Raw genomic sequence first — 122,578 nt, 5'->3', positions numbered from 1 at the left:
CTGCTTCTCATGACTGATATTGTCCTTCTAATGAATGTGTCGCCCTTCATTTTCTGATTAGTTATTTCATTTTAAATGTCTAACGTTAGACCTATTTTTTTTTTTTTAGCGCAAGTCCACATAGTAGTACGGTTTCTTCTTCTTCAATTTTGTTTCGCGGCAAAATCGAGAAGAAGCGAAGCAAAATATTCCGTTAACTTAGCGTTGAAATCGAACAAATTAATGTTCTTTTGTTTGATGCAATATCAGTGTAATAATGAGGTGCATTGTACCTGGTTGTTATAATGCCCCCGTTAAACTTGCCTTGAAAGCACATTTTCATAGTTTTCCACGCGATGCAACTTTGTGCCAGGCATGACTGGATGTAATCAGACCCCCCAGTATAACAACCAAAGAAGTTTGCAAACAAGGACTTATGCAGCGACCACTTGAAGCCACCAACTACCAAGGCAACCATCTGAAGCCTGGAGCTGTACACACCGTTTTCCCATCTTTGGTCGAACCGCTCGAGGTAGGTACTAAGCGGGCTGGCTAACGCTATCGCATCTGTCTGGGATGCATAGGATGTCTATGGTAACAGTTAGACAGCTTGCTGCCTGTTGTTATAAGGTTGCCACAATCCATTTATTTAGTCCTCACACATTTTCGGTTTCGCTAGCTAGTAGTAATACAACACTATTTCTACGACCAACCTAATGTTATTGTCTGCAGGTATGCCCAGATCAGAAGTTGCGCAATGATATGCATCCTCGAGTTCAACACTAAACTACCTGGGTCTACTTCCTGCATTTGTAAAGGAAAACATCAAAACAGCGTAAAATATTAACATAATGAAATAACTAATCGAAAAATGAAGGGTGGCACATTCATTAGAAAGACAATATCACTCATGAGAAGCAGAAGTGTTATAAAGTGCAATTCCCCTTTAATCAATAGTCAATGTTGACTTTGATGACAGAGAAACAGATAAGCTGTCCAAATTGTCAAAACATGCTTCCTCGTTCTCTCCTTCCCTCCACGTATCTCCTCCCCTCCTTTCCTCCACATATTTCTGAGTAAGAGATGAGAGGTTGTGGGGGAATGAAGGAGGCGAGGAGTGAACAATATTGGGACACACCCAGTGATTTCTCTAAATTATTTATTTTGCAGTACTCCTGGTGGTAATTTCCTGTGAAAGTATCTGAAAAAACCTCCAAAAATACACTTTTAAAAAACTAAAATCATAGTCCTGTAGCAGTCTTCATGTTAAAATGCCAACAGGAGTGTGCTTTCACTGAAAGGAAGAAAAAATGATCAGTGATTGTCAAATGATGATCTGTAAAACCAACATGATAAATACAATTATTCAATAATCTTGCACTGAAAGCGTGTGAAACAAAAAATGTCTAGCCTTTCTGCATTCACCCTATTATCTAACACCTTAACCCAATTATATTGCCTTACAGCTGGACATTGATCGTTTTTATTATTCATATTTTATTATTAAAATTGTATTATTTATATACCTTTTTGTTCTTGGCTTTTTAATAATCATCACTTTCTGGGATATGTATAATTTTCTCAAAGCAGTGCAATGCTTTCTCAGCCAAAAGCTTTTCTTTTCATCCAGTAAATCAAAACCTACAAACTTCTGTAATGTAGAAGCTGATTTAATGAACTTTGCAGTGTCGCATTAATTAACTTATTTTCCAAGTGGTTCTGTAAGGTGTAATTTTAACTGTCCTAACCACCAAATTGCATCTTTGACTCGTCACTCCGGACTGTAATAATTCCACGGGTGGAATCATAAATACCACAGGCTGTAAAGTGCTGCAGGAAATACAATAAAACTGGATCACAGCAATCTTCGGGACTTGGGACAATATTGGGACCTTTTTTACGGGAACAAGATGGCCCTAACAACACCCTCAGACTGGAAGAGCCATAACCCAGGATGTGTCACAGCGTAAAACAGATAGCCAGAACAAGGCCTCCTTCACTCTTAAAGAGCCACCAGAGTCACCCTTGGGTCAGATGGGAACATGGCTATGTCCAATACCTACATTATGGACTGAAATAAAGCACTATTTTTATATGCATGTAAATAACTGTGGATATTAAAAATAGTAAATGATAAATGCGGTTGAACAGGAATAATATTAACCAAAATTCAAATCGTATGTGATACATACAGAGGCACACCGAGCTGTTATAAGATACAGGTACAGGGAGGTTACGATCACAAGTATGTACAGTATGGAGGGGAAAGTGAAATATTTAAGTATAGACATGTATGCCTACACCTTGGACCTCCGTAGAAAGTTATCTAGAGAAATGATCGTAAGATCACGCACCATCATACAAAGCATCTTATTACTAACATTTGATTATGCAGGAGTATGCTAAGCAGTTCCTTCCTAAAGGAGGGGGGGGGGGGGGGTGTCTCTTGGTGGGCTGGCTGAGCCTTACAGCCTTACTCCTGGCCAGACCCTATTTGGGCAAACAAAGGGAATAGTGGAATGTGGAAGGCTTGCTCAGGTTGGCATTTAAAGGACGTCCAAAGGGACATTTGCGGAGTATCTGCGTATATCAGCACTCTGTGTTACTCTTCTGTGTCTTAGTATGTTAGAGTATGTCTTTTCTCTTTGTTTAGAATAGTGGTCTTTGTCTTGCTTTGTAAATTTAGTGTTTTTAGTGTACCTTTAACAGTTGTCGAAACTGCCTATCCTCGGTGGACTCCTTACCCAGGCAAGTTCACTGGGACTAACCCGAAATAAGGAATGCTGGAGCACACAGAGCTCAAAGCAAAAGACGGATGTTTCGACGTCTACAGCATCTTCCTCAGAGTCAAAAAGCAAATACATGGACTACACGAGGAGGTGAATCTCTGCGAAAAGCAATCATTGTATTGGTTTCATATGTGGTTTTGAAGTAACACCAATAACAAGTTACTCATTTGGTACATTGATATTTTCACTAGCCGAATGTGCAGTAGCTCTCGCATAGATATTAGTTTCAGTGACCAGATGGATCCTAGTATTATTTCATCAAAATAATAATTGGGTCATGGTCCAGGATATTTAGAAAGTCTCAACAACCTTGGTTGGGGTTCCCTGGGATAGCTGTTAGCTTTAGTACCCAGACATACATATTGTTTGGGTTAAGGTTGCTTCTTCATGGCGCAGAAACTGTATCTGCAAGATTCCCGGATGAGCAGTACTTTTACCTCCTAGGATAAAATGCCTTCGTGTCAAGAGAACACTTAGATGAATGCCTGGCACCAGTATATCTCGCTCTTTGGGGTACAGACTTGCCGCCCATTATTTCATATAAGCACACCTCAATGCATGTATACGCTAGCCCATATTCAAACAAACATCCATGTTACAGGTTTTGAAATTAATGGAGTCAGAGGAAGGAAAACGTGTTTTTCTTCCTGCGACAAAATCTAAATCCTTACAGTTCATCAAGAAAATAATTCACCTGATCCAACATGTATAAATTGTAACCTTTAAATGGTGGCTGCACATGCCGTCAGATTGTGAATCACAATCCATTTCCTCATCTTCATTTTTTTCCTGGCTGCCAGCAGCAATCAACTCCTTTCCCACCTTCTCCCCACCAGCATGCTCTATTTGGCAGGGCTCAAGAACCCCAATTTCCCATACGCTGTCAATCACAGTCTTCACTTCAGCACCTCTCACTGCTTTGGTGTTCTATTTTTGCATGGCAAATTGTGGTCACTCACTCACGGACGACCTGAGAGGGACATTTGGCGGGACGCATGCGCAGGTGGTGCTTTGTTTAGTAGGACACATGCACAGGTGCATCTCCCAAAATCACCACTTCGAACGGCACAAGATTTTTAAGCACAGCTTTATCGCCTAACGTTACTTTAGCTGACCCTAACATGTTAACATTTCGCCTACTTTAGTTGACCTACTACGTACCACCGATACAGATGTATGGACACATGGAGGACAACAAAAAACGTTACAGAGGTGAGGACATGCCATAGCTAGCTAGCTATATAGTTAGCCAAATTTTACTCATGACACTTACTCAAGTGCGCCGTGGGTCTGCACGGTGTCGTGCTTGTTGGTATTGTCGTCACCGAATTCAGCCTGTGCTTCCCCCGACGGTAGGTCAGGTATTATTGAGCGAAAGATAGCCTCATTAGCAGAGGAAGCCTGCACCCTCGCCCCCTCACCGGGGTCAATGGAAGGAGGGGGAGCACCTGCGCTCCCCTCAGCTTGCTGTCTACATCGACAGGCGAAATGCTTGTGACAAACATCACCGCTTACTACCTAAACTTGCACAAGCCATATAATGTCTGTCTTCATAATTTACCCTGAAAGAAACGTGTAAATTCTTGGGTGGAGAATCAGGAAACATATACACTTGGGAGACTGGGCATGGTTGAATTTTCAATTCCTATACCCCAGACCCACAGGTTTAAAGGAGCTTGCAAATTTTCCAAAGCACTGCAGCTGCATTTCGAGTCCCGTCTAGTCATTCTGGTTTGTTTGCTGATTAGATCTCGTGTTTGACCACTGACTCGTTCCCTTCAATGCTGATTCTTGACTTAGGCCTTCTGTTTTGTTTGCTGATTGTATTTCGTGTTTGACCATTTGCTCGTTCTCAACCTCGACTCTCGTTTTGCCGTCTACTCCCCGTATAGTGTTTTGGTTCGTTTGTTCCCAGACTACAAATCGGGACACAACTTTGTTATTTTGCTTTGTTGTTTTTCCATTATTTTTGAAAGTAAGGCTGTTAAATCTCCGTTGGGGGTACGCTATTCTGAAAATTGGTTCTCTGACTGCTGACGGATTTCCCCGAAGCGCAGCGTTCCAAGCCACCCCGTGCCCAGTAACCCTTCGAAAACAAGTCAGGCATTTGTTCATTTTGTACAGGCAGATAAGCACCGGAGTTACTCATCATACATTTCTCTTACCCTTTCCCCGCTCATTTCCCTTATCATACATCCTGTTATGGTCTGACCATAGACCAGGTCATAACATCACTGACACATCCACGCATGCGAATTTGATAGCGGTATACATCATAATGATTTACATCTCTACCATTTCTCATTTTTTAAGAACTACAATGGGCAGGTAGTTCTAGGCAAAGAGGGCATTGATCATGTCAGAAAGAGATCTGAGGTACACTACATGGCCTCATGTGGACACCTGACATCCAACATCCAAAATGATGGACATTAGTCATATTAATGCCCACAATTTTGGATGTTGGATGTCAGGTGTCCGCATGAGGTGCAAGCACTCATGCATGTAATGGTTTGGTGACGGTTCTCTGTAACATTACATAATGTAATGGTCCTCTGTTTAATAAATTACTTCTTTGTTTAAAAACATACTTTGTTGAGTTGTCTCTCTTATGTCATGAGTATACATACAGTCATAGCTAATATCACAATTATGAAATTCCTGTAAAGTGCTTTGCATGTATGAACACAAAAAGCAGTGAATAAAGTTATTTTTTATTACTGAAAAGTAGGGCCACCAATTTCTCTCCTTGTTTTCTCGCATTGTACTTCAATCCTCTGCTAGATATTGCAATAGCATCTTTGTCAAGCACCTTCTCAAACAATTATCCCATTTGCACAACATAAATAATAAGTAATTACCACTAATTAAGCACAGATGATGATTGACAGCAGTGTTTACAAGTGACACTCGTGTTTAATTCAGTTCGATTACTTACTACTGTGGACATGCTGCGGTATTTTTAAATGTTGTACAGGGGCTTGATAGGTTTTGTTAGAAGCAGTGGGAAACAGCCACGTTAAAAATGAGAGCTGTCACATAAAAAAGTTTCAGCGAATTAACTAACCATAGTCTTCAGTCAAGACTTTAAGTAAAATCAGGTGTCTTAGTACTGGGCTAAAACTAAAACCTGCTTCATATGGATGCATTTTTACATTACATTACATTTATTTTGCAGACGCTTTTATCCAAAGCTACGTACAATAAGTGAATGCCGAATATCTTTGGAACAACTACAAAAAACAGGTCCGACAAGGTACACAAGGTACTCATTATGTAACAGTTATTCATAGCCATGAACACATAGGCTATGTCAGAAAGTAATGTTAAGCGTGAGTCAGTTGGTTTTCTCTTTTTTCCGTAAGATAAGTGACCGATTCTGACCCAAGAAGCCAGGTGTGTAATCAACTTTTTGTAGCATGTGAACTTCCATCCATGTTCACTTTCCTTCTCCATATTGCATCAACTAATTGTGTTTATAAATGTCTGAACTGAATTGTACAATTAGTCACTTAACTGTGCCATTGGAGAGCATATCGGGACCCTTGGAGGACAACCATTGAAATGCAAGTTTAAATGCAGGTCACATGATGGAGACAAACTGGTGGCCCTACTGATAAGTGTTCCTGTCTCTGAAGTCCCCACTAGAGGGAAGCACACACACCAATATGAGAGGGCTTAAATTTATTCTGCCGGTCCTCAGTTGCTATGGCAACAGGGCATGTGACACAAGCCAGTCCTAAGGAAGATGAAAACAGAGGGTGGTGTTGAGCTAGGATGGCCTTCAAGTCTCAGTCTGGAGCTGAGCCTCTGATGCTAATTGCTGATGTACAGCAAAAGGTACATCCTGCCTGTGCACAACAGTGACATTACAGTGCGTGTGAAACGCACACACACACACATACACACAATAACCAAAGATAGAGGGCCTTCTCCCTGATTCTACATTGCCATTACAATGCTATCTCTCTCTCAGTGATACACACACACATGCACAAGCACACACACACACACACACACACACACACACACCCAATACGCAATAAAAGGCGATTAAAATATTTACATTTTATTATTCACAACAATCACAAACTGCCTGAGCACTGACAAGTAATTGTCAGTGACAAGTGTGTTTTTGTGACTGTTGTAATAATTATTCATTTTTATATTCCACCAAAAACATCATGTAACAATATAAATTGGAATGTACTGTATGTGTGAGTTCATTCTGATGTGATAGATATACGAAATTTTGTCTGAGTAATTCTGTAAGAAAAAAATCAATGTGTTATGCTGTATAAACAACGAGAACCAACAAAGAGGATCGGTTTTTAGTTCCCAGAGTGTGTGCGCCTTTCAAATTCAGCCACTATATTAAACATTTATCTTTGCTTCTATGAAAAAACATCCCTCTAATTCATGTGAATCGCTTTGCATTAATTTATTTTTGTTTTGGATTGAGCATCAGGTCCATAATCCATGCAGATTCTGCAGAATAATCCAAATAGAGTATCTGGTGGTCTCCTTGACAAATCAGTGTGCATGCTATTTTCTTTCATTTGCATTTTCATTCAATCCTTTCCTGCCTGAGAGAATATTATGTGAACATTCCATTACTTGACATGCATATGCAAAAATGTTTGTGGTGTGATCATATGGCATCACACATTAAAATTGCACTATAACCACATTTGAATTGTTTGATTACAAATCTAAAATTGGAGTGTATAACCAAAAAGTGGAGTGTATAACCAAATCAAGGAAAAAAAAGTCTTTACCCAGAACATTATGGAGCTCAATGTATATTGTAATTAAAACTACAGTGACTTTGCTGTTAAATTAATGACATCAACTTGTCTTGGCTAATTGTTGCCAGCAAGTTGCTGTCATTGTAACAACATTTTCCTAACAGTGTAGAGCTGAAATAAAACCTAATAGACCATCATGGCCATAATCTAGATAAGCAAACTGAAAATCATCAGCCAGAGAGGCAAGATTTGAACCAGGGCTAGAGGCTCCAACCCGGTTTCTATGGTTGTCAATTAAAATGGCATGATGAACCAATTAAGCAACATTTTTTTTAACCCTCCGCCATTTACAATCACATATCCTAGTTCCCCACCCAAGCTGAGTTTTATTTTTCTCTCTCTTGATTGTTTGGTGTTTATATTATGTTGTGTGACGTGTGTGCTGTGTGTTTAGCATTGTCTCTGTGTTCATTTGGTCATGTCGTTGTCCTAGTATAAATCTCATTTCTCTGTGTTGGGACAATGCAGACTGACTGAATGAAATTTGTACAGGCAGTCAGTATGACAAAGGCGGGCTGTGACTCATCATGTATAGACCCATTCTGTATTCATATTAAGACACACATAAACCACAGCAGGCAAATGGGTTGCCATAAATATAAGCACCTTCGCAATAATGTTTGAATGCTGTATGTTGCAGGAAATGCACTCACTGTTCTGCCATTTTTACTTTTTTTTATTTCTTACATGAGCAAAGCTCAGTCAGGTAATTGTTACCTAGCAACCAGCTTGTGCTGACAGCTGTCCGTGCTGGGCAAGCAGTCAGATTTTAAAAAGATATATTCACTCTCGGGTCAAAGGCATGTCCCATATAAAAACAGGCATATTATAAACACCATAATAATAATAATAATAATAGTAATAATAATAATAATAATAATAATTGTCATTATCATTCTCATCATAATCACCACATCACAAACCTAGTCACCATAATCATGTAATACAATAACTCATTCTTTAAAATTACTCACATAGCAAAACTTGTGTAAGTTTATTTCATTGCTGTATTTCATTTATACCATGATGAAAACATGGTGCTTTTATCCCATTAAGATTGATACAATAAAAAATATGGCTATTAAAAATACTACTGCTGGAAACGCATAGCACATTTCTCAGCGCTTTTCCACTGATCGTGACCACCACTGGGCATGACAGACTCCTCTCTGAGACACGAAGAAAGCACAAGCCCAGGTGTCATTGTAAATCAATGAGGAAGTCATCAAATATTAAATATTTCTGAGGATTACTGCCATGCTGGTGGCATGTTTACCCTTTGTTCCACTGTTATAGAAACACACAGTTCTGTTTCATACCGACAAACACACACACACACACACACACACAGACTCCTGAGCAATTACCATTTGGAAAAGGGAAGGACCAATTGTCCTTCCCAACATAACACATATTACATTGCATATTGTAATTATATTCAGCAGATCTGTGCATCCTCAGCAGAGAATTGATGTGAAAAAGACTATATGTGGAAATAGTATACAAAGAGCTGGAATTATATTGACTTTGGGGAGAAAGCTCATTGATAACAGGCTAAAGGATAAGATAATAATTATCTACAGTACAGTAGTGGGTCTCAGACTTAGTCCAGGGGGACCCCTGTGTATGCTGGTTTTTGTTCCAACCACCGATGCAATCCCAGAATTTTAACAAGCTCTTCATTTTTCTTCATTACACTTGTCATGTTTTGATGGATTATTTAGCATCTTAAGCCATATTATGTCAGAAATAATGATGCATGCCATGAAGTCCCATATTCAGATTGCAGTACTATATTACAGTTGTATGAGTGTTTTAACTGACCAAAGTAAAGATTGAGCAACTAATTCCATGCCAAGGAATATATATATATGAAATAAAAGTGTGTCTTGTGTTTTAGCTCATTGTGTGTGTGTGTGTGTGCATGTTCATGTTCAACTGAATTACAGATATCTCAAACTCATCTTCTGCAGTAGATACAAACGGCCAGTGTGCAGAGCACTGTGTCAAAAATATCATATGCCAATACCAACAATGCCAGTTCCAAGATTTGCTCTCTCTCTCTCTGTTCTTTTTGTTCTTTTTTCTGTTCTGTTTTCTTTGATTGGTTTGTGTTAAATATTGCCACTTGATATTGATGCAAAACTTACAATAAAACATATACTATTACAATATAACATATTATAAATGTACATATTAATACTGAAATAAAACATTAAAATTAAAGGCTCAGACTCAGGCTTCAGCTGTGATATTATGACTATGATGCCACACAGTGTGTGAAAATAACAAAATATGGAAAGTTTCAAGTCTCAAATTAACTTGAAATATAAACAATCTTCTATGTAATTAAAGCCTAAAGGGATTTGGATTTGGCATTTTTCCAAATTATCAATTATCACAATCAAATAGAAAATACAGACTTTTAAAGGATTAATATATACATACCCTATAAAGAAATATAATGGTAATAGTCTTGGTCATTTTGGACCAACCAAGAAGCACTTAATCAAAATCAGCCAATCGAAGCTAATGAATGAAAAATCAGATAATTCTTTTGAATGAGGCTGAGAACAGTCCATGCTTTTATACAGACACAAGGAAGGCCTTCCACTGCCTGAGTGTGTAATGCAAAGTTATGCAGTTATACTGGAGATACTAAGTAAAATCTGTGTTAATTCAACACTGACCAAAATTAATGCTACACATTTTACTGCGTGTGAAGAGGAAAACTGGGAACTGGCTGATCAGGCCTGCATTTGTGTTTTATCTCCCTCTTTCTCTTTCTATATCCCTCCATTTCCTCTCTTCCTGAAACTCCTGTTTCTTTGCTGGATTTCAGCTTGGTTTGTCAGTACATGGGTTGTTAACCCTTAGTTTCTGGCAATATCCACCAAAGCAAACAGGTGCTTGTTGCTTGTTCAGGAACGCATCATCCCCCCTCCCCCCTCCCCCCTCCCCCCCAACCCCCATCCCATGGCTTCTGAAGATGGCTGCTATTCTCACATGCTGAAAATGTCACAGATAAGGAGTCCATTTCCTGCATTAGCATCCTGCAGCTGCTCCGGCTGGCATACCGCGAGCCTCCTTCCAACACTCGCTCCAGCCAATAGCGCCGAAGGAAGCCCATCTCCTCAGCTTCCTCTCTTTCTGTCTCTCTCTCTCTCTCTCTCTACCTCTGCCTCTCCTCCCTTTCTGCTTCAGATCTCCTGGTGTGGAGGGACCCCCGTAGCCTCTCCCTCCCTCTGACACACATGCGCGTGCACACACACACACACACACACACAGACACGCACACGCATACACACGTCCAGTGCCGCCGCCGCCTCTGTGGCTGCTCCACTGCAGATCTCGGGATCATTGTCGGAGACTAATTTCTGTTTGCCGCCCGCACAAAGAGAGGATTACCGCTTCATTCAAGAGTCGCGCCGTCTCTGCATCCAGGCAAGTGGGAGCGATTCTTTTCCTTTTTTTTGTGCACTCATACACCCCCCCCCCCCACCCCCACCCCCGCCCCCCACCCCACCCCCATCCCTCTGCCCCCACCCAGACGTGACATTGTTTGTGTGAGTGAGGAGTTCATGCGGGCGGGGGGGGAAATGGGGCGATGTGCAAGCTTGGCTGACGGTGTGCTGTGCATACAGGGATGGCGGTGGGGGAAGGGATGTGCGTGTGTGTGTGTACATGTGTGTGCGTGCGTGTGTGTTCGAGAGGGGGAGAGAGAGGTGATGGGGGGTGGGAAACACGGGGAAGGAGGGAGACACATCCAGCTCCGAACGACAGATGGCTAGTAGCCGCCGTTCTTTTTTTTTTTTTTTTCCTTCTCCAATTCATCCTGCAGGCTTTGTGCGTAGAACCACTGATACACAGACCTCCTTTCACAGAGGAAAGGAGACGGGTGCACTCTGTAGCCTGGGGCAGGGTTTGTGTGTGTGTGTGTGTGTGCGTGTGGGGGGTGGGCGGCGGGAGGTGGGGGGGGGTTTGGGTCCGAATGCAGCCAGATCACGTCCAGATGCCATGGGAACAAAAGGGCTTTCTTAAGGAAACTGCAGGGGGAAGCGTGGCGCTCGCTATTGTGCTCCGCTCCGCATTCTGCGCCGCAGCCTGGATCTGGAGAGCCACGTTTTTAATGAGGAGACTTCTCCCCATAGCCCAACGGACAGCTGGACTCTGCGCTCTGGGGTTTTACAAGGGGAGGGAAAAAAAGAAAAAAAAAAAACGGAGACTTTTGTCCTTCGCACGGAACTGGTTCTCGCACTCGGACGCGTTCTGTTGCGAGGGACCGGAGGAAAGCGAACCTCTATGCTAATGCAGGAGGCAGGAAGAATGGAGAGAGAATGGGGTCTGTGGTGCATAGTAATTCTGCAAGGGCAGGTGCTGAGTGGGGTCTGTGTGTGTGTGCGTGTGTATGTGCATGTGCGCGTGTGTGTGTTTGTTTGCCTGTGTGTATGCACGCACAACCGTTTACGTGTGTGTGTACACTTCTTTTTCCGTACATATGCTTGTGTGTTCCAGTGCTTATGTTTGTGTATGCGTATGTTGGCGTTTGTACATGTGTGAGAGTGTGTTTTCCTATTTGTGTGTCTATGTGAGTGTTTGTGCGTTTAAACGAGTGTGAGCACATTTTGTGGTCTGCCATATTCAGCTCAAACTCCAAACGCAATCATAAATAACCACATAATCATATGAAACGAGTATCTAATTCAGTTGTGATCCAGTACAGCTTGACAGCACTGACGAGACCGAATTAAATACACACCGTGTGATGTCATGTCACCACAGCACTGCCCTTCAGTGGCCTGTAGACAGTTTGAATCCACTTAGGTTTTTATTAATATTCCATCAAACCGATTAGCACCTAAATCAAACATGAGTGGTGTAATACAAGGTAAGGGATATTAACCCTGTCATCAGTCAAAGCAAAACTTATATCCCCAGATACCCCCCTACACTGACAGTTATCCCCAAATACCCCTTTCACACCCAGACATCAACAGATACCCCTTACACATCTAGATATCCCTCTCTATCTCAGACAAGAGAATAAAGTTCTTATTTATCATATTTCTATCACAGGTGACATACAGATTTTTTAGATATGTAGATCTCCCATGTTTAAGACTATTAGCCAAAGTTCACTATTAAATTACATCGTAGAAAAGAGCTTCCTGTGGTTTCTGTCGAGCTCTCATTGTATAGAATAGTTTTTGTACCAATTGTGTCTTTGTGAGCAGAATTCAGGTCTTTATGTATAAATACATGCTGTGTTTCCACCAGCCATTTGAATCCTATGTGATGTTTTATGTAATTTTACCACAAATATGGAATTTTCATTTTTTTCAATTTTAAATTTGTGTATTTTATTGTATTTTATCTATATTATTTTACTGTTAGGAGAAGGTCTCCTACCTAAAACATTGCCACATTGTGTCATTATTATTTTTTGCGGGGGTATATGGTCCTTTTGGCTTTGGCAAACCAATGTAATGTAAGGCCAGACAACTCACAGTGAGCAATTTTAGTCAAAGGAATAGGCTGTGGAACATCAAAGTCATGCTCAACCTTTGCACAGTCTGGACTTGCGGTTAGAACATGTGATCTGGGCATTGTAGTTCTCATCTCAGGTGACACAGCTGTTGGACATGAGATCAAAGTGCATTGCTTCCTGTTGTCAGTTAGAATCCGGGTGTGCAGAATGGGAGGGCTGCATGCCTGGTTTTAAGTGGAATAATTTTTATATTTTTTTCATATTTTAAGGTTTAAGATCACAGATACGTTATTAGAATGTTCTGATGTGAATATTCTAATGCTGATTTAACAATCACTGTCGGTATTGGCAATTGGGTTCTAGAACACTGACTAAGAATTTTGAAAAAGCACTCCAAAATAACCAATCCCTTGAAAGGGATAAAGGTTCAAATGGAGCTGACTAAACTGATGCATGGTATGTAAGGTTATGTAAGGTTACTGTGTCATTGGCGCTGACTTTGCCAGGAAGACTGAATGAGACCATTCCAGACAGTGTTTAGATAAGTGGCTAATCCTGGACCAGTGTCTACTGACCAGTAGATTATGCTCAGCAGTACAGACAGTAATCTACAAAGCAGTACAGACTGGAGTGTGCTGAGCAAGGAAAAACCAGAATTAAGTAACCTGAAAAGAGATATTACAGGGAATGCTGGCACACTGTAGTGTGACTGGGATCAATACATTACGGAGCTTACCGACAGGGACACAGACATTTAACAGGATAGTTCTAAACACCCCAAAACTATGGCCTGAAACATGACCACATAAGGTAATCAACACCTCTGCGACCTCAGCCTCAAACAAAAAAAAAAAAAAAACTATGTTGTGAGCTCCACAAATCTGGTATTATGCTGCCATTTGGAAACTACTCGCACAATGAGTCACAGAGTCAGTTATTTCTTTTTTTTTCCTATTGTTCAGTGGTCCATATGTTGTGCTCCTTACACCAGGCTATGCATCTTTGTGCTGTAGTCTCGAATAAAAGCACTTTCCAAGTGGTGGCCTTGCCATAAATACCAGCTTTTTGATTCTCTGGATGTACACGCCTTGTTGAGACTGGGTCACACAGGTGTCCATTTAATTCTGTGGTAATTTTTGCCATAGATTTTGGGTGTTTAGCAACTATCTTGCTAAGAGTCCATCTGTCCCTGTTGGCGAGCTTTGACTTGCGACTACTGTTCCCTTTTGCCAATGCAGTTTGTTTGTCTTTGGCACATGCTGCCATACTTTTTGACGCTGTTCCCCTTGCCAAATTAAATAATTTGGCAGTTCTTGTGACGGAGCCCATAAGAGCACTCATCCCTGAGTCCACCAGCAGTCGCAAGTCGACAGCTGGAAGCCTTCATGTGATGAAATCACGATCTGTATATGATCCGTCACTGTTACAGGGAACCTAACTCACATTGTGAGTACAAAACAAATCTAGCAAAATGTGTTTAATAAAATCATTTGCTAGGAATAACTGTATCAGTTTAAAATAATATAATTTCCCCATTTCTGAGCATGCAATGTAGCTCATCTACCGTTGTTGTTTATCAGTGATGCTATGGTGATGCCCCACCTGCGTCTGTTGTGTGCTGGCCCTAAGCTGCTAACTTTAATAATGTTACCAATGTTACTTACCAGTTAACATTATTTAGCGTACCAGAGCCATACATTATGTTTGTAATTAAGTCCACAGATTTATAGCTAGCTAGCAGGACTTTGTTGTTCAATAATCAAACTTGTCACAATGTTTGAATATATAATTAAGGTTTGAACTTGTAATCCCATTGCCTTGGTGAAGTAAGGAGTCCAGTCGAGCTCTGTGCTCAACTGTGCTGCACTCATGGTAGCGCTTGAAGCGACCAATAACAAGCCCTGTTATTGTTTTTTCTGCAGGGTATACCATTAAGTAGAAATAAAGCTCATGTGTAGGTTCTGCTATCCATGTAGGCTGTAGGCTATACATTAGGTGGAGGTGCCAAGGAGCATTGTAACTCCACCACACCTCAGGAGCACCATTTGGAAATATTATGGGTTCTATGCTAATGGAGACAAAATAACAACCAAAGAATATGTCTTCTGGAAGGTATGCAAGTGGCAACTGCCCTATTGAGCCTCCAATGGCTGAGGCTGTTTTACCCCTCCAATGGTGGTCAGTCCGTTCCACTTAGTTTAAGTAACCCATGCCTTTGTTGTCAATTAATGATTGACTAGTGAGTTATCATTATTTCTTTCACTTGAGCAACAGTTGATCTACCGAGTCATTTTACTGCTGTGAATGACATCATTTCTTAGTTATAGCACATGGCTGAGCACTCAAGATATTTAGCTACAGGGTTATTAGCTAATGAAAACTGGGCCAGAATAGTTACACATTTAGGCAATGTTTTTTTTTATGCTAAAAAATGGATGGAACAAATGCAAATAAATATATTTGAATTCAATATTTTAACTCACAAAATATTATAGGTAGATGCCAACAATATCTCTGCATGATTACCTCTTTGTCAGCAGCAGATCTAACTAAGAAATTGCAAGAAACCCCTCTGTTCAAGTATTAGAGGGAAGGAACGTTGTGGGGAAACTGTTAGCCAAATGTCTACCGTGACAAATGTCTACTGCTCCTTCGGCACATGAATGTTAATTCAATTCAAATAAAACAAAATATACGGTACCTACAATTTTGATTTCGCAAAAAGGACCCGACACCGGACACCATACTACTACATCCTGCCGTTTTTCATATATCTTTCAACCAAACATTTAATCTTTACACAAGTAACTTCTTAATCCCTTAAGTGCACTTCTTTTGTCAACTTCTAACTGTGAAAAACTGGCTAATGGATTTTTTTCAGACTTGAAGAAAAAAGAAAAAAACGGAGACAGGGCAAGTGGAATTTCAGCCCACTTGACCCAGGCAAAACTGTGAAAACATACCCCTCAAAATCACACAGAATGGAGAGCACACAAAACCGTCTGCAACTTACTGTAATTGTTCGGGAACTGGGATTACAACTCTGAGATTGTAGGTTTGATTCCTAGGTGGGTAACTGCCATTATACCCTTCACCAGGGTATTTCAACTTATTTGTGTGTAAACTGCATAAGTTGATCTGTGTCTGCTAAATTGTAAAAATATACAACCCTGAACAACCAAATATCGTGAACTAGGTTGACTATGGAGTGCATAGCAACTGGCTAGCCACTCTAAGCCTCCCAAAAATATCACTGTACAGCCTCACCTTTGACCACCATGAAACTAAAATATCAAGGGAACGAGAAAACTGAAAAGTGTATTTTAATGGTGAATGGTGGACTCAATCACAGTCCTTCATGATTGAATTCAAAGAAGTAGTCAAGTATGCCAATTAAATATGTTTTCACTGAATCTGTGTTGTATTCCCAAAAGAAGTGGAACATTTAGTGGAAAAAAATCCAAATACAGCAACCAGAAAAGCTTTTCTGCTATAAACTGCCAAAAAAAAAAAAAAACATTTTCAGAACATGTACTTAGAGGTACCAAGCACATCCAGTTCTTAGGTTTTTTTCTTGACAAATAATGATAACTCTTGTAAAGTGACTGACCTTGTCAAACTGTGTTTGTGAAGGAAAACATAAATAACAACAATTATTTAGGTCAGAGCGACCCAATGTACAAATGTAAAATTTATTAGATGGTGAGTTGAATTTCTAGACAAGAAATATCAGCATACATAACCCTAAACCAATGTGGTTTGTAAATCACGAGGGTAACACAGCAAAGAAAACCACGGAAGAAATTGAAATAGACTTGACTGACAAGGCTGCAATCAAGGAATGCAGAACAATAGCAAGCACTATACAAGAATGCTGAAGAAAATTCCTTCCTGTCTGCTTGGTTTTCAGCTGTCCATTATAATTTTTTTAACATGCCTTTTAAAATTCTAATTTGGCATGGTCACATTACTCTCAGAATGTTAATATTCTCCTTTTGTCATAAATCTATATTTTATTACACCGCGTATATTATTCTTGAACATATACATTTATTGGATGGCTGAATGGGCTGAATGGCCTGTTTAGAAGTGTAATGCTTAATTCCCCGGTTTTATAATTGATCAGTCAACACTGTTTGGGTAGATAATGGGTAAAATTATAAATATAAATCAAAATGAAATATCAATTACTGTAGGAGGCCGATAATGACTAAGGGCAGGGTTTGTTGATGTACTGATAAATTATCCCAGTGTAGTATATTTGGCATTATCTGCTGGGTCTGACTGGATACGGAAGGACTACAGCAAAGGCCAGTACTCACAAAAGTGTTTTTTTTTTTCTTTGTCCTTTTACATTTTTTTCCCAAGATGCTCTGGGTTCCCAATCATCTCTTATGGTTTCTGCAGTCAGCTGATCTGGGGTGTGAATGGTATTTTAAAACTGAAATTGATAACCCATTCTCAGTATTACATCAATTAGCTTAGGAGCTAGCAAAGTTCATATGAGGTGCCCAGCTATTTCAAGTAATACACATTTCATGGTTCAAAAAGTTGTATTACATGGTTCCAAAAACAAAGAAAACGACAAAAAAACTAACAAAAATGTTTGTTCTCACACCTGGTCTTGCTTCCATGGAAACACTAATAATCGCATAATAAATGAAGCGGCCCATTGAATCGCTGATAAATGATCTCATTTAGCGCCGCGCGATAATGATTGGCGGTCGTTAGCAGGGAGCTTTCGGGACGGGGGGCGGCCGCAGTCTGACGGTCGCACCCCCAGGGTCGCTAAGCCGCGGTCAGTCGCAGGGTTGACTGAACACAATGAAGGCAACGTGCGTGTGTGCGCGCAGGGCCAGACCTGTCGGGCTTTATCTCTAAATCTCATTCAGCCCTAATCCTGCCCCAGTCCCTGCCTCTGCACTCCTCTTAAGAGTGTTGATTGCCTTGGGTCACATGACCTGCGACCGGTGACTCCGCTGCCTTGTTTATCACGGGAGAGAGCCTTTGCATGGATTTATGTGGGCATGAGAGAGAGAGGGGGGGGGGGGGGGGCAGAGGGAGAGAGGAAGAGGGGGGGTAGGGAGAGACAGGGGGAGAGAGAGGGAAAGAGAGCGAGCGAGTGAGCATCTGATTTGAGGTGGGCGGGTGCTTGTGGGAGGCTGTGGAGCAGTAGATGCTCGTTCAGACAGGAGATTGAGTGTGAATAGCTCACATTGGCTTAGATTCTAAGCTGGGCAGGACCACTAATTTGCCGAGCTTGTGGGCTTTGGGTGGGAAAAAAAAGGGGGAAAAAAAAGAAGGCTACTGCCTGGACGAACGCTTGCTGAAATGCAAGTGGATGAATAGAAAACCAACCTGCCTGGATCTGTCTTTCTCTGATTTTCCTGCTGGAATTACAGTTTGGATACGGTGGCAGCAACAACAGCAAGGTATTCATCTTAAATCTTAAATGTACCTGTCTGTTCGCGAACAATGGCATGGCTTTTGGTGGGGGGGGGAAGCGAATTCAGAGCATCTGTGTGTTGCGATGGTGATGAGATGCTTGATGTGTCTGTACATGATGGCGCGCATGTGTATGAGTGTGTGTGTGTTTGTGTGCGACTGTGTGTACATGCATGAGTGTGTGTGTGTGTCCGTGCGTGTGCGTGCGAGCGTGCGTCTGAAAGAGAGAGAGAGAAAGAGAGAGGCAGCAGCTGTGATGGCGGTTGTGCGGTGAAGGGCAGACAGGAGCGGGGATCTGTTAACACGATCGCCTGCTGCTGCTGCCCTCCTGCCATGGCTGCCGGAGAAAGGATCTACGATGCCGGCCGTCTCCTTTTTCCCAAAGCCCCCCGCTCCCCCCCCCCACCTCCCCCTCCTCCCTCCCTACCGTCTTTCTCCTTCTGTGTCTGTCTGCTGCCTCGGTCCCTCTAGCTCTCTCTTTAAATGGGTTTAAAGCTTTTTTTCCCCCCTTCCTCTCCCTCTCATCACACTTGCCTTTAGTAAATGGAGCTTTTACCAGAGGGAGAAAAAAAGGACAAACCTCTGCATTTTCGGGCCATTTTTGTCAGGTTTCCGAGCAATTAAGCTTTCAGTTGTATTTTTGTAGCCTGTAGCGTTATCCTTTTCTTTTCTTTCTCCTTCCCCTGCACCCCCACCCCCACCCCCCAGCCTGGCCACCGCTCGCACACCAGAACCTCAGTGTTTATGAACACAGAGGGAGGTTCAGCTGTGGAAAATGGAAATGGAGAATAGGTTTGTGAGAAAGGCCTGTTTTGTTGGGCCTGGCTGTCTAAGACTGGGCTCTTTCAGGATACATTAGCCAAGACGATGCTTGCCTGACTTCCCTAAATAATAACCATTTATAGCCAATTTTGTGTCCAATATACAGTAAGGGATGGCTTATATTGAACATGGAGGGGTGCTAACGCAAACAGAGAGTGTTTGGTGAAAAAATGTTGGAAAATGGAGTATTTTTTCATAGGTTGTTTGTGGATGAGCCCTTTCACAGAGCAGGTGTATTTTCTCTGCAGATTCAACTTAATTGCCTAAGACACCAAATAGGACTATATTTTTTATGTTCAGTGTACAGCAGACTATTTTCAAATTGTGTATGGTCCCATTACTGCATGAACCTGCAAGTAAATAGAATAGCAAGGGTGTATGGGATATTAGGAAACACCATAATGCATTAATCTGACTGTTACATTTGTGGTACAATTTGCGGTGTCACACTTGCTAGTACACTGCAGCTGTATTTAAATGAATTACTCTGAAATGGTGTATGTGCATGAGTGCAGGTACACAAATTCACTCCAACTAAGTAAAACACAGATTTTTATTTTTAGATGATAATAGATTGTTTTATCTTTTTTGGTTAAAAAGGATGGTCACGGTTTTAGATGGTATTCTTAGAGGGAGGAGAGCCCAGTGTATCCCCTTCAGCACAGTGATGGTTAAAAATGTGACAGGTAAAAAGAGCTTCCAGTGGATGTTTGTGTGAGCTCTTTTATCAGACAACGCTCAGCAGCCGACAGCTGGGAGGCAAGACAGTGGGTTTCAGATATCGCTGGGTCGAGTTCATGCTATTGTGCACAGCGTGAAGTGCGTGTGTATGTGTGCGTATGTGACAGACATAGTGAGATGCGACATAGAGAAGATAGTGGATTGTTTTTTTTTTAGATGAATGCATACACACTGAGGCAGCTAGATGGGTGAGAAATCCGATGCTGTTAAACCGTGAAACAGGCCTGGTTGGTCATGTGGCCTGGAGTCTGCAACCCCGCTCCTGGAGAGGCATAACATTAGCTCGGTTTTGCTTTTACCTTAAAATCAGCAGCCATTTCAGGCCCAGGGAACAAGTTCAGGTGAGTTAACTGTGTAACCAACTGCTTGAATCAATCAATTAAACAATGCATTATAATGTACATCCTGGTTTCTCAAGACCTCGGTTTCAGACCAGAGAGGCAAATGTACCATAAAGAAAATTAGGCCTATTTTTCTTTGGGCTTATTATGTAATGATAAATCATTCCTTGAATACATTAGCATACAGTTATCCCTGCATGCTGATATTGTGTATCCTAGACCACTGTAAGCCTGACAAGAACTGTGCAATTCAGGGCGATGAACCGGTTGATGCACCAGTTGTCATGTCTCAGTGAAGTTAGGTCTAAAGGTGGAAGTGGTGATTCAAACCGGAAAGTCAAGAATCTCTATGTATCTCAGTACAGAATTAAATACAGAATTAAATGCTTCCATGCTACCCTCAAACACGGTACGCATGCTAGCTCACAGGGGGGCATAAACAGGAAGACACAGGGAAATGGTTGAATAGCAAGAGGAGGCGTGTGTGAAATATATCGCACTTCTGCAAACTGCTCTCTGCGAATCTGATGTCTACTACCACATGAGCACGATGATCCCTTCTCGCAAAAGAGTTGTTCCAAGACCGTAAGACAAGAGACTCCCGAGATCGGTCCACTGGGGACAGGGAGTAGTGTTAAGTACCAACATGTACTGATGTCTCAATTGATCACCAAGGTCTGATTTCATCAAAAATCAATGCTGCGTTTGTAATTTTAATAGATTTGCTTTCCACAAAATTCTTTCAGCCAGTACCTCGACAGCAAATGTATTGTGCCCACTAGGGACCTGCCATCAACACAGCTGGTCCACCAACGCTGTAGTGCTGATTTGCCTTTTTTTATAATTGGCACTTCAATAGTCCGCTAGCAGAAAGGTACATTACATTACACTACGCTGCTCTGTAATGGAGGGTGACTTACACCGCAAACACAAGCAGAAAGACTAGGGATGGAAGTGCAGTAATTCCCTTGAGGGGGACTGTATAGTCCCAGAAGAGACACGTTGAGGTGTGGCAGTTGAAATGAGGTCAACTAAAGGTCAAATGGAGAACTGTTATAAGAATACAAAATAGTTGAACGTTTGTGGATCGACAGCTTGCATCAATGGTGGTCCAAATGATGCTTCCCGCCTGGCATTCTCTTGGCTTATCAGTGAAGAATGTTTGTGATGCTGAGTTCTCACAGTCTCACTACCATGGCTGTTCTGAAGTCTTAGTCCAAAGAGCAGCTAATGTTGCACATCCTCACATCACAAAAGTTTAAGGTCACAGCCTCACTCTCAATTTGCTGAGTTTTCCAATTTTACAGGTTTCTCAGATGACCGCAGGAGCTCAATGTATATTACCCCTCCCCAAATTTACAAACAGTAAACAGTACAAATTATGTCATTCTTCAATGCTGGATATCTGACATGGCATGTCTGTTCTGTGCAGATATTTACTTCTAATTCACGTCTGATTGTCCAACTAAATTATTGCATTGCTGGTTAACATGTACTGTAAATGCCTTGTTAGGTAGGTGCAAAATACCAAGTGACCAATACTAACTCCTACTGTTGTACAAATTATTTTACTTTGTTGCTTTCAGGATAAGAACGTAAGATGACATAATGATGAGAACTACTCAGCCTATCTAGGTGTCCCACACATTGACAACTCTATATAAAGATATAAAAAGCGTCCACCCTTAAAGATAAGCAAAGACGGCTGTATAAAATAAACAATATGGGTAATGAGCGATATTGTATGCTCAAAAATGGGAAATATATATAAGTTTATATTAACCTCTTAGCGCAAAGCCCCTAGTGGTCGGCACGCAGGCGTGCCGAGATTACTCAACTCAGACATTCGGTGCTACTGCAACCTAAGTATGAGTTAAACAGAAACGTATTGTTTAAGTTTCATTAGTAGACGATACACGACAACTATGCCGAATACGGAGTTTCGCAGCGCCACCATTGTCGCTCTGGTCGTTCATTTAACACGCACCCCCTCCCTGCAGTCTCATCTAGAAAACACCCCCACCCTTGACATAATGGACAATATTGTCTATCTTGGCATTCATAAAAATATTGGTTCACCACTAAAAAATCGTATTCGGTCATAGCAACAAGATAAACCCGACAACAGCCTATATGCCTACACAGCAGTGAAAACGCTGCTCACTGAATAACGAAATAAACGAGAAAAAGTTTTTTAAAATGATACCATGTCATTCTACAGCCAATATCTGGGACTAAATATTGAATAAATATACAACCTTACCATTGGTTTTACGCATAGAGATGCCCCTTTTGAGACTGAGTGGTCATATATTGTCTTGGACAATCCGTATGGGAAATATACGCGCATGTGTGATGCCTGGGTACCTTCCAAAATAGCTGTGCGTAATACCACACCTGTTGTTTACGGCGTCGTCGCTCTTTTTAGTACAGTCTGGCTTGATTGGCAATTCATTTATTCAGTAGGGGAGAGTATACGCTTTCTAACGATGTATAACATGTCCAATTGTGCTTTTGTAATAGCCTTTTATAGGTCAGCGTAACCGGAAATGTTCTTATCATCGCATTCAATTACGCATTCACGTGGTAGCAGTAAAACAAAGACGCTGCTAACGAAACCTTGTCAACGATTTTTCGAAATTTATTGGAAAATACTATTATTATTGAGGACTTCTGAGCATAGCTAAGCCATATGTTTGCTGATAGACCTAGCTGACAGTTTTCTGGTGTAAGACAGGAGGGGATAGAACTATATCATGTATTTCCTGTCTCCGTCTCGAACTACTGAAAACAGATACGATTTCATCATTGCTATGCAAGTATTACTGCTCAAAATACTTCGGTTATATACGTTATTTTTGAAATTGAGTGTCTTTAAATAGGTTAGTGGTATTATATAATGTGGATATTTCACACCGTAATGTAAACGTTAGTTAGTAGTGTAATAGTTTTTGTGAAGCATGCAACAGTGATGACGTCAGAGTTGGAGCATTGCCAAAACGTGGTGGACGGTTGAAAATTGTTTTCATGTCGTCGTCCCATCCCCGTACAAGAAAACATACGAGAGTACGAAGTATAGAAAAAAGAGTTAATTACACATTTAGGTCCTGTGCGACAATATTTTTGCATTATGTTTTAACCTGATATCAATGTTCCATCTTAAAACTTCATAAGGAGTTCATTTAGGCTATATGCTTTATAATGGACAAAAAGCATTTAATTTAATTTTGGAGAGATTTTGGATATGTTTCTGGACCCCTAGATATTTTAGACCACTGTACTGACTGAAAGCTTGTAATTCCGACTTGAAAATTATGCAACAATGATTTTCTTGAGTCAAAACAGTTGATTTGTTGCGAAATACGTGAATATGTTGTGATTCGAAGCAATGCATAATTTAGACATTTTGGATAGATTTGGAGACGCTGGGTACACTGCTTAGGTTTTGCTTCATACATCTATAGTAGTTCTAGGATACATATCCACCCTTAGATTTTATGAACTTGTGGTCAAGAAGTTTTTGATCCAGCACATGTATGGTTTAACCTGCTGTCTATATGCAATCTCTCAGTATTTCATTGCTAAAACTAAAAAAGTGCAAATAAATTTTTGATTTTTTGTCTAGACAATTGCATTTGTGGCACTTTATTTCTTTCAAAATTATAATATAAACTAATCTGCGTTAGTATTGTAAATTGTACAAATATCTTGCTTCATTTAAGCCATTTTTCAAGTCTCTGTGATGTTCACATCTGGAGTTATAAAGCTTTAAATAGGGTACCCCCTAAATTGGCAAGGATTGGCAAGATTCGACATGTGCGCTAAGGGGTTAATAGAATTGGTGAGAGAAAAAGATTTGGTTTACAAAATATTTTCAGCTGCTGGATGGTTCATCGTTGTTGTGCTTGAGTGGGCCCCACGCTCAGATATGGAACCCGGATTGTACAATTGCTGACTGTGACCAGCAGTTGCACAGGGTGAGACACAGTTGGTTCTAATGTAACCCAAGGGTGGCAGGCTCGAGTCAGCCAGGATGTCAGCACTTGTTAAGCCTCTTAGGCTTCATTTTTAGTGTTTACCTCCAGCTCATGTCTGTGCGAGACTGACTTGCGAATTGTGTTGAAAAGCGGGAGCTGATATCACATGCTTCAGAGGAGAGTGCATGCTTGCCTGCGCTCTCAGCAACTGAGTTTGCTATAAGCTCTGTAGTGTAAGCATGGTTGGGCATTCCAAATTTGTGGAAAAAGGGGGAAAAACTTAAAAAAAAAAAAAAATTCCATTGAATCATCATTAATATATAGCCTAATATTTTGCACTTTCAGGATTAAAACATAGCTCAGTACTATTTCATAGTACTTTATTAATTTATCACAGGCATGGATAATTTTGGAGGGCAATGTACTACCTAATGTTCTTGCAGAATTTAGCCTACTTTTTGCAAATGTTCTTTTGATCTCAGCATCATGTTGACCTTTTTTACTGCTACGGCATAATGTCTAGGCCCTAATAGGCTTTGATCAAGTACTGCTTTTTTTTTTTTTTTTTAAGATTGAACATATTATGATTTTTTTCCCATGAAGTAGGCTATATATCCTTATTTTTTATTTACCACGTGCAGAACTTTACATTTAGCTTAAGAGAAATGTAATTTGCCAGGGTTCCCCTCACATTTGGATGATCTAAACCTTCTTGGATTACTGAAGCAGTGACCAAACTTTGCCTATCCCCCAGTTTTGTGTTATCAGTATCTGTAAGTTTGCCTACCTTCAGTTGCCAGCAGGCTCTGGTGGCAACAGTGCTCTGTCAGTGCCAGACTTATGATATTGCTGTTCACATGGTTTGGTCGATGATGGTTAGGTACAGACATACTGCATTGAGAAAATGCTTAGCTAGTGTGCTAGCCGGCTAGATTGCCAGATCACCAATTATCTAACCATATAGATTGTAGAGAAAGGTAGTAGGTTGAAATTATGTAACCTAGCTACCTAAATAACGTTGGCTAACATGATGTTAGCTAAAGATCAGTGGGGCACAATCTATGGGTCACGCCCACGTTTGGGTAGCAGCAGATGTTTATTGTTTGCATTTGACAGTGTATTTCCTATAATCACGTAAATGCCTGCTTTAATGTTGACTGGTGCGTCATTCCGAATGCACTCCACAACGAGATAAGGTGATTGTCCCGAATTAACTTGTTTATTGCTCATACAACATAAGATAGTTAATGGCTTTAGCTAATTATCGCTGTCTTGTCTTTTTGTGCTTTTGACATCAAAAATCTGTAACATAACTGAAATATTACCTAAGTAAACTTGTTTCAAGTTTCCCAACAAAAATGAATAAGTAGCTGATAGTACGTCCCTTTAAAATAGACTCTGACGATGACTGTGATGCTAATGAAAAGAAAATGTTTAGTTTTGTCCTACGGTTTTCTGTTCAGCAGCTTTGACGACTTTACCCATACTATGCTTCATTGTTAAAGCCTTAAATTCTTTTAATTTGACGATGTTTCCTGTGATTAATTGCTTTCTAATTTCCGTAACTTTGTTTTAACTTTTGCTTAACTTTTAGGTCGGCCTATTAAAAACATGGCTTTTGTCAACAGTTTAACAATTAATTATCAATGAAAAGAAACTCTATATGACATATATTGGTCCTAGGTGAGCTGGCTCCCAGCGTTATCCACCCAGAAGGAAATTAGTTATTGTTGTGATGTCATGCTGGTTTCTCCTAAACTGTCTCCCAACAGCACAACCTCTAAACGCAGCTGACCTTCATTCATAGAACCTTGGTTACCTAACTCTCTGACACTGATGCTTGGAGAAAACTATGACTCAACATCCCTTGAAAGTAGGGCTACTCTGTGTGTTCTACCCATTGACAGTATATAAATATACGACAGGACACTGCTATTTTCAATGGGCAATATTGGAGGCCGATCGTATCACTTCCTGAGCAGCCTCTCGTGCAATGGAAACTGGGAACGCACAAGATTGGCAGGCGACATGTCTCTGGTTTGTATGTACTCCTTGTAGTAGCTGTAGAATTAGTTAGATTACGGCATCAGCGTTAGAACGAGAATCTTCACGATTCACAAATCATCCTAGACATTTTGATGTATGAGATTATTCCTCAAATCTCAAAGTAACTTGCCATAATATGTAGTGTGGATGATAGTTTCCCACTTTCCATATGGCAAAACTTTCAATTTAAGGATTTTTAGGCAGCTTATTCAAACAGTACAGCACAGTCTTTCAAAATTGCAGGTTTATAGCGTCATTATTATTACTGAAGAGAAGTCCAAAAATCGCTACTTCCGCTGACACACGTTAGGAGACAAATCCTACCCCCCTGGTTCTACCTAGGAACCAAGTCCCTCCCCATTCCAAACCCACTCTGAAATAGGTCCCGTAATTCCCACTGACTAAATCTTATTTCAGTTTGTGAGCTTCCCTTAAAAAACCCATGTTGGCTATTCCTCAAGATCTTGTTTTTTTCAAGGAATAATTCCATCTGTAATGGTTGATTCCAGTATTTTACATAATATGCAACTGTCAGGCCTCTGGTTTATTGGATCAGTATGGTCTCCCTTCCTATATATTAGTATTATATTACACTGCCTCCAGTTATCTAGGATTTTTCCAGTGTTGCATAAAATACCTGTCAGTTATTTATAGATGATCTCCCCTCTTTACTCTTTATTAGATATACATCACTAGGGCCTGGTGCCTTATCTGTCTTCACATTTTTGTAATGATTCTAGTACTTCTCCATTCTTTTTAAGCAATGACACACAAGCATAACATTAAGAACAGGGCTCACATGACAATCTTGTACCGATATAGTGCTTGAAGTGGAAACAATAAGTGGCGGTACTCACATCAGCAAAACCTAGAAGTCCCAGTATGGCATACCAGTCCATTCTGGAACTTCCCATTTCTGAGTCATGCTAACATTGAAAAAAGGTTTCATCGCAGCTGCCATCATTTACAGAAATATACCATTGGGTCAATAAAGTCATTTAACAAGAGGTAATCTGCAGTTTTTAAAAAATTGTATATACTCAAAATTCAAATATCCGTAAATGCATCAGGAGGCATCAGCTGTTGTCAGAATGCTAATCTCTTAAACAGCGCAATAAGAACTTATCTTAAGCCTATTTTGGTGCTAAAAGTTTGCAAACTGTCAGCCTAAAACTGATAGTCTTACTGTGGCGGTACGCAATACGAAGTGATGGTACACATGATATACACAAAAATCTGAAGTAAGTACCAGCCCATTTCAAGCACTGTCGGGGGCAGAGAAGAGGACCAGGAGCTTAAAATAAGTGCCAGTCCGCAGGAAAAAGTCACAGTGCTCCAAAGTGCAGAATGTAGAAGTGCCGGTACTGCATACCAGCGAGTACCAGCCCACGTAAAGCACTGCACTGATACAGATACATGGGGCTGTAGGTTAAATCAGTAAAACCTTGAATATATGAATCAGACACCCCTTCAAAATAACAAAGAGCAAAGGGAAAAAAGGACATTGGAAAACTGAATCTATTAAAGGCACTGTAGGTTTTCCAATGTACCATGCAGAGGATGGCCCTTGTACTACAGCAGTATGCCCCAGCAGCCTGGTAGTTGGCCTGACAGGAGTGACAGCAGAATGGGGAATTATGCTTTCCTGTGCCACATTGGGCTCTCAAGCTATTAGGTGGCCCCTGGACTAGACCCTGAGCAGGACAGTGTCCATTTAATAACCATACATGAGTCAGAAAAATATCGTTTTTCCGTCATAAACAAGAAAATCAGGCTTGCTAGCTATCTAGCTTTTTTCACATGCCAGTAGGAGTGGCCACTTTCCAATTAGCCTATTTGCTGGCTAGCTATTATTTTCTGTAGTTAATACTCTAATGTATATCAAGTTTGATTCATAACATTTTTGACTGATTACCAAGTCAAAATGACAGATAGGCCTCTTCACCTGATTCACCTTTAGATGTAAATGTAGCCATATGTGGGAGTGGGACAGCATGAACTGTTTTTACAGTGCTCTGTGTTGACTGTAACTTTTGGGATAATCCACAAATTTAGCCACCTAGTGAAGTCTGCGAGCAAATCCTTCTACATTCCAATAGATTGGACTGACTGCTGCCGTGATAACTAAGGTCTTTTTACCCATGTTATTCGTCTAGCCATAGTGAGAAAGATATTGGTTCTGTACTCCATTAGAGTTATTAGGGAAACCAGAGGCATGATGGGAAATTAGCACAGCATGCATGCACATGCATGTGTGGAAGTGGGAGTGGTGGACATGAGTATGGCCCTTATTAAAGTTGCACCATTTTATTCTGAAACATAGGCCAGTCTAAAAGTATCTGCTGACACAGAGTCTCGATTCCACTGATTTCTTTTTTTTTTTTAAAGAGAAAAATGAAATTTAAAATTGGTTTTGCATTACATTTTGCATAAATGCATTGCGTAGTGTAAAAATCAATGTAACTGTACCACCCCGTCATTATACACCACGTCACCCTCGCCTACTACCAGTCATTCCTCAAGTACAAACGTCTTGCCATATGAAGCCGCTGTATTTCTGTATCGCACCCCACTGTCTACCATTAAACAGCTCTCTGAGCTCCTGAATGGAAATATTGAAAAACTCATCATGCCACTAGGGGAAAAGCGAAAATTGTAATTTACGAACGCAAGCACCTAACAATGGCAGAAAATAAATATGCATTGTAGAATCTAAAATACCAAAATATGTCAACAAGAAATGTGTGATATAAGTGGCTTAACTTTGTTGGGCTTGGTCAAAATAAGCAGCATCTCCAAAAATTTTGATAATGAGAAAACCTTGTTTAGCTACCTAAGTGAATGTGAGTGAAATGCTCTTGATAAATACAACCACTCCTTCTCTGTCACTTGTTAGCTTATTGCTCTGTTCATTCACAATATGTGAGGCTGCACCAGAGAGCCAATCACTCTCAACATTGCTACAAAGTGCAGCAAGGTATTTTTGTGTAGGAGTAGCCAGAAATGGGAAATCAGTGTTGAACCATTTCCAGGTCATGACATGGAATCTGAAATGAGCACAGATTGTCAGAGTACGAGTGCAAAAGTTCTGGATCAGTCCAACCCAACGCAAGTCTTCAACAGGTGTCGGCAGAATTTATAGGTGCAAAATTGTGTGGGAGCACTGAGGATTGGTGACAGTAATATGCCTTTGGGGGTTCATAAAAAGAGAACAGATTGGCAATAACATGCAGAGTTCAACATTCCTTCAGGGGCATCTTTGTACCTTTATGGATACAAAGCCAGTCAGCAGCATTCCAGGGATGTGCCAGCTTAGACAGTGGTCACAGAATCCCACAAAATAATTTGTGCATATGTGCAGTTCATGTTGATAAGTATGCCAAACTTCAGATGAATAAATTAATTATCTTGATTCGCTGTGTGGCTACAATAGGTGTGCCCCTGGAGTAATTGCATTGCAGTGAATTTTCTGAAGAATTGCGCAGTGAAGAAGTTGGAGCCAAAGCATTTTGGCCTGAAAGCCTTAAAGGACAAGTGCACCTCACTGAGTAAAATTTATGTTTCTACACATGTGTTTACTGTGGTAGGAAGACGTAACAAATGTATCTTAAACTGTGGGATTATATGGATGACACGGACTACTAGTTGGACAGGGGCTCATGTAAAAAAGACACCCTTCTGTTTCATTCACAATTTAACATACATAATTTACAAATCCGTTGTGTAGTTGTTATTTAGTACTGTGGATAATGTACAATATATGAGAGCTCCAGTTTACATAAGGTTACCGACTTACCGAACTACCAGAATCTTAAATGTTTTTGGTTATTATCTTGAATTTATTTCTTGCATTTGCGTAGGAAATCTTCCCTGGTGCTATTGTAAAATCATGCGATGGAAAAATATCAGTTTTAGCTTGTTTTACCTCACGCAGTTACTTTTTATATTTGGGATATTACTTTTCATATTTTGTAGGATCTGTTTTGATTGAATTATATATTAAAATAGATCAGTCAATGAAGCAAAGGACAAAGACTTTATAGCTGAGATATCATCTACTGTCCTGCTGCTACCTGCAGGATCCATCCATCCATTATCTATACCCGCTTATTCCTGGTCAGGGTCACGGGAAGTGCTGGAGACTATCCCAGCATGCAGTGGGCAAGAGGCAGGAATATACCCTGGACAGTTTGGCAGGGCTCACACACTATTCACTCACACACACACACACATACCTAGGGGAAATTTAGGATCTCCAATTCACCTTACCTACATATCTTTGGACTGTGGACACGGGAGAACATGCAACTCCACACAGAAAGGCTCATGATTCAAACCAAGGACCTGCTTGCCTTGTTTCTCCTCCTTTCATCTGAATGCATTGTACTGCAGTATGAAACAACTGGGTATTATGATAAAATGCAAAAGGAACATGCAGTTTATATATAAATAAATATATAATAAATAAATATATAAATATATAATGATTTCAGTGCCTTCAGAAATGATAAACCTACCTTAGACTTTTCCCACGTCATCCATTATGTTGTTATACGTTATGGTGTCCCAGAATACTGATCTTCTTGTCTTTATGTCATTCCATTTGTGTGCCATATGCTGTGGGTCATTGTCCTGGTGGAATATGAGCCAATCTTTTATCGACTGAAACAGGTTGTGGTCAAGGACTAGACTGCGTTTGGCTCCACCCATCTTGCCCTTGATGGCAACATTCTTTTCAGTCCATCCTGCTATAAAGCTATCCCATGTAATGAGGATGCCATCACCATGCTGGTGGAGATGGTGTTGCACTGAACATAGCACTATGATTCAAGGCTCAAATTTAGTCTTGTCTGACCACAACATCTTATTCCAGAAGGCCTATGGATCTGTCACATGCCTTCTGGTAAACTCAAGTCATGACTTAATGTTTTCCTTTCTTCCAACACATGACAAATCGGTCAATTACTGTTGATCTGTGGACATTTCCCCCCCAATTTCAGCCAATGAGCTCTGCAAATCTTTCTGCCTTGTAGATGGCCTCTTTGTCACTTCTCCTTCAGTTGCTCTGTTTGCTAGGACAGCTTGATCTTGGTAGTGTCTGGGTTCTGTAATATTTGTTTCTGTTTTATTAGAATAGACTTAATGGCACGTTCAAAGGAAATGTTAATAGTTTCAAATCCAATCTTGTATAACCTTCTAAATCTTTTTCCCTCCTAACAACATCATCTGGAAGTTCCACGGGCAGTTGCTTTGTCTTTAAGACCATGTGACTGGTCAATCTGCTGTTGTGAGACCTCAGTGACCATGTCAGTGATTGTTCTTCTGAAATCATGCAATTAAACTTGCATTGTGAAAGAGTCTCAAGAAAACTGAATACACCCGATTTAGGTTTGTAATACCAAGGGGTGAAAACCTATTAAGTAGGTTTTATTTTATATTCAGGTTTTATTTTGACAACCTAGTCATTTATGCTGGAGTAAACAAAAGTCCCATTTAGGTATATTTTTATTCTAAATCAACACTGAACAAAATTATGTTTATCATAAATTTAAAAAGCACATCATAAACCTGATGCGTTGAACAGGTATAGAGTAACAAGTGAGTCCTTAGCATGCCTTTGAATTTGATAGACTGACACATGAATGAAATTTACAGTTAGTTCCAGCAGTTTGTAATCTCTCTCTGTCTCTCTTTCTCTATCTCTCTCTCTCACACACACACACACACACACAGATATACCTTGTAGTGAATGCAGCGCAACGTTTAACTAGTTACCGTACAAGCCATAAACAATTTTAATGTGCCAATGTTTGGTAGTGAATGCATAATCTGTATAGCGTACCTGCAAACTGGTGACTATACCTATGGTGCTATCCACCTCTTTTGTTAAATTAACATTCACTTTGTAGCTAACTAGGTAATATGCACCTATTTACCCAGACATTTTTAGATGTAGGTACAGTAGATAGTTAGCATGCTAGGTAATTTTTTAAAACAACCAAGCATGTAGCAATAAGTAAGCAGTACTTACCTTGAAGAGCCTGGCAGTAGTGTTGTTTCATTAAACATTAGCTTTGCTGCAAGCTGGGAAGCATGACAATGGCATATATTTTGTATGTATAGTTTAAAAAAATGTTAAACTGGGTCCAGAAGAATTGGAATAATAAGAAATAAGTTCTCAGTTTACACCTTAGGCAAGAAAACGAATATGTGTTATGGGATAATCTTGCAAATACTTAACTACATGAATAGATCCTAATGTTATGCTGTGTTGATTTGTTTTATAGATAGCAAACTTGGATTAGCTAAAATATGCCCTATACAACAAGTTTGCAAACAGTAGCAAAATAACCTATTGCCAGCTAACCTTTGTCCCATCTATATTGAATACCATCTATGATATACAGTATTTCAACTATTAATATTCATGTAACCTTGAGAGATACTAGCTCAACTGAATTACATTTTTACCTGTCAGCCACTGTTTGTCTTATATAAGTGTTCCTGCACTATACCACCAATTTTATTGCACCATCCTCATCAACAGCAATTCTTTATGCACAAATGTCCTCCCATTGGGAACCATTTTTTCCATGCTGTACCACCCCCACTGTCTGCCACCTGGCCACTCTCTAATCCGATCACATAGGTACAAATGCATTATCTAAAACATTGTTATACACCCTGCAGAAAAAAGGGAAAATAGTGATGTGCAAACACACACACCCAATACTAGCAGAGAATCTGGTCCGTATTCAATCAACATTTGTCCTTAACTTTGATTATCACACGAACGTTACCATTTTTTCCCTCTGATTCACCGTTTGGTGAATAAAACCAGGGTTAAGAACCCCTGCTCTGAAAAGGGGTGTCCCATCTAATCTGCAAAGGTATCAGATGTGGGTGGGTGCAGTCTTTTAAGAAAATAACTTTTGATTGAAGACCATGATTAGATCATTAGTTGAATCATGTGCCTATACTAATAATCATAATAATAATGGTAATGATAATAATGATAGTGCTGGTCTAAAACTAAAGCCTGCACCCATGCCAGTCATCTCCAGGTAAAATTGGACATACCTGTCATAACTGAATGATGGATTGAGGTACTGCAATGTCTTAATTGTTTGACAAGAAGCCTCAGAAAGTATTACATCAACTTCTGAGTAGACAGGAGTATGAGTTATTAAAAAAACCATGCAGGAGTATAAATTATACAGAAGTATTGTCATTTCCTTTCAATCAGCAACCAACTTAGATCGAGATGTGGGCTTTTTAACTAACCAGTGATTTAAATGAATGACCTAAATGCTGGAACCCACCAAAAACCAGCAGACATTGTAAGTACTTCAGGACTGGAGATTGCAATAGATGGAGTGTAGCCATGCTTCACATGCAACATTTAGTAGTTCAAGATAGAGAGGACAGAATACGGCACTGAGAGCCCAGCGATTTCGCTTCTTGATTTGCTGCTTCTGAGGATTTCCTCTCACTAATCTCACCCTCCAGTGTCACATGTTAAGTCGACAGGGACACAGAAAGGGGAGTCTCGACAGCTTGCTTCACATTGTGCCGAGCGGAGGAGGAACGCCGGCAGCGTTCGCCAGGAACACGCTGAACGTCTCGTGTTGTTGTCCTCTGAAGAAGAGGTGTCTGAAGACACCGAGGCTGTGTGTGTGTGTGCTTTCAAAGGCAGCGAGGTTAACTCTGCCCTCAATCCAAAACTGTGGCTTTGCCATTTGCCCTTAATCCCCTCTGCATCAAGCCAAGGGATATTTATTCCTTCATATCCAGGCTTCCTTCCTTGATGTTTGGCTCAGTGTGGCTTCCTCCAGGACATGCAGGGCCAGCTTGCAAATTAAATTTCTAGGGCTGGGCACTTATTCTTGTAACATTAATTTTTTTTTTTTAAATCAGAATTTCACCATTTATATTGCTTTGCGGTGCACTGGAAAAAAAAAATGTGGAAGCACCACACAAATGAGCCTCTTGCTTCTGAGGGATGGTTCTGATAGGTCAGTCGTTGCAGGGTTGTCCATAGCAACAAGAACAGAATATCAAGCAGTGATTTATATTTTCATGGCTGTTCCACTGTTCTGTTTGCTATACATGTGTATTTCATCTAAATGAGCAATATACAGTAAACTGCAAAATTATCAAAATGATCAGTGTTTGACTCATAACTGAACTTTGTCTGTCATAGAACTGACTGAATACATTCGCCTGCAAATAGCACCCAGTTGTGAGCATGTACAGCGCATCATGGGATGCCATTTTCTTCTCTAATCCAAAGCAGCCATTGGCTATTTTTGTCACAGTAATACTATATATGGAATGGCTCTTCATCAGAGAATGACTTTTTTTTTCTACCATTGGGAAACTTTCTGTTTATCTGCAGATATCAAGTAACCTCATAATGAGCTGACTCAATAAGAAACTTTCCAAAAAAATTGATGAAGATGATCACATAATAATAATAATAACAATAATAATAACAATAATATATAAATAAAATGTAGGTTGCTTGTTTCAAATGACCTTAATTAACTCCTTCCTCAACCATCTTCTTTGTGGATTTTGTTTTATGCACTTGTTTTAAGAACTAACTACAGCATGTTGAAATTAGAAGTGGAATCTATTTGTTTAAAAATACAAATACAAACAAGTTCATGATCCAAAGATACCATCTTATTTTATTACGGTTAACTAGATCACTGTAGCACAGAAGCCCTGAAAGGGAAGGTTCACTTTAAAAAATATATTAATTTACTTTTTTGTGGTCAATGTCAGGTAAAATATATCCCATACGTATGCGATAACTCATACATATGAGAAGTCATGCATACATGATAACTCATATGTATGAGATAAACCTTTCTCATTTTTTACCTTTCAGGCTTTCAGGGCCTCCACCTGTTAAATTGTATGTATGACAATTGAAGCAGTTTATCTTGTATGTACAACTTAACTTGTATGTTGCAGTAATCATCTTGTACATAGAGTTATTATGTCATTGACTGCAAAAAATATCTATATAATAGTGAATTTAAAAAATGTACTCTTCCTTTCAGGGCACACTGTAGTGATCCACCATACCTCAATCAATATTCAAACTTTATACTCAGATCTCTCTGTTCTGCAACCTCAGGGCAACCATATATTTGCTGCTTTGAATCATAGTACTTATCTGTACTGGCCCCACAGTTGTGGAAATGATTTCCCACGGTGGTCAGAATAGCAGAATCATTGACAAAACTTCTGAAGAGGAAAGATTATACCTCAGAATATGTGGTTATTCTGTTTCATTTCGAAAATATAAAGGATAAAATAAGTGATGACCCAATTTCAAGCACATGTTGTAATCAATATCAACCATTTCTAAAAACTTAAATAAGTAATAAATGACTTGGTTACAGTTTGTGGACACAAGATCTCCAAGAAAATGTAACTACAAAATTAGATCTGCGCTACAATTTCAGAAAGATAGTGTCATTAAATAGGTTAGCATAAATGGTAATTTGCGAGTTTAAAACATTTGCATGTTTTAGGTGCCTGAAATTAGCCACTAAGTTTTTCTGAAAGTCTAACATAACTAAATTGATAAACCATAGAAATAATGAGAAATATTTTTTTTTATTATAAAAGTTAGGAGCTCTGAATGGCATTCCGATTTGGGAATCTCCTTCATTATTATTTTTTTCAAAATAAAATATTTGCATAACAAACCATGAACTGATTTATTTGCCATATAAAATGCAACAAAATTATTGATCAGTTTTTTTTTTTCAGATTTTAAAATTATCGTAGCATACCAGCACGAACTTGATGGGAAACGTAGGTAACACTTTACAGTTACAGCTAACTTAGTTAAATTAGCTGCATTAGTTAAATTGTAACTAATTTGGTAACAAGAGGTTATTACTGAGTAACTCCTGTGTAGGTAAGATGGAGCAACAGTTAGTGGTGTCAGGGCATCTCAGCTAATACAGGACTTTTGGCAGCCCTGTGTTGGGTATAGTACAGTATATGCTGAGAAACATATGCATTCTTCTAATGTTGGGAAGACACTGCAGGGAAGCAACACCAATCACATTTACTCTGTGAAGAGCTTTTTATTAAATGGAATACTATGGTTCTTTTCTTTGTCTAAGAAGGGGGGAGCACTGTAGAACTATCCTGGGACAGTAGAAAATGTGGGAAAGGTAAAAATTTTGAAATAATGGAAAGTGGGTCTACCTTTGAGAGGTGATAGTTAACATGCTAATTTGACATCTGTGCAGACATTTTACCTTGTTCAGTACTGAAACAACACCAGCTGTAAACATGTCCACACACTGGTGGTGCAATCCTCCTGTAGAATTCCATTCTTGTATGCCTGCCTTCATGTGATGTCAAATGTACGGTCTACATGAGTTTGCCTCCAGGAAGGTACATATGATCTCCTTATTATGTTGGATGAGCTAGTCAGGGAAATCGGGATTCTAGATACAACAGGAATTGCCAGAGTTGTGAAGTACTCGCTCTTGCCAACATAGTCAAACAAACCCTCCTGCATGAACTTTATTTCATACAATAAAGCCATAAGTGAACCACAGCCACTGCAGCATTCAATTCTCTGTTTTATTTGCATTCTTAACCCCCAGAAATAGCCATTTCTTGCTATAACTGGCTAGTCGATTGCTAGCCTAGAAGGTAAACAGCCCAACAGGAACTGACGTGCGGCCACACATAAGGCACATAATTAATCGCCTCCATCTTTCTTTCGGTTGTCCGACCATAAAGCATGTGAGCACGAGCGAGTCGGATTCCCGGGTTCTGACATATTAACGGCCTGACATCGCTTGAAAGCAGGGTCAGGCTTGAGTTCTGAGAGTCTAATGGATTTTAATGTGTTGCAGCCCTTAAATCAGGGATATGCTAATCTGGCGCTCGGGGCCAATAGGACTGCTGGTTTTCATTCCTCCCCTCTAAGCAGGGACTGATTTAAACCTGGCGCACCAGGTGAATGTAATCACTGACCAACCAGTGACTATGGACTATCCGGCAGAAGAGAAAACCAGTGGCAATACTGAGCTTGAGGGCCAGATTTCAGCAACCCCGCCTTAAAGGATTCATTTGTCACTGACTGGCTGAAGACTGGTACATCTTGTATCAAAGGCCTATACTGGCTGCTGACCGAACATATATAGCATAGAAACCTGCAGATACTGTGGCCTTTCATCATTTCAGTTTCACACTCATGTGCTTTGCAATGGTACATACAGTACAGGCTGTACTGGCCACATGGGGCCTGATGCCATATTAGCTGACTTTACTGTGGAGTTTCTTATTTTAATACAGCTGCGCCAATGTGGTTGTTTATCTTCAACTTTTACCACCCTTTGATTTATATAACTATAAACCACGATCACAGTGAAACATTTGGTTTGTCCTTAACTGGCCAAAGATTCAACAACCTTGACTAAAGTTCACGGAGTTAAGGAAACGTGAATTACTGTCATTTTGCTGTAAGAACAAAAGTGCAAAAGTAATTGAACAAAAACCTGTACTGAGGTAGAAAGACTATTCAGATGAGCCTCAGACTAGCCTGATATGATGTGCATATACAGTACACTCTTATCTTGACTCACGCTGTCATTTTCAGGGATTATGCTTGTATTTCCAGCAGTACTGAATGTACAGTTCTAACAATGGGAAATGTGCTGCAGGGAGTCTTATAGCAGTAGCTGGAAAATGAGAGAATTTTCTGTAGCCTACAGAGTTTGGCTTTTTCAGGTAGCCTGTTTCTGAGTGACCCTGTACACTCAGGGTAGTGAATGTACTTCAGCTGTTAAAGATCATGTGCAATCAATATCACAATTTTTCCCCATTTTTTATATTGTGAAAAATTGGTGATGTGTCCATTTAGTGGACTGCCAATCGGTGGTGAACTTGCCGTTCCAAAGCCTCCGGATCCCTTGTTTAGAAATGAGATATGTTTTTTATAAATAAAAGTTAGCCATACATGTTTATCTTGGGGTTTAATGAACATTTTGCATGCAATACAAAATATGATTTCTCTGGGTTGGTTGTTAAATCTAAATTCTGTGTTATCATTGATATCAAGTCTGCCTGTTATTTGCAGTGGTGGAGGTATAGGAGAGTAAAGTGATTGGAGACAGCCACAGCCTTTGGGGGGATTTACCTCACTGTAGACCACTTCATTTGGCACAGAAGCAACCACCCAGATACTAGTTGGTAGAGCACAGGTGAAGCAGCGGGCAGCTTAAAGATCCCCTCGGTCAGTTTTGCATTGGTTACTGTGCAAACAATCCTCAGTAATTGAGCTGTTCATATCTGAGATCTCATCATTCTTATGCAGCTCCAGTATACCCCCCCTCCCCCTCCCACCCTTGGCAAAGACATCCAAGTTCTCTCAGACAGTTTCACTGAGTCCCTTGGTTGAGAAAGCTGTAACCAAAAAAACATGTCCATGTTGTTCCGTGATTTTGTTTTGAAGCTGAACGCGGATTTGAGGCTCATTGCCATTTGATTTCTCTGTCCTCTTCTTTTCAAACAGATGGTTTAGTTTCAAAGGCTTAGGGTGAGCACCAAACTACTGAGAATGGAAAAATACAGTATGTTCTGTGTCGTGAGATATTTTTCTTGAGTAAAAAAAGTTAAAGGTGGTAAGACAAAAGTTTTAGCTGAAAGAACACTCCACACCTCGGGTATTTTAAGAGTCCTGATGACCTCTTGCGAGGTTAAGAGTGGCAGCAGAAATCACCATGGAAACAGGGCAGTGATGCCCATATAGGATATTTTCTGACAGAAAAATATTTGCAATGCAAATTCTCTGTTAGTGTGTACCCTATGTAACAATAAATCTGTGTTTGAGTTTGCATTAGCTAGTAACACTGCATCGCGTTCATTTTGGTATATTGGTTAGCAGTAAGGCTGCATGATGTATCACTTTTTAAATTGTCATTGCAATATGAATTTACACAATAAAGGCTACGTAAAGGGATGCGATATCAGGATTATGAATATTGACACAAGCCATGTAAACCTCACTCTGCAATGCAATCTCTTTTTCCCTGCAGTGCAATCAGTAAGGCCTAATTTATACCTCATCAAAACAGATGCATTTTCGACTGAAAAACATGTGGCAGAACCATCCACCATTTTATGTGGTGGACACCATCACGCACGCTGTGATTGGGCAGCCAGATGCTCCACTATTCAGATTCATTATTTTAATTTCGACTGGTGTTAATAAACATGAATGGAGAGAGAGGGAAACTATCAGAATTAATAAGAAAGTTTTGCATGTACGATGTAGGGATGGATGGGGTTAATTTAGTCATTGGCCCGGTTGGCCGACATCCGAAAATAGGCTATTTGAAATGTGTGTCTTAATCCAGCATTTCATGCACATATTCTTCCTTATGTTCATCATATGGTTTACACATGGGTGTGCTGCCATGTTTTCACAAATGTAAACAAATGGTCAAGAGATTGGTGTCTTGTTACCATAGAGAACAGAACCCTCCCCGCAGGCCTTCACCAAAGTATAAATGCCATTCCCCGAAATGTATGACGAATGTCAGTCATTGAATTAGAATTGGGTCTACCTTTGTGGCACACTTAAATAATTGTCTCATCGCATTTTGTATCCCCATCGCAATATCCGACATGTTCGTTGCACATCACGCATTTCGCCAATCTTGTGCAGCCTTAGTAAAGCAACTTCAATTCAAATACGTCACACCTCTGATTGTTTTCACATGCGGACATTGTACAAGTGCTGCCTCATTCTGTGTTAGACGGGCAGCTGCAGTGGTCCTGTCTGTATGTTGCTCATCTCTATGATGGATTTATGCTACTTTTGAATGGCTCAAGTTGAAAAGTACACATCCTCAATAAAGCACCCACACATACCACACAAATATGAATACGTCTCTCTCTTCACAGTTAACACAAACGTTTGATAAAAGTTCAACTTGTGTGTGTGCGTGCCCGTGTGTGTGTGTGTGTGTGTGTGTGTGTGTGTGTATTGAGGAGGGGAGGTGTAGTAATTACAGTTTGATTTTTTGTGTATTCATTTAACATGTCTGTGTGTGCAAATGCTGGTTCGCACACAATAAAATCTTTTCAACATGGGTACATGTGCAGTCTGTGACTATCTCCTGGCTATAAGAACGTTAAGTCAAACAAACATGATTCATCTGATTGGACTGGATTAAACAATAAGAGCAGCAGTTTGCATGAGATCCTGAACAGGCCGACCCTTGTGCTGTCCTACATGCAGTATGGAAGCTCTGAGTATGCGTGGCGTCCATTGAAAACCCTGCATAATTTTTTAAAGGTAAAAATAAGTTCATTTCAAGAGGTTACAAGAGTGTGAGTACTAAATAAATTCCATTCCTCACCATATTATGTTCACAATTTAAACACTTACATTTCACTGGAGAATTTTTGTTTCATGATGAGGATAGAACCACATTTTAATTACACACCTCTATAGGAGAAATTACTAAAGCAGTAAGCTTGCACTTTACAAATTCACATTTCAATTAGGTGACTGCAATATTCAAATGAAAGAAAGTGATTTTATTCAAAATGGTTTTGCAAATGAAGTGAATTTACTGTACCAAAAGGTAAATTCGAAAGCCTTTGTGTGAAATGATCAATAACATTTTCCAAATTTCTTAATTTAATACAAATAAAAAATCTCAGAATCGTCACTCAAATTTTTCACTAAAGGTTTCTCATAAATATATTGTGAACGTTATATCTTGCATATGAGGTGGGTATTATTTTACTCCAAAAGGTGAGACTATTCTTAAATGTTTTGTCATATATTTATATACACTGACCCAGATTTTCACAATTTAATCATTTAGGATTGATTTAATCTCTTTCATTTATTCAAATCATTCTACAACACCTTTCCAGGGTACCCATTGAGCATATTACAAAAAATGAAAGCACTAACTGTCAGAGAACTGTTCTGACTGATTGTAAGTATTAGGATTGAGTACTCATTCTGTTGAGCTGACAGAGCTATGTCTGACATAATGTGGTCATAAGAGAGTGCATCCTCCTGCGTTACACATTAAAAGCATTTCATTAAGGACAATAAACATTTTAGTATGCTGCAGGAATTCCAAGAATGGTTGAAACGAAAATGAGAAGACACAGGGTGGCTACAGGACCAAATGAAAGCCCCTGGTTTCAAGAGGTACACAGAAAGATTTCCAGATAAAAGTACTCTATCAGGGATCACTTGTGCTCTGTCAGAGTTGATTCCACACCATTTTCAGAACTCTTTTTCCACAGACCTTATCCACTGCTATTTTGCACAAAACAATTTAATGCAGCGTTAGATTTGTGATAAAATTTGTACTTAAAACCAGCAGTGTTCTCCATTTTATTTATGTTTTTTTATTTTAGTTTCTGGTCTCTGATTGTTTGTAATATTTTTGATGTTTGAAATATTATACTACTGTCCATTACATTGACATTTGGCAGACACTCTTATGCAAAGCAACTTACAATGAGAAGACAAATGCATAAATTGGGGTTAAGAACAACAGTAACCGTAGAGGTGGGAGATACTTCACAAATGTTACCCGACGCAACCCAAAGCTGTTCTTCAGTTTACCTGGAATACTAAAGAAAGCTAATGAATAAAGCCAAGGCTAGAACAGCTGCACAGCTAATGTTTATCGTTGCTATGTCAACCAGACAAACATGCATGATCAGAATGTAGGCTAAATAAAGGAATGGATTGGGAAAAACATTTTTTTATTGTTTGATTTGTATGATGGATGGCAGCACAGAAGAGCTACCTAATCATTCTTTGAAATAAAGGCTGAAATAGGTTCTGTTTTACATCCCAAATTATGATCCATATTGTTTTCATACACAGAGTGTACATAAACACCTTGAGTCAACTCCACCAGCATTTGAAACAGTACGGTGCAATCTAATAGAAGTAATTACTCAGTTGCAGTAGCCATGTCGTTGGCAGAAGTACTGGAGAACAGGAGGGGGTGGGGGGAAGCCAGGCATAATTTAAAGAGGTGAGTCCTTCAGTGAGTGGCAGAAGGTGGGAAGTGTCTCTGCTGTTCTGCCTGCTGTAGGGAGGTCATTCCACCACTGGGGGGCCAGGACAGACAGCAGGTGTGACATGGAAGAGCAGGCATGCAGAGGGGGAGGAGTGTGGTGGTAGGCAGAGGGGCATGCTGAGTCTGTAGAACACAAAGGGGTCTAGCCTGTTTGTAAGGTTTGATGATCTCCTGATGGGAGGTCGGTAGGCAAACAGATAGGCTAGCACCAAGGTTTTGGATCTGATACGAGCCGAAACAGAACAGAACAGAATAGTGGAGGGAAGTGAGAATGGGGAGGGGGAGGGCATGAGAATGCTTTGGGAAGATGTAGATCAGGTGAGCTGCAGCATTCTGGATAAAATGGAGGGGAATGATGATGGAAGCAGGGAGGCCGGCAAGGAATAGCTACTTAAGTAGCATAATGTACATTATTAAAAGATAATGTTGAAGTACACCACTTTTGTGAGCGTATTAAAACTTCAGTGAAACCATAGCATTTGAGACACTATATCTGGCACTGGTAAGTGAGTAATGGTGTTCACAGGGAACTTGCTTTAAAACGCCTGCGAATGTTCCCTGCTGGAGGGAAACACCAAAAAAATATTCAACATGCAGTAGTTTTGGTGGATCCAATTTGCATGCTGTCAATCATACGCTGGAGGATATGATCATAGTCCTTACACCAGAAATATTGGTGTAGAAACTATTTTAGAATTTTTATTTTATTTTATTTTTTGCATCCGTGAAGGTTGATTATTAAATCAACCTCTAAAAAATAATAATAATAATCTGTTCTGTGATCCTATCACAGAGGTCCACATAATATAAAAAGAACTCATGTCAGAGAAATAAAATAAAACGCATGCTTGGTAATATGCATATTAAAGTGTTCAATGAAGCATAAGTAATTCAAAACAATTCAATATGTATTTTTTTATAGTGCTTTTTACAGAGACACAATCACAAAGGCACTTTACAGAGAAAACACTAGCAGGAAAATTTGGTAAAAGCCAGGCCTAAACCCTCCAAAAATGAGCAAGTGAGGCAAAAAAATCTAAATAGTGGGATGAAAAATACTCAAATGGTGGTGAGAAAAAACTCCCTGCTGGGAATTTCTTTTGTTATTTTGTTCTATAAAATACAGTCTAAGTAGATAGACAGACAAACAGACAGACTGACTGATTCCAGTTTTGCTATGGCATGGGGCTTGAACCAAGAGAGGAATGGGGCTGGAGTGGTCTGCAAACTCAGGGCAGGGGAAGGGGCAGAAGCTCCAGGGAAGAACACAGAGGTGGAGAAGGTTGGGCACTGTATAATTATAAGATTACCTGTTGCACATGCAGAGGCCCAGGGCGCTAAGCTATGGTAGCATATGTAAAATATGTGAAGGAAGAGGGTTGTACAAAACCATGAGAGTGATGCTGCACTGACAGCATCCCAACATAGTTTCACATGCAGTGATAGGGCAACAGCATTGTCAGCTCAGCTCACATAACAGCTCTGTGGTTCTGTTTCATCCTTCCCACAATTCTTTAACTAACAAATTTACTTTGTTGAGTTGTGACCAAACACTTAAAGACAGAGAATGGATCTGAAGCCCCTACATAGAGTAATAATTCTCATGAATACTCATGAATATGCAAATACTAACCGTCTTTAACTGCATATCTTTTTTGTCTGACACTGATTATCTCTGACAGGTACCCTGAATTAGAATAGAGAATAATACAGAATAGTTGACACCACTTCTGGGGTTTCAAAACAATTTTTATAACAACATAACTTTTCCCATCATAACCTGTTCTCTCTCACGTAACATTGCAATACGTTCTGCGGTTTTAGTTTGCCTTTTGCAGTTAATCTCCACATTGGCTTTGACCTTGACATTGGCACCTGGGTTAGCTTTGGCCTGCTAGCGTCCCGCACTGCCTCATCTGCTTCACTGCATTGTACTAAGACCCTTCCATGTTATCAATATCACTTTTTCACATACGATATATTGCAGACTGAAGAGTGGTGCAGTCTGAAGGCAGCTGCAATTAATTTCATACACTGATCTGCCCCGTGTGGCCAGGGGTCTGAGTGGGTTCACGATCCCGCATTCTGTTCTGCAATCTCATCTCTACCTGTAGCACTCTGCTTTCCCCTGTCTGGATGAAGTGGGATAATAAATAAGGAGGGGGCACTGTCTACTGACCTCACAGATGATGAGTCACAGTTCTGATGTTGCAAAAAAAGCAGACAAAGGTTTATTTTGGAGAGCAGTTGCAAAAAGAAAATAATCCAGTTTGCAGGGAAGGATCAAGCATCATGCAAAACAGTATCTACAACTTGGTGGAGTAACTGAAATAGCACGTACAGACTGCATGGCTCACAGTGTCCTTTCCTTTGTGTTCGAAACAAGGACGCAGAATATTCTGAATAATGCATATTCGCCATTTGTATTGGCACCTTTGTGTCTAGCTACAGTAATCAGTGCTTCCTACATTCAGTACCTGCTGTCTGTTAGTCAGAGAGAGATCTGAGACCCAGCCATCTGCCAGAGGCCAAGCCAGGTAGCAGTCTATTGTACTCTTTGTTCTGATTCTAAGATAGGAACGGTCTGTGTGTGTGTGTGTTTGTGTGTGTGATAGGGAGAAGGACAGAGAGAGCGTGAGTGGACCTGAAACTGAGTGTTTTTGTGTATGTGTGTGTGGGTGTGTGTGTGTGTATGCGTGCGTGCGCGTGCACGCAAGAGTGAGTAGAGCTGAAACAGGGTGGGGCCATGTGTGTGTCTGTCAGGTGTGCATGGATCTGATACACTGCCACCTTCCCCCTACCTCAGTCTCTTTTGCTGGTGTGGACAATGCTGTTGTTCCAGTCTGAGCCTATTCCAAACAAGGAAATAGGTTTCCTGGTTGCAGATGAACAGCACCAAAATCATAGAGCCAGTAAAGTGCCAGTAAAGGTCTTTGATAGGAGCTTCTATTTCTATTTTACTGCATTCCAGTTTAACTTAAGTGGTTTAATACACCAGTGGTTGGTTGTCATCTCAAAGGACACATAATACCACTGTGATTCTTATGGTTATCAATTGAACATTATCAATTAAATGTATTATTCAGCTATAACTTTTGCACACTTAAATGTGCACACTTTATGAAGATTTTAAACCAAAATGATGGCCTTTTTTTCTTTTAGTGTACCCATGGGTTCATTTTCAATCATTACATAAGTACGTAATAATCTTTATGAAACCACGTGCGCAGGGGAGGCACATACACAGTGCTTATGGATTCAGGTGTCTGTGTATGGACCCGTTGCTGAATCCTGCTTGTCATGAGGTGCTGCTTCCACAGGAAAATGATGTCCTCCTTGTCCTGTTTTCCTCAGGCACAGCCCGTGCACTTCCAGATGGTGAAGTTCCAGAGATAGACTACAACTTCCTGTCTGGAGATAGACTACAACTTCCTGTCTGGAGATAGACTACAACTTCCTGTCTGGAGAGAATTTACAGGACATTGATGCAGGGTGCGGCTCTTCTGGAAACAGTAACATATGAAGGTAAGCTGTTTTACAAGGTAGCATCCTTTCTTTCACCACTCTTTTCATCATTGAGAAACAGATTCAGTCCTCCTCACAGATCAGTTTATAAACAGATTTTCAGAAAATAAAATTAAAAATTTTGTCATTTTGTGGATAATTTAAGCCAAGGGAACTTGCAAAAACTGCATTTACCAAGGTAAGGAAAAATAGAGAATAATAATTTTGAAAATAACATAGCACTGAAATGAAGTGTGTTACTATGTTCTTAACCCAAGCTGTCCTTAACCCTCCTGTTGTCCTCAGGGGTAACCATGACCCTGTCCTGAGTTTAACAGCAGTGAAAACCCCTGAAATGTATTTTTTTCAGCATGAAATTTGATGACTTATCCTGGAGTGACCCTACTATTAGACCCTACCATTACCATTAAACCAAGTTTAACATTGTTCTTTTTTGTATTTTTACAAAAAGAGTACAGTATTGGGTACAAAGATCTTATAAGTCTTTTTTAAAAACACGCAGCCATGAAATCAGAATCAAAGTTGTCGCACATCATTTACAAAGGCTTTATAACAGGGGGTTAGGATGGGTCATTTTGACCCTGTGGACATGGGATGCATGTGAACTATGAAGCCAACAAGATGGTTAAATGAATAGCCAACTTTTCTATCCTGATGCTACCTCTGACCAGACCTGGGTGAAATATGTATTTGTTTTGAATTCCAATACTTTTCTATGCTTTACTGATCTTGTTTGGTGTATTGGAACCAATTAAATTAAGTGCAAACCCCACCTTCTGGTCATATTGGCAGGCTCAATTACACCAGGAAATATCAATGGAGCACAGAAAAGTATTTGAATCCAAAATAAATACATATTTGACCCAGGTCTGCCTCTGACCCATCCCTGAGTCTGTGTTTATTTACAGCTACAGGCTTAAGCTACTTGGTACCTCACGCCACAGGTCATTGGCATCTTCCCCTCTCCCCTGCAGACCATATTAAACATCTGTTTTTGGATATAAACACTTTAGGACACCCCAGTTATATTATTAGCCTCCGCGCTAACAAACAACCACAGCCTGGCCAGCAAGCATGAATTAGCCACTGACGGGCTGGTGCCAGGAGAGCATAGTTGGTATATCCCTGCTGTTTTGAAAATGGGCGCCACATCAGTCTACTAGCATCCAGTCAAGGCAAGGTAGTTGAGATGAGGATCGGCTGTTATAGGAAAGCAAATGAGTTGGTGAATGGTCACAGGCTCCTGCAGTGCACATTTGCAAAATGCTGACACTGACAGCTGCTGCAGATGGCAATCTGACGAGTGCTGGCTGGCTAGGATGTTTCCTCCACCTTAGTTTAATTGAACTTCAAAGATTGAACATGGATTTCTATGCCTCAATTTCAGAAAAAAAAAAGTTTTTTTGATTGGCCCAGACAGTTGTGTGCAATGAAGGATATTTTTTATATTTATATGGGTTTCTGAGGACCTTCCGGCTTTAGAATGACTGCTACAGTATAGGGGCATTTGGGGGGTTCAGGGTCTACAGTAAGACTATATACTACACAGTAATTCGAAAGCAGCTTGCACAGCAATGGTATGCCTCCAGAGGTGGTGTGTGTATATTTCCAGATTATTCCTCGGAAAAAAAAGGTTATCTTGTCGGAATTGTTTCCAGTTAACAACTGGATCTAGCACCAGGCTTATTTCCAAGGTGGCCTGATAACCTCTCTTAGCAGCCAAATGGCTTACCCACATTTGGTGACAAACCGCGCTCACCGCTGAGATAATGTAAGCCAAATGCTAGAGATATCAAACCGTGTGGGTCACGAGCTTTGCTCCTGACTGCAATCAGGGGAGCTCAGCTCGTACTTATCTCAGTGAAGTATCTCGGTTGTCACACAACGCTCTGCTAGGTGCCGCAACGGATCAGCTGGAGAGAAGGGTTTACTTTATTCCCGTTCCAGTAAATTCCGTTCCCCGCTGAGCTACAAAAACCTAAGTTCACCTGTAAGATTTATTCTATGGGTAATTTTTCTTCAATTTATGTACCGGCGGACGAATATTCCTGGAGCGGATCAGTGAATGAGGCTGCTGATCCAGAGAACACGCGGAGTAAGAGCGAGCAGTCAAGCAGGGAGAGAGCATGTGGCGACGGCGTGGAAAAACACAGTTCGCTATAATGGAACGCGGCTTAATTCATTTTAAAATGTTACTGCCGCACAAAAGAATAGACTGCGGGTCTGGGCTGAAGAGCCACCGCAGCGGAAAGCTTCAAGAGTGCGCCGAAGACACGGGTGCCAAACGGACTGTGTGTCTAGACAGGGTTATTATGAAGTAATCTGTTTTTATGCGTATCTGCTTCTGTCCTGTTTAATGAGGCTCTCCGCGCTGAGTTGTTATTGCGCCGAGCGCTCAGCTGTCAGGCCCGTGATTCCGTACCCCGTGCCCACCCAAGAGAACCGCAGATGAAACGAGCGTTGTGTTTCATCCTCATTGGCGCTCAATTATGTCATGGCTGTCTTCAGTCGGAGCAACTTTATGTGTGTTTTAAATGGTCAGAAAAATCAAATTGAAGATAAAATCACCTGTGTTAGCATGGAAGCAAATGTGCAGTAATAGCCCTTTTACTGTTTAGATGACAGCGCTCCTTACTCAATTCTCTGTTCTCTGTACTGATTCTCCTCAGACCATAGCAAAGACACACCAACGGTATTTGGCAGCTCTAACCACAATGACAGTAACTAGCAGATAGCTGTCATGTGCATCAGCAGCACATTTAACATAATGGAAAAGCTGAAATCTGTTCAAGATGAAGCAGTCTGATTTTGGCTCTGGAGTAGGAACAATGGTCAAATCATTTATAAATAAAAATCCATGTTTGAACTTCGATTCAAATTTTGAATGTGAGCAAGCTCCTAACAAGAGTATCAGAGGGGTCCAGTGAATCCTGGATATTCAGTTTGATTTATCATTACGGCCAGAAAATTTGAACAGGAAATGTATACAACAGTCAAATAGTTTTACAATACATACTGATGCATGTGGTGTATTTTAGGAAATAATTAGCCTTTGTTTCTTTGTTTTCCGTATAAAAAAGACGTATTGGCCAAATGGCTTTCTTTTGAGAACTTGCCATTGTCTTTCTGGTGCCCAGGTGACTGTAATGGAGCTTCTGAAGCACCCAGCCTTGCCCCTTGCGGGACAGTGATCTCCGGTGATGCCGCTTTGACTGACAGCCACCCCAGGTTTCAGCGCTGATACCCGAAGCACCCCGAGCCCCGCAATGACTCACAGCGTGCTGGAATAGTGCCTGCAGGCAATGACGACGCCGACAACGCTCCTGAAATGAACAATAGCTTTTCAGGTGAAACCGCACGCTGTGTGTGTGTGTGCGTGTGCGTACGTGTGTGTTTGTGTGCGTCTGCGGGTCTATGTTATTATGTCTCATGGTTGCATCATTTTTCCCTTCTTGCAATTTTTTTTTTTTTGCTTTTCTTGCAAATAACTTCCAGCTGTGTGGTGGCATATGTGCCTGTGCCTGAGTTCTCTCTCTCATTCCTAGTGTGCTCACCTGCCTGGTTTGTTTTGCAATGACAGGAGAATGTCATTCAGCGAACCTGCAGTCTGCAGTCTAGGTTACTTGTCAAAATCTTGTGATACTTGATATTTTATTCACACTTAATGCAAAATAATTGTGTGAGTCATGCATTTATTTAAAAAAAATCTATTTATGTTTATATCCAATGCAGATTATGTATCTGATTGTCAATTGCCACCTCACTTCATATTCATACATATATACATACTGTCAGTGAAGTGAGGATTGAGTAAAATATGTTTATGTTCTGAATACACCATTGTTGACCATTTGGCACTCTGAATACTGAACATTATCATCATTATCAAAGAAATCAGTTATGAATTACATCGCTGAATTGGTTGATAGGCAGAGAAACCTGTTGGATCAAACTTTACCCAAATGTACAACTCACAACCAGATTAAAATGATTAAATGTATTAAGTTACAACGATATACATCACTAATCTACAAACAAAGGTCAACATTCTTAAAAACTAGGAATGTAACAGGCATGGGCTGGTTACAGCCACAAAAGAAATTAATGAAAGAAAACTGCAAACCACAGCTTGTTTCTCTCAAGTTGTACCAAGAAAACCATGATCAAAAGCCAGAAGACAATAAAATATTCCAAATATTCCAAAAAGCCAGGGATGAAAATGTAAAAATGCCAGGTTAGTTGGACACGCCCATATTTTTGGGTCATTGCTGAACAACAGCAATGACCCAAAAACACCAGGCCCAAATCCAAGGTTCAGATTCCACAGAAAAGGTCAACCCCCGATGTCCTCTGCAACAGCTGTTAACTGGCTGAATTTGAGTTCACAAAGTTGTTCACCAGAAGTGTAGGAAGGCCCACATTTTATGTAGTTAAAAGAGGGGAGGGACACCCCTTCTGTTCCTGGCCCATGCATACTTAATGAATGATCAGGGTAGGACGGCCACATTTACTTATTAATGTTGCCTTATATTGTTGGAAGTAGGGCTAAGCACAATTATATTATTATCAAAACATTCATGGTTTTAGAATCTTCCTAAAAGGGCCAAACATGAATATGTTAGGAGGTCATCCAGCTCAGCTATTGAGTACCTCTACAAAAATGGATGTTCTGCTCCCAGCAACAGAGGTTATAGACAAGTAATTGTTGAATCCAGCCAGTAGTAATCTCCACCTTCAGGCAAATTTTTTTCCATGTATCAAAATCAAATCACACCACATTGGTTTCCACTTGAAACTGGAACTGCTTCTAAAAATGTAAAAAAAAAAAGTGTGGCCACACACTCTGGCTCCCAACAGTTTTGGCGCTTTGTGCTTCCTCCAGAAGGTAACAGAAGTAATAAAACTTTCAAAGGAGAGAAAATTCTAGAACACCCCAGGTTTATATAGAGATCAGACCTTCAACATGACTTTTGACTGCCTCAAGGATATTTCCTTTGATGTTTGTGGAGGGGAGAACATGGATAGAGAAGACAGATAGAGAGAACAAACAACATTCCCGAGGTTTGCCATATCAGATTTTAGTTTCTCTCTCTCAAAGGCAATAATCTAAAAACTAGATATCTGACAATACATACATATGTACATAAGTACATACATACATACATACTATACATGCATACATACAGTACATGACCATTGTGACTTTTACCTTTTTTAATCACCATGTCCTTTGTATTTTCACTTTATTCCCAGACAGTTTGTGAGATGGCTATATCCTCTGTAAAAGATTTTCTGTTGTCAGTGGGCATGTGATTAGCTCAGAGAGAGGATACAAAATGAGAGGGGCCAAGTGGCACAGAGAGGGCACGTTAGCATTAGCATTCTCTACTCTACTCAGCCAAATGAGTCTCATTAACACTGGAGGGACAGGGCGAGGTGCCAACACGCGGGAGGGTTTGGGCATCTATCTTGGGGATTAATTCAACTTTTAAAAGGAAAAACTCACTATCATCTGTATGTTGATATCATCTGTGTGTTGATATCTTAATTGTGCTAGCAATCCATACCAAAAAGTAGCTTGGTCTGTATTTTGTTCATTCATGTAAAACAATTCGTTTTTGTTCATTTTAACATAATTCCCTTTGAGACTTACACCAACATAGCAGAGCGCATAGATACCAATGTATGTGTGCTTTTCATGTTACGCAGTAGTGGGGTTCTTCATTAAAAATACATTTTGTTTGAGGGGGAAAATAAATATGAAAATAAAAACTATTCAATCTCACATTCTTATCATGAGTTATAGTTTGTAGAAATGCTTGTAACAGAGCCTACCATAATGCGCTTGGTCTTTGGCCATGAAGACATTAGTGGTTCGCTGTGGCACTAACACACTGCTTTTTAAGGGAAAGAAATTTCCATTTGATTGGAAATATTGAAACCAAACCCCCAGCACACCCACAGATAATTAATTCTTATCGAACCAGCAAGAGCAAGAGAAATAATTACATTACGCCGCACACTCTGAGCTCACGCTTGGAGTCAGATTACCAAAACTGAGTTGGACACGCCCTAATTTGGTAGCGCCTTGAGTTTTCACTAGAGTTTTGTGCCTTGACTGCAAAAATTGGGCTCTTGGGTGGTGTTCTGCTCCAGCAGGACACAATAGATTAACGCGGTGCTTGTATTAGCATCTGCCGGCACAAAAAACATTATTTTGCATTTTTCCTCCAGTTGTAAGCTCACTCTGTCCCCCCCCCGACCCCTCTCTCGCTCAGGAGATCCCAGCGAACGGGACGAGCGGTCAGTCGCCCGGCCGTACCCACCGCGACCGCGAGTTCCCTCCTACGGTCTGAGCGCCGCCGCGGCCTCCACCACGGACAACTCCCAGCAGACGCACGGACACCCCCAGACTCCGCAAGAAGAGGACCCCCTGGGGCCTCTGCCGGACAACTGGGAGATGGCTTACACCGAGAACAGAGAGAACTACTTCATAGAGTACGCGCACGCTCACCCGTTTATCACCTAGCTTACCTTAGCGTCTCGCGGCGCGGAAAGCATGGATCTACTTCAGGGTGCGCAACTCCAAGTCCCCAAAGTCCTGTGTGTATTCTGGGTTTTGTCCCCGCTAATTATTTAGAATGAAATTTCTGAACAGTTGCAGTTTTTAAAATAGTCCTAGACAGTGCTGATTCTCTCCTGTGTTAACCCAGAGTAAAACATTTTCACCAATGATAAATGTGCAGTCTGCAACTGTGACTTTTGGAAAGCATAGCAAAGCACATGATTTGCAACTCACTGTATTCGCCTTAAAATGGTTAGAGAACTATATCAATGTCCTTCCAGTTCAGAGAAAGGCTGTGAGAATATGGTATGTGTCATGCGACCTGGTCAGATTTCATGGATAAATTGGTATAGGGTTGAAAGTCGGACCTCAAATTTAATTTGAATTCCAAAAATACAACAGGGATTCAAATATATTTGAATATTTATTGCAAAATCTACTTGAAAATGTGAAAATTGCATCATTATATGTTGCCATGAAATACTCTCGGGCGCTTTCTGTCATGCATGTTCTGTCCACAAGGGGGAGAAAGAAAGCAGACACAAAGGAAAAATAAGGTATTATATGGGCCCCACTAGTACCCTAGAAAGTCCCACCCAAGTCCTGACGACAGTCTGATCTCTCATCAGTACGTAAATATATAAGTTTGTCAAATCTTCCGAACAGTTTTTATGTTTCCCATTTTCTTAGACAGAGGACATCTAGTGGTTGTGTGAATTCATTTCACTGCTGAAATTAAGATTAAGTAAAATTACAAGAAAAGAGAAATTAAGATTGCTCTCCCCCTTCCCCTAATGGTTTATTCTGATGTTTCATCTGTCTGTCCCAATGCTGGACAGGACCTCATCCTTTCTCGGGTGGCCTTCTAGTGGCGATCCTCTGATTGGCTGCTGATGGTTGACAGAAATTGGTCCCGCATTTTGCACAAAGGCTCATGGGAATTTGGGAGGCTCAGGAATATTTTGGTATTTTTTAAATTAAGTTTTGATAAATAGAAATTATACCACTGATTGTTTGAGTGCATAAAAGTAATTTCGGTAAATTTTAACTATCCGCCTGTCAACATCCGAGCGGACACCTCACATTAAGAGTAGTATACACAGTGAATGAATGATGAGCGGAGCAACGTTTCTGGAAGTAGTGAGTGAATGAATGAATGAGCCGATCAAACAAACAGGTCTTTTGAGTGAACGGAGCCAAAAGATATGGTATGAAGGGGTCTCCTCCACCACTGCTCTGCACATGGTGGCTTGTGACTGCGCTGTGAAAAGAAGTGGTGTGTGGTAGACACGTGCTTTGGAGGAGAGCCATGGTCTGTCTTCACTCTCCCAAGTCGGTGGCAGGGGCCGTATATCAGCATGCTTGTACAGTACATAGTCGTGAATCGAACATTCCAGATTTGGGTGGGACTGGATATGCTGAATAAAAAAATAGATAAAATGAGGTCATTCAAAAGCAAGAGGTAACGTTTTGAAATCTGGACACGTGATTAGATGTTCAAACATCAATTTTTACAATCATTTTCATTTTCTTTCCTATTTAAAATATATTCAAATATCAAATCTCTAAGCTCTAAATTGGTATGTAACACTGTATAGAGCCATATTGAATAACATACCACTACAGCACTAATCTTTAATTCATTAGTAACTGCATTCTTCCAGCTGCTATGAAATAAAACATAATTATTTCCTCTTTATTTTAGCCACAACACAAAGACGACATCCTGGATTGACCCTCGGACCGTGGAGAAAGCCCAGAAGCCCCTGGAAGAATGCGAAGATGATGGTGAGCCATGTTGTGGTTTCATTAAGATGAATCTCAACGTCCGGCCCAGCTGAGCCCCGACTCAGGGGAAACTGTGTTTGTCATCCCGTTCTCATTGCATAGTATGGACTGTGCCTGTGCTGTAGCGTGTGTGCTGCGCTACTGTGGGACTGCAGGTTGAATAGGGGCCACTGGCTGCCTTTACCTGGGTGGTGGTGTTCGCCCCAGCCAACAAAAGCAGCTGCAGCGATTGACCTGCAAATATAATAGGATATAAGTAAATTTGAAGAAAATTGGCTTCAAAAACATGTTACAATTGAGCATGCCTTGTGGTTGATGGGCTGCAGGAACCTCAGTATACCCATAGGTGGTGCAATTGACTTTCAGCAGCCAAACAGACCATCCGTGGCACGCATTGAGTAGGGATTCTGATGGAATGACGAACAGCATGATTACATCATTTTTCTATAACAGAAAATCCGTGGCACGCAGAAAATGACATAGGAAAGTACACAGATAAAATATATATATATAATGGTCCTTTTCCATATTTGCAAATAATAAAATGTACTTAACTGTGTGTGCGAGTGTGTGCGTGCGTGAATGTGCTTGCATGCATGAGTGTATGTCTGAGACCACAGATATTCTGAATGGATATTCACTTCAGGGCCACTTCTGACTGGCACAACAGTTAAAATATAAATCTCCACGCTGTTTACGTGAGCATGTTTCCAACGGTGGTTGGTGGGTTTCTTAATGATAACGATGAAAGAACACACTGGCAATTGGTTTCACAATTAAAGATCCGTCCTAGAATATCATTAAAATGTAGCATCCCTATCTGATATTTGCTATTCAAAAGGAGCTCTCCATTTAAAGCGATGTGACTGTGTGTAGGTGTAGTTTTCCGTGCGTAAATAAATTATGTCAGTCTGTTCGTAAGAGGGAGCATTGTGTCTTTAAATTTCTAACTGTGAAAACACTTTTTTTAAAACTCAATGAAGTGAGAGAACTGACTCACTAATGAATACTCATTAGAGCTGGTGTGGCAATAACTGACAAATCAATTACGTTTGCTAAGATGATTACCGTGTGCAAAGCACTCCTCTATGGCTGCCTTTGTACTGAATCTCCCAGGCTTAATATAGTGCCACACAGTGGCAGCCATGGAGAAAACATTATCTCTGTAAAGTGTATATTGACTACTCCTGTTTGTCGAATTCATTCCTCTCTGAACAGTACGTATTTCTGAATTTTCTTCCGATAGATCTTCACTAGAAACGTGTATAGAATCTATTTCTTCCCTGACCTCACTTTCAAATCAATTGCCTTCTCTTCTTCTGTTCTCCTGAATAACCTGTTCCTCTTTTTAAATGCTTCCCTGTCTCTTTGTTCATTCTCCGTCTCTCTCTCTTTTCTCATCCGTGTGCTATCTTCCTCTCGGAGTAGAAGGCGTACACACAGAAGAGCCGGACTCTGAGTTAGGTGAGTGTGTGTTCTCCCTCCTGCTTGACACTGACAGGATCAGAGTCTCCATTCTGTTCGCTCTCTCCCCGGCTGTGCTTTAATAGCCTTCTGGCGACATGCGAGTCTTTTGTGCGACGCTGTTGCCGTTAAAGGGCGGCGTCTGGGAAGACGATGGAAGAACTCAATCAAATGTTCCCATGGGTTTGAGAAATCCTGAAACATTTCATTTCTGAACACTGGAGGTCTGACGCAGCAGGTTCATTCTATAATGCGTACCATTAACTTCAATTTAACTTTTGATTGGCAGCTCGCTAAACAGGTTATAATTGATAGGTTATAATGTAAATTGCCATGTTGGTTATGTAAACAATTTGTTCTCCAAAAGACCAACGCCAGTTCTTCCTTTAGCACGCAGTAAAGCACTTTATTGCTTACAGGTACTGAAATGATGAAATAATACATGTTATTTTTTCATTTAAATGAGTATATTTTTGTTGTCCACTCTTTTCGTTGTGCACCTCCACATCAGAATAAGCACACTGCTTTAGGCAACTGCATATGTTTGATGATGCGCCCAACACGTTTACCATGAGTGGAAGGGGAACCTGTTCAGGGCAGCTCGATTCTCCCTTGGAGAGGCTCTGTAACGTAATGCCATCCTGGGCACTCTGTAAGCCTTACGCATCAGGCCAGTGTATCTCTGACAGATTGGATGTGAGCAGTCAGCGGTTATTGATCCAATGCCTTTCAGAAGTGCAGTTGTTTCGGTTTTCCCATAAGTCAGTGCGTGACTTCTAGCACGGCATTCGTGTCAGTGCAGGAGATCAAATATGATAAAAAGACAAAAAATGAGTTGCAAACAGTTTAATAGGCTGGATAGTTTAAAAGACTTTTTCTCATCCAAGGCCTTCATCGTCTGGTTGTGCAGGAACACGCTTGGGTTATTTTTCAACACTGTCATAAGGCTTTTAGCCTTGACAGCCAAAACGCTTAAGCATCTTATATAAAAGGAGATAAAATGCATTTTTAACTTTTGACTTGCAGAACATACTGTAACAGCAGGGATCTGGCAAGGTATGAACTCAGGTCTCCAGCAGAAGAGACAGCTGCACTAGCCATTACACTAAAGATGAGTTCACCTTTGGTGGGGTGGTTAGGATGGCACTCAGGCAAACCGCCTCACTACAATATTTTTCATCCTGAAAACAGTGTCCATCCATCACACAACTTTGTGCTATTATTTTGCATATTCCTGTGTGTGGGTCCATAAATATAACTCCTAAATTAGTGCTAGTTTTAATGAAAATATATGTATATCATGTATTAATATATATATGACCTGTTTTTTGTGTTTTTTTTTTTTGGAAAAGGTGGAGGATGCCGTGCTTATACCATACTGATATGGCGTGACTGTTCTTGTTCATGCTATTGCTATTGTTATTTATTTCCATTCTCCAGTGACACCCCTCCTCACTCTGTTGTCAGTGTGACAAACCTACCACCAGCACCCCCACACAAACACATGACAAGCCCTCCATCCATCACCCATTGACATACGTCAGTCTACCCTTCACACCACATGTAAAAAAAAGAACAGAAATAACGTGATCAGCCAAATAAGACAAACAATAGTCACACTAACAGAGCCAGAATCTGATTCGAAACAAACAGACAGGAATTTGGGACGTATTACTGGTTGAACGAAAATCTGTAAAAGCTGTATTCATTTTCATTATTAACACAGTGAACAGACAACCAAAACAGGTACTGTATAGCCTAACTACATGTGAGATGATAATTGAGTGGTAACCATGTGTGGGTAGTTGCATCTAGGTTCATTTGAGGAATTGTCGTGTGTTTTTTGTCTGGGCTATTTATACTATGGTTGAAATGTGGAATTGTGGCATTAGCTCACAGGCAGATGTAGGAAATCACTGAAGTATATGTACATTTCAGTGAATGGTTGTATTTTATTTTTTGGAGAATGCTGTTTTTTATTGAAATTTGAATTGGCATCCAGTTTAACCATGGCTATATATATATTCTTTTTTTTTTTGTTTAGTTTATCTCTGATTTTCCAGTAAAGTAATATTGTTCTTTTAAGCTTTAGTCAGGGTGATTAAAATGGGTTGTTGACGTTTAGGCGGTACAATTGAAAGGCGTTTTCCATGTAGGCATAGGGATGGGGAGACTGCTGTGATCCAGAATGGTGGATAGTTTCTTTTTTTGTTTTTTTATGGACACACTCCCACCCACACACATTTATTTGCGTACCCCTGGAGAAATTGAAAATATCAAATATTAAATATATCAAAAATATGTCTTGTTGATTTTCTAAGTGAAAAGAACAGCCTCTGCAGGGAATAATTTACACGTTACATATTCCTGTAAATTTTAATACACAACTACTTTTCTTTGCTCAGTTTAACAGGTTGAAAAAATGAAACCATAAATTGTGGCATGGCCAAGTTTGGGCACCCTGTCAGTCTGTACTTACTAACACCTCCTTTGGCAGACATCATGGCTTCCAAACATTTCTTGTGGCCAGCTAACAGTCTTTCTGGTCTTGCTTTAGGAAATGTTTTCTCACTCTTCCTGGCAGAGAAGACTTCTAGTTCAGAAATATTTTTGGGTCTTCTTGCAGGCACTGTATGTTTGAAATCCGAAATCTACCAACAGATTTTCAATAATACTCAATTATTGGGGGACTGTGAAGGCCAAAACAAAACCTTAATCTGTCATTCCTTTAAGTAGCTCATGGTTGATTTTGAGATATGCTGCGGAACATCGTTGTATTGAAATAACTCTGCTTCAGCTGACTCTGGGACATTAGCTTCTAGGATTACATGATATTTAGTTCAGATTTGATCAATTTTGTACTGAAAAGAACAGGTAGATTGGTGCTTTCTGAAATAATGAGATTTACTATAATAATTTTCGGTCCACGTATCTGATGGAGGATGGAAGAGTTTAAACTGCCTGTGATATCACCACGTAACTAGTATCAGAGGGTAATCTGAGCCTTCCTCTCTCCCCTGGCACTTGGAGCTAGTGACCTGTCACAAACATGTCACTAACATGCACACATGGCTATAACCTACATAATGTTAGGGCAGCAAGGTGAATAATTTATTTGCATGATCAAACAATGTACTTGCCCCGGGCGAGCGTGAATGTCAAGGCCTGGGTAATTTTTCTGTGGGTTTTCCTTAATGTGCCAGTTAAAGGATTAATGTGTGCTGTAATAATCTCACATACCCATGTTTACTGAAAGCGTTTTTCTCTTTGAATAAATGCATTTAAATCAGAAGGAGGGCAGGGTTAACATGATTGGCTTTGAATCCCCTGATAGCTGTTTATGTTTTGAGTAGTAGGTGAGAGACAGGTATGTAATTTATTTATCAGACACAGAAACAGCAGGGGTAACCTGGCCCCACCTGCCAAGCACCATCATTAATGTGAAGTAAACATGTTTGTACAGTGCGCATAGAATACTAAGAAGCATGTAAAGCAGCATTTACCCAGTTTAAAAAAAAATTTTTTCACCCATTTTGTGTGGCTATATAAAACAAAAACAGATTTGTTTATTTTCTTATGAATTACTCACAATTGCCTTCTTTGTGTACTACTGCTGTTCTCACAGAAGATGAAGTGGCAGAATGTGCATTGCATGGAAATTAAATTATTGCTCAGCGTCACATTTTTGACAAACACCCCGCATGTATTCTGTTTTACAGAACTACCAGCAGGATGGGAAAAGATTGATGACCCAGTCTATGGGGTGTACTACGTTGAGTAAGTGCCTCTCTTTAGGTCTACTCCACAGCTGTTTGCCCCTTAAAATTTAAAGCAGACAAGGGTACCCCTGTTAAAATGCTCTATGGTGCAAGTGAAAATAGGGCAGTGAGCAAAGCTGGGCCATTATTAGACCTGGGCCAATTTCACAGACACAGATTAAGCTTAGTCCTGGACTAAATTGAGTTTTATATGGAGAACCTCCATTCAAATTAGGATTTAGACTGGAACTAGTGAAACCGGCTCCCAATGCACAACTACACAGCCTTTGTCACAACACATTACAAAGGCTTATGGTCTATGTTAAGGGCTTGTTTTACTTATTATTAAGCTATATTATTTTTCTGCTTAAAGACAATGTAGTATTGACAAATGAGTCAATTTGGCAGGAATTGGCTCATTCAAGTTTGAAAACATCAATGTGACAACCTGATTTTAATTTATTCCATTAGCTTGTGTAAAGGGTGCTGTGATAATAAATATGCAGTGATCTCAGTGCATATTGCCAACACACACATACACCCACACGCGCACTCACACCTACACATGCAGAGAAATGCAGGCAAACACACCTGAATACATGTATGAATGTCCATAGCCTGTCCACCTCACACTTACACGCATACAGACTTGTCTGCATTCATACATGCAAGCATTCACAAATGCATGCATACACACCTGTCAACACATATGTCACTCACGTGCACTCACACGCACACACATGCACACACACATGTGCACACACTTACGCCACACACACACACATACATTCACACACACATGCACACATACACACATACACACACACACTCATACACACATACACGTACACGCACACGCACACGCTCACTCTCCTCTCCTGTGTCAGTCACATAAACAGGAAGACGCAGTACGAAAACCCCGTTGTCGAGGCCAAACGGAAAAAGCAGCTCGAGCCACAGCAGCCACCCGAAGGTGAGCGGTACATTCGAGGTTCGTTCCCAGCCAGACATGGCATCATTTCTTTCTTTCTTCATGTTTGTGAAGGTCTTGTCTGTCATCAAGTTGCATTATCATTTATTTAAGTGAGAATCATTATGTAATCATTATTTTATTCTTCCAGAGCATTAACATACATTGTTTTGCTGGTTTTACTATTACTATTTTAAGTTTCCTGATGACTATTTTATCCTGTTAATGTCTAAAGACCATAAAAAATTGTTAAATTATTAAGAATAGAAATGTACCCTTTTCTGACTGCTTATCTCAGCTTTTAGTTGCCTCATTAAACATTGACTTTCTCTACAATTTCATGTTATATGTTGAATTTACCTTTTATTCATATTAATCTGCTGCCTAGTCAAATGTTATGAGGGAGTGTGTATGTCTGCATGCATTATAGTGTATTTGTATTGCTGCGTGTGTGTGTGTGTGTGTATGTGTGAGTGTGCATGTGTGTTTGTGTACTGCCCACCAGAATGATTGGCACCCTCAATTGATATGAACAAAAAAATACTGGACAAAATTCACTTAGTTTATCAAATGCTCTCTATGCTCAACAATATGAAAAATAATCTAAATTAAATTATCTAAATAATCTTATTGTGATACCAGTTGTCAGAGAAAACAAAGTAGCACAAAGTACGTTTTTATTCTGAAAAAGATGTTTGTCACAATTATTGGCACCCCTACATTCAGTACTTGGTACACTTTCTTTTCGCCATGATAGCAACTCTTCAGTCTTCTCCTGTAATGTTTGATAAGGTTGGAGAACACTTAGCAGGATATTTTTTTTGTTGGTGTCGGGGGGCAGGAGATCTCAGGAACTCTTAACAGGTGTCCATTGGGGTTTTCTCTTATTGCTGTGCTAATGACACACAGCTCTTTCTTTCCTTCCACCCACCCGTTGGCATGCATCTCAGCTTCCCTATAAGACCTGAAGCTCAACATAGCTAAAACGGATACTGTCCTTCCCAGCTAAGTCCCCCCAATGCCCCCTGCTGGACATATCCTTCACCCCGGATGGCACCACCACAGTGTCCTTATTCATCTACCAGGAATCTCGGGAGTTATATTGGACAACAAATCATCCTTCTCTGAGAACATGATGATGATGTTTGTCAACCATGCAGATTCTTCCTGTACAACATTCAGATAATCTGTGTCTCCCTCACCAGCTACTCAACCCCTTCTCATCAGCCTCCACTGGCTACCTATATTGGTCCACTTCAAATTCAAAACCTTGCCAATAGCCTATTGGGCACCTAAATGGACAGCTCCATTATATCTTGTTCGCACACCTACCCCACCTACCTCTGTTTTGCTACCTCTGGTCATCTGGCACCTCCTGCCCACTCCTTGCCTGCACTTCATTGTCTAATCGTACATTCTTGTGTTACAATACAAATGGCTGTTTATTAGGTTCATATTACAATCAGCAATTATAAATGGGGCTCTGTGCCTCTGATGATCTCTAAAAAAGTAGTTCTATTATATTTTATCCTGAAGAATTTCTAGGGTGGCAACAATTCTAGTGAAAGTTTGATTTTACTCATGCAGTAGCGAGCTGATAAACATTTATTCGCTCATATTTTCTAAGGGTGCCGACAAAACTGAATGGCTCTCTCTCTCTTTTTCTCTCTCTCTCTCATCTACCTGTCTGGCATTGTTACACATCAACCGCACATCCTAACCGGGGTCACAGTTGGAAAACATCCAATCTCATGATATGCTCCAGTACTGGCCATTTCAGCAGCAATAACGTGACAGAAATACTGTCTACATTGAAAACAGGCTTAATTTGACATAAAAGCAGCTGTCATCTACAAGTGAAGGACTGACTTACCATTGCTGGCAGGCTAAATGAAAAATAGCCATTTCAACAGTAGTGTGAAATTTCAACAAAAACATCCAAACATCACAGACGTGAAGCAAATGTTCATTGTTTTTGCTCATTTTAAATGTTTAGATTTTGTGTGAACTCTGAAACTCAATTATGTCCCCTGCCGGATTGTATGAAATATATGCTGTATATCGAAAGTGGCTTTTTAGAATTGCTCAGCTTGCTCCAATAATTATCCAGTCTGATTATGTTGACAGGTTTGATTTCACCAGGTAACTACAAATAAAATGCATTGCACCAAATCCCCCAGTAGTTAGCAGAGCTTGTATGCTGCGAGTGCAATAAGCAAGTGAATTGCGGGTATGCAGTATAAAATTTTTGTAGCTGCTTATTGTATTTACATTTTTATGACTCTAGAGTACATCTTAATTGGGGTCACTGTCTGTTATTAGCCATGATAAAATTCTGTTCACTTGGACAGTGTGAAAAGACACAAGTCCTCTCTTAGTTGGCATAAAGTGACACGGTTCTGCACATGGCTGCCATGGAATGGTCCTCACACTCCAGTGTGCGTTCAAACATAGTCGAAAATAACTAATAATCGAGTCGGAGAACAAAACCTTGTTTTCTTATCTTATTGCAATAAATCTTTCTTGAGTGTTGTCATACAGTGTTGTAGCCCTTGTACAGAAGCTAAATCTGAAGCACCGTTTATCCCGTGTTTAATTACAGAAATAAATCAATAAATAAATAAATACTGATTCGGTTTATTATTCTTTTAATATAATTGAAACCTCAATGAATTAAATAGTTATATTAATTGTTATATAATCTTTATGTGTATAAGTTTAAAATTTACAGACATTTACAGTATCTTTCATTTTAGAGTACCTTTTTGATGATTTACTGAAGCAAATGTTTTTATCCTTGGAAATTATCCTATGGAGTGTTACCCCTGCTTGAAAGAATCCAAGCCATTGTGGAAAGCACCTGAGTACAGTTGCAGTCATTGTTCTTTTGCAGGCCGCTGAGGTCCCAACTTTGCTAAGTAAAGTCAAGTTCCGTGGCTGAATTCATAATAATAATAATAATAATAATAACAATAATAATAATACAGAGTGATAGTCCCCTCTTTGTGACACACTTTTTTGTGTGTGTATTCTTATTTAAGTGTGTGTGCGTGTGTGCATGGATGTATGTGCATATGTGTGTATGTGAGTGTGTGTGCATGTAAAGTATCAGACACAGAATCTCCCCTTCCCCTTTGCAGAATGGATAGAGGAGCACTCTGCTGGAGCCCCTATCTCCAGCTTCACGATCAACCACCTGGAAACGTACCGAGACCCCCAGACAGTGCCCCCGCTACCGCCCCCACCAGGGGTCAAACGTGAGTCCCAGCACTGCCAGACCTGGGGTGGACCAGGGGTCAAACGTGAGTCACAGCACTGCCAGACCTGGGGTGAACCAGGGGCCAAATCTGAGTCATGGTACTGCCAGACCTGGGGTAAACCAGGGGCCTAGGCCAGCTTATGGAATATTCAAGAGTGAGATGAAATGCGAGCCCTGGGCCAACTACTTTACCCAATAGACTTCCTTCAGAACATTTTTACAAGAGACATCTATTATTAGCAACATTCAGAGAAAAATCCAGAATACTGAATTTCTGAATAAGTCTTTCATATGATTGTTTTGGTAAGAAGTGTCATTAAAAATATTCAAGTATTTCAGTGTATTCTGAGGTGTGTTAAAATGTCAAATATATTTTCTTTCATTCAGGCATATAGCATATGCCAAACACACATACACACATAGATGAACAAATGGAAATACAAACAAATGCGCACACACATGTATGTATTTGAAATACCACCCATCCCTGCCCACAAGTGAATGAAAAGGCTGGTGCATTTCTCTGCTCCAGGAGGGAAGCCCTTTTTCACGAGGAACCCGGCGGAGCTGAAGGGAACCTTCATCCACACCAAGCTGAAGAAGAGCAGGCGAGGCTTCGGGTTCACCGTGGTCGGAGGCGACGAGCCGGATGAGTTCCTGCAGATCAAAAGCCTGGTTCTGGACGGGCCCGCTGCTCTGGACGGGAAGATGGAGACAGGTGGGTTCCTCTGCTTTCTGAAGCAGTTCTAAATGGACTCCAGCCTCCAGCCTCACAACTTTTTCCCATGTTTGATTAGCCTCGTGCGGCAGGCTTACACCTCCCCGCTAACAGCCTAGAGAAAGCAGTGCAGTTCAGAGGAATAAACCCGCCAATGAATGCAAACCAAGGTTTTCTTGTCGATCACATCGCCTCAGTGAACGCAGGCTTAACGTGAAGGTGGTGATTCAAAGATGAGTGAGATATGAGACACAGGGAAGTGGTAGAATAGCAAGAGGAAGTATGTGTCATTTGCACACTTCCACAAGCCGCCCACTAGGCATCTGACTAATGTCTGGGTGTCTAAGCCGGTGCTTTAGGAGCTATTCAAAGATGGTACCTGTGCCAGAAGAAGTAAAGTCACCTTAGTTGTTCACAAGAAAAATAGTTTGACATTAAAGATTGTAGAAGAGACATTTTAAATTATGTTGTACTTAGGCATTTTAGCTTGCTAGCCTTCATCAGGGGATGACAAAGTCTATTAAGCCCAAAGCAAGGAGTCTAATCCTATGTTAGTCATCAATCAAATAGATTGACATTTATGAACTGAAACTCTGATTGGTTTTCCCTGCAGGCGACGTGATCGTGAGCGTGAATGAGACCTGCGTGCTGGGTTACACACATGCCCAGGTGGTGAAGATCTTCCAGTCTATCCCCATAGGGTCCATGGTGGACCTGGAGCTGTGCCGGGGGTACCCCCTACCTTTCGACCCCGACGACCCCAACACCAGTCTTGTGACCTCGGTGGCCATCCTTGACAAGGAGCCCATCATAGTCAATGGACAGGAGAGCTACGATTCACCGTCTGGACATGGCGGAAGCGGTGTCACCCCGGGCAACGGCTCCAACGGGGCCCGGGAGCCCTTCCCGTTCAGCCCCTCCTCCTCGACCGAGATGGGGCCCGAGCCCAGCGACGTGGTGACGCTGGCATCGTCCATCGTCACCCAGCCCGAGCTCATCACCGTCCACATGGAGAAGGGCGACAAAGGATTTGGGTTCACCATTGCCGACAGCCCTTCAGGAGGCGGGCAAAGGGTCAAGCAGATCGTGGACTACCCCCGCTGCCGGGGCCTGAGGGAGGGAGACATTCTGGTGGAGGTCAACAAGAGGAACGTGCAGAGCATGACCCACAACCAGGTGGTGGATCTCCTGAGCAAGTGTACCAAAGGAAGTGAGGTCACCATGCTGGTGCAGAGAGGTGAGTTCTGAAGTGCTAAACAAGGTGCTGATTTGCTGAATGAAGTAGAGGGGGGGTCACAGGAACTGAGGTCACTGTGCTAGTGCACAGAGGTGAGCACTGAACCAAAAACATGGATAGAATAAAACTGCAGTCTCATTAGAATCTCCAATCACTATTAATGACCACCTCTTTCACGGCCCATATAAAGCCTCCATTAATCCCTATATGCTTTGCAAGAAATGGATTGTTCTCAAAAAGAACCTGCAGCCATTACCAGACAATTTGTAACAGGAATGGAATTTGAAATGAATTGCAAACTGTATATTTGGTATTTGTGCTTGGTTTAAAAAACAAAAAAACAAAGTAAAACTGAGGAAAGTGTCACCCACACAAAACTGTCAGTGAAACATTAATCTTCAACTTTCAGACCAAATTTCTCCCATGAATCACCAAGAATAAGTGTTGAAATTTGGGTTTGTGCTCACTGGGTTGGTTGTTGTACGCACAGCAGTAGAAGTGGGCAGTGGATAAATGGATAATTGTCTGATTGTCTGTTTACGCGAAGATTAATTTGTCATGATTTTCAGATTATGGAAAACAGTAATTATCTTAACGATTATCTGTTGATAATTTGCATGCACATTTACTGTATTTACCGCTATAAAGAGACAGAAGCATCAACCAACAGTAATGTATATGGGGCAGTAATTTGATACATTCTGTACTGCTTGTGGGTGATGACTGTATTGTGTTGGTTGGGCCCCATTTCATCAAACGCTTGGGGGTGGGGGGGTGGGGGGGGGGTTGTGATGCAGAGAAAATTTAACACCCCAGGCATGGACTTTTAACCGTTGAACTGGTTTCCCATACAGCAAATTGTTGTTGAAAAAATTTTGAATAGCAGACTGGCTTTTTGTTGATCGCATGCGTTCGATTCTATGCGTTCGATTTTGGTTGAAGGTGAAAGTTGAAAGTACAGCTTTTTCAGGTCGCTGTTTCAACGTCTTGCAAAGTGTGTAATTTCAACACTCAATGATGATAGGTACGACACTGAGTGGACCGCTACACTACCAGACCAAACATTGAGCGTGCCCTCACACTTGCAGACCACTCACAGGCTTCCAACCTGAGAAGAAGCCACTGTTCCAATGGCTATATTTGGGCTAAATGATGGTCACGGCGGACGGATCAGTTCAGTCCATAAAACAACGTCTGTGAACATTGGGTGTTTGGTGGGGTAATATGTCCTCTTCAGCTTTGGGATGAAGCTATGAAACTACAATAGGATTTAAGCATCTTCATGTGACCTTGTTACAAATCTTGATCTTGGTTTTTTCTTGATCGATCGAAGTCCAGTGTGGCTATGTAACTGGCTATGTAAAATGAATTGAATGGTTTTGATCAGCCTAGACAGGGAAAATAAGGAAATAAGGAAAAGGTCTCATTTCTCTCCAAACATATGTAAATGGGTCAGTGAATTGGTTTTTCAAAATAATTGCAATGCCAAAGATGGAAACCCACACTATAATAGAAAATATGGCCCTGAATGATAGGGCCCAAGCATTTATATTTATAGAGAATTTATATGGAACGTTCACGGAAGTATTATGAATATGAAAATCTCAACCTCCACCTTGCGCTTTTAAAATATTTTTTACTTAATTTACGATTCCCAACTCAACTGTCAGCTTCCAAGCTGGGTGTCTGTAGTCCGGCAATCTGTGTAGTACTGCTTAGTACCGAACACAGATTGCTCTCTTATCCAAATGAGTTCAGAAATATGTTGCGCTAAAAATATGCTGATCTTAAAAAAATGAAGAAATATCTTTCTCTAAATTAACAAGAAAAATGATGTTTCTCTATACAGTGGTCTCCAAAAGTATTCAAATCTTTGAGGAAGACTTTGACTAAAGACATGAAACAATACTTTAAAGTAAATTACAAAGGTATAGAACTACCTTTAAATTCTCAAAGGTGACAAATATTCAACTTTGATAACCATTAAATGGACTCTGGAAACCATTACACAGTTTTATACAGCCATTGTCTTGATCAAGGGTGTGAATCATTTTTGAAGGTTGATGTAGTTTGAAGTTGGCAGTTACTGTGATGGTGTGATGGTGTTTGTGCTCGCCTTCTACCACAGTGGTTGCCAGCATTTATTTCAAATAAAAAAACTGTTACAGATAAATGTACTTTCACTGATTATTTAGAATTACAGCAATGGTTGTGGCATAATGTCTGGGATTAAGTCTCTCAGAGCGCCCCAGATTACCAGAGTGTAAGCACCCCCTAGAAACATCCTAGAAACAGCCCAGCTTTTCCTGTCAGTGGCTTAGACCCACATACACTATTTTTTGGGCAGGGACTCATTGAGAAAAAAGACCCCCCTGTTTTATTCACAACTTACCCAAAATACTTAATAAATGATTCATGTTGTTGTTATGTACTGTCGGTCATGTACAATTTTTGTGAGCTTTGGTTCAGATTAGGTTACAAAACGACCAGAATTAAATACCAGAATGAACGTTTTGTGGATATTACCTTGCTTGAATTTCGTTTTTTAACATGCTTGTAGGCAATTCTGCCCTGCCACTAGTGGAAAGCAGTACAGCAGAAAACATATTTATATTTTAAATTGTTTTTACTTGTTTTACTTCAGTCAGATTTATTTTTGGAATATCACTCCATGTTAATATATATGCCAAATGCGAACACATTTATTTTTTGTAGGACCAGTTAAAAATACATGGAAAATATTAATTCAAACAGATCAGTTAATGAAGGAAAGGCCAATTAATTTCTGGCTGAGACGCCATCTGCTGTCCATTTGCTTAATAAGCCATTCCCTCTAGCTGCCTAAAGGGTTAGGGCTAGAATTAGGGTTAGCGTGAGGAAAACTGTACAGGTCAAGTCTGAGGCAAGATTAAGTTTATGTTTAGATACTAGGGTTAGTGCAAGGGTTTGTTGTTGAACTGTATGAATTAGTGGGCCCTATGACTCTAGCCTTGGACATTTTTACTGTGAAATAAATTTTTCATAATAAGTTACTTGAAACATATTTCCATGTATTTCTTTTGGTGAAAAGTCAAAGTGTTATGAATAGGTTCATAAAAATTATGTCTTACAATATGGCAGTAGAATTCAATGTAGACCTCTTTCTGTCATTCTCTCCTTTATAAATAATTTTTCTGTTTGCTTCTGTGTATGTGTGCATGTGTGTGCGGGTATTTACACGTGTGTGTGTTCGTGCATGTGTGTGTACAGTACGTGCATGCGTGCGTTTGCGTATGTGTAAAAGAAAACGTATTGACCAGAGTATAAAGACTGACTATTGATTTAGAGCCACTTCAGAAAGCAGAGAGAGGCAAAGGAGTGAATGCAAGAATGTGTTTAATTTCAGCAAAATCGCAAAGAATGTCTGCTTTCATCTCAAGGCTAACTGCCGATGGCCCCAGATTTTCAATACGTGTGCGCCTGGCTGAGCTGGCTAAGCTCTGTGTGCTGTTTAATGATGATTTAAAACTATTCTGCCTCCGGTCTTCTGTGATATTTTCTTTGCTGTTGTAGAATAACTTTTTTTTTTCACACCCAAAAATTTGCTCAGTCTCCAATATTTCTTTATTGATATTCTCCCAGAGAATACTAATGGCCAAGGCATTGCTTAGCTAAATGGCTTATAGCTGAGGGAGTACTTATGCCATAATTTACAGTTCTCCTTGGACTGTATGCCGTCTTTATTGTTTTTTTTTTTCTTCCTGTTTGATAAAATACTGCGGTAAAGATATCCACATATTTGTTTGCCATGCACTTATTTTTTTTTTCTAAATAAGTTTATTGTGTTACTTTCCTGTCTGAGATTCAATATACCATACAATGTACATCACAGCATCATTCCAAATGCAAGTGGTAATAAAATGGACATGCTTTCCGCTTTAATAATAAAAGAGTGCATAAAGCAGAGTACAACATTGGACTACATTTATCATGTTCTTTAAGTGGTTATGAGTATGGTTAGTCTACGTCTTTGCATAGTTGTTAAAGCTTGTGTCCACGAGTCAAATTGAATCCAATCAGGTTTGTCGAAAAAGGTCAGCTGATTAAGCTGTGATTCCAAAGGCAAATATTAATTGTGACGTCTAAGCAAAATGGTGGCAGAATGGCATGTCTGAGTTATGGAAGGGGTGGGCTGGTCGCAGGGAGTGCGATAAAAGCTCTTACTGCATGGGGTCTGCGTCATCAATCAGTGGCCACTGAGTCACAACAAACACACCTCCTTTATTACGCAAAGAAAAGAGAAGTGAAGGTCAAAGTAAAACATGAAATCGAATTGACAGCAGGAGCATGTATTCATTAGCAAAACAAACTGCTCGTAAAACCGCTGCGCCTAAAACTGTCTGTCACCCATCGCTTTTGAATATCGAGCGTGACGCTTAAACTTCTGATAAGACTTTCTGTCCCTTCATGGCTAAGCCACACTTAAAATTGCACCCGGCTCTTTATCGGAGAGGTTTAGTCATTCCCCGAATCTGCGCAGAACGCTGTTTATAATGCTAGCCGCGCTTAGTGACCCCTCTTATCTGTAAGAGTAGTTTTTTTTGTGGTGGATTGGTAAATGGCTTTTCTCCCAGAGTGAAAACAGAGCGGGGCTTGGCACAAATAGCAAATAAACCCAGCGAAAGACAAATGGGCACGGCAGCGGCAGAGGATTGATTCGTCGTAAAGGGCATCATTTTGCTTGCTTTGCATTAAAGCCGGAACGAATGCAATTTTGCCTTGCGAGAGAAATGCCTTGTAAAGAAAAGGGCTCGGTCAATACCGCCTGTAAAGATAAAAGACATGCAAAAATGACAATATTATACACAACGGGCCATGCTTTCATTTCGTAGAGTAATTCTGAGCATTTGTGGGGAAAAGGTAATGAGAGCAGAAATGTTTCACTGGAAACCATGTCACTGTTGTTCACTGGAAAACCTGGTCGCGTGTGTAAACCCTGAAAAGGTGTATGTCAGTATTTGAGGGAGACCGGGGGTGGGGGGGGGGGGATCTGCGGTGATCTTGTGAAATTTCCCAGTGCTCTCAGCTGGGTGAGAGACTCATTGACAATGCTGAACATTTAGCTGTACCCACTGTGTGCTCTGGTCCATGTTTGCCGTGGCAAAGTGCTTACCCCAGGGCCACCCGGATCACCCACGCCACGCCCACGAGAGCTCAGCCTGATTGGCTGGGATTGTCTCTGTTTACACAGCCAGATGATGAAGTCACCAGTGGCTTAAAAGCCAAGCTCTGATTCCCCCACGTCCTTATCTTCCATACAAAAGTTAATTAGTGAAGTTCAACTGATGTCTGAGAGCCATATTTGGCCCGGGTATTCATATATTTGTTCCAATTAATATAGGCTGCACTTCTTCATTTAGGATTTATCATTAAAGGTGGATCAGTTGACTGAAATTGGCTGTATTTATATCAAATAGAAGTATTGTTTTTGTATAGTTTGTCATTTAGAGATGAACAAAAACAGCAGGAGAGCAATATTGTCAGTGAAAGATGCTTTTATATTGAGTGTTTAAAAAAAGTCAAACTGAGACTGTATGTACTCTGTAAGAGTGATTGATTCTGCACTAAACATTTTACTGCGCAGACATGCAATTCGATGCTTACTTCTCTATATGAAGGAAATTATATAACAGCATTGTTGAAGTTACCAGTGTACGGAAGATGATTGCTTGGCTAGTCTTATTTGCTTTGCTGTCGGGAGGGCTTCAGTGTGACAGATGGCCAGATTGTTGAATACAGCTGTATCAAGGCCAAACAGAGCTGTGCTCCGCCCACCCAAACCCCCCACTTCCCTCCCCTCCCTCCCCCAACACCGCACATGATAATCTGACTATTAATAGCGTTCATTTAAATTCTGCTGGGTCTCACGGAGTTAAAGCTGACCTAAACGAGCCCCTCGCCATGGCGACTGGCAGGGCTCTAACACCCTGGCGTGCCAGCCTGCCGGCTCCATTTACGCCCGGTTTGTTTACTTCCTGTTCGCATTTGAATGACAAAGCCGTGCTCTTTCCGTCGTGGGTTCCTGCTCGTTGCTCATAAGTGCTGGTGGGTTGGGTCTCATATCTCTGCCATCAGTCTAGGCCATTCATGTAAAAACAAGCAAAGCGGAAAGTGTTTGTCCGTACAATAGTGGTTCATACAGGCTCTGTCACACTTTACATGTAAATGTAAGTTAGCGCGAGTCACCATCCTTTATAGGTAGCATTTATCGCTACGTTACGAATAACTAACAGTGTAAGCGAGAGACATGTCTGCCATCCATGTGGTGAGTTTACAGAACTTTGGAGGGGTTTTGCTCAGCTGGTGCTGAGCCCTGCTGCGAATTGTGTCTGTCAGGGGGGCACCGGAGCTGTTGCGTCTTTTGTTCCGTTGCTGGGTTCAGTCCCCCGATTTGAGCGATAGGAAATGAATTATGAATCATTCAGCGAGGGCAGCGCTACGACAACAGGAAGTTTTAACATTTAATGGCGTGCCGAGGGAGGCAGGCTGCCAGGGACAGGGCGGAAGATGGGCTTGTGCGGTTCACTCTTAATGCACGCGGTACCGCTGCTGCAGAGCTCTAGCGGTGTGTTAGGACCGTCAAGTATCTGCATTCACAGTCAGTGATGGCACGAGGATGACTCTCAATAGCCCCGCGAGCGGGAAAGACTCTTGACATTAAGGTACTGAATAATTACATTCAACGGCTTTTGATGGGGAAAAACTAATTTATTTTTGTAATATGAATGCAATTGGAATGCAATTGGAATTGCAATTGAATGCATTGTAACCTTACAATGGGTGCGCTATTGCAGAAGAAAACCAATACATGTTCAAGGCCATCACAAACATGTACTAGCACGCTGCTAATTGTTATAATGGTTTTAAGCAAGGGCAAATGAATGCTCCTAAGTATGCAGTTGAATCATAAGCACGGTCTTTTTCATATCGTGTTGTGTGTTTCTGATTATGCGCGTGTGCATACGTGTGTGTGTGAGAGAGAGATAGAGAGAGAGAGAGGTGGTACTTACAAAGCAACAAAGAGGGGGAGGGTGAAAAAGAAAATAGATTGAGAGGGAGGGATCGAGAAAGAGCGAGAGAGAGAGAGAGACGGATGAGGAGAGCTCTCGGCAGCGGAGCCGTTAGGTGTTAGGTGAACGGATGTTCGGAGGATGGTCTCAGTGAGGGGAGAGCTGACGGTCGCCTTCAGTCTGATGTTCAGGCTCCTGGACTCCTTCTCAGCCGGTAATGCTTGAGATTCCGCGCCGGCGTTCAGCCTGCCCCTCCGGGTTCCGCTCGGGTCGGCTCAGCTCGGCTCGGCTCGGATTCGGGCGGCCCTTGGGGGTCGCCGCAGAAGCAGCCGGCATTGCTAATGCGGAGAAATCTCTCCCTCCTCACCCCCCCCCCCCCCCCAATCCTCCTCCTCCTCCTCCTCCTCCTCCACTCCCCCCACCGTCCCCATCTCCACTCTCGATCCCGTACGGGAAGGAGGATAACTCTGGCTCTTGGCGAGCCGACTGCAGCCTCTTGCTAGCCTGCGATCGGTAGTGGACGGTTATTCCTGCCGGGAAAGGTTTTTAAAAAAAAACGAAGGAAAAAAAAAAGTGCATAATTAACACTCTCTCTTTCTGTGCTTGATTTGCAGGTGTGGTGTCAGCAAAGAAGAGTCCGAAATTGGTGAGTCTTCTCTCCCCGTGACCCCTTCCTCCCCCCCGCTGCCTCCAAGGGACTGTTGTCTGTTTTACTAATAGAAGGCGAGAAAAATAAGGTTTTTTTCCCCCGCTCTCTCTCTGCCTCCTCTGTGTCTGCTAGTCTAACGGACTGTAGCTGCTGCTTTTCGCCGGGCCCAGCCGAGGGATTTAATCATGACCAGCTGGCCAAGAGGGTTGAGGGCCATAAGCAAATGACAGCCTGCCCTCGCTCTGAATTACTCTGTAACTGAAAAAAATGGACAGCTGTGGGCAGAGCGAAATGCTAAGTACCGAGGGAGACGGACTGCGCTCGGCGACCCTGTCGATTGAAGCGGTGATGGAGTTCAGAATTTTTAATTTTGAACTCCATCACCTTTAACTCGAAAGTCACCCCTGCATTGGTCGCCTGTGAAGGCGGAAAATGACCCGCTCACGTAGGGACTAGCATTTTGGAGGGAAGTTGCTTTTTGTGAATGAAGTGTCCCAGTGCCCCATGAGTGTGACTACGCAGGCCCACCTCCACTCACCAGGAGCGAGGAACGTTTGAGAGGGTTTTGCTCCAAGGCCGTCGGCCGATTTAAGTCATGCGATTGTCACTTAGCTGAGAGTAGCATCCGTCTCTTCAAATTTATGACTATATATATCATATATACATTATTAATTTAACCTCTTTTTTCTCAGACACGCTTGCAGAGAAGTGCTTAGATGGTTGCGCTAACTAACGCTTAATAATACCTTCGCTGCTGCTTTCAGGCAGTCAGATTCCCTCAGTGGTGCCCGAGCCTTTTAATCTGCGTGGGGAGCGGTTACTAGTCACTAAGTGTGATTGTGTGTGTGTGTGTGTGTGTGTGTGTGTGTGTGTGTGCTGGATCGTAGGTCATGCAGAACTGCACTTCCTTGAGAGTCTGTCACATTGTGTAAATGTGCATGTGTGCGGGAGAGTCTCAAAAGCTGTGTCAGAAAAAGGATCCACACGCCGAGTCCACTGGCCTTGTGCATCTGTGCCTTCTGTTCTCTTTTTATTCACATCTCATCCTGTTTCATTCTCTCCTCTCTCATCCTCCTCTCTCCTCCCTTTCTCCTTCCCTTCCCCACGCCCCCATCCTCTCTTTCTCCTCCCCCTCCCCTCTCCCACTCCCCCTCCCTCCCCCCCTCTGCTCTCGCCTCCCCCTTCTCCTCTCTTTCCTCCTACTCTCCTCCTGCTCCTCCCTCCCTCTCCTCCCCCTCCCCTCTTTCTCCTCCCCTCCTGTCTCTCTCCTTCTTTTCCCTCCGCCCTCTCCCTTCTCTCCTCCACCTCTCCTCTCTCTCTCCTCCCCCTCTCCTCTCTCTCCTCCCCTACTCCTCCCGCTGTCCTCCCTCTCTCCTCCCCCTCTCCCCTCCTGCAGCAGCAGCTGGAGAGGAAGGACAGTCAGAGCAGCTCCCAGCACAGTGCGTGCAGTCACCGGAGCACCCACACCGACTCGCCGGCCCACACGGTCGCCGCACCGCCAAACGAGGCCAACGCCCCCCCTCCCCCGCCCCCCACCCAGCCCCTGCCCGTCCTGCCAGGCCTGCCCGCCGTGCCCCCCCTCCAGGACCCAGCCGACGGCCCTGCCCAGAAGAAACCAGACCCCTTCAAAATCTGGGCCCAGTCCAGGAGTATGTATGAGAGCAGACGTAAGTATGAGTTCATACTTAGGACTCAAGGTTTCCCCTACTGGTTAAGTTTATAGTGCGCCACGGTGCAAGAGAAAAAGATAACGATTCATAGAAGTTGCTGTCGGTTTCGTGGGATTGGATGGATTGAGCAGACATTGTCCTTGTAGAGCGGTTTTCTCATCATAACCATTGGTTACTGGGGGATTTTTTGTGTGTTACCATGACAACCAGTGTTATTGTCAGTGCTGCTTCCCTTTTATAATTGTATGTCATTAAGATGATTCATAAAGTCAAAAGCCTGACAGTGAAAGTACCACCTGGTCCTCTGTTGTCGGATATTACAAGTGTCGCATGTATCAATGTGAAAACTTGGACCCCATTTGTCTTTTCATGTGACATCTGTCTGATTTACCAAATCTGAACTCAAGAAATCGTGTGCATTAGATTTTATTTAGATTCTGCCATTTTCAGATTTGTAAGTTTGCATTCCAGCATTTCTCCTGCTGGTAATATTCTACTGACAAATAAAATCCCGGGAAAAGCATAGAGTCAGATAGAATGTGATGTTAATGCGTGAGAAATGTGACATAAATGCACATAGCCAAATATTAAGCATTTAACAAATTGTGTGTAAACAGACAACCAGATACAATGGATACACTGAAATCCTCCTGTTCTAATGATATTGGCTTTAAGATTAAAGAAGTCCTTGTGCTTTAGTAAAACTGGACTGAATTGTGGACTATAGATTGCAGCAACAATGGGTTGACAGAAACAGTGAACCCTGCCAGTCGAGCAGGTGTCTGAAGTGTTTTCCTCTGACTCATGTCTGTGTGAGCCGTACTTGTGAACTGCAGTTTGATAAGAAGCAGCTGATGTCACATGCTTCGGAGGGGAGCGCACGCTTGTCTGCGCTCTCCTGAATCGATCGGAGAGGTTACAGGCGTAAGCGTTGATTAATACGATTGGGCATTCCAAACTGGGGAGGAAAAGAAGAAGAGCTTTTTAAAAGTGTAAAAAAGAGGTGAGCAGGCTTTATTGGATATGAAATGCATACATAGACATAATTCAAATGCATGCATTTGAGATGTTGCCCGACCCTGCATCCCCACGTGAACCCTGGCCACAGTCAGAATTGGCACGGTCCATGCAATTTACGCCAAAACCTTCTGGAGCTGAATGTGCTACCAGGAAGCTGAGCGGTCATTTTTCTTCGGTTGTCAACTGTCCTCTTCAGCTTGGCTCATAAACACTGGATCTAACTCATTGCCGCTAAAGCATTTTGACACTCTGACTCCTAATGCATAACTCATTAATTGCTATCAAAGCTACCTCAGTGCTAAAATGGTTCTGTGAGCTAGTCTTTCGTGAGAGCAAAGTGTTCTAACATCGTAGGCATGCGATTAAATGAATGCTTCCTGTTCCATATTTGGGATACATATATACATACATATGGCATAAGAGGTTGCTAGTGTGCTAGTGTTGCTACAGCAATCATTGCTATTCACTTTGCTGCTATTTCTGAACTAGCTGCTGCTTAGCAACTCTGGAGCTTGTAGAGTGAGTACAAGAGATGTTTGTGGGTTTGGTAGTTGCCACCAACTGTGCTGTGTGCTAGACCAGGTTTTGCTGCATACACTGCATATGGTCTTCTGCCTCACCAGTGTCAGTGAACTTTGATACACATTTCCCACTGTGTTCATTACAGTGTACATTACAACCAGATGTGGCCAGAGATAGACAATTTCATATTTTGCATGTGTGGTAATGTCAAAAGATGTGGGTAATATACCAGCATACTTCATATGCTAGGGAGATGTTAGATGGTTGCTGAGGAACAGGTTTCTGGGTTTGTGTCAAACACTTTGTGAAGAAAATGAAAATTGTTCAAGGCTAATGCAATTACAAACTGCAGAACTAAAACTCTTTGATATTACTCCAAATTATAATAGTAAAAAATACTTCATAGGCCCCACAAGTCATGCTTTAGAATAGCCAAATTGGTACCACTGGGCCAAAGAGAGCAAACATAATAATATAAATATGGAAAATATTATTTAAAAAAATCAGTGGACCAGTAAGTCTGTACTGTGATCTTCAATAATTATCCAGCCAACTCCATAGTGATTGGTTTTGGTTGCAGAAAACCAATAAAAAAGGACTTATTAAAATCACTGCTGTGCAGGGGGTCGGGACACATTTTGCTGATTGGTCCTGATGCATCCTTGGTTTATTTCCCCTTAATTGCTGAGAATCCATTTCTTCTGTTGACTGAGTGTGCTTTTGTATCCCCATTGCTACAAGTCACACATGGTAGCGGCGGGGAATAATTACACAATGCCTGTCCCTGAATTAATATCCATGTTTGCTCTGCGAGGACTCATTTTAAAGCTTGTGAGGGCAATTTATGAGAGGCTAAGATAGAGTTTGCAGGAGTCCACAGTGATTGTGCAGTTTAGCACCTCCTGCACAAATGAGACCATGCCAAGACTGAAATAAGCCTGCCGATTGGTGCGGAGATTAGCCATGCTGGGCCCCCCTTGGCAGACATTTTGTACGTGGCAGGAGAATCGTCCGCTCTGCCAGCTGGCCCTGATTTTGCCAATTATCTGCCACCTCCTCGCTGCGAGGAGGACATAACTGCTCCCGGAGCCTATGCTAGTAGCTTAGCCCCTGGTCTCGGGGGCAACGGCCTCAGCCCTGTAGAGCTGTGGGGTCTTATGGTTTCTGCGTTTACCTTAAAATTATCCACAAATTCAGACTCAAGAAAACAGGTGAGGTTGGATAACTGTGTAATAAACTGCTTTAATTGGTCAGTAAAAATGTAAATCAGTGACTCTCCAGGACCAGTGCAGCAGACCATAGTTTATCGCTACTGTAGGATGTAGGGTTAGAGCAGGGCTATTCAAGTGGGGGGGCAAATTTGTCCCTTTTTTCATTGAGAAGGTGCATGAAGTATTTTCTATTGTCAGAATAACAACAGCTATATTTGAAGAAGCTATCTGCTTAGCTTTGTTTCCAAATATTACTTTGTCTACTTCCATAATATCTATTATTCATGTGAATATCTTTGTTTTGTTTTGTTTATTTTTATGAATACTGTGTGAAGTCTGGGTCAAAGGGTTAGATGACCCTTGCCTTATCTCCCTGCCAGAAGGCAAACTGGCTAGCAGTGGCTGGCATATTTATCCTCTATATTTTAGGATACTTAACCTCCTCCTGCCTCTAGTAGAGATCTGTGCAGGTGTGTGTCTGTGTCTGTTCATATGCGTGAGTATGTATGAGGATATACTTGGACTTGTAGGTATACTGCATTTAGCAGCACATCAGACTTGTACAGATAGGGAGTCGGGAGAATTCTCTTCACGTGCAGCTCAACCAGCGCTCTTGCGAATGCCAAGTGAACCAGCTGAAAGCCTCCCTTTCCTGGGTGACACTAGAGCCAATTACGCACTGCTCTGCAGGGCTGCTGGCCAGATTCAGTGCGAGACTCTGATGTCCATCCGTGCAGTAGAACAGTGCTTTAACATGATGGCCACTCAGCAGCCCCAGCACTTCTTGTGATTTTATCCAGCCACTGATTTGACTCTGCCCAGAAAATGCGGCTTTTCACTATGTCCCCCAGAATTCCTGGCGCCACCACAGACTCCATCCCGACTGCCATTAACTGTGCGGTACACAATTATGGTTCAGCTCTAAGTTACTAATGCTGCGGTTTCTAATAATGTGGTCTGCTGAGAATTGTAGCAAGCTAACCATTTTACCGAAATGAATTACGATAATACGTGATTTTTGTGCCAGTGTCTCAAAAATTATACAATTTTACTAGAATATTTATGTGTTCATGGAGTCAATTATCATATCATTGATTCAGGTGTTTCACTCTTTTATAGTGCCTGACTGCAGATGTGTTGATTCAGGGGTTTTACTTTTTTATAGTTTACAGTTGTGTTGATTAAGGTTTATCACTCTTTTATAGTGCCCGATTCTCAGGAGCAGGACATTTTCCTGTGGCGGAAGGATACAGGGTTTGGATTCCGAATTCTTGGAGGAAATGAGCCAGGAGAGCCGGTGAGTCACAGCAATGTTTGGTACTACTACGCACACTATCACGTGGTGTTATGTGCTATATTTGGTACCTAGAAACATTGGTACATGCTATATCCTGCATTTAAATACCATCATATATACTGTATTTGACACATATATTTGACACATATGCTGGCTTTGGCACTTACTCTGAGTAGTATATGGATGTCTGCTTACTGAGATATTGCTAACTGCTAACATAGCAGTGGGTCTAGCAATACTGAGATGGCTTTGCTGTCTAGGGATGGGAGCTTGTTTAATACATTTATGGGACACTCTAGCAGATGACTTTTTGTAATTTGTATTTTTGTGCACTGCGTGAACTGAAGTGTGTTCTTGGCTATAAATAGCTGTACGAAATGAGTATTGTACCTTATCGAACCTGTGCTTTGTAGTTGTTCCAATGACCATGATATGCACTTTTGTACGTCACTTTGGATGAAAGCATCTGCTAAATAAATGTAATGCAATATAATGATGGACGCCAAACATTTAAAGTGGTTTGTACCTTTGTCTTGGAGAGACCAATTAAATGTCTTGCATTTTGCCTAATGCTTGGTTAAAGGACAATACACCCAGAATAGAGAGATATGTGCGCCTGTCCTATGTTTTCTATTTCCTTCCATCATCCATACCTATATCCACACATTTCAGCCATGCTGGATGAACTGCTTTTTGACTTTATGTGATGCAACTGCAGTATAGTAAAAATGTATTTAAAGAAACAATTGTGGGTTTGAATCATTATATCCTTTTAAAGATCTTTCAGTTGTTTTGAAGGGAAGAATTTCAGTGTGAGCTGACTGAAGTGATCATGTCATGTTCTTGGTGATATTATTATACATTTATGTATTCCTGAGAGAAACAACTGAATGTTGCTCTGGAGAAGAGCATCTGCCAAATTATCGTAATGTAATGTTTTAATGTAATGTGTACATCTTCTGTGTTTGTACTGTGGAAGTTAATACCATAGTAGTGAGCAGGTCAAACTCAACTCGCTGAGTTTTGAACGGAATCCATCTGCTACACTACATGCATGAGCATCACACATCTTTCTTGTTCAAACTGCATTGAACAGAAGCTTCTCTGGGCTCGACTACTGTGGCCTAGAACCTCTGGATGGTAGCTGACCTCCTGAGCCTGAATGAGGAGGTGGACTTTCTTTTTCCTAAAAGGGAAAAAAGACATTATGCCATGTTTACAAGTGACTTCACAGCAGTTATCGTCAGGATCCTTGAGGAGGCAAAGGCAGAAATCAATGCTCAGACATTTTGGCCCTTTTGTGATGGAACAGCTATTTTCTTGACAGTTCCTTTGCTCAGAACCAAGATTCTCAAAATCGAACAATGGAAAAATATGAAGGTCATATCGGGGATTTTTCTTTGTGCTACAGTTAGGTTTTCTACATTCCTACAAATCAGACACATAATGGAATCAACTGACTGGCTTGCAAAAATGATTGCACTGCCACAAAAAATAAAACCAGGCAGATATAAGCTGTGCGTCTCTACTTGTAAGTTTTTTGGTAGGTCCTGCGATTTTGAATATATTACATGAGTTACCTTCTGCTCCACTTGGTGAGGTTGGTGTGGTTGTAGTCAGTGGGGTTTTAAAAAACAAACTCTAATGCTGTTGCACAAAATAAGTCAACATTTATCCAAATAATGGTTTTTCTTTGGCAGCTGAAGACGGTATGATGAGAATAATGCTTCTTAAAGAAAGCCAAATTTGTTTTCCACTTAAATCTGTTAGTGTGATTTAAAAAAAAAAAAAAAATGCTATATCTATCTCACATCAGCAAGCCTGTCCAAGGAGTATGGAAAAACTGATGTTCCCAGTACTGATACCGCTCCTAGTACTCCAATACTGCTATCAGTGCTGCCCTAGCACTCATCCTAGTGCTGATTCTAGTACTATTAGTAGTACTCAATTGAGTACTGCTGGTGCTGATCTTACTGCTGATCCTAGAGCTGGCCATGCAGTGTTCTTCAACAGGACAAGCTCAGATAAAATGCAGGCTGGTATTTTCTTCAACCTGCTTCAACCATTCTCCAAAATGAGACAACATGATGACCAAACCCTATGTCACCACTGAACAAAGCCATGTTCTGTGGGACTAATTTAGACACAAAACAATTTATTAACAGCCTTTTTTTAAGAGGGCAGTGATGCTTGCATGCTTCAACAGGATTCTGACATATATTGTTTTTGCCATTGGGTCTCTTCAGTGGTTGTGGATATGTGCTTTATCCTGTCTACCAACATCTCTTCAGCTGGCAAATGTATTCAAACCCTCCCTACAGATTCATGTACATTTATCCAATTATTTTTAACCAGCCTGACATGAGATATGTTTTCTTAGAGCACTATCTATAACATGTCAGGTCAGTCTTGATAAGGTCAGGTGGCTGTATGGAATGCTGATAATATATGTGTAGCGCACATAAGTGATTTGCAATGTGAATTTGACAGGTATCTAAGCTGGCACATCCCTGGCAGTGCCGATCACTGCTACTGTAAGCGCTGTTCCCAGACAGTAAAGGTTGTTTTATGGTCATGTAAAAGCAGGCTGGTTCCCATGTGTGCAACGCTGTCCAATGTTTCTGTTTCTGAGTCGGCTGTGCGCAGTGGTTGTGTGTACATGGCGTTACACTTATGTAAACTGGGCGGCGATGTATTGAACAAGGTCCATAACTTTCCAGAAAGTGAAGCGGTCAGACCTGGAAAAAAGCAAACAAGCAATCTGCTGTTGTCTTTACAGCTGATTTGTGGTAGGAGAGAGGGTGCAAAATGAAATGCGGGATATCTTTTTGCTAGCTATAGCCAGAGAGTGTTTAAACACTAGATGTTGAGTGATTTTGGAGTTGTAGATTTACAAAGGCCACATTGTGTGCATGTTTTTGCATTGCAATCACAGTGACTCTCCTGACGTTTGGCTGCAGATTTACATAGGCCACATTGTGAAGTACGGGGCAGCGGACGAGGACGGACGCCTTCGGTCGGGGGACGAGCTGATCTGTGTGGATGGGACAGCCGTGGTGGGGAAGTCCCATCAGCTGGTGGTCCAGCTGATGCAGCAGGCTGCCAAGCAGGGCCATGTCAACCTCACCGTGCGCCGCAAGACCGGATATGGCGGTAAGCTCAGCTGCACAGCCAAAACCTACATCTTATTCTAGAGAGGATATGGCGGTAAGCTCAGTTACACAGTTAAAACACACAGTCTACACTAGAGAGTTTATGGTGGTAAGTTCAGTTACACAGTTAAAACACACTACCATTCACACCTGTCAATATAAGTCAAATAACACAAATCAAGTCATATCCTGAGAAATTTGGAAACCTTCGACCTAAACCAACAACAGCATGTTCAAGTATTGCATTTAAATTATTAATTTAATTCACTTCACTTCAATGATCACGCTGGATGTGAGGCCAGGAAGTGTGGGGAATGGTAAATGGTGCCAGCTCATATCACCATGAATTCAGAAGACTAGCGGAGTATCCTTCTGAGACAATGATTGACTTTGAGCAGGGGTGCACAATGACTTTCTGATTTTTCTTTCAGAATCGTGTGCCAACTTCTGCTCTAATTATTTAATTAGCTCAATCATATCTTGATCTGGTATTTGTAAGGGACTGCAAGTGTGTCCTAAAAGTTTTACTGTGCTGATCTAGCAGTGAACCAGCGTAGTTTATAGAGCTGTCAGAAAACAAAATCTGAGGTAATTGGTTGGAACAAAAACCTGCACACAGACCAGCCCTCCAGGAGCCGGGGTTGTCAACCCCTGTCTTTGAGGATTGCACTAAATTCATCAAACTGAAGAGAATGTTGACTGTTCTGTCTGACGGAAAAACAATACTTGACAATACAATTGCCAAAAAGCTCTTTTATCAGGAATAATGCAACAGAATCTTGCCCCTGGGGGTTTGCTGAAAATATCATAAGTGTTCGGTAACAATAATATTTATAATGAATGTACCATAACCCCATGGGGCAGAGTTTTTAGCTGAATTGCCTGCCAGAGGCATTTCCAGTGATTTTTAACATGCACTAGTATAGCCTCTGGCAATACTGTTCCTGTCTTCATTGCTGTTTCACTATGGAATTGTATGGTTACCCATTATTTTTGTCATATTTGAAATGGAAATATAAAAAGCTGCCCTTTGCTGTAGTGCATAAGTCAAATGTCTTCTAAGTGTTATTCAAATTAGACAAAAAACCGAAATGTAAACTTTTTCACGAAAGGCTTTAATTAAAAAAAAAAATGTTCTTGCACTACATTTATGGTGTTAGTCAGTTGGGTGACCCAATGCTACATACAGGTGGCGATGCAAGGCATTACAATCTTAGTAATAGCTTAGTGATAATTAGTGATAAGTAATCCCGATATAGGATGTAGTGCCCTATGCACCCTTATAATTTCCTAAAAGCTCACTTGCTGTTCTTTCATTTGACAAGTAATAGTTTTCTTGGATGCATTAGTGTGTGTGCGTGCTTGTGTTTGCATGAAGCGGGTGCTGTGATCATGTCAGTCTAACCCTGTTTTTGTATAGACAAGCATGTTGTCTCATAGTGCTTCACTGTTGCCCTGGTGACCACAGTAGTTTGCAGGCTGTAGTTTATGATCAATTAGATTCAAGTAGATCATATATTTGGATTATAGAGAAACTGTTATTGAATGAAGGCTTGAAAGGTAACTTTTGAATCTTGATTTTTGGATGAAAACAATGTATGCTTCTTGCACGGTCTGGGGAAGGTAACTTCATAGGACCAGAATTCATCAAGTACTGACCCTGGTCTTGAGATCCCCATTCTGTTTCAATTTTGTGATCAGTTAAGGCTACTGAAAACTGTTTTCCATAATTTTGTGTTTAAAGAGATTTGAATACAACACAAGTTTGGCTTTTTGCCATTTGCTGGCCTTTTTAATTTCCTGCAAATGGCTTAGTTTCAGTGACCATGTCCCACGCTTTCAGCTGTCCGTCAGCCAATTAATGATGGAGCCTCTTTCAAAAGGAACCATTTGCCTCAGCACATTATAGAAAGTGAGAGCACTGTTATCGGAGAACTGGTCTAATTAAGTCTTTCAATTAATCGATTATGAACTCTTTGTAAGATTAATATTTTTCTGGAGATAATGCGGCGTTAATAGGGTAAATTCTCCGTGATTAGATGGTAAAATGTGTCATTGCGATCAATTAACAGCTCATTATATGTCAGAAATTGCAGTTATCTGTGGAATGAAAATCAGCACAAGCAAGGAAGAACCCTGATGTAGGTCTGTCACTAGAGGGATTGGAATGGGGCAGTCTGCACAGGGCCTCAAGTCGGGATTTTATTTATTTTTTTGCCTTTAAAAGTAGACCCTGAGATATGACAAGGCACATGCGGACAGAGAAAAGGTTGTATAGTGAGCTACCGAGAATGAGAGTCACACCCATTTCATAGCGCTCCTTTCTCTGTCTGAGAGAGCCTCATCATTCAAGTGTGAATCTTTATTCCTCTCCTTCACTATAATGTCTCAAGCATCCATGCGCATTACCTGAAGTAAACAGACCTGGCTGCGAGGCAGGTCAAGGCAAACTTCTGCATAGACTAAGCTAAATAAAATATAGCTAGTTTTGTGTATATTGTAGTAACTTGTGGAAGATAATACAAATGTTATGCAGGGGAGATATGATTTTAGTATTTTATCCAAATTATTCTACATCTAGCTCGCAACATAATAAATATAATCATTTCTATTTTGAACTAGCTGACTAACAAGCTGTTGTTTCATTTACTCAACTAGCTAATGAATGAATGAAACCTATTGCCCTGGAGAGAAGGTGTCTGGCACACAATGAACACAAAATAAGAGATAAGGAAGATAGATTTCTGGATTAACACTGGTGTTTTTTCATGATGCAATTGTGGATGCTAAAAATGTGCTTATTCAAAAATAAAAGTGTAAAATGTAGGTATGGCTACTTTATCAATCCTAAATTCCAATAAACATGATTGTAAGCTAATCTAATTAAAAGCAACTACAGTATTCTGCTATTGTCTATTATCTGTCTGCAGTGCAGCATAGTTAGCCTCTAGATTTGCTGTGAGTTCTTGTTTGACAGAAATGGCATCTTGGCTTCTGCCTGACGGTTCAGTGTTGCGCTTCCTCCTCATCCTCAGCGTCGAAGAATAACGGCGATGTGCCCCCGTCCCCGGCCTCGTCCCACCACAGCAGCACCCAGGCGCCCTCTCTGACGGAGGAGAAGCGCACGCCGCAGGGCAGCCAGAACTCGCTGAACACCGTCAGCTCGGGCAGCGGGAGCACCAGCGGCATCGGCAGCGGGGGCGGGGGAGGCGGGAGCGGGAACGCCGTGGCGACCGGCGCCGTCCCCATCCAGCCCTACGACGTGGAGATCCGCCGCGGCGAGAACGAGGGCTTCGGGTTCGTCATCGTCTCCTCCGTCTCCCGGCCTGAGGCGGGGACCAACTTCGGTAAGCCGGGCCTTCTGGAACATTCCGCAGTGGTGTAAGGAAGGGTTTTTCTTCCACACAGAACGGTGCTGATGTGTGTTGAGCTGCATGGCTCCATGGTTACCATGCATCACCTAGGGGGTTCTGTACCGGCCGCTGCCTGCATCATTGCAGCATTCTTGCAATATTTGTTTTATTTGCCCTGACAGTTTGGCTGTGGTTCTCTCATCCAACTTAATTAATACGCCTCTGTAAGCCGCTATGGAAGTCTAAATCTGCTAGTATCTGCTAGAAGTCTAAATTGTAAATTGTGTGAGGGCCTGGAAGGAAAAGAAAAGACAAAATGGAAAACTGAATAAACACTGGCAAGAACACCCTTGAGACATCAGACACTCTGCCTTCTCTCCCTCCCTGTGTAAATGCATAAATATACAGAAAAATAAGAAAAAGTGAATAAGTAAATAACAGCCATCCAGTGATGGAATGCGCTGATGATGAAGCTGAGACTGCAGGTGATGTCATAAATATGCATGAGGGGGGGTGGGGGGTGAGGGGGGGGGGCAGCCCCACGCAGGCAGGCAGTAAATAAAGGGAATGCAGCAGAATGCTGTCACACGAGCAGTCTGAGCATCCGCACGGACGGCACCCCTGCGGGGATGGCCAAAAATACAACAACATGTATCCTGCCACAGATACAAAATACCTCCCAGATAAATGTAGCTATATCCCACAGTCAAGATGGTGGAAATGTAGATGGCCTTGCAGACAGAGCAGGTACGATACTATACAAAAACTGGTGGCAAGCAGTTTTTATATAGTATCTCATCTATATACCTATATTGATGAAATGCAATAATCCAAATACATATTTGTTTGAAATACCGTCCATTTCTGACTTTGTGGCACAGGTGGCAGACAACTGTCAGTAGGAAGAGAGTGAGCTTCAGGGGTTACTGTGGTAAAAAAAAAAATCCATCTCGCTCGTGTTGTCCGAGGGACTGAAATTCAATTATCCGAACACCCGACCGTGCTATGGCCAAGAGTTATTGTCCCATTGATCCATGTGCTGATGGGACAAGAGGAAATCGACGCCGGCCATGTCGTGGAATTGATAGCCTGCACAGCACAAGGAACTTTGATCTAACAGGCTGCGGTTTCACGTAATGTTTTGAATGCATTTCCAGAACAATGTTAAATTCTGAAGTACATTTGGTAAAGTTATATTCCCAGTCACCAAGAGCTGTTATAACCTGAAGCGGTCCGGTGTTTTCCATTTAAAAACAGATTATGGTTTAATCTGCTTCCTGTTCAACTTTGTTCTGTCGATTGACAAGGAATCCTGAACCGCCTTTTCTCTATCCTGTTTTCCTCCCTCCCCATTTTTCTCCCTCTTTTCTTTTAAAAAAAATCACCCCCCTCAATCTCGCGCACACACAAACCCCTGGTTCCCGAAGCCGGGAACGCTTGCGTGGCCATGCCCCACAAAATCGGGCGCATCATCGAAGGGAGCCCCGCCGACCGCTGCGGCAAGCTGAAGGTGGGCGACCGCATCCTGGCCGTCAACAGCTGCTCCATCACCAACAAGTCCCACTCGGACATCGTCAACCTGATCAAGGAGGCCGGCAACACCGTCACGCTGAGGATCATTCCCGGAGACGGTGAGCACGCCTTCCGCCCCGCTTTCCTCCGCTGAATTATTCATGAGCGTTAAATATTCACGGGGCTCGTGTGAGCCGGCCGGCCGGCTTATCTCTGCGCCGGGGCGCCGGCCGAACGGCTCATTAACCTGCATTCGCTGCCTCGGAGAACGGTTTACGGAAGAGACTCGATCAATTTATATGGCGGGAGAACGGTATCGATGTTTTTGTTCATTAGCATCGCGGATGCTTTCGGCAATCCGCCTTAATGAAACAACTGCTTGGAATTCAAAGCAAACTGGCTCCCCCTCATGAAAAAATCACGTGTTCACAAACCATGTCTCCAAAAACTGCATGTCAGTGCCCAACATGTGAAGAGTACACGTGAACTATAAAAATAATCGCACTTCAATATGAGAGAGGAAAACATGTTTTGTTTTCACACACAAACATTGTAGTTCGCATTTGAAAAAGTCAGTCGCGTGTGAAAATGTGAAACTTCACATGATTTCATGTCGTATGGAGCTACAAGCAGTTTACGTCTAACTATTTCCCAGTCTGACTGCATTATGGATTGGCGATGTCTCTAAAAATTATATCACGATGTTGGCACTTGAAAATATCAGGATATGTGATTGCCTGGTAGAATAGCAAAACTGGCACTTGAAGACTGGAGTTGAAAAACAGCAATATGTGCCTTGATCACTTGTAAAAAAGTGCCTTTTTTTTAGGGAAAGTCAGGTGTCAGTAGACTATGAAGTTGCATAATAGGGGGAAAAGCTTCCCCAGGTGCTGCTTATGTCAGCTATGTCAGATGTTGCAAAGATGATTTGGCTGTGCATCAATTATTTTCCTCACGTTCTACGATGATTATCGCTTGTTACGATAGGTGTCGACGTACGCCCGCTATTGTCGATGTTTGATCACATCTTCATGTCGCCTCGATCTATACTGCACAACCATAAGCAATTAAGACCAGTTTTTTTGCTTTCATTTGTTATTTAGTAATGTATACTAAATAACAAACTGTCGTCAGGGCCAGAGTCACAGTACTGCTGAAAGAGCCTTAGTTTATGTGGATGTATTTGCCAGATATAGTCTGAAATGATAGAATGATAGCAGTATGAGGAATTACTGTGTTTCCCAGACGGTTTCCAATTATTTTGGATTTCATTTTTATTGATAAGAGTCTGGGGAGGCAGCATAATCCAGGCCTTGTCATACATTTTCCAAAATGTGTTAAAGTACAGCTTGGTTGGATTTAAGGACAGAAGTGTAGTTAAGCCAAAACGAGGCTTCTCAATGACTAAGCCACTGCCTCTTGCTTTTCTGTTCTTGAAGGCCCAGAGAGCTTTGTGAATGTTTAATTAAAAGAACAAGGAAAGACTTTGCCAACATTGCTGTGTGTTAAACATCTGCTAAATCAGTGGCTCCTAACCCTGTTCCCAGAGCTACCGTCCTGTAGGTTTTCATTTCAACCCTAATTTGGCACTCCTGATTTTATCAATTAGCAGCTCAACAAGATCTCTAGCTGTTGAATGAGCTGTGCTTTGTTACGGTTGAAAACCTACAGGATGGCAGATCACTACCCCAAGTAGCGCACAGTACCAAATTGTACGGGCCTAAATTCATGTGTGAGCTGGAATAGAATGAATAAATTAATAAATACACACATTAATCAATAAATAATTAAACAAACATTCTGGAAACATTTAGAACCCTATTTATTATTATTCTTATTATTATTATTATTATTATTTTTTGCCTGGTTTGGTGAGTTTATGATCTGCAATTAAGCAGTTTGTGTAAACAGGGGTTTGGTGGTGTGTCAATAGAAACCATTTTTGCATTGTGCTCATTTGTGCCAAATAATTTGTTTGTATTTTCACCAACCAACACCTCCAAACATGAGGGCTCTGTGCTATTATAGTGGCTTTACCAATGTGTACACATGAACACTGAACATAATAAAGAAGACAAGTAATCATACTAGTGCTGTTTGGTGGATGTTGAGAAAGATTATTATATACATTATTTTTAATTGCACTGCTTTCATTTTGGACCTGTTCAGGGTGTATTCCTGCCTCTTGCCCAATGTACGCTTGGATAGGCTCCACACATTTCTTTTTTGATTGTGTCTTGTATTTTACTACAACGCACCCTTTGAGACACTCAGTACATCAAACACTTTCTATTTTTCAGAATTGTATTTTATAGCAATACTCATACATATCCCTTTATCTAATATTGATAGTACTTGCCTTGCCAATGGATAGTGATTTGCTTCAGTTTAATGTTCGCCTTCTGCACCACAACATGCTATTGATTAGACGTAATTACATACACTGCTTCAGGTTTCTTATTTGTGGTGCATCAAGTGCATCAATGAACCTTAATTGACTTAGAAAATAGCATTGTGTCCCTTAAATATATAATAGTCATATTTTAGACATATCTAGCTAATTTGAAAATACACAAACTAAACAATACATAATGTCATGGGTTCCATCTCTAGTCTTGACATCATTTGTGTGAGGAAGCTTATTTTGAGATGCCTTAAGTGCACATGTGGGAACTCTGCATCTCCGGACAAGTACATCAGATATGAAGAAAGTGACCTTGACATTGAAGGGAAGGAATAGTGCCGTAATGGCCAGAATGAAAGCAAATCTCCACTACATCCACAACTCATTCATTCCTCTGAAACCAGCCTTTTATAATTGAGCGGCAGCCCAATGTTTCATGCGGAACATCCTTGACACATCTCCACGATGCTTTTCCGGAATACTTTAACCATAATAGAATTTTTCCAGTTGCTTCGTGTGTAACATGATTGGGACAGTTCAGAATGACTGGCAGAAGTAGTTTAGATGAATACGCAAGAACTAAGGCTGTTTGTGGAGGGCTCAACAAAATGACAATCTACCCTGGATATTTCCCAACTGAGCCACAGTCTCTGGTCTTGAACAAAATGGCCAAACTGAGCTGGACACGCTTTAATTCACCATCACTGTGAGTCGCTGCTAAGAGTGTGATAGCTGTGCTTTGACTATGAAATTAGAGCCCTATTTGTTAGTTGGCTCGCTCTCATCGCTTTGTCCGGTGGTGTCTTTATAGAATCCTCCAACGCTTCGCTTTTGACCAACGCTGAGAAGATCGCTACCATCACCACCACCCACACAGCCCAGCAGCAGCAGGCTGCACCTGAACCCAGGTGAGGAGGCACAGCAGGGCGTCCGTCTCGCTCAGCTTGCACGCAACGTGTCCTTTACGTTCTTTTATAAATCAAACTGTCCATCATTCTACCTGCCTGCTTACCTGTTTGCTTTTTTCCTGTCGTATGTTTTAATTGTGCCAATGTTGCAGTTAGGCATGTTTCATCATTTTCCTCTGTTGTCAGAGTCGCTTATGCAGCTCGGGGGTTGCGGTTTCTGTTTCTTGAGTAATTGACCAATAAAGCAAAGCAAACTGCTGTGCGCGGCTTGGTAACCATTTTCTGTTGTCATGGCCAATTAGATTTTTTAAATGCTAAAACAGCTGGATTTCTTTTGAAACTTTCAGAACCAATGACACAGCTGTAGTTAAATGACGTACAAATCTGTTTTAAAGATGAAAATTTGGGCATGATATTTCCCTTTGGCACAACTGCCTAACGGACTGCTAGTATTCACAGTGCTGTTCCTTCCATTATTCAATTGTGCAATTGTTGACCCTTTACATTAAAATGCTGGGAAACTGATGTAAACAGAGGATCAGGTTGGGTCAACTGCAGTTTAATCAGTCTATAGCTTAATAAATAAAGGAACAGCCTTAAACTACAACAGGTGAACAATTACTGATTTTGCATTTGAAGCCAGCCTGTTTCTAGCATAGGATAGCATCTGCTGGATAAGTACGTTTGAGTAAGGACCTGTTTGTTTTCATTACCGAGTGTCCCTGGCTAGCTTTTTCAATAAATGTTTTCTGATTATGCGTTTTATCTTTTAAGTGGCATTTGGTTTTTCCACCCCCTCAGGCAATTCTTTTTCTTTTTTTAAAACAAAACAAAAAATAATAATAATAATAATTCATCAAAAAATCTGGAAAACCTCAGTGGATAAAGTGATTTGTAAAACAATACACACGCTACCTACCAGAACCTGTACACATCAAAAACAAGATCAATGCTAATTAGTAAAAACCAAGCAACTATAATGAACAGGTTGGTACTCAAACACAAAGAGAGTAGCTTCAGTCTACAAAAACAAAATGGTTTGAGGATGGTATTTTGGTCTGTGAAACGGTGCAGTTTCACAAACAACTTTAGGCTATTTCTCAAAATATATACTATAGATTCAGACTAATAACAGATCCTTCTGTGTGATGCATGAATTACAAAGAAGGCTTGTTATTTTAGAGTTATTATCTTGAGATTGGTGGAATGAATACTTTTAGAGACAGGGGACTGCAATATCTGTCTGTTATTAATAGAGAGTTAATCTGAACCGAACTGCATCACTGAAACCTCAAATGTAAGCATTCTTAAGTCCAGGCACGATCAGACACTCTTTTTTTGTAAATATTCATATATTTGGTGGCTAGTGGTGACATTCTGTCTGATTGTAATGTTTGACTCACATGATTTACTTACAGGAACAATACAAAACAAAAACAGGATTCGTTTGAGTTTAAGTCTCCGCAGCAGGCCCCTCCACCTGCTCCATCCCAAGCACAGCCGCCTCAGGTAACCAACCACCTGTCATTCCTCCATCTTATTGTCTATCTGTTACCAACCGCCTGTCATTCCTCCATCTTATTGTCTATCTGTTACCAACCGCCTGTCATTCCTCCATCTTATTATCTGTAATTAACAATATCTCTCATTCCCCCACCTTATTCTCTCTCTGTCAATAACTAACGGTCTCTCTCATTCCCCCTCTTTATTCTCTGTCACTAACTAACAGTCTCTCTCATTCTCCCTCCTTATTCTCTCTCTGTCAATAACTAACGGTCTCTCTCCTTACTCTCCGTCTGTCTGTAAGTAACGGTCTCTCTCATTCCCTCAGCTTATTCTCTCTGTCTGTAACAGTCTCTCTCATTCCCCCACCTTATTCTCTGTCAGTAACATGGGTTGCTTTCCCTTCTCCTTGCTCTGGGACATGCGAAAGCACAGCCTTTAACTCTCAATAGCCTAAAGCGCCTTCAGACCGTCTTTATGAATGACGTGAAGATCTGGATATACAAAACAGTTTTTACAACAAGCCAGCTTCACAGTGCACTAGAAGAGATAACGGCACACATTTAAAATGAAAATGTCTGGCTAAAGTAGTTGCAGACTGTTTTATTGCCCGTAGTGTCGATGCTTGATATCTGCAGTGCCCGTGGCGAGCACTCAGAAGCTTGCTCTCAGACCACTATACCGCTAGCACCCACAGCGTAATTAATTATTGATTCGTTTCAGAGACTTGTGCTCCTATCGACAATCTGTGACTTTTCCTTGGCATGGCATAATTTGTTCTGAAGCTCAACTGCATTCCTTTTCCCCTTGGCTGACCTCATCTATGGTGGGCTTTTGTCTAATGTTTTAATCCGAATATATGTTTTTGTCTTTTTTTTTTTGTTTTGTTTGTTTGTTTGTTTGTTTGTTTCTTTGATAGGATGCAGAATTCTACTCTGTTGACCTGGAGCGGGACAATAAAGGATTTGGGTTTAGCCTGCGAGGTGGACGGGAGTACAACATGGACCTGTATGTCCTGAGGCTGGCAGAGGAGGGGGCCGCCGTCCGAAACGGAAAGATGAGGGTGTGTATCTTTCAGAGGAACCTGCACTTCTGGTGAACAAAACGAAATGCATGCTAGAGATACAGGGAGAAAGGCAGGTCTAACAGTTGTTAAAAGGATAAACCCACATTGGAACATGGTAAATCCTTAGATGCACTATATAGTTGTAAGTAACTGTATGAGGATCTGAAATGTGTAGGCCTTGTTTGAATTATATACTTTGGATGATAGTTTGATGATAGTCAATCATGGTGTAAAAGCTTCAATAGAAGAGTTAAGTAATTTTCTCATATGACAGCTATATTTTCTATATGTGTGTGCTTCATGTGAGTGCTTTATAAAGTAAATATTATAGATAAAATAAAGACATAAAAAAGGTTTTTTTTTTAAATGGGTAATTTAATTCAACAAAAATTTAATAATAAAGTGAATAAAACAATGAATGATTGTAATCTAGAATAAAACAATAAAAAAAAACATTAAAAACAAAGCCTCAGACTATATGACCCCATGAAGCTACATAAAGTGTTTTATGTCTAATCCTTCTTCCAGCCCCTGAGGTGCCTTGATTCAGAAAATAAATCCAAAAAGCCGTGTGTAGTAAAATGGATTTCTCACGTTTGCCACTGCAAAGGGGGCTCAGGAAGTTTTTCAGTACCGGTGTACCCCATGGCTGATATCGCAGCAAGCCTTTTTAACATGGTTTGCATTTAGCACCCTACCCAGTGTTGCTGGCAAACGGGGCATGTAAGCTCAACATAGGGAAGTCCATCAGGACATTCAGGAAAATGTCCCATAAATGTGGTGTGACAGTATGTGAGACACTCCACTTTAATTGTTTATTTATTCATGTATTTATTTATTTGCAATTGTGTGAAACCCCCCAACACTGGTGAATTGTTGGATGTGCACAAGCACCACATTTCAAAGCTCCTCACACAGTATGCTCACAAACCACATACCCTATTCCAGCCCGTCACTAATAAATAGCCAGAGACCTGTATTTCTGTCTAAATGATTTGCAAAATAATGGGTTTTTTAATTTAAAAAATCTGGAGAGCAGCATTTAGTGCTCATAAATAATTCTTTTTAAACTATACTTTATCGAGTAGACCAAGTTCTAAGTGAAATTGCAATTGGCTGTATTATGTCCCATTTTTGTGGGATGCATGTGCTTTTCTATTGATCATTATTTTGTTCTGGCCACTTTGTAACACAGGTCGGTGATGAAATCCTGGAAATCAATGGAGAAAGCACAAAGAACATGAAGCATGCTCGCGCCATCGAACTGATCAAAAATGGCGGCCGCAGGGTTCGCCTTGTTCTCAAGAGGGGGGACGGCTCAGTGCCTGAATATGGTGGGTTGTTCTAGAACTTTCCTTTTTTTGCATCCTGACCCTTCTAAAACACTCTGGGGGACCCCATTCTCATCCGGAGGGTCTCCCGAAAGCTGAGATTTGGATCTCCTTTTGTTTTTGTCTTCAGTGTGTCTTTTCCTCGAGCAGGGAGAAAGTTCAGGGAGGAGCCGCCATTTTGGGCATGCTCCTTAAACCAGAAGTGGCAAATGATTTAGGTTTCCCAAAATGGGAGTGTATTTTTTTATTTTTACATTGATTCTCAAAATGAATAATATATTTCTGTTGTAAGACCTTTGATTGCATGAACCATTAAGCTGTGACATGCTTTTTTTTTTTTACTACAGTATCAACTTAGCTAAGGCACAGTTGCTTGCTTGCAGTAAAATTAATCACAAATCTCGTCCCTGGAAAATTCCATCTTAAACCAGTCTAAGCTGGTCAAGCCAGTATTAGATGTGTTTTTGACACTTTTCGCTGGTCAACCTGCAGTTCACCAGCTGACCAGCCTATATAATAAGCTAGTCCACCAATTGACCACCAGTGTACTCTACCATCTTAACCATCTTTGTCCATATTTTTCCAGCTGGAGACCAGCTTTGACCAGCCACAGACCAGCTATGATCAGATAGAAGTAGCCAAAATGCAGCTTAAATTTAGGTGATTCTGGGATATTTGTGATTCTAGTGGTATGTGATTACTCCAGAAATGAAGCATTACCAAACAAAACAAATGGACAGAATATTTTTGAACAATTTGTCAATGTGCAACTGACAATGTAATCCCTCGCTATATCGAGCCATGCCATGCACTGTTGGATAGTACCAGTGGTATTCCTGTACTATGTAACACTGAAGGTTATCTTCAGTAGCTGTTTCCAAGCCAGGTTGCAAGGACTCCCTGACTATAGTATTCCTGCATTCCAAACACATCTCTCCAAAACAGATCCTTATATTCTGATCATATTAGGTACCTTCACTAACATTGTTGCATTCTATTTTGTTGTCAAATTTGGTGAAGTGTCCATAGAAAAGAAAATCCACATGTGCTTTTAAAATATACCGGCACTAGAAAAATCCATGAACTCAAAATTGGCAGAATGCTGAATATATATATATATATATATATATATATATATACTTGGATCCCATTTCAAAATTGCTTATCGTGTTATTTGCATTTTAAAAAATGAAAACAAAAGCTGAGGCCTACAGCATGGGCAATGTAGTTTGGCACTGATGACTCTTTGGCTCTCAGCACACACAGGCACATTTGAAATGAAAACCAAATAAAAAACTATTCGCCCATGCAGCCCATGCAACTGTTTCTCAATTCATTTAATTAGAGTGGTAGAATGCAAACATAATAACCATAATAACTATGCATATCTATAGTGTATCATAATAATAATAATAATAATAATAATAATAATGCATGTGCATACAGTACAGTTGCAACTAGTACTATCCTGTGTGCTATGACTTGTTTGTGCAGTGTTGTGTACTTTGTTCTCTATTGACTTTGTAGATCTATGTGCTTTTTTTATCTTTAAATGTTTTAGAAGAAGCAGGCATTGCAGGACTTCTCTCTGTTTTTGTCATTTTTTCTCATAGATGGTATTTCGTGGAAAACCTGTGAAATCATTCTCCCATTATAAGACAAAGAACAAAAACAAAACTAAGGGTATATTACAGTTTCTCAAGCCTATATTAAGAAAAGCGTAGTTTCTCAAGGATCTAAATATTCTCTTTTTCTATTTTGTTTTGTTTTTTCTCTTTTTCCCTCTCCTCCTTCTCTGATTGGGCTCTTCGGCCTGTCCGTCAGCGATGATGGCTCCTCCTCTCGCTGCGTGTATGAGAAATGACAAGCTGGGAGAGCCCTGTTTCTACCTAATGGGCCAAAATCAAACCACGGTTTGTAGCTTGGAAAGTCCGTCCCTTCGGTATCTGTGTGGCGTGGCCTGACTCACCCATCACTCATGCTATGCTTCATGCGCACATGAATCCATTCACCAAGAATGCACTGCACCTCTCTTTCTTACTGGCTATTGTCAGAATGGATTCGTGCCGATAGCTCTTCGCATTTGACCCCTGGGGCGCATGCGTCCACTGTTGAAATGTGCAAGATTTGGTCTGGTTTTATTTATTTATTTATTTTATGGTGCTTATTTCGCTTTTTGTTATTTTTTTCTTAGACCTATCTTGCCTCATTAATATAACCCTCACCCCTCTTCTTCCAGTGTTTTTCTCCTGCTGAGCAGTTGCTAATCTTTAGCATTGGATAGATAGTAGCTTCTTAACCTAAAGGCCACTGGTCCCTTGAGCAGGAAGCCATGTCAGTAGTACAGCCGCCAACACACATGGAATTTACTGCCTCAATTATGCATTAGTGTTGGCTTTAATTTACAGGTAGTATTACAGTATTACAGGTAAGAAGCCATCTCTTTCATACACTAAGGTTTCTTGCCATAAGGTGCACTTTAATGAAAATACTTTACTTAAAGGTCCAGGCAACTGGATTCAAATCGTGATGACAATTTATTGTCTTCTTAATATTTATTTCAATTTTTAACCCAATTATAGGCATTCGATTGGAATAAGCACTATTGTTACCTGTTCAGCAGACATGGGCAGGGTACATTCATATGAAATAATAATAATAATAATAATAAACTTTATTTGTATAGCACCTTCCATACAAGAAATGCAGCTCAAAGTGCTTTACAATAAAGAAATTACATGCACCGAGTGCTTCACAGTAAATTAGACATAGAATGAACATAAAAACAGGGATAAAATGCCATAATTATAAAAACCAATCCTCATTGCTAGCCGGTTGGCGCAGTAACCTTACACTGCCAAACAAAACGAAAGAAAGCAACATAAACTTGGCTGTACCACTGTATAGTTAAACCTGTAGATCATTCAATGATCATTCAATTCAATGTAACAATGTTGTAACGCTGAGCTACTGAAATAAAACCCATTTCTTGTAGGGCTCTGCATATTTGTGAAAAGAAAAAAGCATATTGCTTTCTCCACATCCAGAGAAGGGGCAATGCTTAGGACATTTCAACTTAGTTGCCTTACCAACACAAAAGTGGCTAGAGCATCATTTACATTTTTATGTATAAAATATTTCACTGGACTTTTTTTGTTTTTTGTTACATAACTTACATCCAGATAAGAATAATTTAAAAATATTTCTCAGCCTTTTGTGTATGCAAAAAATGATTTAAACAACACATCAGCAGTTTCCTGGACCTTTAAAGCAAGTACTTGTTTATATTTTAAATACTTAAACTTCAAGATACAAAAAGAGAACTTTAAGCTCAATTAAAGTTCTTACTGAAGTGCTGTCTTTAAAGCACCACTTAATTCTGCCCAGTTTTTTCTGATGTTGCAACGTCATTTAAGCTCTTTTTAACAATTCCTTTGACTATGGCTTCTGCAGAGATCATTTTCAAAACTGATACTAATCATGAACTATAGGGCAGGCTATATGTTAGAAGCACCATGTCTCAAGACATACTGTCAGGCATGTCAGTAAGTAGACTCAGTAGGCTATCGAAAACAGCCAGCAGGCTAATAGGCCTAGTAGAAAGACAGGGGGACAGGGCAAGAATCTCTCAAATAGAGGTAGATTGATTTTATTTATTTATATTTATTTTGATTGTATTGCTTTGCAGCCCATTTGTGTAGGCTAATAGCAAAAACCCACTTTCTACAACAAAGACCAAGAGTGACTGAATATATGTAATCATAGCAACAGGTCATAACAGTTGATTCACAAAATCTATAGCTAAGGATAATATGCAATTTTATCTAGCAAATATCTTAGTTGCAACACATTATATCTAGCTAAGCATTTTAGTGGTCAGGGGTGCAGTATTTGTGAAGGTTGTAAATAACGTAGCATAGCACAGTTATGTGGATTAGAGTGAATGACACAGCTGACTGGCTGCTATAGCTAGCACTTCACGTTACCGGGTGCTGAAAGCACTTTTCATACAACGGTATGCCAATTTGCAAATGAAAATCCTGTTTTGTATCATTTATAATGTTTTTATTTTTAATTGCATGCTGAATATTGATTTAAAAAATGTCATAGTAATATAATTTGTGCCTTGCGGCTAGCTAGACGTTAGTATAAGTTAGTAATATACTGCAGCTTAGCATCCTACCAATAGTTAATTAATACTTCTTTATTATTATTCATTGTTAAATGTTTTTGCTCTTTTCTCAGGTTTTTCATAAATGATAGACACCTCCATAGAATACGAACTCTAGTACCGTCTATCTTTAAACGATATTTGGATACTTGATTAAAAGTTTTTAAAACACCATTTTATTATTTCATGAAATTTAGTTGTAACCATAGTATAAAATATAGAATCCATTATATACATGTATATATATAGTGAGCTCCATAATGTTTGAGACAATTTTTTTTTCTTGATTTAGCTCTGTAATCCACAATTTTACTTTAATTTTTTTGATCAAGCATTTCACGTTGTTGAAGTGCACACTACTCTTAGGTTTCACTGAACTATAATTTTTGTAACATATTAATGTTATGTATATACATACATATATAGTTATACCATGGTCTATAGAGAAACTGTGCTATACCAGTGATAAGGACACTTCATAGCCTCAAGCAAGTTATGTCAAAGTAACAGATGTTCCTGTCATGTCTTAGTGAGGGATTTGAGAGGGATACATGTAAAATACCTTTAAGAATGCTGAATGAAAATAATGAAATTGCAGATTTGTTTTATATTGCAAACATTCCTCATAAATGTGACACAAATGACAATCCACAATGTAAATTCTTTTTTTTTTTTTTTTACTTGAACAACTAAATTGAATAGTTCTAAGGCAGTTTCTGAAATGTTTCACAAGTGCTTGTGACCTTAAGATAATCCTCAAGGGACACTTGGGCAACTGAACGATGTACTGTATACAACTGAGCAAATTACCCTAACTTTACTAACACATTGAGAATCTATTCAGTTTGTTTGTTAAGCAGTATTTCAGTGTCTACCAAACACATGATGTAAGTAACTATGTACAAGGAACCACTGCCCTTTCATTTACTAACAAAAATCTCTTTGAGTCACAACACTATACACTATATTGTTTCATATTACGGGTATAGTTGTTAGATTGGGAATCTACATAAAACGGACTTTATACATAATCTTGAACATATTTAACATATAGTATAATATGGAATCATACCATACTCGTGCTTCCTTCTCTAAATCTATGCCCTCAGACAGAAAGCTACCCAGACAGCACACTGAGAAGAGAGGCAAAGCTGTTAACCTAACCTCGCTGTGCTGTCAGGGTATTGGCTCTCATTCAAGGAATTCGTTTTTACTTATGAGTTCCTTGAATACGGTCACGATCAAGGATTTCTTTAACTGATTCTGCAAGATGGAATCTCAATGTATTCCATTAGAATTTTTAAGAATACTCAAAAATCAGAAGTTTCCTTATTTGATTTATTTTAAGTGTATCTTATGGCATAAAAACCTTTGTGAATGCTAAGATGTTTCAAAGAGATACAGGTTGTGCTAAACATGTATTTCCTTCACACTCTCAGTTTCAAATGATCAGATTTACATCCTTCATGGACACATATCTCAATTCTTCATTGAGTAATTTACTTATGAAATACTCCAGAAATTATGGACTTTAAAAATGAAAAGGTCATTGTCATTTGATGAATTCATGTGAAATATTCAAATCGAGGATAAGTGAGGTACTTGTAGCCTATATGTACTATTCACCTGGCTCCCCGGTCTGCTAATTCCTTGTTGTACTGCAAAATCCATTTTATTCTGAAATCAGATTTATTGTCTCATAAGTATCCATTTAGTTTTAACTGTGTTGGAGAAATGCACCCATATCAACTTTTTTTGGTTTTCATTATATTGTGAACGTTCCTCTTGCAAGTGCATGGCAGTGCATGAAGTTCACAGAAAATACCATGTTGGTGCTTTATCTGTCAATAAAAAATATGGCTGCCCAGTGCCTCAAGCCTTGGCCCTAAGTGCAGGCTAGGGCCAAGTGCCGTAGCAGGTTTGAGCTGCAGCCATGTCTTTCAGCCGCGACTGTTTCATCGGACGGACACCATTGGCCTCATCCCACCACGCCAGTTGTTGCTCGAGTCAGTGTTACTCCTGTAGTACTGTGTGAACTGCAGGGTTTTTAAATGGCCCCTGTTTCCAGGGCGATTGCATTGGAGGAGTGACGCGCTTGAGCTGCAGTCTCCCTCATATCCGCATGTCTCTGTCGCGCAGTGTTGACTCGAGAAGCGCAGTCGATCATTCAAAATTCGGGAAAGAAAGAAAGAAAAAGTGGAAAAAGATTTTTAAAGAACACCCTAGTTTTAGCAGTTACCCCGTAATTTACAGAATTAACTGTTGTTTATATGTGCTTCTGCATTATTTATTTTGGCTTATGAACAGTAATATTTTAGTAGAATATTTTGCAGTGAACAGCATAATTACATCTGGCAACGCAGAGAGTAGTTTTTCACAAGTTAACCTGCAGTAATACTACATAATTATTAACCATGAGTATTAACCTGTGCTACATTGCTAAATAACTGTTTTGTTGTTAGAAAAGAGAAGATATGAAAAGAAGGAAAGTACTGTCCAGTATAAGAAAGATTAAACATTTAAAAATTTTAAAATGTGTGTATGTTGCAGACACCAGCGACCGGAACGGTCCCACCGCCGGTGCACAAATTGTTCCGGAAGTGAAGCCGCTGGCGCTCAACAGTCGACCACACCCATCATTGGAGCCAAGTTATCCACCAGATCTTCACAAATCATCATGGAAGGAGCAGCAGCAGATGAGGGAGGAGTCTGGGTCAGACTGGTCAGACTGTAGCAGGGAGCACGGCCAACACGCCACCCACCAACACCATCACCACCACCACCACCACACCTGGAACAACCGCGGGAGCCGGGCCGAACCGCAGCGCGCCCACGCCTCGCCGGACCACGGCAAGGCGGCCGGCCGGCAGCGGGCGAAGAAGTCGGAGGAGAGCGGCATCGCCAGGATTTTCAGGACCCTGAGGCGGGACGACGGGCGCGGGAGGAAGGCAGGGAGGCAGAAGAATCCAGAAAACTGCCGGCGCCGGGGCTCCCTGGACAGGTCGCCGGGCCGGGGGCGGGAACGCTCCCCCGACCGACGCCGAGCCAAGTCGGTGGACCGGCGGCCGGAGAAGGCGCGGCGAGGCGGGAGCTTCCTGGCGGAGGTGCTGGCTCCTCGGCGCTCCTGCCAGGAGGACAGCCCTCTGAAGGAGGCCTCGCTTCTCCCGCCATTCCACAGGGACCCCAGATTCCACAGAGACGCCGACCCGGAGGAGGAGGAAGACGCTCTTCCTCTGAACAGGGGCAAGCTGTTCCACAGAGCATTTAAAAAGAAAGGTAACCTGCTGAGGGATGGGTCGCCCGAGAGGGGCGACAGAGAGAACAAGTTCGCGAGAGACCGATCGCCCGAGAGGTATTACAAGGCGGAGGCGGGGCCACAGCAAGCCTCGCCCCACAGGAGCTACGCAGACGAGGTGACTGCACCCAGACTCATGGAGTACTACGGCACTCTGAAGTCCAGTTCAGGCCGCTGCCCCAATAAACAGCCCCAGCCCAAGAAAAGGCCCTATGAGAGCCACAAGGACCTGAGCGTCTGACCAATCGCCAGCTGCGAATCTCCTCATGACACACCCCCTCATCCGCAGAAGAGGTGGAGCTTATACCTTTGAACATCTTAAGTTTGTTCATTTTCGACAGAGATTCAGTACATCACCCCCAAAAAGCAGAAACACTGATAGTGTTTTCATGGTTTGTTATTCATTTTGTTTTGTAGTTTTTTTTAGCATAGTAGAGTTTATCAGAATTTTACAAAATGACAAAAAGAAAATAATGTGCCTAACAGAACCATACATAGAGGTTTTTAATCAGAAGATGGGCCATTTTTAACAGTTGTCTGATTGACTTGATTAATTTCTTCCAGAGAAAGCTAAGGTGCGCCAAGTCACTGGCACTGTACTGTAATTGGTGCACTGATTTATGCTGTGCATAGCTCAAGGGTTTCTGCGTCATTTATCTCTTACTGCATTGCCATTGGTTTCCACCAGAATATAGCACAAGCCTGCATCATTTTGAAAGCTTGTTATGTGTACACATTCAGAAGCATTCTTTTCAAGAGGTACAATACAAAAAAGGTTATATATATATACATACGTGCATACAGTGAGTTCTATAATGTTCGGGACAAAGACATATTTTTTCTTGATTTGGCTCTGTACTCTGTTGTAGTTGTCAAACAATTCACACGTGGTTAAAGTGCTGATTCTCAGCTTTTATTAAAGGGTGTTTTTACACATTTTGGTTTCACCATGTAGAGCAGTACTCTTACAGCACTTTTTATACATAGTCCCCCCCCATTTCAGGGCACAATAATATTTGGGACAAACGACTTCACAGGTGTTTCTGTCAGTTGCGTTCAATTGCTTACTTAGTGCGGGTATAAGAGAGCTTTTAGTATCTAGTTTTAATTCTACCCTTTTGATTACCCTTGGAGTCTGTTATTGCTGTTTGTCAATATGAGGACCAGAGTTGTGCCAGTGAATGTCAAGGAAGCCATTATGAGCCAGGTGAGCGAAGGAAGACCTCTAAAAATTACCAAAGAATTCTCACCATAATGAGGAAAAACCCCAAACCGCTATCTAACAGTTCAGAAACGCTCTTCAGGAGGCAGGTGTGGATGTGTCAGTGACTACTGTCCACAGAAGATTTCACAAATAGAAACAGAGACTACACTGAAAGATGCAAACTACTCATTTGCAGCAAAACAGGATGGCCAGTAAGCACTTAAAAGAGCCTGCAGCGTTCTGAAAAAAGGTCTTGTGGATAAATGAGACCAAGATTCACTTGTATCAGAGTGATGGCAAGAGCAAAGTGTGGAGGCCAAGGGGAACTGCCCAAGATCCAGAGCACCCCCTCCCCTCATCTGTGAAACATTGTACGGCATGTACAGCAGCCACAGATACTGGCTCGCTTGTCTTCATTGATGATGTAACTGCTGATAGCAGCACCAAAATGAATTCTGAAGCATACAGAAGCATCTTATCTGCTCATGTTCAATCAAATGCCTCCAAATTCATTGTATTCACTGTAGAGATCTTATTTGGCTTACCAGGCTATTTGTGATTTCTGCGCTCACCAGTGCTCTCTTTCTTCTTATTGACCTTCCAGTTTATTTTGTTTAGCCTAAGGTTTGGCCTATGTCTCTGGCAGTTTTTTGGCTGGACCGAAACAGGGGGGGCCAGCCGTACAAACGCGAATGTCTGTGACTGACTGACTGAGTGATGAAGTTACACTATTATTCGGCCGAGTTATGACCTCACACCATTGGTCGGCCGGTCCAGCCATATACTAGGTTTTGACCTGGTCTTGTTTCCTTATTTCTCAGCCTCATCTTGGCTTCCTTGACTTGCATTCGTACAACCCTGGTCCTCATGTTGACAAAAACCAATAATAGACTCAAAAAGCCAGAGTCAAAACTGGATATGGAAAGCTCTCTTATACCTGCACTACTAAGGAAGCAATTGCACACACCAGACTAATCCGAAACACCTGTGAAGCAATTTGTCCCATTTATAAAAAGGGCTGTAATTTATACACAATGAAACAAAAATGTATAAAAATACTATTAAATAAAGTCTGAGATGGGCCACTTCAACCACAAGTGAATTGTTTGATTACAAATCACACTCAAATCAATAAAAGAAGTCTTTGTCCCATACATAGTGGAGTTTGCTGTACATTTGATCCTCTAATGAATTTTACTATTTATTTTTTAAGAATTCGCACAGAAATGAGCACATGTTAATTATATGGGAACAAGAATGCTTTTCAGTCTTATATAAGAAAACAACATATTTTTCCTTGTTACTTACTGCATGAGTCCAATGTGCAGGAAGTGGGCCTAAAGAGTTAGCAGTCTGCTGCTTTTTTAAAAATTCCAGCTCAAAAAGATTTCTGGGTTAGTTGAGGAAATAACTGCTCATTGGTTTCTTTGTTTTTGTTGATTTTCCACAATGATGCCTGTTAATGAAATGCAAGAACGGGATAAGAAATTACTCTGTTGTTTGGCTGCATTGTGCTCAATACACTGCCTTTACTGTCAACTTCTAAACACGTTTTTGGGTTTCTGTTTGTTCTTTGTTTTATATAAAAGAGGAAACACAGTGCATCGATACCATCATCTATCAATTTCGACGAACCCTACTCCTTACCCTAACACCACACGCTGTGTTTTGTCATGTTTATCACAGCTAAATTATGGGAAATGAGGGTAGCTAGATCAACCGCAACATTAGCTTTTTTTTTTCAACCCGACAACCAAATAAAGAAACAACTGTACAGTGAGCCCAGGCAGGCAGAGCTCGGTTTGACGACTGCATGCCTTTGGAGTCCAGAGACATTGAAGCGACGTTGTGTGTTGTTGAGTCTGCTTTGGTAAGAATTCCAGAAGAGTACACCTGCCACGCTGAGCCATGCCACTTCTGTCAGACCACTGGATAATGAATGCTGCTTACGATGTATTTCTGTGTGTATACTGTATGTATAATATGTTTCACTAAAGGAAAAAAAAAAAAAAAAAAGATGCAAGGTCACAAAAAAAAGCATCTCAAAAAAGTTTAATCACTGTCGTCACCATGGTACTGTAACAAAGTTTAACGGCCAGCCATTATCTGTACAGAATTAAGTATGTAACTAATAGCCTGTTTTGGGGGGGTGGGGGGGGGAGGGAAATGTTGCCTTTTTTTTCTTGTATAAAAGAGAATTTATGAGAAACCTCATCTGTGAGGAATGTGATATGTGTTTATATTTCTGATATGGAACAGTTGATTCATGGGAAATATGTTAGAGTACTCTGAATCAGGTATGTAAAGATGTTTTAAAATGGAAGATGGTATTAGTCAATCAGAAGGTCTTTTTTCGTCTGTTTGAGTATTTCTCTTGATGGTGAGCCTGCCTTTGTATTATAAAGCACTTGTATGCAGTCTGTGTTCTTTAAGCATTATTTCTTGCAATGTGCTGTAGACATATTGCTATATTCTGTGTTGGTTAAAAGCAGTACTTGTATATGGGCCAATCTTTTTTATAAAACACTATGCATATATAAATACTACATTGTTCATAGCTTTATTTGACCCATGAAGCTATACATAACATTAGTCGAAGTACAAGTAGATGTGGACTTACCTAGTAAAGCTTCTTTCCTCCAAATGGATCACAATGTATATGTAGCTAAAAAAAAGAAGTCTGTGAATGCTATTTTTATTATCAAATAAAAGTTTTCCATACAAATTTCCAAGTGTCACATTGTAGCATTGTGGGTGCTAACATATAATTTTTGTGGTTACATTGGATTTGCTCAAAGTAATTAGTTAAAAGAACCCACATGCAATACATACATTTAAACACATTTTAAAAAAACATATATATAACTGTATGTACACACCGCAAGAACGACATGTACACATAATTTACAATTGCCAGGCATAATATCCATCTTTTGCTCTCCAAAATAAAACATACAAACTGTAAAGAAAAGATGAAATGCCAAAATAAATTGTCCTTTCATTTCATACGCAGTAAAATGTTCAGGGTTTACTCAAACGGTTTATAATAAGTCCAAGCAGGACAGAAAGAAAAAGTGCACTGGATGATGGAGACTTAAGATTCCTACTGTGCTAGAATTTTCCAGAACCAAATTCATTCAACATGGTGAGAAGGAACGGAATGTCTCTCAGTGCTTTTAGCTCATCTTTCATCCGCAATAGCCGATGAAGTGAGGTTGGATGTGATCATCAAAGTATTTTGATAGTGTTCTTCAGACCAGTGGATGAGAGATAGATGGATTCCCTCTCAAATGGTGCCTGAAACAAAGCTATTGTTTTGCTTACACCCACAGGTTTGAGTGCTTACACAAGCACTTACTTGTCCTGCAGCCTTGATTAATAGCATACATTGTGCACTCTCTCCAAAGTCTTCAGCAGTTTCACATTGAAACTCCCCAAAATGCATATGTACCCGCAATAGCTATCGCCCCCTTTTCTCACCTTTCATTTCAACTGTATGTGCCGATGTTCTTTAAAAATTATCTGTCCTGTGGTTGAAATCATCAAACTAATCTGGACAAATTGGACATACCCTCAGAGTGTGTACACAGTCGTTGTAAAACATTAGGCACTGTTTTAATTGAAATATTTGACAGATTCTGTTTGTTTTTATCTGCTATCTAGACTATTTAAAAAGGAAGAATCCCTGTTGACAGACTGGAAGACAGTTAATGTTAGCTAGCTAAACAGCACAGCAGATTTTGTTTCGTATGGTAGCACTGAATTATAGGTGGGTGCACCCATAACCAATTGCAAGGGAACAGCTTGTACAGTTAGAGAACATAGGTCAGGGGTCCCCAAACTATGGCCCAGGGGCCATGCAGGGCCTGCCCCCTGAACCATGCCAGTGTAACGATGTAGGCTGAATCCCCAACCTCTGGTGGCATCCCTCTCTTTCCCAGTTCTGGTGCCATTGTGATGTATCAACCACTTATTGCTGGCTAAAGAAGTTATTATAGCACTGCAAAATAACTTGCAACTAAATCACAATTGCTATGTGCATACGTAGCAATCACTAGCTACGTGGTCACTTAGCAGGATCACACTAGTTAGCAGGAAAGTCTATGTACCAGTAATTTCACATAATTTGCAAAACTGAATCTTCACAGTGCATTCAAAACATCAACATTAGATAAATACAATATTTACATGATATGAATTGAACCAAATTTAATATGGCGTTATCTTCTCGCAAGCTAGCTATATTTGGGCAGTCAACTACCTAATGTTAGCAATCATAATCAGAACTGCTATGTAGCAGGTATGTAGCTAACATTAGCCATCGAGTGTAATTCATAATTACCCATAATTGTGCTAGCTAGCTAGGTAGATAGCCTTGTTAGCTACCTTTATATTAAAAAGCATGCTCTTTGGCAGCACCTACATCTGTGAAAAAACCTCACAAGTGAAACTTCTGAAAACTCCTGTTGGATATCTAGTTTTTAGATTATTGCCTTTGAGAGTGAGCCAATATAATTTCATATTCCAAACTTGCTCATGGTCCATGGAATATTGAATTGTTTTTAAGCGGCCTGCTCTGTTTGACATGACCGCAGGAATGCTGCCTGTTTCTCTCTCTCTCTCTCTCTTCCACGGGCATAAAAAGGAATGTTTTTAGGCAATTAAAAGACACACTTGAGGGCCTTATCTATGTATAAAAATCCGAGGTCTGGTGTCTCCTTTCCTGGAGAGTCTAACTATCTCCAAAGAGATGCAAAACACAAAGCCATTTATGGAGTCAAGGGCCCAGCATGACCAACAGAATACCATAAGGATTGTGGTTTCCTTTTTTATTGAAAATTTGAATACCAATCTGTGACATTCAATTGAAATCATCAATTGAAAGTCTTAATGTCTATGTAGATGATGGTTGCTGAGGCCGGCCAGTTTCAAGTGGAGGTCAGCATGTTACGACTGGCCATGTTGCATGGATAATATTTTGCCTGAAGATGGAGACTGCATTACTGGCTGGACTTAACCATTGTTGCCTACAACTATCACCTTTGTTCTTTAAAAGCAGTAGTCAATTTACATTTTTGTAGAGGTATTCAATAGCTGAGCTGAATTACCTCCTAACACCCAAGTGAAAAAATTGTGGACTGAAGTGTATTCAAAATATAATTTAAGTATACAAAAATGTTTCATGTTTCCTTTTTGAAAATGTACTCTAAATATGATTTGATATAATCATATTTAAAGTATCCTTTCAAAAGGGATACTAAAGTACTCCAACAAGTAATGAAATTAAAGTATGCTTTCAGTAAGTATACTACTAGCACTTTGTTTCCATCCCGGAAAAGTGAATTACACTTTTCTAACACCTATTCAGTATCCACTGCTGCCATGTTTAATTGTACTGTTCTTTTTGATTTATTAACTGTATTGTTATTTTATCTGTCATTGTCAATCATGGTTTTATGTATTTCCTTTTAAATATACGTATATAAGTCTATGTATATTTTTTAATTATTCATTTGAGCAGAATAAAGTTGTGTGTTTCTCCTACTTCTAGGGTATTTGTTATGGAACACAATACACCTTGAGAGTACTGAATGTGTACCAGAAAATGAAGTACACTGTATCTTAGGTGAACTTTCACCTATACATTCCTGCCCCCTTGCCCAATACATACTGGGATAGGTTCAATAAAGGTTGATAAAGGTCTATCCAACAGGTTTCTCTGCCAGTCAGTGAATTGGTGACTTAATTGATTATTTATATCTTGGATAATAATTAACAAATTAAATTAAATAAATCTATTTTACGTGTTGGATAAGTGAGGGGTTTTAACTGTAAATGCACTTGTGTTCTATATTCAGAATGCTGAACATTAAACGGGTGCTAGTTCTTAAAAAGTGCGGGATTAGGAAATTGTCATATCTAAACAGATTATCGCTTCCCCGACACTAAAACGAGATCAAGACTCTCTGATGGACATTTACATCAATCATTGAGATGGGCTGTGACCATAATGGAGACATTACATTTCTTACTAGCCAGATGCAGGCCCACAGTTCACACTGATTATGAACATGCAGAGGAAAGCTCAATGCTCTTGTTTTAATTGCAATATTTAATGAAAATATAAGTATGATAATAGTAATGGTCTTTACGTACATCTATCTTATTTGAAAAGTCTTCCTTAAATAGGCTACAACTGTGTACTGCAGCCTTTTAATTACTATTCAAGTTCAATTTTAATTAATACCCACATGGCAGTAGATCAATGTGAACTCCATGAGCATAACGATAAATAAATACATTTTAAATCAACCAGGCTAGCCTTAATAAATAAATAGATAATTAGTAAAAATATCATCATAATAAGTTGGCATGACTCAAAATCCATTTCTATAATAACAGACTCACTCCAGCCCATATTATTTTCTATCTACAGCCCCACTTAAGATCAAGACTGAGTGATCTGGCCCTGGCAGATAAAAGTTTGTAGACCTCTGACTGACTTCCAATGTGGCAGCTTAAGTATAAACATGAGTTTCACATATTTGTACATATGAAACGCAGTAAATGTTTATTAAAAGGTAATTGCACCCTATATCAGTTTTTTAGTGGTAAACGTGTTGTATGCCTACTTTATAATGAAACATTTTAATCCATGCCATTATTTCAACATTTCTGAAATAATGTAATTTGGCAGAAAAAAAAAACTGGTATAACTCGTCCTGGTGCTGCCCTCTGTTTGAAAAACGCTTTTGGCATTCTGCTCTGGCCCCGCCCCAGTCATGACATTAGAGGCCCTCTCTGGAAGAACTACTAGGTCACGTAGATGTCAATGAAGATATCCAGCCAGAAAATTGTTGCCGCCCACAAATTTTTAAGTTTACTTTTTAATATGACAGAAGACTGCTGGCACCCGATTTGCCAGATTGGTTTTGGCCCAATGATTTACAAACTCGAGAAACAATGCAGCCTGTTCATAGAATTTGTCATGTTCCTCCCAATGAGTCCACTAAAATATGTTTCGGTAAACATTTAAGGAGAGATCAGATTCATATGATCAGATGATCTGCAACACCTAGTTTCACAGTTTGATCCATGTCTCAGGTGCAACTATGCTGTACAAATTAATTTGCATATAGAATACTTCATGCAAATGAATGGACACACATAGGATGCATTTTTCAAAATTCTGTAGTAGGTGGAGCCAGGGTGAAACAGTGAGTACAATTACTCTTTAAACATGTAAATGGGAGCAAAGAAACAGAAAGATAATCTTACACAGATGATCATGCTTTTTATTGTTTCCAGCATTTGCCAAAACTAGGGGAATGCATTATTCCTGTTTCACACATCCTTATACAGTGTGGTGAAAATAACCAATTTCCCACTCATCAAGCCAAGGAGCCTTAAAACCATACACTCCATAAAGACAATTGGCTTGGTCACGTTAAAGGTCAACATTTAAACCAGCAGATGGTCTGCTTTGATGTCCAAGCAGCGCACTCATCTCTTCAGTCTCTTACGGTGGAATACTCACGGAGAAATTTAGCATGTTTATATAATTAGATATGAATGTTTATTTCAATATTTAAAATTATGTGCAGGCAGTGTGAATGAAGGGGCTTTGCTGAAACATATCAAACATATGGCACTTTATGTAAAAATAATGTGCATTATGCTATTTACATTTTAATAATGCATTAAATAATCCCAACAGACACTTTACAAATATGCTATTCAGTGAAATTCTATACATCTTTACTTTTCCTCTATTACTACACGAGAACATTGATAATACCAAAACAATTGATATTTTTGTTTGGGAAAACTATTTTTTTGTCCTTCAGCATGCCCAAGCACCTATTTCTAGAGTGGTGGGGGACAGTCTCCCTGAGACTTGGAAAGCAGCCATTGTCCCTTTAGCAGGGGTGTAAGTGGGTATTCAAAAACAAAGCTCACAAACAGGTACAAACAGATGTTTTACAGAATGGCTGCTAAACACGCCATAAGTAGGGCCTCCAAAAATGATCACCTGCACAACTGCTTCGTGCAGGGCAACCATCAAGCCCAATAACTCCCATGGAATGACTGCCCATGCCATTGCATATCCATATAGTTGGGAAGAGACATTGTGTGTTGAAGGCTTTCTTTGGTTTTCTCCCGGCCAGATGTAGCAAAACGTCTAAAAGATTACTCATCAGATCAGATAAATCTTTTCCATTGCTTAGCAATCCAGGTTTTGTGCTACCTACACCAGGTTATGAGTGCATTAACTTTGCAAACAAATGGTATCTGAATGGCAGCTCAGCCATAAGTACCAGAATTGTGAAGCTCACAACATACAGGTTTTTTTTTTTTTTTTTAAGACTGGGTCACAGAAGGGTTCAGTCAGATATGTGGTCATTTTGAACCTGCAGTCAGAATTCAATATAAGCTCGGTGCAGTCTAGGGTCTGAGGTGTGACTGTTGATACTAAAGTTGAAGCTTTTGCCTTTAGCATCTTATTCCTCACCACTACACCATTTGTAGTGTATCAATAACCATTTTAAATGAGGGTGAGTCCTTTTAGGAGTCAGGATGCATGACTGACAATATATTGATAGTGTTGGCATAGAGTATAAATCAGCACTTAGAGCAACTGAACCAGTAAAGGGTCCAAGCACAAGCAATGGATAAGCAAGTACTGTTGCCAAATGCTACTCTGCTCATTCCTTAAACAATCTTGTTTAATTAATTACAGAAGAATTTGTTTGCCGAGTTTTTTGTTTTTCTGGTTTGCAACGGACAGTAAGCTGAAGATCTGTGCTGGAGCAACCTCCGTTCTATGCAATTACAATGTCATCATGAAAACCACCACAGCTGAAAGGCTAGGTGACCTTGAAAGGTTGTTGCCATGGGAACGTGAGAATGGATTCTGTGCGGTAGAGTCCAAATCTGATGGAAGCCACAGGAGCACGCTGAATGAGTCAGTGCAATAAATGAATGAACGCAGATGTCATGGTCACGTTTTCAACGAGGAACATTGGTTTCGTACCAGCCCTCATAAAGCCTCTGATTGATGTAACTTCTGGTAGGCTATGCGGGTGATGTTTCTCAGCACAAATGCCATTCTTTCAAGCACACTGGGAATGTGTTTGCAAACTGGAAATGTAAGCCTGAATATGGAATACAGTCTGCGCTTGGCTGTTGTTTGTTAGATATGACTAAATCACTGGAAATCTGGAAATAGATGTTGCTACACTTACCCAGAAGGCCAAGGGATAAATGTGTATTTCAAGTGTGATAAATATTTCTGAATTATGACCTCTCAACATTTGATATACTGTTTTACATTACATACGGTAAACTGCATTTCACGCTTTACATTACATACGGTAACCTATATTGCTACTTTTGTCAGTATACAAATCTACTATATGTTTATAAACTACTTTGTAAGCCAATTCAGTCACACTCAATTTATTAAGTAGATATACTGAATGATTGTGTGGTCAAATGTATCTTTCTTTTGGAAGAAAAACAAAACACCAGTATCAGAAATAAAATCAGCTTCCATCATAGTCCATCATGTTTGAATCCTTCCAAAAAGCCTGTGGTACCCAAAATGCACTGCAATGTTGATGACAGTATTTGGTATACCCTTGGTTGATATAGGCCAACAGAGTATAATTCAAAAGCAAATTGAGCTATACCCACCATCTTGGATCGATTTGGGTTCAATACAGCTCATCTCCAATGTGCCTGTGCAAAATGGTTTTTAGTTATCCCTGTGGTCTGCTTCCTGTTCCAGTCCCTTTCTGCCTCTTTTTGCTTAAAAAGCAGATTAATCTAATGCATTAAACATAAATTCCATAAACCACCTGAACAAAGTTTGATATAAATACAGTGCAGAAGTCATAGCTTATGCCTTCATTGCTATGACTGGCCACACTTAATTAGAAGCTTTATTAGAAATTAAGATTTTCTTCTTTGCCTCCATTTTAAATCATGTTAAATCATTGTCATTTTATCAGTTGCATAGTAGGCTACACGGAGCTTGAGACAACAGAGCCTACAACAGCTGTAGCTCGCCAGGCTTGACACTCTTTCCCCGGCCCTGACACTCCACTGCTTAAACTGCTAATCAAAAGATTGTACTTCCATTAACAGCACTTCAAACTTTACTTCAGATCTTTGCTTTTCTCCACCATCTCTTTAAATTGCCTGCAATGGAATACCCTATATGGTATTTTAGAGACATCGATTTATGCTAATCAAAAGTTCTGTGAACAAGCTTTGATTGGTATTTATCAACATACGCACTTGGACACTGCTGAAATTCCTCACTATACCATTACACATAATTAGGTATGAAGGGTTATAATACGATTGACCCTAAGGTACCTCACCTTGTGCTTACCTATGTGGGTCAGAGCTTAAAACACTCTTAATACTTCTTATAACACTTTCCATAAAGTAAGGGGATTAATTAGTTGCCGTTGCATTTAAGTAACATTGAATGACCTTGAAGCAAACTTGAGCAAAGCAAGATTCATTCAACCACATAAAATATATAAAAATAAGCCCCGTCTGGTGGTAAATTTGCAGCAGATTTGTTATGGCAATGGGTGAGAATGAAAATCATAGCCAATTAATGATTAATTTTCAAACAATATAAAATTGTTTTAAATATTGGAAAATTATATTTTTTGTGATGTCAAGAATACATTTGAAAATGATTTAATACTGAAGGTACTCTTATTCAACAAAACAAAAATGTGCATCATTTACAAATATCATTTTACATTATTGTTTGAAAATGAATAATCTTAAACATTTGCTGCCTGATTTGTGTCTCAACCTATTTCCATGACTGATTGTAAATATGAATTTAAATACCATTACATAGTTGCCTCCATCTACTTGAAACAGAGTATAAGAACAACTTAACTCATTTTTTAAATTGCAATTTATTTCACATATGGTTGATTACATTGTCTCTACAATCTCAAATAAGCCAACAACATGGAATCAAACTGAATAACACAGGACATTTTCCTTGTAAAAGAAAGCCTTGCTATCATGTTGACTATTCTGTACATACTGACATCACATTGACGACAACCAGTATACAGGGCTAAGCCTCTGTGGTTGTGTAAAAAAATCGTAAAACGTCTCTGAAATGGTAGCGTTTAGCGGTTTCAGTGAGCATTCTCGGTCTTCGTGGTAATATGTCGTGTTCTGTGAGACAAGGTTTATGCCGGGGAGACAGAGGACACAGATGAAGCCTCGGTTTTGGACGCCGTGGTGGATGCTCCCTCCTCCTCTTCAAAGGGGTTCTTTCCGCAGCAGAGGGTGGTGATCATGCAGTTTCGGAACTGCTTGTTCATGCAGATGTAGATGAGGGGGTTGTAGAGGGATGAACTCTTGGCAAAGAAGGCTGGAATGGTCATGAAAATGGGTCCAAAGCTGCTTCCCTGGTGGGTGAAGATGTACCAGGCCACGCTGGCGTAGGGCACCCAGCAGACCAGGAATGAGATGACCATGATGATGACCATGCGGGTGACCTCCCGCTCGGCCCTCTGGGTGGTCTCTGACTCCTGTTGCTGAGCAGCAGCCTCTTTGACGGTGCACACCAGTCGGCCATAGCAGAAAGAGATGACGGTGAGCGGGATGGTGAAGTGGCAGATAAACATGTAGATGACAAAGGACTCATTGTAGGTCTCAGGGTTTGGGGTGTAGTAGTCAATCCCACACGAGCACTGCATACCTTCAGGAATGTACCGAGACCAGCCAAAGAGAGGGGGGGCAGCACAGGCCAGAGCCATCACCCAGGTGAACGCAACGCCCATGATGGCATGGTTCTCACCAAAGCGGAAATTGCTCATTGGCTTGCAGACAACCATCCACCTCTCAATGGCCAAGACGACTAGGCACCAGAGCGCGATCTCACCGCCGAGGGTGGCGAAGAAACCTTCGATGTTGCAGCCGGTGGGGCCGAAGACGAAGTAGCCATGCATGGAGGTGTACATCGTGGTGGTGAATCCGCCAAACACCATGAAGAGGTCGGCCACAGCCAGGTTCAGCAGAATGTAGTTCAGGGGGGTCCTTAGTTTCTTGTGTTCGATGGTGACATACAGGGTGAGGAAGTTGATGGGGAATCCGGCGATGATCAGGAAGAACATGTAAGCAGCCAGAGCTGAATAAGCCCATGGTTCTGCAAGGTAGTACTGTGGATATTCGAACGGACTCCTCACCACGCCGGTGACATTTGACATGGGGACGTAGAAGTTAGGTCCCTCTGTGCCATTCATGGTTGCGGTTCGTCAGTAGTGGTCAGCCCTTCAGCAGTGTTGTTTTGTCAGGCTGAGCAGGAGAAGCATGGACCACAAAATAGACTGGAGCCCTAGCCCAGCTGTTTATAAAGGTATGCACTGGATTAGTCTGACGTTCTAATTTGTCAGCAGACTATGAATTAGGCCACTGGTTTAGAAGTAATCCAGCCGCCAATGCAAACATAACTGGCCACTCATCAGCTTATCAATTTTTCACCTTCCTGTCCTTATCAGCGAGCTCCCACATGACTGCCTAATAGGACTCATATCTATATGAATACTTTTATTTTACACTGTTAAAGTAAAGTGCTACCAATCCAGGAGCCTTCAAACATGAAAAGACGCAGTAGATGTTTGAAAATCCCAAGAGATTTTTCCTCTTGGAGTTTTGAAACATCAATGAGATTGTTTTCTGTCATAAAGAATGGGTTTCAGAGATATTTGAGGTACATTTTCTCTGTCAGAGAATGGGTGTTTTTAATATACTGTAAAAAAAAGTTTCATTATTTGCATATTCATTAGTAATTTATATAGTTTTATCACTTGTGCTTCATTAAACACCTTTAAATTAACATATTATCCAGTTTATTAAAGGAATGAAAAATAGATTATGTTGTTGATCTGGGTATTTTTAAAGAGTTCATTAAATTGCAGAAAAATACAGATGAGAAACAGAAAATAAATTCTAAAACTAGGAGTTTCAGGCAGAGGGCAGCCAGGCATCATAAGGAATATGGTACATGGCCGCCATATTATCAACCCATGTATGTATCGGTCTGTACAATGTATTTGAATTTCAGGGCTTTGTGACAAATTACATTTTTAAAATAATTTTTCCCCCTGTTGTCTCCCAATTTTACAATGGCTAATCATATTCATCACTAGGGCTCATAGCTGCTACCTCCGCCATTTGGGTAAGTGCAGAAAAACATGTGCTCTCTTCCCACCACAACTTCTGAACACACAGCAGTTAACAAGTTGAGCTCACACAGACATGAGCCAGAGAAAGACACTGAATCTCAACAGGTGGACTAGCAAATTCGGCCAGTCGGGGGCGCCGGTGCACAATTAAGTGCCATCATCCTTGCCCGACTCTCTCCTGCTCCCTGCCCAGCTGAGTCTCTCCTGCTCAACACTAATTGTGTGTCACCCCGTGGGGCTTTCGGGTAGCTGGCAATGACATGGATGTGATACCAGAACACGCCTTGGAACGAATGAGGCACCCAACAGCCCATAAAATTATCACAAATGGTTGAACACAAATTGCTCGTGCCTGCCATAGGAAGCTTAAAGGAATATCTTTGAACTGTGACCCATAATATATGTTATTATCATTACAATCATAGTTCAGTTAAGGAGGTTGTGTTTTTAACATATGACAATGCATTGAGCTCTTTGGCATCAAATATTATGATAATACAATCAATGTTATGCCACACTGCAGCTACATGCTGTACCTAGATAAATGTCTTAAATTGATTGGATTATGGCTGGGATGTCATTAGAAGCCTAGCAGGCAGAAGACCTGCACATAGGCAAACATGGTGTGGCGGTGTAGCGCAAACATTTCAGCCTCACACCATTGTCAGCCCAAAAATTAGGTTTCCTGCCGCTTGGCATCGGTACGCTTCCCTGTAAGTGGGAGGGTACAGCCATGCTGTTTAAAGCACAGATTATCTCTCAGTGTATTTTTACGGTAAACCCAGTGGTGGGCCATGACAGGGGTTGAAGGGAAATCTAATATTAAAAAAAGGATATTCCTGTATAAACTCCCCTTTTCTTGTACATTTACACCAGTCTCATTTAACACTTGTTGCATTGACTTCACTAGTTAAAGTAAACACGCATTTGGACAGTGGGTCCTGGGTTCATAATGTTTTGGAGGCACTGCTGTACAGAACAGATTCAAATGTGGTAGGGGTGTATAAATAGTGAAATGACTCCTTGTGTTAATGCAAATGTATCCCAAGTTTCAGTAGATATGTGAGCCTGTCTTTCAAAATTAACACTCAAAAATCCAATATGGACATTTTAAAAAATTGTTTTATTTAAAAATTTTAATTTTCAAATTATCGTTAACAATAACATATAAGAAGAAGAAAAAGAAGAAGAAGAAGAGGAAGAAGTAGAAGAAACTGGCTGCTTATACAATACTGTAGGTGATTGGCTTACAGATTACACAGATACAGGAGAAGCAAAAGACTATCTAAGCTGCCATAACAGGGACACTCAGCAATTTTATAAGACATCCCGCATTAAAGAGATTTGAAGATTATAGTTATACTGAGACCTGCTTAAGAGGGTTGAAAAGGCCCCCTCCTTGTGGTGACTTTAGGCAGAACAACTTTATTGCCATAATTGAGAAGGTTTATTTTTTTCCTGTTTTATTTATTTTATTTAAGTAAAAGTCTTATTAAAGTGTGGTTGCATCAATTACAAAATATGATAAAATAAAATTTGTATTTTAATATACAAAGATTGTAATGTCCTTTGTTAAAATATTTCAACAAGGACACGAGAAGATAATTACATTTACCACTAAATATTTTCTTCTGATTTACTACTTTAAGGCTCACTTTTTTATCCGACTATATACTACTGAAAAAAATATTTCACTTATCTTTGGTTAGAAATGATTGTGAAGGCACATACTCTAAGTTTCAATTTAAAATTTTAAAAATATGGAAATATGGAGCAATGCCATTTTTGCACAATATGGCATTTATATTCAATTTTATACAAATTCAAAATGGCTAATATTTAATTTTATATATTTTATTATAGTAGTTTTTTAAAAGAGAGGTTTTAGGAACCTTTTTATAAAGGGGGCTTGTTTTATAAGTGTTTTCATGATTCCTTAGGCATAAACACAATACTTACATTGTTTTAGCAGACACTCATCCAAAATTACAAGCAAACCAAAATACAAGTGCAGGGTTAACGATTTAAAAGAGGGGTACCTTTATTGGCAATAACAGTGCAACAGTAGACAGCAAAATGTCCAGTGTTAATTCAAAGCTGCCAGAGTACATACAGATACGAGTCCAGCAGAGACCATGTGTACTCTAAGAGTTGATTCAACACTGAGTTACGGTGTTTGTGTTAAAATGAAACATAGGTTTAGCACAATCAACTATGTTGTCAATCAGAGAGTCAAATGACTTACATTAAACCTTTACACCAGGGTTCTCAAAAACTAGTCCTGAATTGTCTGCTGGTTTTGTGTAGTCTGCAATAAATCTAGACCTTGGAAACAAAGTTTGCTCTCTCTTTGGACAATTGCTGACCGAAATGAAATCAATCACTGGTATGAGCATGTAGCAGCAGCTACTCAAAAAAAAAAAAAATAAAAACAGCTGATGCCAGGTAACATTCTGCAGAACTGCTGAGTCAATTCCGCCTCGCAGACCCATTTGAATGATACCAATCCATCGTGTCCAACAAGCCAGGAAGTCAATCGTGCCAAATAAAACCCTCAAGAAATCTAGAAGTTCAACTTGGGAAATGAAAAATGCCTGCTGCCACCACAATTGTGCACCATCACACAGGGAAACATGATGTTGCCTAGCCTAAATAAGTTTTATAAGTTTTATGGTCAAAGAGAAAAGGGTGTTTTCACCATCTTGGAAACTACACTACAACTTGATCAATTCTGTATCAATGCTTGCTTATCAATAACCAATGTGAAATCTTGATTATCCATCCATTTCCATTTGCTGAAGTTGCACTACTCCTGTTGAACAATTTTCGCCATTGGGTTGTGTAGTAGCATTTAGCCAACAACAGCATACTGATAAATATTGTGCCCTTTTAATGAAATAGCATATAGATTATACTGCTATAATGAACCCTTTGTTGATGCAAACTATTTTGTAACTTGCAAACTAGCTGAAACCCTATATTAGTAAATTACATGAAAGCACGCCCAGTATTTTTAAATGCAAGCTAAATGCTGCGAAAACATCTTTGTAAAAAGATTGGTGTTTTGACACCTTTGAATACAGACAGTCTGTAATCTCTTAAAAAAGGTTATTTGTTTTGGCAGCTGGGCCAGTGGAAATAGGTTAAGTATTTGTTAAATTGCATGGAATGAAAAAAAAAAAAAAAAACATTATTAATTGTTACCTATATTTTCACATCACATTTTTGCTGAGGAACAGTAATGCTGGTTTTGTTTCTGTTTTTGTTTTTGCGCCTGCAAAAATGGCTTACATTTCTGGGTTTTTGTTTTTGTTTTTGTTTTTGTTTTCAAGGCTGGGTGGAGGGTTAACTCCTGTGAAGTACCATCGATTAATCAGCAGGGGCAGGAAGTACATTTGGTATTTTTTATTTCTCCTTTATTTTACCAAGTGAATACCATTGAGATTTCCATCTCTTTTTCATGAGAGCCCGTTTACACACAAAACAAGGTCTCAAATAAGCTCTTAAAATCATTTAGAGGCATAAAGTAGTCCAGTTTAATATTGTTCTGGAGCTGTTTCCAGGACAATGGGGCATAAGAACTAAAAGCCATCTTTCCAAATTCTGTGGTACCTTACAAAAAGGCAAGCTTTGTGAATGCAAACCATAAGAGTTTGTCTTCCAGCTAAAAAGGCAAGTTAAATAGTAAGGGAGTTGCCCTATAATTGCTTGGTAAATAAAAGTGTACCGATGAAACAATCTATGGAAAACTAAAGATTGCAGGCGTACTCTTTCATACAAATGACATTGATGTGTAAGAGATTTATATTTGTAGTGAAATGTAAGGCACCATAATACACTATGTCAATAGCCTGCAGTATAGAAGCACATGCATCGATGTAAAGAATATGACCACAAATAAAAAAACCTAAACTTAACCATAAGCTTTTTAACAAGATTGTCAATATGCCTGTATAGAGTTAAACTACTCTTGGAAATCTTGAACAGCTCTATTCAGGGAAACAGCACAGAAGTACAGAATTGTGTCATCTGCATTAAAAAGTTTGAGTTCTTCACAACAATTAATGTTATGTAAACAGTGAACAGCACTGGACCTTGACTAGACCCTTGTGGTACACCCTGGGGAATTAACTTAGAGGATTATTTTTGAGCATCTGCATGAACACCTATCACAATGATTTTCAAACCAGTACAATGTCATTTAACACCCATGAGGGACCAATTATAATGCTGTTGCCTTATCTAAAATCTGATTTTGCTGGGCTCAGTATGAAATTAGCCTGCAAGAAATATTTTAGCTGGGCATTAACCAATGACTTCATGACCTTTGCAAATACTGCCAGCTTTCAAATGGGATTTAGCTGCCAAAATCATTTGGGTTTGGATCAAGAAATCTTTTTTTGGATCTATACCCTTCAAAGTTTTAAGTACTTCAGTCATTGAAATACACTCAAAAGCAAAACCAGAATCTGAGGTCCCATCACAAGCAAAAATGGGCATTGAAACACTAGGTCTAGGACCATGGTATATGTGGTCAAATCAATACCCAGCAGAAACAAGTGTACAGTGAAAAAATCATCAACGCATTGTTTATCAGTTATCAGCTGGGAATTATGAATTACTTGCTATGTGAGTATCACAGAAACAATAGGGTTAAGAGATGTAATGGTTTTCCTAAATTTAGCAGAGTTAATTATGTTATCAGAAATGAGTTGAGATAAAATTCAGATTTCATTAACAATACTTTTATGAATAATTTTTTTTTTTTTTTTATCTGCACCCCCGCCCACAGAAGTTAGACATTTTCTCAACAAGTTAGACCTGCCCAAGTTAGCTGCTGGGGAGTCTAAACTCATTGATAGTCCAGCTACTCTTAAATAACTTAATGTAGCTCTACATTCAGTGAATAAGAGTAAACCACCTGGCCTGAATGGGTTTTCCCCAGTCCTACTGGAGATATGGGGCAGTAGGACCTCTCATATTGAACTCCTTCATACACAGTTGAAATTGTGATTTTCCATAGAGAGCAGAACACACCCTTAATTTCTGTACTGCTGAGGAAACAAAAAAAATACACTTGACTGTAGTAGGTACGGACATCTATCGCCCATATCAACTGAGCTGAAATTATATGCTAAAGTCCTAGCGTGTTTCCTTGAACCTTGAATGAAAAAACGTATTCATTTGGATGAGACAGGGTTCATAAAGGGAAGGTCAGCTTCTAACAAAGTCAGATGCCTCATTCACGTAATCAAAGGATCTGAAACAACGGATCATACTGCTGCACAATTTTCTCTGAATTGTTTCAAAGCTTTCGATAGATTAGACTGGGACTGCTTGTGGGTAGTAATAGACATTTTTGGTATCAGTTTTTGTTTCATTAAAATCAAGGTTCTTTATATATCCACTGTAGCCATTGTTAAAACAAATTGTATTCTCTCCAAACCTTTCCACTTATGCCGTGGGTTGAGACAGGGCTGCTCAATTTAACCTGCTCAGTAGAACCCCTGGCTCAAATAATTAGGCAAGATTCTCAAATATCCCCAGTTACAGTTAAATATTCTGTAAATAAAATCAGTCTTTTTACCTATGACATTCTGCTATACTTCTCCAAAACACAGGAATCCCTTAACTGAATAATAAAAAAATATTCTGGGAACTTGAAACACTATCAGACATAAAATAAACTTGGAAAAATCTGTTTTAGTTCCTTTAAACACATTGAAGTGCACTACCCCCATCCCACCCACAATCCCTGTCAAATGGCATAAGGAAACCTTCACTCTGCATCCAGGTATCAACTTGACATAGACGTTACGTTGAAAGAAAATTACAATACGATGTCACGTCAAAAAAGCAAATACCTATGATTTTATCTCTTAACCTTCCACTTCAGGCTCAAGTTTCGATCGTGAAAATGAATATATTAGGAAGGCTTCATTTGTTTTCGCTTCCTTCCCGTTCCTCTCCAATAGATTTTTTGAACTTGATACACTTTTCATGGAATTATAAGAGATGCTGCAACTTTCAACATTACAGCCCCCTAAAGAACTTGGTGGTCTTTCTGTCCCCGACTTCAAACAGTATAACTGGTTTTATAAATTATTTTATTTAAACCCTGAACACTCTGGTGTTTTCATGAGAGGTACAGTTGAGGTCGAAAGTTTCCATACACCTGCAAAGCAAATTTACTT

At 40.5% G+C, this 122,578-nt stretch overlaps 2 protein-coding genes across 7 annotated transcripts; one reads left to right on the top strand and one right to left on the bottom strand.

Moving 5' to 3' along the window:
• The first annotated feature begins 18,174 nt into the window (after nucleotides 1-18,174).
• On the top strand, nucleotides 18,175-103,518 carry LOC118208523 (membrane-associated guanylate kinase, WW and PDZ domain-containing protein 1-like). Of its 6 annotated transcripts, XM_035383285.1 has the most exons (23): nucleotides 18,175-18,496; nucleotides 45,903-46,073; nucleotides 49,211-49,420; nucleotides 52,352-52,571; nucleotides 54,344-54,426; nucleotides 55,855-55,890; nucleotides 59,610-59,667; nucleotides 60,536-60,639; nucleotides 63,759-63,920; nucleotides 64,410-64,595; nucleotides 65,209-65,832; nucleotides 73,496-73,527; nucleotides 74,927-75,197; nucleotides 79,159-79,250; nucleotides 82,211-82,403; nucleotides 85,438-85,749; nucleotides 87,183-87,386; nucleotides 90,483-90,579; nucleotides 91,998-92,088; nucleotides 93,002-93,145; nucleotides 94,344-94,482; nucleotides 96,304-96,392; nucleotides 101,201-101,401. In XM_035383285.1, the coding sequence occupies exons 3-23, from the start codon at nucleotides 49,402-49,404 to the stop codon at nucleotides 101,252-101,254; spliced, it is 3,210 nt and encodes a 1,069-aa protein (XP_035239176.1). In that variant the 5' UTR covers nucleotides 18,175-18,496; nucleotides 45,903-46,073; nucleotides 49,211-49,401; the 3' UTR covers nucleotides 101,255-101,401. The 6 variants fall into 6 exon arrangements, with proteins under 6 accessions (XP_035239176.1, XP_035239175.1, XP_035239173.1 ...); XM_035383284.1 differs by lacking the exon at nucleotides 96,304-96,392 and having other exon boundaries at nucleotides 60,536-60,621; nucleotides 63,759-63,875; nucleotides 101,201-103,518; XM_035383282.1 differs by lacking the exon at nucleotides 96,304-96,392 and having other exon boundaries at nucleotides 60,536-60,621; nucleotides 101,201-103,518.
• A 10,582-nt stretch (nucleotides 103,519-114,100) lies between these two features.
• On the bottom strand, nucleotides 114,101-115,442 carry LOC118208645 (rhodopsin, freshwater form). Its single transcript, XM_035383510.1, has one exon. It carries the CDS (start codon nucleotides 115,440-115,442, stop codon nucleotides 114,384-114,386), a length of 1,059 nt encoding a protein of 352 aa, XP_035239401.1. The 3' UTR covers nucleotides 114,101-114,383.
• Between the last annotated feature and the right edge of the window lie 7,136 nt (nucleotides 115,443-122,578).

This window comes from Anguilla anguilla, chromosome 11 (genome assembly GCF_013347855.1).
Source record: "Anguilla anguilla isolate fAngAng1 chromosome 11, fAngAng1.pri, whole genome shotgun sequence".
In the NCBI taxonomy this organism is placed as follows: domain Eukaryota; kingdom Metazoa; phylum Chordata; class Actinopteri; order Anguilliformes; family Anguillidae; genus Anguilla; species Anguilla anguilla.
Note: the sequence above shows the minus strand (reverse complement) of the source record. Positions and strands in the feature narration are given on the sequence as shown.

Coding starts and splice junctions, on each gene's coding strand:
- LOC118208645 (XM_035383510.1), bottom strand. CDS start 115,442: ATGAATGGCACAGAGGGACCTAACTTCTACGTCCCCATGTCAAATGTC.
- LOC118208523 (XM_035383280.1), top strand. Junction 75,198..79,158: donor GAGTATGTATGAGAGCAGAC/GTAAGTATGAGT, acceptor ACTCTTTTATAG/TGCCCGATTCTCAGGAGCAG. Junction 92,089..93,001: donor CCCAAGCACAGCCGCCTCAG/GTAACCAACCAC, acceptor TTTCTTTGATAG/GATGCAGAATTCTACTCTGT.